Here is a 144,179-nt window from a genome sequence, read left to right as displayed (position 1 = left end):
TAAAATTTATGTCTAATTATCATAGTTTACTAAAACCATACTACTAAATCAACAACCTTGATCAGGTACATAAAACTTAATAATCCACATATTTAGAAATTATTGTCAGTGACGTGAATATAATAAGCATTTATAATATGTAAAATTTCTAATATTATTATCAATTAATTTCACATAATTTGTGCCTATAATACATAGAGTATGAATATCTATGTGAAGCACAACTTCCTTGCACACTAGTTGACAAGATGATACTTGTCAACAATATTTATACATACACTGGAGCAGTTTCGTATTTATAGCAAGACCTCTAACATCTAACCTTTTTGAGATATCAAAACAAAAACATTCAAAAAACTTACATTAAGCAAGTAAATTTTTAAGTAAAATGTAGAGACTGATCTCATCATTTACTTTTATTCTTAAACATATTAAATAGTTTATATACCCAAATATAAATATAGCTTTCAAACAGGACAAACACAACAACACTGAAATTCAGACTTGAGGTTACAATGTAAGTTAACTCAAGTATGGCAATTCAACACAAATCCTTCCCATGGACAGATGACACTAACAGACAATCGTCCAAGTAGGGCCACTCATGGAATACTTGGATGGCTTCCAAGTGAGTGTATCACTTCAGAACAGAACAGTGATGACATGGACTCTTTCAATGCCTAGCATGGGTTGAGTTTCTTAAAATTTGGTCACACATGATGGTATTCTGTTTATTACCATGTGATAAGCCCCTCATTGTTTCTACAAGACTCTAAAGGGCCTGTCACACTAAGAGATATCGCTAGCAATATCGCTATAACTAGTGACATTATAGCGATATTGCTAGCGATATCGCTGTGTGTGATACTTACCTACGACCCGCTCCCCCGCTGGTTATCGCTGATCGCGCGAGAACGTCCTGGACTGTTTCTCGTCGTCAGCTTCCTGTGGAGAGACGAGCGACGAGTGGAGCCGGGCGGGAGGACGCAGGATCGCCTAGTGTGACAGGTAAGTAGCGACCCCCGTCCCCAGCGATGTCGCTGGTGAGATCTGCCTGTGTGGCAGCTCACTAGCGACCACTTAGCGATGCACCAGCGATCCTGACCGCGTCATATCGCTGGTCGGGATCGCTGGTACATCGCTAAGTGTGACAGTACCTTAAGGAGTCTAGGTTTACAGTTCCTGTTGACTCATGTAATTACCTTTGTCAGGGAAGGTCACAGACTCGGACAAATCGATTATGCTAACCTTTCATTGTATTGCTCCATTCTATGTAAATTAGCTGACTCTTCCTCATCTCTGTTAAGGTACTGTCACACTTAGCGATGTACCAGCGATCCCGACCAGCGATATGACGCGGTCAGGATCGCTGGTGCATCGCTAAGTGGTCGCTAGTGAGCTGCCTCACAGGCAGATCTCACTAGCGACATCACTGGGGACGGGGGTCGCTACTTACCTGTCACACCAGGCGATCCTGCGTCCGCCCGCCCGGCTCCACGCTCGTCTCTCCACAGCAGGAAGCGCCGCAGGAAGCTGACGACGAGAAACGGTCCAGGACGTTCTCGCGCGATCAGCGATAACCAGCGGGGGAGCGGGTCGGAGGTAAGTATCAGACACAGCGATATCGCTAGCAATATCGCTATAACGTCACTAGTTATAGCGATATTGCTAGCGATATCTCTTAGTGTGACATGCCCTTTAGACACCATTACTACTATGGATATTATGTATGTGGCTTGGAATCTAGAACACTCTTATTCCACCAATCATGAAGCCCCAAGGGTCTGAATTGACAGCTCAGGGGTATAGAATGAGGACTGTCCAGTAACCAAGTCTCTCTTGCTGCATGGTACCAATTTTAGATCTGCGGATCCGATTGGCAGGCCATAACCCCACATGGATTATAAGACTACATGGACTTCAGCATCGAATGCAAGGATTCGGCTGAGATATCAAAGACTACATAAGAATGGTATCCAGCTTGGGACAATCCAGTCACCTGTCTACAGAATTTGCGGTAGTCAGTCAGCTTCCTAAATCTGGCATTATTCCTTTCTCGGTGGGTGCCCGCCGAAAGCGGGGTGCTGCTGGCTTGGAGTAAGTAGCCCTGGAAGCTCTGAGGAACGGATATTATAATCCCTGGTGAGCCAGTGGAAGGGTGATAAACTGTTTGCTGTTACATTTTGTGTTTTGCTGGTTGTGTGATATATGCCATTAATTGATTGGGGATCCAAGAAAGTCCTAATATTGTGATTCACTCACCCTGTGTTGTCTGAGTAGTGAGCCACCCACTGTTAAAGAGGTCGGGCGTTCAGTTGGGATGAGCCATGGTCCATGCTGTCTTTGTAAAAGTGGCCGGACCAGCGGACGAGAGCACCCACTGACCCCCGTGTCTACACAAGAACCACTATGTAAAGATAAAAAAGGTTAATAATGACGTTACAATTACATATAATTAATTTGATGACATAAAACTTTGTTAAGTGTAATTTCACACACAAACTTAGCATCTGTTCAACAACTCTTGAATTAAACATAGATTAGTGGGTTAAGCCCTTATAGAAACTTCAGGTAAGTTGTGATAGCAAACAGTGAGGTACCTATAAAGTGTTTCACATGTGGAGTTAGCATATTTTGTATAATTCTTCAACTATACATAGAGTTGAGAATTTTTTGGGCAAAATTTGTTAGATTGAGTGCGTTTGATTATGCGCGACATAAAAGATTTACGTTAATAACTTCTGAACTACACATAGAGTTGATCATTTTTTTGGCAAACATTATTCAGGTCATTGAGCTGGTCATTTTGAGTACTAGTGGTCCAGGGTACCTCTTTTCAAATTGAACTTATGTACGATTGAGTGCGTTTGTTTGTTCGCGACATTAGCGATTTACGTGAATAACTTCTGAACTACACATAGAGTTGATCATTTTTTGGCAAACATTATTCAGGACATTGAGCTGGTCATTTTGAGTACTAGTGGTCCAGGGTACCTCTTTTCAAATTGAACTTATGTACGATAGAGTAGGTTGCGCGACATGAATAAGTGATTTACGTGAATAACCCAGGACCAACATCTCACAGTCCTGAACAAAATTTTACCCATCCACTCTATGAATAATTCATCATACATGAAAATCGAATATCTAACTAATAACTAATAGCTAACTGCAGACTAACTTGAGTCCGGTAGGAAATGAAGCTGTGTTTTGGCAAGGCTGCTGGAGAAGGAAACTGACTGAGGGGCTGCAGCATGGAGCCCTGTGAGGAGAGGACTGAGGTGCTGCAAATGGGAGTAAGGACGCAGGACTTGGTGTGAGCACCCTGAGGATGTATTTTGGAAAGGGGTTGATGCTACTTTAGTGGGCCTGCAAAGGGAAGATTGTGATGAGGTGCTGTGTGGGGAATGGGGCGGGATGATGAGGGGCTTTGTGGGGAGAAAGGGGGGGTGATGAGCTGTGTGTGCTGAGAAGGGATGATGAGGGGCTGTGGGGAGAAGGGGGATGATGAGGGGCTGTGGTGAGATAAGGGGCTGTGGTGAGATGAGGGGCTATGGCGAGATGATAAGGGGCTGTGGGGAGAAGGGGGATGATAAGGGGCTGTGGGGAGAAGGGATGATGAGGGGCTGTAGTGAGATAAGGGGATGTGGGGAGAAGGGGGATGATGAGGGGCTGTGGGGAGAAGGGATGATGAGGGGCTGTGGGGAGAAGGGGGATGATAAGGGGCTGTGGGGAGATGAGGGGCTGTGGCAAGATGATAAGGGGCTGTGAGGAGAAGGGGGATGATAAGGGGCTGTGGGGAGAAGAGGGGATGATGAGGGGCTGTGGGGAGAAGGGGGGATGATGAGGGGCTGTGGGGAGAAGGGATGATGAGGGGCTGTGGCAAGATGATAAGGGGCTGTGGGGAGAAGGGGGATGATAAGGGGCTGTGAGGAGAAGGTATGATGAGGGGCTGTGGTGTGATAAGGGGCTGTGGGGAGAAGGGGGATGATGAGGGGCTGTGGGAGAAGGGGATGATGAGGGGCTGTGGGGAGTATGTGAGATAAGGGGCTGTGGGGAGATGAGGGGCTGTGGCAAGATGATAAGGGGCTGTGGGGAGAAGGGGGGATGATGAGGGGCTGTGGCAAGATGATAAGGGGCTGTGTGGAGAAGGGGGGATGATAAGGGACTGTGGGGAGAAGGGGGATGATGAGGGGCTGTGGGGAGAAGGGGGATGATGAGGGGCTGTGGGGAGAAGGGGGATGATGAGGGGCTGTGGGGAGAAGGGGGATGATGAGGGGCTGTGGGGAGAAGGGGGAATGATAAGGGGCTGTGGGGAGAAGGGGAATGATGAGGGGCTGTTGGGAGAAGGGGGATGATGAGGGGCTGTGGGGAGAAGGGGGGATGATGAGGGGCTGTGGGGAGAAGGGGGGATGATGAGGGGCTGTGGGGAGAAGGGGGGATGATGAGGGGCTGTGGGGAGAAGAGGGATGATGAGGGGCTGAGGGGAGAAGGGGGATGATGAGGGGATGTGGTGAGATAAGGGGCTGTGGGGAGAAGGGGGGATGATGAGGGGCTGTGGGGAGAAGGGGGGATGATGAGGGGCTGTGGGGAGAAGGGGGACGATGAGGGGCTGTGGGGAGAAGGGATGATGAGGGGCTGTGAGGAGAAGGAGGGATGATGAGGGGATGTGGTGAGATAAGGGGCTGTTAGGTGAAGCAGGATGATGAGGGGCTGTGGGGAGAAGGGATGATGAGGGGCTGTGGGGAGATGAGGGGCCTTGGGGAGAATGTGATGATAAGGGGTGTGGGGAGATGAGAGGCTGTGGCAAGATGATAAGGGGCTGTGGCAAGATGATAAGGGGCTGTGGCAAGATGATAAGGGGCTGTGGCAAGATAAGGGGCTGTGTGGATAAGGGGGGATAAGGGGCTATGGGGAGAAGGGGGGATGATAAGGGGCTGTGGGGAGAAGGGGGATGATGAGGGGCTGTGGCGAGATGATAAAGGGCTGTGGGGAGAAGGGGGGATGATGAGGGGCTGTGGGGAGAAGGGGGATGATGAGGGGCTGTGGGGAGATGAGGGGCTGTGGCGAGATGATAAAGGGCTGTGGGGAGAAGGGGGGATGATGAGGGGCTGTGGGGAGAAGGGGGGATGATGAGGGGCTGTGGGGAGAAGGGGGTTTGATGAGGGGCTGTGGGGAGAAGGGGGGCTGTGGCGAGATGATGAGGGGCTGTGGGGAGAAGGGGGATGATGAAGGGCTGTGGGGAGAAGGGGGGCTGTGGAGAGATGATGAGGGGCTGTGGGGAGAAGGGGGATGATGAGGGGCTGTGGGGAGAAGGGGGACGATGAGGGGCTGTGGGGAGAAGGGATGATGAGGGGCTGTGAGGAGGAGGAGGGATAATGAGGGGCTGTGGGGAGAAGGGGGTTTGATGAGGGGCTGTGGGGAGAAGGAGGGATGATGAGGGGCTGTGTGGGGAATGGGGGATAATGAGGGGCTGTGTGGGGGATGGGGGGATGATGAGGCGCTGTATGAGGAATGGTGGGGGTGAGGGCCTTCATAATGTGTGTGTGTGTGTGTGTATATATATATATATATATATATACACACAGTTCTCCCACTTAAAAAGACGAGAGGCTTGTAATTGACATCATAGGTAGACCACAAGTATGAGAGTCAAAATGAGGAGACGAATCCAGAAAATCACCTTGTCTGATTTGGCAAGATTTATTTTGCAAATTATCGTGGAAAATAAATATTTGTTCATTAATAAAAGTACATCTCAATATTTTGTTATATATCCTTTGTTGGCAATGACAGAGGTCAAACGAATTATCTAAGTCTTCACAAGGTTGGCACACACTGTTGGTGGTATGCATTCCTCCATGCAGATCTCCTCTAGAGCAGTGATGTTTTGGGCCTGTCCCTGGGCAACACGGACTTTCAAATCCTTCCACAGGTTTTCTATGGGGTTGAGATCTGGAGACTGGCTAGGCCACTCCAGGACCTTCATATGCTTCTTACGAAGCCACTCCTTTGTTGCCCTGGGGGTGTGTTTGGGATCATTATCATGCTGAAAGACCCATCCATGTTTCATCTTCAATGCCCTTGCTGATGGGAGGAGGTTTGCACTCAAAATCTCACAATACATGGCCCCATTCATTCTTTCATCTACACGGATCAGTCGTCCTGGTCCCTTTGCAGAGAAACAGCCCCAAAGCATGATGTTGCCAACCCCATGCTTCACAGTAGGTATGGTGATGTTCTTTGGATGTAACTCAGCAGTCTGTCTCCTCCAAACACGATGAGTTTTGTTTCTACCAAACAATTCTACTTTGGTTTCATCAGACCATATGTCAGTCTCAGAATACTCTTCTGGATAATCCAAATGCTTTCTAGCAAACTTCATACGGGCCAGGACATCAGGGCTGCCACTAGGAATTTCGGGGCCCCATACTGGCAAAATTTTGGGGGCCCCCTTGAGACTCCGCCCAGGCTTCACCCCTCAAACTGTCCACAGCCCCACCGCTCTCTTGGAAAAACTCCACTTCTCACCAATCACACATTAACAGTTCCCATCTCCAGATCACACACACAGCCAGCAGCTCTTTTATGGCCAAAAGATTTTTTAAATCTGCCACCACAAGGTAGACTCTTTTGGCTGGGCCCTACTCTACTCTAACCTATTAAACATTTGCTAAAATATCCCATACAATTTAGGTATATTTTTTATTTATTTTTCAATTTTTAAAATGACCAAGAATATCACATCCAAAGGGACAAATACCACCACACCATGCCCAGACACCATATTACCACCACATGGTGACCAATAATACCACATACAAGGAAAAAATACAGCCATACCATGTCCAGACCACATATTACCACCAGTGACAGAATAATAGCACATACAAGGGACAAATACTACCGCACCATTACCAGACCACATATTACCAGCACATGGTGACTGGATACTACAATACTGATCATTAATAAAAAAAACATATTACTATCACCATAAGTGCCATTATACACAGGAGATCTGTACTTAGTATGTAGTGTCTGTGTACAGGTAATACAGTGATCACCAGTGACATTATACACAGGAACTCTGTATATAGTGTCAGTGTACAGGTAATACAGTGATCACCAGTGACAGTATACACAGCAGCATTGTATATAGTGTCAGTGTACAGGTAATACCGTGATCACCGGTGACATGCACAGGACCTCTGTATATAGTGCCAGTGTACAGGTAATACAGTGATCACTGGTGACATTGTACAAAGGCACTCTGTATATAGTGTATAGTGTCATTGTACAGGTAACACAAACTCACCAGTGATGTCTCTAGGTGAAGTCCTTCATCTTTGCTTTTCATCTTTCATCCAGCACAGATCGCCATCACGTCTTCCAGCCAGGGCTCGTCTCTGCAGGAAATAACAGTTATCTAAAGCTCCACTTGCAGAACACATTACTTAGTTTTTTTCCCAACTTCTACACTACACCAGATGAAGAAAAAAGGTGACATAGTGTCGCTCTGCACAGCAACAGAACCTCCCCCCATTTAAAACAGTATCCTCAAAAAAATAAAATAAATACATCACTGCAGTAATATCCCCCATCCTGGCTCCAGCCATATTTTCTCTCATCCTGCCCTCATGAGTATCCATTCTGCCCTCACATGATCTCCAGATCCTGCCCCATCTGTCTACATCGTATCCATCCTGCCCCATGATCCTGCACCATGTGTCTCCCATCCTGCCCCGTGTGTCTCACATTCTGCCCCCTCCTGTGTCTCACTGTCACATTCTGCCCCCTCCTATGTCTCACTGTCACATTCTGCCCCCTCCTGTGTCTCACTGTCACATTCTGCCCCCGTGCCTCACATTCTGTCCCCTCCTGTGTCTCACTGTACATTCTGCCCCTCTTGTGTCTTACTGTCACATTATGCCCCTATGTCCATTCTGACCCCGTGTCTCACATTCTGCCCCCATGGTCATTCTGCCCCCGTGTCTCACTGTCACATTCTGCCCCCTCCTGTGTCTCACTGTCACATTCTGCCCCCATGTCTCACATTCTGCCCCCTCCTGTGTCTCAATGTCACATTCTGCCCCCTCCTGTGTCTTACTGTCACATTCTGCCCCATGTCTGCATTCTGCCCCATGTCTTGCATTCTGCCCTCACGTCTGCAGTCTGCCCTCATGTCTCACATTCTGCCCCCATGTCTCACATTCTGCCCCCTCCTGTGTCTCACTGTCACATTCAGCCCCCTCCTGTGTCTCAGTCATATTCTGCCCCATGTCTTGCATTCTGCCCCCATGTCTGCATTCTGCCCCATGTCTGCATTCTGCCCCCATGTCTGCATTCTGCCCCCATGTCTGCATTCTGCCATGTCTTCTATTCTGCCCCCATGTCTTGCATTCTGCCCCCATGTCTTGCATTCATTCTGCCCCCATGTCTTGCATTCTGCCCTCATGTCTTGCATTCTGCCCCATGTCTTGTATTCTGCCACCTTGTCTTGCATTCTGCCCCATCATGTCAGCATTCTGCCCCCTTGTCTTGCATTCTGCCCCCATGTCTCGCATTCTGCCCCCATGTCTCATATTCTGCCCCCATGTCTGCATTCTGCCATGTCTCGCATTCTGCCCCCATGTCTACATTCTGCCCCCATGTCTCGCATTCTGCCCATGTCTGCATTCTGCCTCATGTCTTGCATTCTACCCCATGTCTTGCATCTTGCCCCGTGTCTACATATTTGGCCCTGTGTGTCTCCAATCCTGCCCCCGTCTCCATATTTGCCCCTGTGTGTCTCCAATCCTGCCCCGTCTCCAATCCTGCGCCCTGTCTCCGTATTTGCCCGTGTCTCCAATCCTGCCCCGTCTCCAATCCTGCGCCCTGTCTCCGTATTTGCCCCTGTGTGTCTCCAATCATGCCCCCTGTCTCCATATTTGCCCCTGTGTGTCTCCAATCCTGCCCCCTGTCTCCATATTTGCCCGTGTGTCTCCAATCCTGCGCCCTGTCTCCATATTTGCCCCTGTGTGTCTCCAATCCTGCCCTCTGTCTCCATATTTGCCCCTGTGTGTCTCCAATCCTGCCCCCATATTTGCCCCTATGCTTCTGCAATCCTGCCCCCGTGTCTCCATTCTGGCAGGGATACATATTGCCCCTTTCAAAAATAAAAACTTTCTTCTTACCTGACCTCGCTCCTGCGCTGAAGATGGAGCTGCTGCTGTGTGAGCTGAAAGGACCTGTGGTGATGTCATCATCATGTGATCAGTGGGCGGAGCTGATCAATGCTGAAGGCCTGTGATAATGATGACGTCACCACAGGTCCTTCAGCACTTGTCTATCTTTCGGATGTTGGGCGCTGTGGCGGCTCTGCTGATGTGTGCGCTGCAGGCCCGGCGCAGCGCACACTTGGGGCCCGATCGCAGTGCACACTTGGGGCCCGCCCAGGCACCGCTATGACGCACAGCACTTGGGGCCCGATGACTGGCAGCACAGGAGCGGGGCCCCTGATCTGCGGACTTCCTTCTGTACTGCTGTTCACCGGGCCCCATACAGCAGTAAGGGCTGTCATGCCCTGGTGGCGGCCCTGCCGGACATGTACTAGCAGGGGGACACATTTTGCACTGCAGGATCTGAGTCCCTGGCGGCGTAGTGTGTTACTGATGGTAGCCTTTGTTACGGTGGTCCCAGCTCTGTGCAGGTCATTCACTGGGTCCCCCCTTATGGTTCTGGGATTTTTGCTTACCGTTCTTGTGATCAATTTGACCCCACGGGGTGAGATCTAGTGTGGAGCCACAGATCAAGGGAGATTATCAGTGGTCTTGTATGTCTTCCATTTTCTTACTATTGCTCCCACAGTTGATTTCATGACACCAAGCTGTTTGCCTATTGCAGATTCAGTCTTCCCAGCCTGGTGCAGGGCTACAATTTTGTTTCTGGTGTCCTTCGACAGCTCTTTGGTCTTCCCCATAGTGGAGTTTGGAGTTTGACTGTTTGAGGTTGTGGACAGGTGTCTTTTATACTGATAACAAGTTCAAACAGCTGCCATTACTACAGGTAATGAGTGGAGGACAGAGGAGCCTCTTAAAAAAGTTACAGGTCTGTGAGAGCCAGAAATCTTGCATGTTTTTAGGTGATAAAATACTTATTTTCCACCATAATTTGCAAAATAAATCTTGCTAAATCAGACAAGGTGATTTTCTGGATTTGTTTTCTCATTTTGACTCTCATAGTTGTGGTCTACCTATGATGTCAATTACAGGCCTCTCTCATCTTTTTAAGTGGGAGAACTTGCACAATTGGTGGCTGACGAAATACTTTTTTTCTCCACAGTATAATACGTATAGGACAGTGAGGACCTTCATACTATATATAGGGGGCAGTGGGGACATCATATTGTATATAGGGGCTATGTAGCCATTTTACTATATATAGGGAGCTCTGGGGTCCTCAATGTATTATAAAGGGCTTTGGGGACCATCATTGTGTACTGAGGGCTGTAGGACTATCATTCTGTATATACAGAGCTGTGTGGGTACTCAGAGGACATTATTTGTTATAAAAGGGGATGTTATTAGTTTTGATAGAGGCACTCAGGTCCCATTATTTATTTTTGTTGGGGGGGTATTATTAACTTTAAGTGGACACTCAAGGGTATTTGTTGCTGGAAGGGGGCACTTGGGATATTATATAGAATACAGGCCTTTGCACAGTAGGGGCATTGATACTTTCTATGGGACACTAATTTTTTGGGGAGGGAGTAATCCTAATAATGGCACAATTTTTTAAATATTGGGGTCAGTGCTCCACACCGCAAGTGCACGCAGAGTGGGGAGTTTTTGTAGGTTGGAAATAGATGGCAACGTTGCTTTAAATGTGTTTTTGTTGTAATCTGTGCAGATAAGCTGTGGCTGGAGAAGTGGTAATGGAGGTCTGGGCCAGATGGAAAGACTGGTAAAGTGAACAACCCGAATCAGAAAGAACGTCATGTGTAAGTTAAACTGTACTGTAATCACGTGTATGTTCTGTGGGACTGGTATCTACCAATATACGGTTACTGTAAGGTGGTAATTGTTAGGAACGGCGGAACGCAGTAAATAAATAATTAAGTGCGTTCGCCGCTTGGGGTCCACAGTGCAATAGGTGTTAAAACCACTGCTAAACAATGGCAGACGTGCTATATGGCGGTATAATGCGCTCGGGGTCAGCATCACCCGATGAGCGCGGAGCGGACTCTGTTAAACTCAGAGAGGCGCTGTAACAAAAACATACAAGTATACACTGAGCCAGTTAGACTTCACCGGACTCAGTGAAATTGCACGCATGGTATCTGGTCACAGGACACGGTTCCAAGACAGGGGACAGTGTCCGTCTAGACCTACCGTGCGTGCGGTGTCGCTGCTGCGGATGCCAGTAAGTGCTGCTACATGCAGTGCGGCGGCAGACATAGCCGCTAAGTGATGGTGCCTTGAGAGACGTGACACCAACGGACGCTAGTGTAGAGGTGCGGTGTGCACAGTGGCCTATGGCTTGCCACTGACTGGTGCGGACTCTAACTATAGTTCCCTATCCACATGCATAATATCAGAGGGAGGGGAATCTTAATGAGTCAGTCACCATAATCATACATCCATCACTATTCACACATCTAGCAAGAATAGCCTATACTAGCGCATGGCCATGCGGACCTTTTATAGTCGTGCGGGACCTTCCAGATCTCTGAGATGGACCAATGAGATCAGGAGAAAGACCTGAGCACGTGACTCCCGATCTCCTATGGGAGATCGTCTCGTGAGCATGCTCAGTAGAGCGGCGGAGGGACAGCCTCAGGAGCGATTCTGCATTGCTATTGCTGACCCAAAGGTGGCAGCAACAGCCAGACCCATAAAGCAGGTCTGGGCAGAGCGTCTGTGACACTGGGATTGCTGAGCAATCTCCTCTGTGGTTGATAAATAATGAGAGACCGCAGAATGTGAGGCTCTGGATTACTGCTGTGTAGCCGCAGGAATCCGACGCCTAACAGTAATATTGCTCTTTTTAGTAGTGCTTTTATTTTTTTAATTTAGTAACAGATTAATGTGTTTCAGTCATTATGTAGTAGAAGGTGTATGGTGGTATCATTGTTCTTTGTATAGAATGTTTTGTTATGTAGAGGTAATGGTCATATTATTATGTATTCACTGTGTAGTGGTGATAGTAGTGGGCATTGTGCAGCCGTATTGTTTGGTCTTTTGTAGTAGCAATTTTGATAATATTGGTCTTTGCATTGTGTGTTGTTGGCTAGCAACAGTGATATACTGTATTACATATGTACAGATGCTATTTTATATGGATATAGGGGGGTCATATGGGGAAACATGCACTTTGGGGCTTGGACCCCTGGTCTTTTAGGACCCTAGCAACGCCCCTGCATACTGGGTGTTTACATGTCCATGTTTCTGGAGTTGTATGTTTGAAGGTAAGCTCAGTTATGGTACCATATCTAAGCAGTAAGCTTGGTTCTGGTACTGTATCGATGTAGTAATCTAGATTCTGGTACCATATGTATGCCGTAAGCTTGGTATTGTTCCCGTATTTATGTAGTAGACTTAGTAATCTCGGTTCAGCTCCCATATCTCTGGAGTAAGCTCTGTTCTGCTCCCATATCTCTGTAGTAAACTCTTTTCTGCTCCCATATCTCTGTAGTAAGCTCATTTCTGCTCCCATATCTCTCTAGTAAGCTCGGTTCTGCTCCCATAGCTCTGTAGTAAGTTCAGTTCTACTCGCTTATCTTTGTAGTAAGCTCGGTTCTGCTCCTTTATCTCTGTAGTAAGCTCGTTTCAGTTCCGTTATCTACGTAGTAATCTTGGTTCCGTTCTTGTGTCTATGTAGTTAGCTTGCTTCTGTTACAGTATCTATGTAGGCAGTAAGCTTGGTTCTACTCCCATATCTATGCAGCAAGCTTTGTTCTGTTCCCATATCTATGTACCAGCCTGTCTTTAAAGCTTGTCATCGCTGCTGCTTTAATGCAGCGGCCAGAGATAAGCAGGGCAGAGGTGGGCCACCACAATTCGAGGGCCACTGCCTTGTGATTGCCCCCCAGGCTGAAAAGTGCCAGCCAGCCCCTGTCCACCAACCAGGGAGAAGAAAGCCATACCAAGTGTACCACAACAACCTGCTAAAACAGTGGCAAGTTAGGGAACCGGTGGAACCTACGTGCCTGGGAGACAGTCATGAAGCGAGGGTAAAGGATGTGACACTGGCAGAGACACTGTCACCGGCCCGGAAACAACAGTGCCGTAAGCTGCTTCAGCGGAATTGGGATCTGTTTATGGAGTTACCAGGTTATACACAGGTTGTGGAGCAAGAAATCCTGACTGAACCACATACCGCATGTGAGAATGAATCAAAAGCCGTATCGGATACCCAAAGCCCACCACGAGGTGATCTCCAAAGAGGTGAGGAGAATGTTGAGCCTTGGCGTCATCGAGGAGTCGAAGAGCGGTTGGTCTGGCCCTATTGTCCTTGTGCCGAAGCCAGATAGAGAGTGACGCTTCTGTAACGACTACAGAAAGCTAAATGAGGTGTCCAAGTTCGACGTGTATCTGATGACCCAGGTCGATGAGCTCATTGAGAGGCTAGGGTCAGCCAGATATATCACCACCTTGGACCTAATGAAAGGGTACTGGCAAATTCTCCTGTCTCCAAGTGCCAAGGACAAGATGGCTCTCTACACTTGATGGGTGCTTTCAGTATCCAGGATGCCACTCGGACTACAAGGAGCCCCATCTACCTTCCAGAGGGCCATGGACCCAATCCTAGCCGCTCACAAAAAGTACACTGCTGCTTATTTGGATGACATCATAATCTTCTGCCCGGATTGGGGAAGTTACCTGCAGAATGTCCAGGCAGTACTGGATGCACCATAAATCCCAAGAAGTGCACCCTGGGGAAAGAAGAGGCAAAATGCTTGGGCTACATCATCGGAAGAGGAGAAATACAGCCACAAATTGATAAGGTGGAGGCAATCCAAAAGTGGCCGCAGCCGGTCTCCAAAACGCAGATTAGAGTGTTTCTGGGAATTGTGGGATACTATCAGTGATTTATCGTGAATCTCACCATAATAGTCGCCTCCCTGACTGGTCTTCTCAAGGGCACAAAAATGTCGATGGCCAAATGGTCCTCTGAAGCGGAGATGGCATTCCAGTAGTTGAAGCTCACCCTATGCAAACATCCGGTCTTGGTCGCACATGACTTCACTAAGGAGTTTGTGCTCCAGACAAATGCCTCCGAGGTCGGCTTGGGAGCTACTTTGTCACAGGAAAGAGATGGGGACAAACATCCAGTCCTATATCTGAGTAGGAAACTCCTCCTGTGAGACGAACTATGCCATTGCAGAGAAAGAATGCTTGATCATCAAGTGGGCAGTCGACACCCTGAGATACTATCTGGTAGGCAGGAAGTTCAGGCTAGTGTCAGATCATGCGCCCCTGAGATGGTTGAGGGAAAAGAGGCAGAATGCCTGGGTGACTAGGTGGTTTTTAGCACCCCAGGAGTTTAATGTTGAGCACAGGCCAGGGAAGCTGCATGGGAATGCAGATATCCTGTCCAGACTCCCCAGCTTAGCAAGTGAATGTGCCAAAACCCCCAGCTTTGGGCAGAGAGGGGGGATATGTGACAAAGTCACTGGTAAAGTGTTGGAGAGGAAAAATGTTTCACTGCTCTATGGCGTCAGTGATATAAACCCAGAGATTTTCCTCCAGCACACTAAGTGCTGTGAATAATTAACAGCTAATTTTTGTAATGGGTTGGGTTTTATGTGGACATCCATAGAGGGGGTGGGAGATTGTCCATCTTATCTCCACCCTAGGGTGTGGTCTGGGGCTTATGTAGCTGGCCTCCAGAGGCAGTAGTTGTTCAGTGCCTGGATCGGGACACTCCAGAGAAGTGTTGTGTTTTATGCTAAAAGAAAGAGTGCAGTTTGAAGGGATAAGGATCCCTGTAGTGCAAAACAGAGGCTAGTAGTATAATGTTGTTCTTGTAATGGTACTGGATCACCATTAAAAGGTGATGGATATCTTGTGCAGTAAATGTCTGTAGCAGCGCTCCCGCGCCTGGCTGCTGTGTCGGCGTGTCAGCTAGATGCTCATTGTGATACACTGCACTCTTTCTTTTTCTGGCATTGGATTAAGCGATTTTGTGATTAAGGCTCCGGTGGAGCCGAAACGTTGTGTTGTTATCGCTTCTACCTCATATTTCTGTTACACTCCCATATGATTGTTAATAAAATATAAGCTATTTTGAAAGATAATCCATAAGAGTGTGTGGTGAACTTCTATTAGTCTATATTGGGACCACTAGGTCCGTTACACCAGCACCTCGTAGTAAATGTGCACGCTAATCCTATTTCTTATGACTAGGAAAAGGACAGACTTTTCTAAATTTTCCAAGTCCAGCCAATGAGGCGATTACTACTTTAAAGAGATGTTTTCCTTCTGCGGCAATTCTGCTGTTCTGTTAGTGTTATCCTATACACTTTGGCCTCATACGTCTCTTGATGGGGGAGGGAATTGATAAGGGTTAGTATAGAATCATAGCAACTCACGTAGTCCTGCCATCCAATCATTCTTATATGTGTTCCAAACAGTCGGAAGGGGAATTTATCAGCGAAAATAACTTTGCGTGAAGTACAGGATTGGACTGTAGAAGACGGGGGTAAGATTGTTTTCTCTGATGAATCCCCCTTTGGAATTTTTGGGACATATGGAAGAATAATTGATTTGAGAATAAAAGGTGCTACCTTGAGTCCTGTGTCATGCCAACAGTAAAGCATCCAGAGACCATTCATTTGTGTTATTGCTTTTATCTAAGGGAGTGGAATTACAATTTTGCTTGAAAACACTGCCATGAATAAAAAATGGGATCTAAACATCCCCCAAGAGCAACTTCTCTCAACAATCCAGTTGCAATTTGGGGATGAACAATGCTTATTCCAGTATGATGGAGCACCATGTCACAAGGCAAAAGTGATGAAAAAGTGGCTCAGTGAATAAAACATTAATTTTTCGGGTCAGTGGCGAGGAAACTTGCCAAATTTCAATCACATTGATATCCTGTTGTCTATCCTCAAAAAGCGGTTGGACAAACAAAAACACCTAAATTGTGATAAACTTCAAACACTAATTAGACCAGAATTGGTTGCCAATAGTCACGATTTTACCCAGAAGCTGATATCCAGCATGCCAGGGCAGACTACAGAATTCTTAAAATGTAACGGTTATCACTGTAAAATATTGAGCCTTGAGCATGAGCCGCCTTTGTAAGGTCATGCCACAGCATCTCAATCGGATTAAGGTTAGGAGTTTGACTGGGCCATTCCAAAGCCTTAAATTTTTTTCAAGCCATTCAGAGGTGGACTTGGTGTGTTTTGGATCAATGTCCTGCTGCATAACCCAAGTGGGCTTCAGCTTGAGGTCACAAACAGATAGCCAGACATTCTCCTTCAGAATTTTTTGCTAGACAGCAGAATTCATGGTTCCATTTACGACCGCAACTATTCCAGGTCCTGAAGTAGCAAAACAGCCCCAGACAATCACACTACAACCACCATATTTTACTATTGGTATGATGTTCCTTTTCTGAAATGCTGTGTTAATTCTACGCCACCAGACGTAATGGGACAATTTTTGTCTCAAAAGTCCACAGAGTATTCTCCCAAAAGTCTTGGGGATCACCAAGATGTTTCTGGCCAAACCGAGATGAGCCTTTATGTTCTTATTGCTCATCAGTGGTTTTTGTCTTGGAACTCTGCCATGCAGGCCATTTTGCCCATTTTCTTTCTTATGGTGGGGTCATGAACACTGATCTGAGCTGAAGCAAATGAGGACTGCATTTGTTTGGAAGTTGTTTTGGGGTCTTTTGTGACCTCTTTGATGAGTTGCTGCTGCACTTTTGTGGTAGTTTTGGTCAGCCTGCCACTCGTTGGAATGTTCACTAATGTTCCATGTTTTCGTTATTTGTGCATAATTTCTCTCATTGTGGTTCGCTGGAGTCCCAAAGCTTTAGAAATGGCTTTATAACCTTTCCCAGAATGATAGATCTCTATCACTTAAATATTTTCTCATTTGTTCCAGAATTTATTTGGATCGCGGCATGATGTCTAGCTTTTGACGATCATTTGGTCTACTTCACTTTGTCGGGCAGGACCCAATTAAGTGATTTCTTGATTAAAACCAGGTGTGGCAGTAATCAGGGCTGGGTATGACTAGAGAATTTGAACTCAGTTCCCCAAAGATGTGATAAACCACAGTTAAAACATGAATTAAGGGGGGCGATCGCTTTTCACACAGGGCCCTGTAGGTTTGACTTTATTTTTCCCTTAATCCCTTAATAATAAAGATTTTCATTTAAAAACTGCATTTTGTGTTTACTTTTGTTATCTTTGTCTAATATTTAAATTTGTTTAGTGATCTGAAAAATTTAAGTGTGACAAACATGCAAAAGAATAGGAAATTAGGAAAGGGGCAAACACTTTTTCACACAACCGTATATTCATGTACTGATGATAGTTCTGGTGTTGATGAATCTGTTTCTGTATTCATGTACTGATGATCATTTTGGTGCTATATTCATGTACTTATGACAGTTCAGGTGCTGTATTCATCTACTAATGATAGTTCTGGTGCTGTATTAATATACTGATAAAGATTCTGGTGCTGTATAGATGTACTGATGATGTTTCTGGTGCTGGTTTTCGTACTGTATTTGTAAACTGATGATGGTTTCAGTGTTTTATTCATGTACTAATGATGTTCTGGTGCTATATTTATGTGCTAATGGTTGCTATGATGTATTTATCTCCCAGTGGTGGTTCTGGTGCTGCAATCATGTACTGATGATGGTTCTGGTACTATTTTCCCATACTTATGGTGGTTCAAGTGCTGTATTCATGTACTGATGGTGGTTTTGATGTTATATTCATGTGCTGATGGAGGTTCTGATCCTATGGTAATGTAGATGTAGTAATTCTTATAGTATGTGGCTATGTTAATACAGTATTGTGACATCTGAAAATTTAAGGCTGTGTGCCCACGTAGCGATTTTTAAGCGTTTTTGCCGCGATTTTCGGCGCGAAAACGCTGCAAAAACGTTTAAAAATCGTGTACAGAACGCCCCCCATGCATTCCTATGGCATTCCGCACATGCTGTGCTAATGCTGCGCTTTTTTCCGTGGTTGAATCGCGTCACGGAAAAAATCGCAGCATGCTCATTCTTTTGTGCGGAATCGCAAAGAATTGCCGCGATTCCGCACCCATAGGAATGCATGAGAATCGCTGACTTCCCGCATGTGGCTATGCCCACCATGCGGGAAGTTAAGCGTCTCATGTGCGGTTGGTACCCACGGTGTGGAGGAGAGGAGACTGTCCTCCAGGCCCTGGGTACCATACCCCTTTAAAAAAAAGAATAAAAAATAAAAAATCGGGGTATATTTACCTTCCGGTGTCCCGCGCTGCATTCCCAGCCTAAGCGTTCCCAGTAATGCCTTCCGGCAAGGCCCTGTAATGACGTAGTCTCGCGTGACTCCAGCGGTCTCGCAAGATCGCTATAGCAACGCGAGACCAACGTCATCACAGGTCTCGCAAGGCATCGCTGGGAACGCTGAGGCCCGGGATGGCAGCGTGGGACGCCGGAAGGTAAATATACCCCGATTTTTTTAAATTTTTTTTAGCATTTTAACATCCTATCTTTTACTATTGACGCCGCATAGGCGGCCTCAATAGTAAAAACCTGGTCACGCTTGTTAAACACTATGTTTGACGAGTGTGACCAACCTGTCAATCACTTTCCAAGCGATGCTTCAAATCGCTTGGAAAGTGCTTGAAAATCGCAGCGAAATCGCGGCAAAATCGCGATCATAATCGCGGTAAAATTGGGTTGAAATCGTGCGGGAAAAAAACGCGCGATTTCTGGGAAGGAGTCCGGTTTTTAGTGAGCGTTTTAAAACGCTACGTGGGCACATAGCCTAAGGATTAACTCACCTGTATTTATGTTAGGAACAGTCAGAAGAGTGTACACGCCTGCAAGATTGTATACAAATAGAGAGTACTAAGGCTGCATTTATACATTGCAGCTGCAGTGCTGTAAATTTAAATAATCTGGGCAAACAATTTTTTTTTTGTTGAAACTGCACCAAAAGCCTGCAAAATACTTGCAGTGACCACCCATCCACCAAACCGCTGCACGACCAACACTACCCTCACCTGCTGTATCCTCACCCTTCCCTTGCAGATTGTGAGCCCTCGCAGGCAGGGTCCTCTGTCCTCCTGTACCAGTCGTGACTTTTATTGTTTAAGATGTACTATACTTGTTTTTATTATGTATACCCCTTTTTCACATGTAAAGCTCCATGGAATAAATGGCACTATAATAATAAATAATAATAAAAAGTATTTTGTGCGGCATAATCTCTAAATACAGACTTGATCTCATCAATTATATTGTTAAAATAATCTAAAAAATATACGGTATGTTTTTAAAATGAGCCCAGGCTTTCAGGCTTACATTTTGCTGAACAATTTTAAGTTGACCGTTGAAATTCTGCCATCTCATCTTCTGAGTAATGTGTCATTTCCTTTTAGGAAGCAAATCTGTTTCTGCTAGTTCCTTCCTAAATGGAAGAATTTGTAGTAGTAAGACGGTGGTGCCTTTACCTTACTGAAAGTCTACAAATACCAAGGAATACAATACTGTTGAGAAGCATTCGAATACATTTTCTATAAAGAGGTAGAATTAGTGGCATTTCTCTGAATGGACTGTCTGTTGCATCTTTCCAGCTTTAACGTTTTTTACTTTAAAGGCTTCATATGTGTAAAACTAAGAAAATCGGTCTTATTTCTCTCCTGCATCTTCAGTGATGCCTCTCCACCTTTGTCCCCATCTTTGCTGACATGACTGCAGCAGTGACATCACAACTACAGCAAATAACCGCTGCAACCAATCTAAAACCATCTACCTTGGCATAGCCTACCTGTATGTTGGGCTTTTTATTATGTCAGTGGAGACATTGGTTTAAAGGATAGCAGACAAACTGGGATTTGATTGACTGACATCTCATATGCTGGTAATGATCGTCTAATTATATATGCCTAGCTGCCAGTGCACCCTGTGAGACCTAATGTAACTGGGAGGAGCAACAATGAAGGACTGAGTGTTACTAATCTCAGGCTTGATCTTCCTGTTGTGGTGAGGTAGTATCATCCAAACCAGCCAAAGTGTCTTTGATCGTACATAGAACAGTGGTAGAAATTTAGCAGGGTACTAACTATGGCTCCCTTGGTAATGTCATGATCCAGTCCAGAGTTTGTTTTCAGCTGTCTTCTCTCTGGACTGGTCATGCGGGAGTTATTCCACTCTGCCTCATTTTGGAGCTGGCTGGGCTATTTCAGTCCTCTGCAACCTGCGGGCCAATGTCAGCTATATAGTGCAAGCTTCCAGGTTAGAGCCGCTGACCCGTATACCCTAGTGATCCTTCTGCCTCTGACTTCCTGTACTTGTGTATGACTCGGCTTGATCTCTGAACTCCGCCTCTTGTTTCCCGTCTCTGATACCACGCTCCCCGACTGGCTTTATCTCTGGCTTGTACCCCGACTACATCTTCTCACATTTTGGATTCCTCGTTCTCGGTAGGCTTTGACCTCTGGCTTCTCCCTGACTATGTGCATTGCTGTGACCTCTGGTACTTCGTCTTCCTCTTTGCTGTTGACTCCGGCTTGTCTGACCACTCTTTCGTTACCAGTGACACCTGTGCTGCTGCTCTGTGTTAGGGTATGTGCTCACGTTGCGGATTTGTCTGCGGAATTTTCCGCACAGAAAATACAGGCAAAAATCCGTGCGTTTTTAATGCGGATTTGATGTAGTTTTTCATTGCGGTTTTTACTGCGAATTTGTCTGCGTTTTGGACAGCAATAAAGATATCTAAACTTTGACAAACTTGACTAAGACAAAAAAAAAATTGTGATGTAATTTCCATGTACAGTACAACCCTTCTTCATTCATTCTCCATTTTGCAAAAGTAAACCAATATGAGTGGACGGTTGCTAGAAGAGCAGAGTGGCCAGCAGAGCGCAGCGCGGACCCAACAGCAGAGCGCGCAGCGCTTACAGCTCCGCAGACCATATAGAATAATGATGTTGGGATTACTGCTGCAAATGATCAATCGTCACAGAGAGCAGGTAAGCTAAAGTATATGTAAAAAATATTGACATTTCTTTGTTTTTTCACTGTGTTGTGTTATAAACAATATTTTTAACTTAGGAGCAGCAGCACAGAAGGAGAAGGCGAGCACGAAAGATGTGGGTGCACCCAATCGTTGCAGAGCGCACTGAGAAGGGGCATTTTTATGTGCTATACACAGATTTGAAGAGGTAAGTTAACCATATGTAAAGATAATATTCTAATTAAAATGTGTCCGAAAAAATATAATCATATATAAACTAACCATTTTTGTCATGTCAAATTTTCTTACAGATTTCCAGACAAATTTGTATCATTTTGCCGTATAACGATCCCGGCATTTGACCGACTGCTCGGAATATTGTCACCCTATCGATCACAGCATTTAGAAGGCAGGCAGAGCGAGGGAGCCACCGCTGCCCCCAGATTGGCGCCCCCGTGACGTCATTGCGTGGGTGACCCAATGTCGTCATGACGACATCTGGGTCACCAGGTTCTAGCAAGTTAGATCATGCTAAGTGCATGCATGATCTAACTAACTTGTGTCAGTGCAGCACTGGTAGTTACAAAGCATAGCAAAGCTCATGCATTGCTATGCTTTATAACTGCAATCAGAGTGCTGAAACTGAACATCTCATAGTAAGACTAAGGGTAAGTTCATACTGGGTGTTTTTGCTGCTTTTTTTCTGCTGCAAAACCTAATTCCTTGGCAAAAATGCAGGTTTAGGTGCATTTTTAGTGCGGATTTGGTGCGTCTCTTTGTCCATGCTAATGTCCATGACTTTTCTGCATAGTGATACATGCGTTTTTGATGCGTTTCGTTTTTTCAACACCCATTCAGGCCATTGGGTGAAAAGCGCTGCAAAAATGCTGAAAGAAGTGACATGCTTTACATCCAAAAAAAGCAGCAAAGCACAAAATCCTGATGACATAACAAACAATGTGTGTGCATGAGATTTCTGAAATCTCATAGACTTTGCTGGTACTGTAAAAAGCAGCTGAAAATTATCATAAAAAAACTCAGCAAAAACACCCAGTGTGAACATACCCTAAGTAAACAAAGGGAAAAAAAGTAAAATTGTAAAAATAATTTTTACACAAATCACAAAATAATTTTAAAAAAATAAAAATATATTGTACAAAAAAATAAATATTTTTATGAAAAAAAGTTAATAAAACAAAAAGCACACATATTTTGATATTTGGTATCGCCAAGTCCGGAATATCCCGCCCTATAAAAATGTCACACCAGCTAACCCCTTCAGAGAACACTGTAAAAAAAAAACTAATAAAAAACTATGCAAAAAACAATGCTTTATCATCATACCGCTGAACAAAAAGTAAAATAAAACGTGATAAAAAAGACAAATGTATTAAAAATGGTATCGCTAAAAACAACATTTTGTCCCGCAAAACAGCTTCATCTGGGAAAAATAAAAAAAGTTATAGCTCTCAGAATGAAGCAATGCTAAAACAAAATGTTCTATAAAATAGTTTTTATTGTGTAAAAGTGTCAAAACATACAAAAAGATATAAATGTATTATCACTGTAGTCTTACTGACACAAAGAATAAAACTGCGTTACCAATTTTACCACAAGCGGAACGGCTAAAAAAAAAAAAACAATTCCTGAATTTCTGGTTTTTGTTCATTCTGCCTCTAAAAAATCGGAATAGAAAGTGGTCAAAAAATGTCATGTGCCCAAAAATGGTACCAATACAAACATCAGCTTGTCCCGCAAAAATTAGCTTGCACATGACTCTGTCGGTAGAAATCTGTAAAAATTATAGTGATCCAAATATGGCGATGGAAAAACAACTGGCAAGCAAAAAAAAAGCATCCTTTAGTGTGTGACAGCAGCCAAACATAAAAAACTATATAAATCTGGTATTGCTGAAATCGCACCGAGAAGCGACGTAAAAAAAAAATAAAACCAATTCTTCAACAGCTGTTGAAGAGTTCATTTTGCCTCCCGAAGATCGCAGTAAGACTTGGATCACATTTACAGTGGGGCAAAAAAGTATTTAGTCAGTCAGCAATAGTGCAAGTTCCACCACTTAAAAAGATGAGAGGCGTCTGTAATTTACATCATAGGTAGACCTCAACTATGGGAGACAAACTGAGAAAAAAAAATCCAGAAAATCACATTGTCTGTTTTTTTTTCATTTTACTTGCATATTATGGTGGAAAATAAGTATTTGGTCAGAAACAAGCAATCAAGATTTCTGGCTCTCACAGACCTGTAACTTCTTCTTTAAGAGTCTCCTCTTTCCTCCACTCATTACCTGTAGTAATGGCACCTGTTTAAACTTGTTATCAGTATAAAAAGACACCTGTGCACACCCTCAAACAGTCTGACTCCAAACTCCACTATGGTGAAGACCAAAGAGCTGTCAAAGGACACCAGAAACAAAATTGTAGCCCTGCACCAGGCTGGGAAGACTGAATCTGCAATAGCCAACCAGCTTGGAGTGAAGAAATCAACTGTGGGAGCAATAATTAGAAAATGGAAGACATACAAGACCACTGATAATCTCCCTCGATCTGGTGCCCCACGCAAAATCCCACCCCGTGGGGTCAGAATGATCACAAGAACGGTGAGCAAAAATCCCAGAACCACGCGGGGGGACCTAGTGAATGAACTGCAGAGAGCTGGGACCAATGTAACAAGGCCTACCATAAGTAACACACTACGCCACCATGGACTCAGATCCTGCAGTGCCAGACATGTCCCACTGCTTAAGCCTGTACATGTCCGGGCCCGTCTGAAGTTTGCTAGAGAGCATTTGGATGATCCAGAGGAGTTTTGGGAGAATGTCCTATGGTCTGATGAAACCAAACTGGAACTGTTTGGTAGAAACACAACTTGTCGAGTTTGGAGGAAAAAGAATACTGAGTTGCATCCATCAAACACCATACCTACTGTAAAGCATGGTGGTGGAAACATCATGCTTTGGGGCTGTTTCTCTGCAAAGGGGCCAGGACGACTGATCCGGGTACATGAAAGAATGAATGGGGCCATGTATCGTGAGATTTTGAGTGCAAACCTCCTTCCATCAGCAAGGGCATTGAAGATCAAACGTGGCTGGGTCTTTCAACATGACAATGATCCAAAGCACACTGCCAGGGCAATGAAGGAGTGGCTTCGTAAGAAGCATTTCAAGGTCCTGGAGTGGCCTAGCCAGTCTCCAGATCTCAACCCTATAGAAAACCTTTGGAGGGAGTTGAAAGTCCGTGTTGCCAAGCGAAAAGCCAAAAACATCACTGCTCTAGAGGAGATCTGCATGGAGGAATGGGCCAACATACCAACAACAGTGTGTGGCAACCTTGTGAAGACTTACAGAAAACGTTTGACCTCTGTCATTGCCAACAAAGGATATATCACAAAGTATTGAGATGAAATTTTGTCTCTGACCAAATACTTATTTTCCACCATAATATGCAAATAAAATGAAAAAAAAACAGACAATGTGATTTTCTGGATTTTTTTTTTCTCAGTTTGTCTCCCATAGTTGAGGTCTACCTATGATGTAAATTACAGACGCCTCTCATCTTTTTAAGTGGTGGAACTTGCACTATTGCTGACTGACTAAATACTTTTTTGCCCCACTGTATCCTGTGCTCTTTGCTGAGCGCTTACATCGGGGTTTCCATGTAAATTGCTGAAATACGTGATTCAGATGGAATCCCGGCAGATTTCCTATAATGAGGCAGATGGAGGCACTGTGGATGCCATGTGACTTGTGATCTGGCGGTGTCCATCTTTTTTAGGTGTGCATAAAAGTGCCATCGGGTTCAGTTTTGTGCACTTCTGAAAAGAAGAACACAGCTGAACAGATGCCAGATGGCATCCAAAGTAACCCTGCTACCTCTTTATAGTGAATGGATCCTTGGAGGGTTTTATTTGAATCATGCCACTTAGAGATTTAGATGGAAACCCCGATATAGGTGCTCAGCGTAGAGTGCAGGAGAAATGTGATCATAAACATTATGTAAAATGTTCCCAATAAAAGCTTCAACTCAATTCACAAAAAAAACAAGTATCCACTCAGGTCTGTCATGTATCAATAGAAATATAGGGGGCTTCCACATTACTGGAAGCACAAATGCTCTTGAATGGCTTCTCACCCCCAAAAGAAGTTCAGTAAATTCTGCACTCCAAAATCCAAATCCCCCCCTCCCTTCTGAGCCCCAGTGTGTCTAAACCACATTTAGCATCCACATGTTTGGCATTTCTGTGGCGATGAGAGCCCTCCTAATTTACGGGTGCATGTCTACAGAAGCATGAGCTGGGCACTACAATGTGCTGGTCACTACCGCAGTTTGCAATTTTAACTCAGCAGCTTACACTGTTGATTGTTTCTGGAAAACACCCTTGGATTCAAAATTGTCACTACTAGTGTTGAGCATTCCGATACTGCAATATTGGGTATCGGCCGATATTCGCGGTATCGGAGTTCCGATACTTTTAGAATATCGAATACCGAAATCGGAAGTTCCCATAACGCAATGAGCCAGTTTGATTTTATTCAGCCAATGAGGAATCCTAATAAGTGTGGGCACATCCTGTTAGGCAAGTTAGGCATGTTAACTAATGGCATGGCTGTGATTGGCTGCTGAAATGATGCACTATAAAAGCCGCCGCCGCCATTTTGGGTTCACTCTGCTGTGAACTTACTTAGGGACAGGACGCTGCTGTTCTGACTCTGAGGGAGAGTTTGAGCTAGTGATTTGCTTTATTGTGCTTTACCCAGGCTACTTTAGCAACCGCTGTGTGAGAACTACACCAGTAGATAAATTCTCAAAAGGGTATAATTTCCAAAATGGGGTCACTTGAGGGGGGGATTCTGCTCTTCTAGCACTTATGGCGCAAACTATACTAGGAAAACCTGCGGTCCATGAGGCAAATAGCGCTCCGCCCCTGCCGAGTCTTGTTGTATGAATAAGTAGTTCGGTACAGCCATAAATTGGGTATTTCTACGTTCAGGAAAAATTGTGGGACAAATTTTGGTGTCATTTTTACCCACTTATATGTGTGAAAATGTAAGATCTGCAGCTAAAACAAAATTTTGGAGGCAAAAATTTAATTATTTTTTCTTCACTGCCCAATGGTATACAATTTTGTTACCCACCTGTGGAGTCGATATGATCACTGCATCGCTAGAGGAATTCATTGAGAGGCATAGTTTATAAAATGGGGTCACTTATGAGGACTTCTGCTGTTCTGACACCTCAGGGGCTCTCTTATTGGGTCATGGCATCCGCAAATCATAAAAGTAAATCTGCACTATAACATGAGTTTTGCACTGTGCCTGAAAAGTATTTTTCAATTTCATGTAGGATATTGGCGCACTCAGGAGACATTTTTACACCAAACTGAGGTCCATTTCTCCTATAAGCCCTTAGAAAAATTAAAAACTTGGGTCTCAAACAAAATTTTAGTGGTAAAAATATAATTATTCTTTCTTCGCCACCCAATGATATAAAATTCTATGAGGCACATGTGGTGTCAATATGAACACTGCACCCCTAGATGAATTCATTGGGGGTGTAGTTTGTAAAATTAGGTTATATTTGCAGGATTTCTGCTGTTCTGGCACCTCAGGGGCTCTGCCAATGGGACATGGCACCCTCAAACCATTCCAGCAAAATCTGAACTCCAACATGGCGCCTCTTCCCTTTTGAGCTTCGTACTGTGCCTCAAAAGTAGTTTTCGACCACATATGGAGTATCAATGTGTTGCCCTTGTGAAAATGAAAATATTTGAGGCTAAAAAAACATTTTTGTGGGAAAAATTTGATTTTTTTTTTTATTTTCACAGCTCAACATGATAAATTTCTGTGAAGCACTTATTGGTTCAAGGTGCTCACCACACATCTAGATACATTCCTTGAGAGGTCTAATTTCCAAATTGGGGTAATTTGTGCGGGGATTCCACTGTTTAGGCACATCAGGGGCTCTCCAAACGGGACATGGTGTCCACTAATGATTCCATCATATTTTGCTTTCCAAATGGCAAATTGAGCTCTTTCCCTTCTGAGCCCTGCCATACACTCAAACAGTAATTTTTCCCTGTATAGGGGGTACTGGCATACTCAGGAAAAATTGCAACTTTATTTGTTGGTTATATTTGGAGATGGCTACTCTTAGTTTGCACCTCTACACACCTGCTTTCAGTTTGAGAGTGACGGTCAGTTTTTTGCCATTTATATACATAGGCAATCTGACTGAGCGCTCCATCCATCAGCCTCTGGCGGTTTTAATCATAGCAAGATCCTTTGTACCCACTTTAATGTAGGCTTCAGCCTAGGAGCCCAAAAGAGGATTCATACTAGATAGGTTCCCAGCAACGAAAATCGCTTTATCGTGGCTGCTGGGTATACATGAATTGGCCAATTTATGCACTAAGTATTCTTAACTTTTCCTATTTTCTAGAGCAGTAATGCAACTCATATTTCATATTTGTATGCCATAGCACTACAGAGTGCTACTTTATTTGTTAGTTATGTATGAAGATGGCTGCTCTCAGTTTGTACCTGTACACACTGTGGTACAGTAAAGGGTGTTTTACTGGATGGAAGATATGTTTCTCCCAGCAGATTAATGTTTGGCTGGGTTTTTCCCTAAAGACGGGACCTGCGATGATGTCAGGGTCACGTGATCAGCCCATGTGGTGTCTACCTCACTGGTGGGAGGGGTTAGGCCCTATGTAATGGAGGTTGGTAATTACCACAGTGTGTGTTTCTGGAAGCTACAGGAACTTGTGTGGACTCAGCCTAAGACTTGTATACAGGATTCCTGTGCTGCAGGACTATAGCAGCAAGACTCAGAAGAACACCGGGAATGGCACCTGGCGGATGCCGCAGGACCTGGCAGCCGCTTAGTTACGCCCGTCCCGTGCAAGGGGTGAGTCTGGGACCAGTGGTTCTCCAAGCTGGAGTATGTGTTTGGTTTTCCTTATGTTCTGTTCAGCTGCTGGTTACTGAGTGACATTAAAACCACTGGAATTGGACTTTATGCCTGTGTGTTGCCTCGTTACTGCCGCCCAGCTATTGCCTACCAGAGCGAATCCCTATAATTGGTGGACTGAATGCAGGCAGAAGCAGTGAGGCCAGGCTGTTGTTATTTTTTTTTTAAGTTGTACCCCAGCCTATGTCCTGGGTGAAACGAGTGGCAGAGACCCAGGCGGGGAACTTTCCAGAAATGAAGGCCACCGTAAAAGCGCTCATAGAGGCCATGCGACAACAGCAGCAGGCTATGCAGCAGCAGGCTACACAGCAACAGCAGGCTATGCAGCAGCAGCAGGCTATGCAGCAGCAGGCTACACAGCAGCAGCAGGCTATGCAGCAGCAACAGGAGGCCATGCGGCAGCAGCAACAGGAGGCCATGCGGCAGCAGGCTATGCAGCAGCAGGCTATGCAGCAGCAGCAGGAAACCAATCAGCTGTTGATACAGCATATCACGGCAGCGCAGACAAAAGGATCTGACCGTGGAATCCATGAGGTCCGGAAAGCGGTTCGTATAGCGATTCCCAAGATGGAGAAATCGGACGATGTGGAGGCATACCTGGAGATGTTCGAAGGAGTCGCTGAGAGAGAGAAGCTACCCCGGGACCATTGGGTGGATGGCCTCGCTCCGTTTCTGACCCCAGGACCTTTGAAGGCGTATCAGGACCTACCCCCAGAGCAAAGGGCGGACTACACGGTCGTCAAGGGTGAGATACTGGCTTGTCTTGGGGTAAATGTGTTAGTGCGGGCCCAGCGGGTACACCAGTTGGAGTTTACCCCCTCCAAGCCGGCCCGGTCCCAGTATTACGACCTGTTGCACCTGTTACAAAAGTGGTTGCAGCCTGAGGTGTTGTCCCCCATGGCCATGCTGGACCGCATAGTGACTGATAAATTTTGGAGGGCTTTGCCCCACTCCCTCCAGACATGGGTCGGACAGGCATCCCCTACTAATGCCATGCAGATGATAGACCTCATAGAAAGGTATGGGGCTGCCAAAGAGCTACAGGGAGGGACCCCTCGGAAGGTAACAGGAAGGTTCCCTAAGTCCCCACCCCTGGTTCGGCAAGCGGAGCCCAGGAAGGCCGCTCAGGACTTATCTGGGGAAGTAAGGAGCCCCATAATCTGCTGGCAGTGCCAGGAACCAGGTCATAGGAGAGCTGACTGCCCCCACCTGACTGAACCCATGGACACAAATTTTGGGTACCGCCAGTCCCACTATGCCGAACCGATGTGTGCAATGGGTACCCCGAAAGGTCCCAATATGGAACATTTGTGTCGGGTGGAAGTGGAGGGCACCCCGGCTGTGGCCCTATTGGACTCAGGGAGTCTTGTAACCCTGGTACGAGCCAGCTGGATACACACCAGCGAGTATACGGGTCGGAAAATTGGGGTGTTGTGTATACATGGAGACTTAAGACTATCCCACCGCACTAGTGGTAATCAGCACGCCAGCGGGGAGGCAGTGCCACGAGGTGGGGGTGGTGACTAATTTACATTATGAAGTGATAATTGGAAGAGACTTTCCATTGTTTTCTGTGCTGTGGCCGTCTGTTGTCCCACCCACTGAGCAGCTGCCGGCACCAGAGGCAACCAGGTTACATTCTTCAGAAGTGGGGCATGAACCTGGTGGCCCGGAGGAAGAAGTGCTGGCTGTAGGAATAACTTTCCCTTCAGTGGAGGAGGGGGAGAATTCTCCCAGGGAAGTATTGGCTGGAGAGATGGAAGACGTGCTGCCGGGACCTGAGTTGTCAGACTTGAATGTATCAGGTGACAATTTTGGTACAGCGCAACTCCGAGACCTTACTTTACCCCGGGCCAGAGAAAATGTACTGTTTGTCAATGGGGAACCCCAACAACCTGGGGCAGATACGGTGTTGCCACACTTTGAGCTGAACCAGGAGTTGTTGTACCGAGTGGAGAAAATTCGGGGGGAAATGGTAGAACAATTACTGGAACCTCAGACGTATCGGAGGCTGGTAATGGATTTAGCGCATGCGCATGTACTCGGGGGGCATTTGGGCCAAAAGAAAACCCTCGACCGAATTTTGCAGCGATTTTACTGGCCAGGGGTCCATGAAGAAGTTAAACGATACTGTAGCTCCTGTCCAGTGTGCCAGGTAACCAGTCCCCAGCCTCACTTTCGGAGCCCTTTGGTGCCTTTGCCAGTTATAGAGGTGCCCTTCGAAAGAGGGGCCATGGACCTGGTGGGGCCTCTCAATAAGTCGGCAAGGGGACACCAATACATTCTTGTAGTTCTAGATTATGCTACCCGATATCCTGAGGCCATTCCGCTGCCCCACACATCAGCTAAGCTTATAGCAAAGGAACTCATGGGTATGTTTTCACGGGTGGGAATTCCGCAAGAGATTTTAACAGACCAGGGAACCCTTTTATGTCAAAAATTATGAAGGAACTCTGCCGGTTGTTAAATGTTAAACAGTTACGCACATCGGTCTATCATCCCCAAACAGATGGTCTGGTAGAAAGGTTCAATAAGACGCTGAAGAGCATGCTAAAAAAGGCAGTTTCCAAAGATGGGAAGGACTGGGATCTCTTATTGCCATACAGTGGGGCAAAAAAGTATTTAGTCAGTCAGCAATAGTGCAAGTTCCACCACTTAAAAAGATGAGAGGCGTCTGTAATTTACATCATAGGTAGACCTCAACTATGGGAGACAAACTGAGAAAAAAAAAATCCAGAAAATCACATTGTCTGTTTTTTTTTCATTTTATTTGCATATTATGGTGGAAAATAAGTATTTGGTCAGAGACAAAATTTCATCTCAATACTTTGTGATATATCCTTTGTTGGCAATGACAGAGGTCAAACGTTTTCTGTAAGTCTTCACAAGGTTGCCACACACTGTTGTTGGTATGTTGGCCCATTCCTCCATGCAGATCTCCTCTAGAGCAGTGATGTTTTTGGCTTTTCGCTTGGCAACACGGACTTTCAACTCCCTCCAAAGGTTTTCTATAGGGTTGAGATCTGGAGACTGGCTAGGCCACTCCAGGACCTTGAAATGCTTCTTACGAAGCCACTCCTTCGTTGCCCTGGCAGTGTGCTTTGGATCATTGTCATGTTGAAAGACCCAGCCACGTTTCATCTTCAATGCCCTTGCTGATGGAAGGAGGTTTGCACTCAAAATCTCACGATACATGGCCCCATTCATTCTTTCATGTACCCGGATCAGTCGTCCTGGCCCCTTTGCAGAGAAACAGCCCCAAAGCATGATGTTTCCACCACCATGCTTTACAGTAGGTATGGTGTTTGATGGATGCAACTCAGTATTCTTTTTCCTCCAAACACGACAAGTTGTGTTTCTACCAAACGGTTCCAGTTTGGTTTCATCAGACCATAGGACATTCTCCCAAAACTCCTCTGGATCATCCAAATGCTCTCTAGCAAACTTCAGACGGGCCCGGACATGTACAGGCTTAAGCAGTGGGACATGTCTGGCACTGCAGGATCTGAGTCCATGGTGGCGTAGTGTGTTACTTATGGTAGGCCTTGTTACATTGGTCCCAGCTCTCTGCAGTTCATTCACTAGGTCCCCCCGCGTGGTTCTGGGATTTTTGCTCACCGTTCTTGTGATCATTCTGACCCCACGGGGTGGGATTTTGCGTGGAGCACCAGATCGAGGGAGATTATCAGTGGTCTTGTATGTCTTCCATTTTCTAATTATTGCTCCCACAGTTGATTTCTTCACTCCAAGCTGGTTGGCTATTGCAGATTCAGTCTTCCCAGCCTGGTGCAGGGCTACAATTTTGTTTCTGGTGTCCTTTGACAGCTCTTTGGTCTTCACCATAGTGGAGTTTGGAGTCAGACTGTTTGAGGGTGTGCACAGGTGTCTTTTTATACTGATAACAAGTTTAAACAGGTGCCATTACTACAGGTAATGAGTGGAGGAAAGAGGAGACTCTTAAAGAAGAAGTTACAGGTCTGTGAGAGCCAGAAATCTTGATTGCTTGTTTCTGACCAAATACTTATTTTCCACCATAATATGCAAGTAAAATGAAAAAAAAACAGACAATGTGATTTTCTGGATTTTTTTTTCTCAGTTTGTCTCCCATAGTTGAGGTCTACCTATGATGTAAATTACAGACGCCTCTCATCTTTTTAAGTGGTGGAACTTGCACTATTGCTGACTGACTAAATACTTTTTTGCCCCACTGTATATGTTGTTTGCAGTACGGGAGGTGCCTCAGGAATCTACGGGGTTCTCGCCCTTTGAACTATTGTATGGCAGACATCCACGGTGCTTACTCGATATAGCCAAAGAGGCCTGGGAGAACCAACCTACCCCCCACAAAAGTGTGATAGAACATGTTGCAAAAAATGCAAGAGAGAATGGAGACAGTCCTACCCCTGGTCCGGGAACATATGGAGGCAGCACAACGGTCACAGAGTCGGGTCTATAACCGGGAGGCTCGGGTAAGAACCTTTAGCCCAGGGGATTGGGTGTTGGTGCTTGTGCCTACCGTAGATAGCAAATTTCTCGCAAGGTGACAGGGACCCTACAAGATCATGGAGAAGGTGGGGCCAGTAGACTACAAGGTACACCAGCCAGGACGGAGAAAGCCAGAACAGGTTTACCATATTAATTTGCTTTAACCCTGGAAAGATAGAGAGCACCTTGGTGGGGATAATCCGCTGCCAGCGTTTCAGATGGAAAAGGCTCCGTTACCTTGGGGCGAGGCAGGATAAGCCCAACCCGCGGTCAAAATTGCAGATACTTTATCTCCTAGACAGGTTCAGAAGGTCCGGGAGTTCATTAGCCGAAATACAGATGTTTTTTCGGAGCTCCCGGGACGCACCTCCCTAATCCAACATGACATTGTCACAGAGCCACAGGCCAAGGTCCGACTAAAGCCTTATCGGGTGCCTGAGGCCCGGCGACAAGCCATCTCTGAAGAGTTGAAAGCTATTCTACAGTTAGGGGTCATAGAAGAGTCTCAAAGTGAGTGGGCCAGCCCAATTGTCCTAATACCCAAGCCTGATGGGTCTCTAAGATTCTGTAATGATTTTAGAAAACTCAATGACATTTCAAAATTTGACGCCTACCCCATGCCCCGGGTTGACGAGTTGATAGAACGCTTTTGGCAAGCACATTATTTTACAACTCTAGACCTCACAAAAGGTTATTGGCAGGTACCCCTAACAGAGGCGGTGAAGGAAAAAACGGCTTTTGTAACACCTGAGGGGATGTTCCAGTATAAGGTATTACCCTTTGGGTTGCATGGCGCACCAGAAACGTTCCAGCGGTTAATGGATATTCTGCTCGTCCCCATCGCTGCTATGCCTCAGCCTATCTAGACGATATCATTGTGCACAGCACCGACTGGGAAAGCCACTTAGCAAAAGTACAGGCAGTGATAGACTCTCTGCGACAAGCAGGGTTAACTGCCAACCCAAAGAAGTGTTCCATAGGGTTGGAAGAAGCCCGGTACTTGGGGTATGTCATTGGGAGAGGAGTTCTCAAGCCCCAAGTAAACAAAGTAGAGGCAATTCAGAACTGGCCCCACCCCCTCACAACAAAACCGGTAAAAGCCTTTTTGGGTTTAGTGGGATAAAACAGGCGGTTCATTCCCAACTTTGCAACCCTGTCCGCGCCTTTAACAGATTGTTTAAAAGGAAAAAAATCTGTGATGGTCCACTGGAATGATCAGTTAGAGGAGGCCTTTACAAAATTAAAAGGGGTACTGTGTGGTACACCAGTCCTGATCACTCCAAATTTCAAAAAAGAGTTTGTGGTGCAGACTGATGCCTCGGAGATAGGCCTCGGTGCCGTGCTGTCTCAGGAAGTTAACGGGGAAGAGCATCCCGTTAGCTTCCTAAGCCGGAAGCTTACCCCAGCTGAAACCCGATACAGTATTGTGGAGAGAGAGTGCCTGGCCATCAAGTGGGCACTGGAATTGTTGCGCTACTATTTGCTGGGGAGAACATTTCGGTTGGTGACAGATCATTCCCCTCTTATGTGGATGAGTCAAGCTAAGGAGAGGAATGCCCGAGTCACCAGGTTGTTCCTGTCCCTGCAAAATTTAAAATTTTCAGTGGAACATCGTGCAGGCAGACTACAGGGGAATGCAGATGCCCTGTCCAGAGTTCACTGTATGTCATGTGTCCACCCCCTTGGGGTTGAACATAGGGGGGAGGTATGTGGTACAGTAAAGGGTGTTTTACTGGATGGAAGATATGTTTCTCCCAGCAGATTAATGTTTGGCCGGGTTTTTCCCTAAAGACGGGACCTGCGATGATGTCAGGGTCACGTGATCAGCCCATGTGGTGTCTACCTCACTGGTGGGAGGGGTTAGGCCCTATGTAATGGAGATTGGTAATTACCACAGTGTGTGTTTCTGGAAGCTACAGGAACTTGTGTGGACTCTGCCTAAGACTTGTATACAGGATTCCCGTGCTGCAGGACTATAGCAGCAAGACTCGGAAGAACCCCGGGAATGGCATCTGGCGGATGCCGCAGGACCTGGCAGCCGCTTAGTTACGCCCGTCCCGTGCAAGGGGTGAGTCTGGGACCAGTGGTTCTCCAAGCTGGAGTATGTGTTTGGTTTTCCTTATGTCCTGTTCAGCTGCTGGTTGCTGAGTGACATTAAAACCACTGGAATTGGACTTTATACCTGTGTGTTGCCTCGTTACTGCCGCCCAGCTATTGCCTACCAGAGCGAATCCCTACAACACCTATTTTCTTTTTGGAAGTGACAGTCTTTTGTTATTTTTAATCCTAATTACAGTTGCATCATCTACTTTTTTAGTTTCTTAGTATATTGACATATTTCTATTTTTTTTTTCAGATATGTCTTGTTTTTGCATTGCCAAAGCAAATAGTTTTTTGCTACATATGCAGGTAAATCACATTTGCATCACAAAGGCAAAACTTGACTACCATAATAAGGAAAGCCTACAACCTGTATTTAGACTGCAGAATAGGAGATCAGGACATGAGTTGGGCTACAATCGATCTGCATGACATCTTACCCAGTGGTTGCATGAGAAGCATTCTATGCATTTTGCAGTCCCAAACATTCCATCTGCCATATGCCCAATACCACATACAGAAGAACTGCAGGTTCCAAAATCACCAGAAACATTTTCAGTCAAATGAGAAAGAAGAGGGTATTTGGTGTCATTAGGCATTTTCCTCTCATGACCCAGACTTTGTGTCAGCAACCTCAACTGAACCACAACTTATAACACAAAGTGAACTGAACAATCTTGTTAGAGATTTGGATCTGCCCAAGGGTAAAGCTGAGCTCTTAAGGGCCTGTCACACTAAACGATATCGCTAGCAATATCGCTATACTGGTTTTTGTGACGCAGCAGCGATATTGCTAGCGATATCGCTATGTGTGATACTTACCTCCGACCGGCTCCCCCACTGGTTATCGCTGATCGCACGAGAACGTCCTGGGCCGTTTCTCATCGTCAGCTTCCTGCTGGGCTTCCTGTGGCGCCGACGAGCAAAGCATGGACACGGGCGGGAGGACGTCAGGATCGCCTCCTCTGACAGGTAAGTTGCGACCCCCGACTGCTGCTATGTCGCTGGTGAGATCTGCCTGTGTGGCAGCTCACTAGCGACCACTTAGCGATGCACCAGCGATCCTGACCGTGTCATATCGCTGGTCGGGATCGCTGGTGCATCGCTAAGTGTGACAGTACCTTTAGGTTCCGGAGCTACAGCTGTGGAACCTCCTAGCAGGAGATGTTCGGATTTCTTTGTTCTGCAACCTTGATAAAGATCTTGTCCAATACTTCTTCATGGAGGGTAGTCTTTTGGCATGCAACAACATCAACAGTTTAATGGAAGCTCTGAAGATAAGTAATAATTCAGAGGAATGGAGGCTCTTCATCAATTCGTCCAAAATAAACCATCTTGCTGCATAATGGCAATGAACTACCTTCAATTCCAGTTGGGTATGCAGTCCACATGAAAGACAGCTATGACAACATGAAACAGCTGTTGAAGTGCCTGAACTATCACCAACCTTTGTGGCCTCTCTGTGATGGCATAAAAGGTGGTATCCCTCTTACTTGGTCTACAGGGTGGATACACAAAGTACTGCTGCTTTCTGTGTTAGTGGGATAGGCGTGCAAGAGAATATCACTACAAAAAAAGAGACTGGCTTCTCCGACATTCACTTCAGCCAGGGAGTAAAAATATCCTGCATCCAGCACTTGTTGACACTTATAAGATTTTGTTACCACAATTGCATATCAAGTTGGACGTAATGAAAAACAATGTAGAAGGCAATGGATAAAAATGCAAAAGCATTCAAGTATCTCATTGATAAATTTCCAAGGTTGAGTGAAGCAAAGATAAAGGAAGGAGTCTTTATTGGACCTCATATTCAGAAGATTTTTCAAGATGAGGAGTTTCTCCATTTGTTGCAGGACACGGAAAAAGGCTGCATGGGTAGCAATCAGCATTCGCATTAGTGGCAACTTAGTTTTTGGGAAACTCAAGAGTACATAATTATGAAGAATTGGTGGAAAAAACTCCTAAAAACATAAAAGGATCTTGTGTTATGAACAGGTCACCGAGAAGGATGGCAGGAATAGGCTAGGCCACCAAGAAACCAGAAAGGTTGGTCACTTAGTGGATTGCAGACCCCTAATCCTAACAACACAACTAACAGTAGCCGTGGAGCATACCTACGATGCCCTAGATGCCTCAGCACAGCCAGAGAACTAACTAAGCTTAAAGAAAGAAAGGTGAAATCTAAACTGCCCCGGAATAGAACCCCAAAGAAATAGATAACCCCCAAACATATATTGTCGGTGAGACCAGATGAAGGACAAACACAGGCAGAAAATAGACTGAGCAAATGATGGGGCCCAAACTGTCTAGATAGGATAGGAAAGGAAAGACACTGTCTGCAATCACGCAAAAACCCTAAAAAATCCAACACGTCTGATGTACAAAAGACGCTCAGGTCTCACGACCTCTCCCTCACTATATCAGCATTCTGGTGTAAACTGGCAGCAAAGCAAAAGAGACTAATATAACAGGGGACTGAACAAACTAACACAAGCTGTAAAATATGGAGCAGGGTCCAGCACATCCCCAGCAGGGAGCACGCTGAACCCGCAAAGCAAAGCAGAAAGAGGCAAAACCAGATCAGAAGCAAAGGATTAGCAAATGAACAACTTAGCTGAAAAATGCAGGATCAGGCAGGAGACAGCAGACCTCAAGTTGCACAGGAAGAACTAATCACCAGCAACAGTTGAGGGATGCCTGCTCACTTAAATACTCCCAATCAGTAACCCCAGATCTCCAATCATCATCATCAGGTGGCAGACCTCTGTCAATCCGGCCAGCTCCACTACCCACAGTAACCACAAGAGGGAGCCCCGACGCAGAAGTAAGAGAATTCACAACAATCTTGGCTGTAACATATCCTTAAAGATTCCTTTCTTATATTCGCGTCTAGACTTTTCTCCACCAAACTGTGGAGCAGTTAGCAACGAGCATGGTGAGAGATTTTACCAAGATATTGCAACTATGCACAAATTATATGAAGGAAAATAGAATCCATAGATGCTTGCAGATTTCTGTTGGACATTTGTAAGAGATGATCCGATGCAGGAGTACAAGAGACAAGTAAAAAAGAGCTGTCACTGAATAAGGACCACATCTTGTAGTGCAATTTCTGTAACTGTTTACCAGTCGCAGTAGTGTTTTAGTGTTTAGACAGGTTTTAGTTACTTGAATTGTTGCTAAGTTTCCTCTAAATAAATAGCAGAAAATTGGCATAACAAAACACTGCATTTTTATATTTGCAAAAATAATGTTTCAAAGTAATGAAACTTTTATGCATTAATTATATGTAGCAGTAAAAGGAAAACTTGTTGATAACATAGAAACAGCATCCAACTAAACATTTTCATTGTCAGATTTGAATTCAGGAGATCAAAATCACTAAGAAATGGCTCATTCCATAACTGAACCTGACAACTTTTGAAAATATGTAGAACAGTATAATTCATGGAAAAGGGGGGGTGAAGCTGGAGGATAGAGTATGGGCAACCAAACTGGCCTATATTCAACATAAATGCCCAGAAAACTAGTCGTGATGAAAGGAGGCCTAAAAACATCTAAAGGCATTCTTATTAAAAAACAAAAAAAACAATAAACGTATGTTTTTAAAGCAACAATTTAATGAGGAAGGAGAAACTACTGTCCGATTATTATTTGCTTAGGTAAGCTAGCTAGCTAAGCTAACACAGGCACAAAGAGAATTCCTTTATCTATCAAACTAAGGGATAAAGAGGGAAATGTCATTAGCCAAATCTCTAGAATATTGAGGATTCTACATGGACTGTACTCTAGTCCTATATTCCTGTAGAGTTAACTACTCTCAGAAAAATCTCTCAGAGTACTTAGCAGGGTAGGCCTCCCTTCTCTGGGAGTTAAAAATAAAGATTTCCTGAATCTCTTTGTAATAAATCCAACAAGCAGTGGGTTCAGTGTCTAATGATAAGGTCTCTAGATCAGATGGCCTTCCAATAGACATTTATAAACTTTTTGAGGGGCAAAATTGCAACATTATTTGGAAGTGATTAATAGTGCGTTTCTGTCTGGGGAACTTCAAAAATCCATATATGAGGTGGTGATTGTAGTGCTACCCAAAGCGGGTAAGGATAAGGAATTACCGGACTCGTACATGCCTAGCTTGCTTTTGACATTGAATGTCAAGACTCTGGCCAAAATACTTATGTAATACTGGCTTCCGTGCATGGTTCCTCTCCCTCCTCCAGGCAGGAACACCAACATGCTTACTGTCTCAGCCACCTAGCTGCATCCTCTACTCCAGTTCGCTCCACAGCTCCCGTGTCTCAGGACCTACACAGGTCTCCTAGCAGCATGCTTAGGGCGCACGCTCCCCACTTCTTAAAGGGGTAGCATGCACTCTTGATGTGTCCCTAGCCAATACCTGGGAGCCGCTAAGTATTTGAGGCGCCTTCCCCTGTACGGAGGTGCCTAAGCAACTTTAGAGCATTGATAGTTATTGCTTGCTACTTAGTTGTTAAGTCCCTGTATCCTTCCAGTCTGAACCTGATCCTGAACTCATCCGGCCTGTACCTAGTCTTCATGTGAACCCACCTTGTCTGAGTCCGAGCTTTTACCTTTACCAGTCCAGTTTGAACCAGTACCTGTGACCCTGTACCTGAGTCCATCCTTTGTTCCTTAATCCTTCTTGCCCGAACCTTTTCCAGTATCTGTTATGCTTATCAGCCGTCCAGAATCTATTCATCCTGTGCACCAGATCCTGGCCTGCCTGACTCTCCAAGTTCATGCTTGCGTCCCTGCTCCTTTGGGGTCAGCTGCTGTGGTACCGGGGACTGTCCTGGAGTGGTACCTGGCGGCAACCTGCAGCAGAAGCCTAACCTCACCATCAAAAGCTCTAGCGAAGACCCGGTAGACACATTTAGTCACTCCACTCTAGGGTAAGCACGGCCCCGTGGTGCAGTGGGTCCACACCCACCAGCGTGACACCTCGCAACAAGACTAAATGGAGTTATCAAAGTAATACACTCCGATCAGGCTGGCTTTATGCCCTTTAAATAAATAAGTATTAATTTATGGAGACTACACCTAAACGTACAGATGTTCCAGGCTAATCCAGGAAAAAACAGGTGGCGTTGTTTGCTGTGTGTATAGACATATTATCCCATAGAAGGAGAAGACACATACATGAAAACTTTTTTTTTCCCACTTTTCATCAATAAATAGGATAGGCCCCAGCTTAAAGGGTTTTACATTGTAAAGTAAAATATAGTCTAAACATGTGATTTATTTGGTCTTAATCTTGCAAAAAGTCAATAATTCTGAAAATGCTGAAAATGACATTTTTAGAGCCAAGGGTGCACAATTCTTTTGAACTATTCGTTTCTAGAAAAAAAGAATATAAAATTATTGGGTTCATTTTAAGTCCTTGGGATCTACTTTATAACAATTCCATATTAACTGGAGCCAGTCTCAATAGGACCTCCACTTTAGCCACGTTTTGGCTTCCATCCTAGTTTCATAATACTTTTTTTTTTTGCTACCAATTATGTATTCCTACGTTGATGACTCACTTTTATTACACAGTCAACATGTGCACAGTCACTTTGGTGTTAGAGGAGCATTACAACATAGCCATGAATCATCCAGATTATGTGGACCTAATGCCTGTCTAAACATGAACAGCTCAGGTTAGAAACTATGAGAGGTGTAGATGTATACTTTTCAATTTCTGGCCATGGCGTCTAATATTAAAGGGGTCTGACATCCAAAGTTTCAAAAAGGAGAACAAAAAAACGATACTTTCCCCTACTTATAATTTGTTTTTATTTATTTTGTACCTTATTTTGTAGTACTGTACAACTATGTACAAAACTAGATATAGTGTAACTCTGAGGCCTAAGTTAAACGTGTCTTCCAAGAATGTAATAAAATAGCCCCTGTCACATAATTCAAATGGCAACCCATCCTAGACACTGATCAGGATGGGCTGCAGTCTGAAGAAAAACAGCTCCTGAGAGCTACAGGAGAAGAGATTGACAAGAGAAGAAATAAATCTTCTCAACTGACTGAGTACAGGGGACTGAAGCTGGGGAAATGAAAAACTTTCTTGCACAGTCAGCTGAGAAGACACTTATTTTCATGTCTCAGTTCTTCTCAGCTCTTGGAAGTATGTGTGTTTACTTTACTACACTTCTGCCACTGAGACACAGGTCTCAGGAACTGCGTTTCTTCAGATTTCAGCCTGTCCTGACACATGACTAAGATGGGCTGTTTGATTTACCTGATGGTGTCATTTTATTACATTCTTGGAAAACTCTTTGAGGCATGACTGTATTAGCTTCCCCATCAGAAATATAAAAACAATAGGAACGGTACAATCTAGACCAGTTTCTTTTTAGTTCAAAAGGTTCAAATTGTAGTAGTTATAAACTCAAAAGAGACACAAAGCAAAATGGTTTATTCTTATCACTAAACATTATTCTAATCACTAATTATGACAGTAGAATTCAAATAGGGAGCAACGCACAGGCATTAAAGATGTTAGACATGGTTTTCAGGCCAGTCATAGTCGCTTAGGGTCCCGTTTCACATAGCGACGCACCAGCAATCCCGACAACGATACGACCTGGTAAGGATCGCTGGTGCGTCGCTAAATGATTGCTATTAAGCTGCCTAACAGGCAGATCTCTTCAACGACGCAACAACGATCCAGCGATCCATATACCGACTTCGGCAGTCGCTAGTACCTTGTCACGCAGCAGCTATTCTGAACGATTCCAGCCTGTGTCCCTGAGTTCTGCGTCACCAACGAGGTCACTCGTCGGCGTCAAACACAGCGATGCATGCTGGCCAGCGGGACGCCGATGATGAAAAAATGGACCAGGACATTCGAGCACGATCAACGATATCCACCGGGGGGGCCGATCGCCGCTATGTGTCACATGTAGCGAGATCGCAGGTGAGATCACTGTTGCGTCACAAAATCGGTGATGCTTTAGCGATCTTGCTAGCGATCTCGCTATGTGAGATGGGGCCTTTAGTCTCTTGCGAGAGAATCAGGCTGATTATGTTAATGACGTCATCCCTCCTGCTGTGGTGTGACATCAGACCGATTGGGGAAATGATGGGAGAGGGAGCGTCAACTGATGTTCCCTCCACCATCATTGCTTTCAACTGTATTGACATGCAGGATGCTGATACAGTTGAACCTGCAATGGTGGGTGGAGGGGGTGTCCGATGCTGGAACTGACACTGGGCCTCTCCTGGATCATTAAGGCTAGTTTCACACTAGCGCTTTTGAGCGCAGCGACGGCCTGCGCACGGCCGCCGCTAAGCCCTGCCCCCTTCCGCGTCTCCGCCGGTAGCTCCGCCTACCGGCGCATGACGCTGCATGTGTCCTGCGTCCCCTATCTTTATCACTGGGGGCGCAGGCCGTGCGCAGTATGCGTTTGGCGACGCATGCGTCCTTTTGACGGTGCGCCGACCTGCGCCAAACGCAACCTGCTGCAGTTTGGTTGCGCCGGTGCACCGTCAAAAAGGCGCATGCGCCGCCAAACGCATACTGCGCACGGCCTGCGCCCCCAGTGATAAAGATAGGGGACGCAGGACGCATGCAGCGTCATGCGCTGGTAGGCGGAGCTACCGGCGGAGGCGCGGCAGGGGGCGGGGCTTAGCGGTGGCCGTGCGCAGGCCGTCGTTCCGCTCAAAAGCGCTAGTGTGAAACTAGCCTAAAGCAGTCGTGTGGTCTGCCATTATTGGCGGTATGCCACTGGTCACTGATATGTTTGAGAAATGGATAACTCATCTAATCTGATTCCAAAGAGCTACTGCAGCACAGATGGATGAAAATGTTATTACAGCCTATGAAACAAAGACTTCCACTATGTATGAGGCGCACACCCACAGATCGCTCAAACTGTCAATTCTGACACCTCTCCATTGTCAATTGCTGATCTCTTCTGTTGAGAATTGTCCGCACCCCCAAATGGCAGCACTGTTGGTACCATAATAGTCAACGGTCATGTCATCCATGTTACTGCAAAGTGGAGCTGACATCCTTCCTAGCATTATTGAATGAGTGCCGCAGTGATCAGACCCCATTGATTGGAAATTGGTCACGTATTTTTGTATCAGCAATGTACAGTTGTGCTCAAAAGTTTACATACCCTGGCAGAATTTTTGCTTTCTTGGCCTTTTTTCAGAGAATATGAATGATAACACCAAAACTTTTTCTCCACTCATGGATAGTGGTTGGGTGAAGCAATTTATTGTCAAACTACTGTGTTTCCTCTTTTTAAATCATAATGACAACCCAAAACATCCAAATGACCCTGATCAAAAGTGCACATACCCTGGTGATTTTGGCCTGATAACATGCACAGAAGTTGACACAAATGGATTTGAATGGCTACTAAAGGTAACATCCTCACCTGTGACCTGTTTGCTTTTAATCTGTGTGTGCATAAAAGCTGAGTGAGTTTCTGGGATCCAGACAGACTCTTGCATCTTTCATCCAGCCACTGACGTTTCTGGATTGTGAGTCATGGGGAAAGCAAAAGAATTGTCAATGGATCTATGGGAAAAGGTAGTTGAACTGTATAAAACAGGAAAGGGATACAAAAAGATATCCAAGGAATTGATAATGCCAGTCAGCAGCGTTCAAACTGTGATTAACAAATGGAAAATCAGGAGCTCTGTAAAAACAAAACCACGGTCAGGTAGCCCAACAAAAATTTCATCCACAACTGCCACGAAAATTGTTCAGGATGTAAAGAAAAACCCACAAATAACATCTGCTGAAATACTGGACTCTCTGAAAACTAGCAGTGTGGCTGTTTCAAGATGCACAATAAGGAGGCACTTGAAGAAAAATGGGCTGCATGGTCGAGTCGCCAGAAGAAAGCCATTACTGCGCAAATGCCACAAAGTATCTTGCCTACACTGCGCAAAACAGCACAGAGACAAGCCTCAAAACTTCTGGAACAAGGTAATTTCGAGTGATGAGACCAAAATTGAACTTTTTGGCCACAACATAAACATTACATTTGGAGAGAGGTGAACAAGAGCTTTGATGAAAGGAACACAATTCTTACTGTAAAGCATGGAGGTGGATCACTGATGTTTTGGGGATGTGTGAGCTACAAAGGCACAGGGAAATTGGTCAAAGTTGAAGGAAAGATGAATGCAGCATGTTATCAGCAAATACTAGAGGCAAATTTGCAATCAGCCCGGAAGCTGCGCATGGGACATACTTGGATGTTCCAACATGACAACGATTCAAAACAAAAGGCTAAGTCGACCTGTCATTGGCTACAGCAGAAAAAAAGTGAAGGTTCTGGAGTGGCCATCTCAGTGTCCTGACCTCAATATCATTGAGCCATTCTGGGGAAATCTCAAGCACACAATTCATGCTAGACAGCCTAAGAATTTATAGGAACTGGAGGCTTTTTGCCAAGAAGAGTGGGCAGCTTTACCATCTGAGTGCGACGTCCATCTGCGAGTCTGGGCTGCAGTAAGACAGCACCCCGAGCAACCCCGATACCCTTTACCCCTATACAGGGATCTGGATTTACAGCAGAGCCCAGGAGGTAGCTGTCTGAATAAGAGCAGCGGACCAGACAGGACGGTCGCCAGAAAGGGGTTAAAAAACGGGACCAAAAGCGTAGTCAGGAATCCAAGTCTAAACCAGGCGGGCAGCAGAGGTACAAAAATGGCAGACAGTAGCAGAGTCAAATCCAGGCCAAGGTCAGAGTCATAAACCAGGAGGGAGGCAGAGGTACAAAATCGTTATGCAGTCGCAGCGTCAAAAACAGGCCAAGGTCAGAGTCGTAAACCAGGAGGGCGGCAGAGGTACAAAATCATCAGCCAGGAGCAGAGTCAGAAATCCAAGCAAAGGTCAGAATCAAAGATAGCAAATAACAAACTAGCACACTGGGGAAACCAAGACTATATCTGGCGGCCTGCAAGACAGGCCCCAAGGTATTGGAAGGAACAGGCTATCCCTCACAGGTTCACAGTCTGATGATGTCATTTGGACCGCCCCCAGGACCATGCCAGATGGTGATGCACCAACCCTTTCATGACTGACAAAGGAGCGGAGCCTGCGGCCACCAGATGCCTGCGCAGGAGCCCCTTCTCTGTCACCACCACCGACGGGGAAACCACTGCGCCTCCTAGTGGCCGAGGCAGGAACAGCTGTCCCCGAGTCTGACGGCGACGTGACCGCCGGGCGCCTCCCAGTGGTTGAGACCGGAAGAGCAGTCCATGTATCTGACGGCGACGTGACAGTCCGGCACCTCCCAGTGGCCGAGGCAGGAACAGCAGTCCCTGTGTCTGACGGCGACGTGACACTGAGAAAATAAAGAACCTCATCCACAACTACCACAAAACACTTCAAGCTGTCATTGATGTTAGAGGGGGCAATACCTGTATTAAGAAACGGAGTATGTAAACTTTTGACCAGGGTAATTTGGATGTTTTGGGTTGTCATTATGATTTAAAAAGAAAAAAACACAGTAGTTTGACAATAAATGGCTTCACCCAACCACTAACCAGGAGTGGAGAAAAAGTTTTGGTGTTATCATTCATATTCACTGAAAAAGGCCAAGAAAGACAAAAATTCTGCCGGGGTATGTAAACTTTTGAGCACAACTGTTTTTGGTGAGTTAAGCACTTTAAAAATAATACAATTATATATTTTCTTAACACGATAAGAAATTTTGCTGTTTTCTACTAGGAATCTATCTACCTATTTCACATACAGACAACAAATGTGCTCAGATAGCGTTTTATCCGAGCATGCTTGGGTGTTAACCGAGTGTTAACATTGTGGAGGAAACAGGACCCGTTCCTCCCACGTCACCAATGTGACGTAACTACACAGGCACAGCTCTCCGGCGCCCCCTTTGTTTCTCAGGTCAGTAAGAGAACTGCACCTAGAGCAAATGGCCGCCGGGGAGGATGTCCTGTTACCCGCTGGGTATTCTAAGATTCATCAGAGTAAAAGCATCAGCCCAAGATTAATTTTATGGTTTAATTGCCTTAAAGGCGCACTAGATAATTACAGAAATATACAGTAAGCTATACAATGGAATTAAAGTGGATTTGCAGTCAGAGTAAAATATAACAATAAGAGTACAAGAATTAGAGATATTAAGCTAGAGGTCAATTTACCAGATTGTAGGTTGCATGTGGATGCCGGGAGCTCTGCAGTCCACAGGTACAAGATTCTTAGTTGCCAGACAGACCCCAAAGCATGGGCCGCTGCTCCCCTTGGCAGATCTGTCCCCAGTTCCTTCTTAGCTCATCATCGTTTTTTTCTGTGAGAGAGGTCCTCTGCCATGGGCTGCTAGTTCTTAAGCAAACTAGGTCCCTCCCCCTGTGTCAGAGGGTGGGCTAATAATCTCCACCCTGTAGCTCCCTGCAGAACTTATTCCCAATATCTAAGAAAGGGGGTAACTTTCAACAGCATGATCGGATCAGGACATGAGAGGTAGAGGTACCAGTGAATGTGGTTTGTTTTGCCTGTCGTGTGGAGAGCAAATGGGTCGCCCTCCCAGGGCTGTGGGGTACTCGGTACCGGGCCGGTGTCAGCGGTGTGTCACAGTAGCAGTGACCCGGTCCGTGGCTCTGGGCGCCCAAATCAATGGGGGACTGTAATTGGTGGAATGTACTTAATGGAATAGTTCGTGACGCCACCTGTGGTGTTCGGCAAGTAGGATGTTAGGCCGACGCTGCATGCAGATCCTCTGGGGCTGGTGGTGTGTTGCAGCCTAGATGGTGTAGTTCCCCACAGGTGAAGCTGTAGCCCCAGGGCAGCGTGGATGCAATGGAAGAGGAGAGGTGCAGGTGGTGTGGAAAATGGTATCCAGCTGTAGCGGTGCTGAATGTGTTAGCGCACAAAAGAATGGAGGACACCGGGGTTTGTAATTCCAAAGCTTTACTCACAGTCCGTTGTACACACACACAGGTGCCTGCCTCCGGGCCGTGTCCTCCGGGTCAGAAACTCAATCAACCTCCGGGCAAGTTAGGATTCTCCCCTCCAACACTCCGCCAACATGTACCTTTCTGAACGACTCCTCTATAGCGCCTTAAAGTGTGAAGATCTCCTAGTACTGAGTTACACTGGAGTTCCTCCTGACTGATGTTCCCAAGAACTCTACTTGTACGGCAGACAGCTGTAGCCTGCTTCGGGGACTCCCTTCTCCTGAGTCCCGGCTCTCTATCCAATTGCTGTTGTGCCCCAAGTCTTAGATGGGAGTAGTGCATTTACAGCAAACTACTCCACCGATGTCTGCTGCAGAACCATAAGTGTCCATACAACCTCGGGGACCGGGCCCCGGCCTTGCGCTGAGAACCTATAGGCAGGGTTCCTCTTCTAATCCACATCCTCTCTGTTCTCTCTACTCCTTCGTTCCGCACTTGTCTTTCTTTCTTATGGAAGCTTAGGTTTCAGTTCCACGTCTTTCTCCTTCTTTTCCTTTCCCGTTCCAGCTGGCTCAGATCACTGAGGCAGCTGCAGCACTCCTTCCTCCATCCCTTCTTCCAGGGATCCTCACTCCTGTCTGAGTGACTTCCTACCCGACTGACCTTCTGTCAGACTGACTCTTTCATCCTACACTGTCCCACTCTTTTATGTATCTTAACTCCACCCATCTCCCAGCACGTCCAGTGTTCCAAGCAGGGAACCACCAAAGGTGCTCTGCTACCCTCTGAGCAAGGAGCCTCAATGTGGTTGTGCAGAACTACACTGTTTTGTGGGGTGCGAGTGTTGGAGTGTGGAAAGGAGTTCCCACCTTACCCGGATGGTGGGGCACTACACCTTAGGAGAAGGTGCAGTACCTCTGTGGTGACTGAACCCCAGGGGAGCCACACAAACATGGCCCCATTGGGTCGCTGTGGAGGGCCAATCTATGTATCTCAGGCCCCAGAACCCTCACCACCTCAGGAGTCGCACTGCCAGATGCGCGATTTCCTAAGGGTCACTCAGATATTTTTCATAAGTCCATAACTCGAAAGATGTGCTCATAATCCATGATCCTAGTATGGAGTCGGGGCGGCTGGGAGAGATAATGGATGTGTATTTCTGTGTCTAGCTGACAGGTATATCCTAATTGAAGCCTCCAGGCGCCTCCCTTCCCCATGCTGGCATGGCTCCTACTCAGCTTTGAAGTTCTGTTTTGGGCCTTATCTCATTATCATACTAAAATGCCTTGTTATTCAACATTGGAGCCCTAAATCCTGCTTAGTTCAATATGCTTACAGGCCCTGGGGGGGTAGGAGCAGTTAACTCCTTCATCACACCTCCCTGCTTTACAGGGCGCTAGGGGGTATCACAGTCCTGTGTTCCCCCATGCGCCCTTCCGCACCCTCTCCTGTTATGAATGAGTCACCGAGGAGGAAAAAACAAAAAGCAAGCTAAGCCCAGAAAACCGGAGAGGTTGGTAACTAGCGGATTGCAGACCCCTGATCCTATCCACAACAACTAGCAGTAGCCGTGGAGCGTGCCTACGGTGGTCCTAGATGCCTCGTCACGGCCGGAGAACTAAATAAGCCTAAAGAAAGAAAGGGAAAATCTAAACTGCCCCAAAGCAGACCCCAAAGCAATAGACAGCCCCCAACATGTATTGTCGGTGAAACAAGATGAAAACACAGACACAGGTAGAAAGATAGGATGAGCAAATGATTGGGCCCTCGCTAACTAGAAAGGACAGGAAAGAAAAGCTGCTGTCTGCAATCACGCAAAAAACCCTGCCAAAAAGAATGTCCAACACGTCTGATAGAAAAAGGCCCTGAAGTCGCTAGACTTCAAATCACTATATCAGCACTCAGGTATATTCTGAAGACAGAGCAAAAGAGATCAACTGATCAGAGACAAAACGAGGATTCAGCCCAGTCCCAGCCAGGGCTGGCTGAACACAAAAACTAAGTAAACCAGACAAAAACTCATATGAATAATAGCAGAGAAAACTTAGCTTTAGGAAGGCAGGAACCAAACTGGAAACCAGGAGCCACAGTCAGGAAAAATCACCAGCAAGAAACTAGGGAGTCGGCTGCCTTAAATCCAATCAGAAACTCCTGATGTCCAATCGCAGTCCTCTTCCTCAGGTGGCCGGTCTCTGCCATTTAGATCAGCTTCATTACCTCCCTTCACCAACAGAGGGAGTCCAGATAGAGAACTCACTACTCCTCTGTCAGCACAGCCAGCTCCATAACCCTCACCAGAAGCCAGAGGCAAACCCGAAAATGAGCTCACAACACCATCCCTAGTATTAAAAGCTGTCTTCCACTCGTCTCCTTCGCGAATGCGGATCAGGTTGTACGCCCCCTGTAGATCTAATTTTGTAAAGATCCGGGCCCCTCGCAACCTGTCAAATAACTCAGAGATCAACGGGAGAGGGTATTTGTTTTTGACCGTGATAGCGTTGAGACCTCTGTAGTCAATGCAGGGACGTAACTCTCCGTTCTTCTTCTGTATGAAGAAGAACCCTGCACCAGCCGGCGACACCGATTTTCTGATAAAACCTCTAGCCAGGTTCTCACGGATATACTGCGACATAGCCTCTGTCTCAGGGAGTGATAGCGGATACACACAGCCTCTAGGAGGTTCTGAGCCTGGCAGGAGATCTATCCTGCAATCGTAAGGACGGTGCGGCGGGAGCGTCTCCGCAGACTTCTTAGAGAAGACGTCCGCGTACTGGTGGTAGGGCTTCGGAAGCGCAGGCACTTCAGTGGAAGCTACCTGAACACTGCTCCCCAGGCACCTTCCCTCACAGTCCTTGCTCCAACCCAGTATACTCCCCGAAGCCCAATCAATATGAGGGGAGTGGCAACGGAGCCAGGGAACCCCGAGAAGCACCTGGTCGATGCCATCAGGCAAAATGAGCAGGGACAGGACCTCACGATGAGAGGGTGAGATAGAGAGCCCGAGTGGAGCTGTCTGGTGGGTCACCTGAGATGGTAAAGGTGCAACGTTAACCACCCTAATGGTCAGAGGTTGAGGCAGTAACACCAGTGGAATAGCATGTTTCTGGGCAAAGGTCGAGGACATAAAGTTCCCTTCGGCCCCGGAATCCACGGTAACCTCTGCCTCCCAGGTGGACGCCCCACTATCTAAAGTGCCCTGGAATACCGGTTTAGGGGAAAAGGGTTGCCTATTGGACTGACCACCACCTACGGCCACTGGACGTGGTCGTTTTTTCGAGCGCTGTGGACACGTGCTAGCCGAATGACCAAGCTGTCAGCATTGATAGCAACGTACGGAGCTTCGCATCGGACGTGGCTTGGGGCCGGTGCGAGACACCTCCATAGGTTCGGAGGATGAGAGCTCCTGTGTGGGATCTCTTAGCGGCTCGGTGAAGGTGGGAGCCAAATTAACCCTACGTCTGGATTGTGCATGTTCCAGCCCGCGCTCCGTAAACCGGAGGTCAATGCGAGTGGAGACGGCAATCAGCTCCTCCAGACTTGTGGGAACCTCTCTGGGACCCACTCCAAAACACCAGGACTAATGCTTTGTCCGGCCACTCTAATTCGGAAGCCAGTGTCCGGAACCGGACGGCATAATGGCTAACCGAGAGCGACCCCTATGTTAGGGATAATAATTGGAGTGAGGTATCGTGCGTGATCCGTGGTCCCAAAAAGACCTGCTTCAGGGCCGCGAGGAACTGAGCAGCACCCTGAACCACGGGATCATCACGTTCCCACAATGGTGTAGCCCACTGTAATGCCCTGCCAGACAGCAATGAGACGATAAACCCCACCTTAGCCCGCTCTGTAGGGAACCGAGCGGCCAGTAACTCAAGCTGAATAGAGCACTGGCTCACGAATCCCCTACAGGTGGCGCTGTCACCCGAGAACTTGTCGGGAAGCGGGAGGCGAGAGATTGTCGGCGTGGGCAAAAGTGTGGGCACACGTGAGACAGCCTCAGCGACTGTCTGGGCAGCAGCTAGCGCAGCATTCGCAGCTGAGTTGGCGCTCTCAATAGCTGCCAACCAGCTCTCCTGCTGCCGAATATAGCGCTTCAGCTGCTGCAGGTCTGCCATTACCAGCCAGACCCTGGCACTAGTCTAATGCTATGGACGGCGGAACGCACCAAATATAAATAATAGGAAGTGCGTTCGCCGCCCGGGGTCCACCGTGCGGTAGGTGACAAGACCGCTACTGGACAATGGCAGACTAGCTAGGAGGCGGAGCACTACACTCAGGTTAGCGTCACCCAAGGTGATAGGCGCAGCTCTGTTACAGGCACAGAGACGCCCTAGAGGAAATAAGGCGTAAGCGCCGGACTTGTTAACCTCACAGGCTGCCGGCGTGTGGCGCCGCAGCTGCGAACGCCAAGAGATGCTGCTGACTGCAGCGCGGCATAAACTGAGGCCGCTTAATGTCAGTGTCGGGGAAGCGGTCACTGACGGACGCTAGTGTATGGTATGGTAGCTCAGTGGCGCATAGCTAGCCACTACTGCTGACTAAGCCAACACTATGTCACCATTCGTAATATCCGAGGGTAGGGGTTTCAAATAAGTCAGTCACCAGACACATGCATCCATCACCATTCACACATAGCATAATAAGTCTACACTAGCGCATGGCCGAGCCGCCATGCGGGCTTTTTATAGCCATGCGCTTCCGGGACCTTCCAATACTCTGGAAAGGACCAATCAGATCCGACACAGGACCTGAGCATGTGACCCCTGCTCTCCACTGAGAGGTCATCTTGCGGGCATGCCCAGCAGCCCGGTGAGAGGACTTAACCTCTGGAGCGGTTCCCTGCAGAGCAGGTTGCGCTACCATTACTCCACCAGAGGCGGCAGCAACATTCAGGCTCACAGAGCGAGTCTGAGCAGGATGCCTGGATCACTGGGATTGCTGAGCAGGTCCCTGAGCTGTCGGAGGGAAATGGGAGACCGCTGGATGTACGGCTCTGGATTCCTGTTGTGCAGTTCCAGGAATCCGATGCCTAACGCTATCTTTGCACATCTTTAATCTAAACATCTGTCATTTCTATTCTGCATTCTATTCCAATACATGACACACATGTACACGCAGAGAAGGATAACACTGGTACAGGTTTTTCCAGTATCGGTAAAATCAGGACATGTGCGGGAGGGCCTAGACTAATGTCGATTGAACCTGTCACCGCTCAATACATAGTGAGTGGCGGCTGTAACCAGGCCCCACCACTGACTGACAACCGCCTCAGCAGTGCATGAGTCCAGAGTTGGGTGTCAATTAGTGAGGGGCCTGGTTACAGCTGCCACTCACTCTGTACTGAACAGTAATGAAGCTCATCTGGTGGCGCCTCTATGACTGAAAGCCAGAGGCTGCCGGTAGTGATAAAGTTAATTTCGTCCCAGCAGCTGGATTCTCAGTGCATTGGCTACACAGCTGTAGAACGCTATTTGTTGTGAGTTCATTTTCCCCTTCACTACTGAGGCCCGAGGAACTCCCTCTTCTGGTGGAGAAAGGTAGTGAGCCTGATTGTCAAACACCTGGGGCTGATGATGATGACTGGCTGAGTGGAGTTAGTGACTGGATATAAGGCTGCCGACGCCCTTCTGGCCTGCGGGTGATTTCTCTGTGGACTTCTAGGAAACCAGTCTGATTCCTGCTCATCTAAAGCTAAGATTTCTGCTTTGTCTTTTTGCATTAGTGTTTTGTTTTCCTTGCTTTTCTGGATTCTGCCATTCCCTGCTGGGGTGAGCTGAATCTCCTTTTGCCTGTTGCTCTGTCTTCAGAATATTCCTGAGTACTGACATAGCCTTTTTTGAAGCCTAGCGTCTTCAGGGCCTTTTTTACTGTCAGTTTGTTGGCCCTTATTTTCATAGGGTTTTTTCACAGATTGCAGACAGCAGCCTTCCTGTCCTTTCCTATCTAAGCTAGCTTGGGCCCCATCTTTGCTCAGTCTATCTTTCTGTCTGTGTTTTGTTCTTTCTTCTTGCTTCACCGTCATTATATGTGGGGGGCTGCCTTTTGCCTTGGGGTCTGCTCTGGGGCAGTTTAGATTTCCCTTTCTGTCTTTAGGCTATGTAGTCCTCCGGCTGTGATCGAGGGGCCTAGGGCATCGTAGGAGCCCCCCACGGCTACTGCTAGTTGTGTTGATAGGTTCAGGGGTCTGCAATCCGATAGCTGCCAACTTCTCTGGTTTTCTGGACTTAGCTAGCATTTCTATTTTTGCCTCCTACGGTGACTCAATCATAACAGACTCACCCGCCATACCGCAGATCCTAGGGTACTCAATTGCAGGAAAGAATTGTATAAAAAAAAAGTGTGTATATTTTTTCCTCTATATCTCTGAGGCCGTAGGGGGAATTTTTTTTTTCTCTCAATGGAGATAAAGCAATTGTCTGATCGTGTGGAGCAGCTCGCTGCGGAAGTGCGGGGAATCTCCGCCTACCTTGCTCATTCACATGCTGCTGAACCAAAGATTCCTACACCTGATGTATTTTTTGGGGATCGGTCTAAATTTTTGAATTTCAAAAATAATTGTAAATTATTTTTTGCCTTGAAGCCTAACTCGTCAGGGAGCTCCGCGCAGCAGGTTAAAATTGTCATCTCTTTGCTGCGTGGCGATCCCCAGGATTGGGCGTTTTCTTTGAAACCAGATGATCCTATTCTGACTAATGTGAACGCATTCTTTCAGGCCTTGGGGTTGTTGTATGACGAACCTAATGCCATTGATCAGGCTGAAAAGACCCTGCTGGCATTGAACCAGGGTCGTGATTCTGCAGAATTGTACTGTCAAAAATTCCGAAAGTGGGCAGTACTTACTACCTGGAATGATAATGCCTTGGCTGCTCTCTTTCGGAAGGGGTTGTCAGAAGCCGTAAAAGATACTATGGTGGGATTTCCTGTTCCCTCTGGTCTTGACGATTCTATGTCTTTCGCTATTCAGGTTGATCGGCGTTTGCGCGAACGCAGAGCTGCACGAGAGGTGTTGCCACCTGTTGAACAGATGTCTGAACCTATGCAATGTGATAGAGTTTTTTCCAGAGAGCAGCGTCAGGAGTTCAGAAGGCGTAATAAGTTGTGTTTTTTCTGTGGAGATGCCTCGCATATTATTTCTGTCTGTCCTAAACGCGAGAAACGCCTTGCACACACGTTTTCTGTTGGTGGTGTTCAACCTAAGTTTCTTCTGGCTATTACTCTGATCTGTTCCCTGTCCACATTTTCCGCCAAGGCTTTTGTGGATTCGGGAGCAGCTCTAAACCTAATGGACTTGGATTTTGCTAAACATTGTGGATTTCCGATGACACCTCTGCAGACACCTATCCCTTTGAGGGGGATTGATGCTACTCCTTTGGCTAAAAATAAACCTCAGTTTTGGACCCAGGTGGTCATGCGGGTCGCCCCAGACCATCAAGAAAATTGCAGGTTTTTGGTGTTACATAATCTGCATGATACTATTGTTCTGGGGTTTCCCTGGTTACAAATTCATAATCCAGTTTTGGATTGGAAATCTGTGTCTGTGGTGAGTTGGGGTTGTCGGTGTGCCTTTAGTGAGGCTCCGGTGTTTTCCACCTCTCCTCAGTCGCATGATGTCCCTGATTATTTGGCGGACTTTTATGATGTATTTAGTGAGAATGAGTCTGCGTCTCTGCCTCCTCATAGGAGTTATGACTGTGCAATTGAACTGAGCCCGGGGTGTAAATTTCCCAAGGGTCGGCTCTTCAATTTATCTGTACCCGAGCACGAGGCTATGCGATCCTATATTAAGGAGGCGTTGGAGAAGGGTCATATTAGACCATTCTCGTCACCCTTAGGTGCCGTTTTTTTTTTGTAGTCAAAAAGGATGGATCATTAAGACCTTGTATTGATTATCGTGCTCTCAACAAAATTACTGTTAAATATCAGTATCCGTTACCCCTGATTTCTGATCTATTCTCCAGAGTTAAAGGTGTTTGCTGGTTTACCAAGCTTGACCTCAGGGGGGCGTATAATCTTATTCGCATTAAGCATGGGGATGAATGGAAGACGGCGTTTATTACTCCGGAGGGACATTTTGAGTACCTGGTGATGCCTTTTGGGCTCACTAATGCCCCTTCTGTCTTCCAGTGCTTCATGAACGATATTTTCCGAGATTTTGTCGATAAATTTTTGATTATCTATCTGGATGATATTTTGATCTTCTCCAAGGATTGGGAACATATTCGGACTGTGTTCCGGATCTTGAGGGAGAATTCCCTGTATGTCAAAGGATCTAAATGCCTTTTTGGAGTACAGAGGATTTCTTTTTTGGGATTTATTTTGTCTCCGTCAACTATTGAAATGGACCCGGCCAAGGTACTGGCCATTTACGATTGGGTTCAGCCCACTTCTTTGAAGGCCCTCCAGAAGTTTTTGGGTTTTGCTAATTTTTATCGGAAATTTATAGCAAAATTTTCTAGTATTGCCAAGCCATTGACTGATTTGACTAAGAAGGGTGCTGATGTGTTAAATTGGTCTCCGGAGGCTGTTTCTTCCTTTCAGGAGCTGAAGCGAAGATTCACCTCCGCCCCGGTTTTGCGGCAACCTGATGTCTCACTTCCGTTCCAGGTAGAGGTGGATGCTTCTGAGATTGGTGCAGGAGCTGTTTTGTCCCAAAAGGATCCTGTAACATCTAAAATGAATCCATGTGCTTTCTTTTCCCGAAAGTTCTCTCCATCTGAACGTAACTATGATGTGGGGAATCGGGAACTGTTAGCCATGAAATGGGCATTTGAGGAGTGGAGACATTGGTTGGAGGGAGCTAAGCATCAAGTCGTGGTCCTCACTGACCACAAGAATTTGATTTACCTAGAGTCGGCTAAGCGCTTGAACCCTAGACAGGCTAGGTGGGCCTTGTTTTTTACACGTTTTGATTTTGTGGTTTCTTTTCTTCCTGGAACTAAGAATGTCAAGGCTGATGCCCTCTCTAGGAGCTTCTTTGCTGATTCTCCTGTCGTGACCAAGCCTGCTACCATCTTAGGCGAAGGGGTAGTTCTTTCTGCCATCTCGCCCGACTTGAGACGTGCTCTGGAAGAGTTCCAGGAGGACAAACCTGAGCGTTGTCCCAGTGGAAAGTTGTATGTTCCTGACCAGTGGAAGAAGAGAGTGATGTCTGAAGTTCATTGCTCTGCTTTGGCTGGTCATCCAGGTATTTTTGGTACTAGAAATCTGGTGAGTCGGTCTTTTTGGTGGCCCGCCTTGTCTCGTGATGTCAGGAATTTTGTGCAGTCCTGTGGGACGTGCTCCCGGTCTAAATCGTGTTCTCGCTCTAGTGGGTTGTTGATGCCTTTGCCTGTCCCCAAGAGGCCATGGACCCATATTTCAATGGATTTCATCTCTGATATGCATGTCTCTCAAAGGATGACTGTTATTTGGGTGATTTGTGATAGGTTCTCTAAGATGGTTCATCTTGTACCACTCCCTAAGTTGGCGTCTTCCTCTGAATTGGTGCCCCTGTTTTTACAACAGGTGGTTCGCTTGCACGGGATTCCTGAGAACATTGTATCTGACAGAGGAGTCCAGTTTGTGTCTAGATTTTGGAGAACTTTCTGTTCCAAGCTGGGAATTCAGTTGTCCTTCTCCTCTGCTTTTCACCCTCAGACCAATGGGCAGACAGAGAGAACAAACCAGACCTTGGAGTCATATTTGAGATGTTTTATTTCTGCTTATCAGGATGATTGGGTTTCATTTTTGCCCTTGGCCGAATTTGCTTTAAATAATAGAGCTAGTTCTGCCACTTTGATGTCACCTTTTTTTTGTAACTTTGGGTTTCATCCTTGATTTTCTTCAGGGCAGGTGGAGCCCTCTGCCTGCCCAGGTGTTGACACTGTGGTGGAGAGAATGCACCAGATCTGGGACCAAGTGGTGGATAAGTTATCTCTCTCCCAGGAAAAGGCCCAGCGGTTTTCCAACCGACATAGGACCATTGGTCCCCAGTTTAAGGTTGGTGATATGGTGTGGTTATCATCAAAAAATATTGCTATGAAGATGGCTTCTCCTAAGTTTAAGCCTAGATTTATTGGACCTTACAAGATTTTGGAGATTATTAATCCGGTCTCTTTTCGTTTGGCTCTTCCTGTCACATTTAAAATCCATAATGTGTTCCATAAATCTTTGTTGAAGAGGTTTGTTGAACCTGTTGTTCCGGGGGTTGCACCTCCAGACCCTGTATTGGTTGAAGGTAACATGGAATATGAGGTAGAGAAAGTACTGGATTCCCGTCTGGCTAGACGGAGACTCCAGTATTTGGTTAAGTGGAAGGGTTATGGTCAGGAGGATAATTCCTGGGTCTCTGCCTCTGATATTCATGCCAAAAGATTGGTGCGTGCCTTTCATCGGGCTCACCCTGATCGCCCTGGTGGCGTGGTTGAGGGTTCGGTGACCCCTCCTCAAGGGGGAGGTACTGTTGTGAGTTAATTTTCCCCTTCACTACTGAGGCCCGAGGAACTCCCTCTTCTGGTGGAGAAAGGTAGTGAGCCTGATTGTCAAACACCTGGGGCTGATGATGATGACTGGCTGAGTGGAGTTAGTGACTGGATATAAGGCTGCCGACGCCCTTCTGGCCTGCGGGTGATTTCTCTGTGGACTTCTAGGAAACCAGTCTGATTCCTGCTCATCTAAAGCTAAGATTTCTGCTTTGTCTTTTTGCATTAGTGTTTTGTTTTCCTTGCTTTTCTGGATTCTGCCATTCCCTGCTGGGGTGAGCTGAATCTCCTTTTGCCTGTTGCTCTGTCTTCAGAATATTCCTGAGTACTGACATAGCCTTTTTTGAAGCCTAGCGTCTTCAGGGCCTTTTTTACTGTCAGTTTGTTGGCCCTTATTTTCATAGGGTTTTTTCACGGATTGCAGACAGCAGCCTTCCTGTCCTTTCCTATCTAAGCTAGCTTGGGCCCCATCTTTGCTCAGTCTATCTTTCTGTCTGTGTTTTGTTCTTTCTTCTTGCTTCACCGTCATTATATGTGGGGGGCTGCCTTTTGCTTTGGGGTCTGCTCTGGGGCAGTTTAGATTTCCCTTTCTGTCTTTAGGCTATGTAGTCCTCCGGCTGTGATCGAGGGGCCTAGGGCATCGTAGGAGCCCCCCACGGCTACTGCTAGTTGTGTGGATAGATTCAGGGGTCTGCAATCCGATAGCTGCCAACTTCTCTGGTTTTCTGGACTTGGCTAGCATTTCTATTTTTGCCTCCTACGGTGACTCAATCATAACAGCTATTAATTTGCAGATTACATTCATATCTGCAGGTTAATAACATTTTTTGACATAGCAGGTTACCTTTAACTTTCCACGATAAATTTTCGACGCTGCATATTTTCGCATCATCAAAAACACACAGCGTCTTACAGCTCCAGAATGGGACTTCTAGAAATCTCATACCCAAATTTTTTTTCACACTATGTTAACTGACCCGCGGTGCGTGCTTCAAATCTCTTGCGGGTACGCAGAGTTTTTTATGTGCCCATTTCCCCATAGACTTGCCATAGACGCAGAAGATCCGCAAGTAAAAAATGCAATAAAAACGCATGTAATCCGCACATGACTATATCAATAATGTTTTGTCAAAGCCAAATACTAGGAAATATCAAAAATAAAGCGGCTTTATTTAAGTCATGACATGCCAACAAGAGACAAAATCTGCAGCGTCAAAAAACGCGCTAAAAACGCTTGTAAAATAATGTCATTTTGACATTGATGTTCATTATATGTGGCACTTTTTCCGTTGGGTTCAGGCGGAATCCATCTGATAAGGACTCCTTCTAGCGCACACTGAGGTTTTTTACTGAGTTTTCGGAGCAGAAACTCCCCATTTTTTAAGAGTTTTGAGTTTTTGAGGAGGATTTGAAAATAGTCCGCCCAGTTTCTGCTAAAAAAAAAAAAAATCCTCAAAAATCTGAGTATGAACATGCCCTAAAGATATGTTCAGAGGTTGTTTTTATGTGGATATTGGGATACATTTTGCTAAATAAAATCCACATGAAAAATGCTTTAAATTTTACCTATTCATTTAAATAGAAAACCATGCCTGTAATGCACATGATGCTGTTTTTTTTCAACATGGAAAAGGAAGCAACATTTCAGTTCCTAATACATCTCTCCATGAAAAAGTGCCCTCAAGTGTATGTTCATACAAAGTTTTTTTCGGTGTCAACTTTGAAAAGAATCTTCTTTAAAATCCTCATCAAAAAGGGCTTTGGTTGGTAAAAGTTGCATTTCATGAATGTGTAGAAAACAACTAACTTTTGCCGAGAACAAATGAAAAAAAAAAGACTTAAAAAAGAGAAACTATTAAATAAATGGCGCAAAACTAACTCCAGAAAAGCGGAGAAAGTAAAATGATGGATCGGGGCCCCTGTGTGTGGTGGGTTCACATACAGGACCCGATTCATCATGCAGTTTTTGACAATTTTCAGGCTTGAAGATGCTAAAAAAAAAAATCAGCAATATTTAGCGTTTTTACACCAGGTTCTAACGATGCCAAGAGCTTTTTGTAAAGGATCGGACATGGACTAGCGGGCCCATCAAATTCATTGTAGTCAACGCCATAAAACTGGTGTAAATCACAAATGAAATGTATGCCATGATGATCAGAATAAGGGCTCATACCCATTTGCGATTACAAAAACGGTCCGATTTCTGCACTGTAAAAAAGGGAGGAGTGCTATGCAAGTGTCATGCGATTTCTATGCGATTTTTAATCTTTCCATCCATTTTACATCCGTATGCAATCCGTTTTTTTCTCAGCAACTATTTTTCTACAGTCAGTTACAGGACTATTTACAGTGTTCTCTGACACATAATGGTAATGTATCCATTTAAAACGGATAGGAAACGGATGGTCCGTTTTTTTCGTCCATTTTTTAATCGCACCCATTGACTTGCATTGGCGATTTTCAAATGAAAATTGCAGCAAATTGCAGCATGCTGCGATTTTTTTCGCAGTCCGATTTCGGATGGGAAAAAAAATCGCAAGTGAGATGTCACCCATTGACTAACATTGATCAGAGTGCAATTCGATTATTTAATCGGATTGCACTCGTCCGATTTTCTCTCCAGTGAGTATGAGCTCTCCAGCCGGGGTCACACTTGCAAGTCTCCCGCATCAATGCCCCTCACTGCCACCGGCACTTGGGACCGGAGAGTGCAGCTGCATGTATTTCTGTGTTGACATACACACCGGTCCAGAGTGCCGGTGGCAGTGCCAGGTATTGATGCGAGTTTCTCGTATTGCACTCGCAAGTGTGACCCTGGCCTAATATTCTGGCGGTGGCGCATGCCACTTAGGCTAAGATCACACGTAGCTGAACTCTCGCAGAAATTACCACGAGAGTTCCGGAATTCCATCCCGCGGGAAAATCGCATTTTAAATTCCAGCGATTTTCCCGTGGAAAAACTAGCATTTTGCAAGCGTAATTAGCTTGCAAAATGCTAGCGTTCTCCAAGTGATCTGTAGCATCGCTTGGAGAACTGATTGACAGTTTGGTCACACTCGTCAAACATAGTGTTTGACGAGTGTGACCAACTTTTTACTACTGAGGCCGCCTATGCAGCATCAATAGTAAAAGATAAAATGTAAAAAATAATAAAAAAATTAAAAATGGTGTTATTCTTACCTTCCAACGTCCCGCGCAGCCTTCCCGTCTCTCTCCACACTCTCGCTCCCAGTAATCCTTTGCGAAAATACCCGCGATGACGTCCGTTGTCGCGGGATCGCGATGTCTCGCGGTCATTTGCGGTGACGTCGCGCGAATGACCGCGAGACTTCGCGATCCCACGAGAACGGACATTATCGCGGGCATTTTCGCAAAGGATTACTGGGAACGAGAGCGTGGAGAGAGGCGGGAAGGCTGCGCGGGACGTCGGAAGGTAAGAATAACAATATCTTTTATTTTAAATTCTATTTTTTACAGGAATATGGTACCCACAGCCCGGAGGACAGTCTCCTCTCCTCCGGACCATGGGTACCATCCGCAATTGTTCTGCTTACTTTTCGCATGGTGTGCACAGCCACATGCGGAAAGTAAGCGGAACAATGCATTCCTATGGGTGTGGGATCGCCGCGATTCCGCAAAATTAATGAGCATGCTGCGTTTTTTACCGCAAAACGATTCCGCCACGGTAAAAACCGCAGCATTAGCACAGCATTGCGGAATCCTATAGGAATGCATGGGATGCTTATTTTTCGCGGCAAAATCGCGCGTTTAAAACTGCCGCGGAAACGCGAAAAAACGCCACGTGTGAACTCAGCCTTACAGAATTTGCTGCATCTTGCTCCATCGCACCTTACTTCAAAAATGGAATGCAAAAGGCTAGAAACGGGGCTAAAGTTGATTTTGGAAAAAGCCATATAATTTATAGTGTTTTTTTTTACATTTTAATAAAAAAAGTAAAAAGTACGCTGATTGAAATGTAATAAGATTTTTCATTTGTGGAGCTTTTGGCCCTTCTGTGAATTTTTTCCGTGCTCTAGGTCAGGGTTCCTCAACTCCAGTCCTCAAGGCAGGCCCACCAACAGGTCATGTTTTCAGGATTTCCTTAGTATTGCTCAGGTGATAATTGCTGCACCTGTGCAATACAAAGGAAATCCTGAAAACATGATCTGTTGGTGGGCCTGCCTTGAGGACTGGAGTTGAGGAACCCTGCTCTAGGTGCAGGATTTTTTTTTTTTTTTTTGAGGTTTCTCTATTTCCTTTATTTAAAGAGCATGAAACAGAAAATAAAAGTGTTTTAGAAATGTAAGAAAGAAAAAAAAAAGCATGAAATCTATAGTGTTTTTCTACCAGGTGGAGCAGAATAATTGCATTTTTTCTCATACGCAGTTTCAGCGGCGTGGATGAGAGATGGACGGTGCGGATTTTACAATCTGCAGAGTCTCAATTTCTGTTGTGATTTTTTGTGTCGCAGATTTCACTCCGTTCAGTGTTAACCCCTTCTCGACATACGATAACAGTCGCGTCTTATGTCGGCTCTCTGCCTTTTATGCAGGCTCAGGAACTGAGCCCGCATCTTTCACCGGCAGATGGTGGCTGTGATATTTAGCCATCAACCGCCGCATATGGAGCGGAGCTTTACCTGCCACTGGTTAACTTGCTAAATGCCACTGCCAATCTCTGACAGCAGCATTCACTGTACCCTCACAGGGAGGGGCGTCATTCCACGTGTCCATCGGCGCCTCAGCGACGTGATCGCCCGATGAGTTGCCACGACAGACGGGTCAGCTAAAGACCCCCTATGCCTGTCATAAGCCCTCACCCAGCCCCATCAACCAACATCTGAAAACGTTACGGTTCTAGGAAAATGGAGACACATTATTTTTTTATTTTTTTTTTTTACAAATGTCAACATTTTTTTCCCCCGGACACTTGAAAAAAAAACAACTAATTATGGAATTGGGCTTTTTTTTAGCCACACTTGGAATTTCTCTCCCGCTTTCCAGTACATCACACGATAAAATGAATGGAGTCATTCTGAAGTGCGACTAGTCCCACAAAAAGCAAGACCCCGTATGGCTGTGGGGACGGAAAAGAATAAGGTTATATATAGCTCTGGGGTCGAAGAAAAGGGGGAAAAAGCGAAACGACAAAAGTAGAAAATAGCCCGGTCAGGAAGGGGTTAAGGGTGCAGAGACATTCAGCAGCAGAAATGACAGGTGGATATGGGAGTCAGCTCAGTGACCCATTTCCAGTCACATTTATTAACCATCTCACATAACTGGTTGGTGATTGTTGCAATTTTGATTTGCACCAGACTGATCGACCATTGGACACGATGAGATCGGGATTACCGAGCAGGTAGCCAGCCACTGTGTCACCTCCGTGAAGCTGCCGTGACATGACGAGGTGACGTGTTGCAATGATCAATGAGTGCAGTGCAGCCGTGAGCACAGCTGCTTATCTGCCGTCCCCTCCTCCGCTCCCCGTGACTGGCCCGGCTTATCCCTGGACCTGCCCGGCAGCTGCCACGTTTCAGTGGTGACGTCAGCCCAATCAAGCAGATCCGCTAGGGGGAGCCGGAGCTTCCTCCAGGAACCAGGACAAGGAGCGGGGAGGGGCCGGCTAACTGCTGAGGGAGGAGGCGAGTCGAGGTCTTACGCATGCGCGAGTTACCCCATTGGCTCCCGGGAAATGCAGTTTAATCTCCGCCCATTGCCTTCGCTAATGACTGGTGTTTGCAGCCACCGCGGGACTACATTTCCCAGAAGGCGGCGCGGGGCCGGCCTTCAGTTAGCAGTACGAAGCCTTCCTGAGTTGGAGGATTCACTATTTCCTGGTTTCAGCTGGCAGCCATTTTGGGGTTACAGAGAGCTCGGGCTTGCGGTGGCTCTGCTGGCTTTTTGGGGGGTTATTCCCGGGCCGTTGGGGGAGTGTAGCGCCTGTGAATAGATTGTTTTTTCTTTTTTTTACGTTGTCGCTTTGGGTTTCTTTTTATTTTTTTAGTTTGTCTCTCGGGCCCGGTTTTGCTTGGCAGGCGTCGGGTCTCCGGTGTTTTGTGTGTGTGTGTGTTTTCTGCAGAAGCGGCGAGGAGCTCAGTGACATGTCCAGCATGAATCCCGAGTAGTGAGTATCCGCCATGTCCTGTGTGTGGGCCGGGGGGCAGCACTACCCACCTGGGCACACGCCCGCCCTGTCATGGCAGCCAGCAGGGAGGCCTGTCACTGACCCTGTCACTGCCGGGGGGCCAGCCTGGCTGTGAGTAGGCCTCTGCTACACTGTGACACCTGGATGTAGCAGAGCTGGGGGGGTGCAGGCAGGTGAAGTGCTGCCCTGAGATCACCTGCAGTCCCATGCAGCTAATTATAATACTGTTATGCTATAACCCCTTGTTTTCTTTGTCCTAGGTTTTGATCTAGGTTTATCTGCAGTCCTATGTAAATTAAACATGATTTCCACACTAGATAGTCCGCTACCAACAGCCATGCCATAACCCCCCCTTAGTTTGCCTGTTAGGTGATGCACTAGTTTTACCTGCAGTCCCATGTAAGCTGCCGGTAATATATTGTGAATCGCGCTACATGGCTGGCACATCTCCGCTACATACAACCAGTTTGCACTTTGTAGGTTAGATTACGGTCAATCACTCATCCCAAGGGTGGTTGGCCTTATAATATATATCTGATGGGGGTAGTAGTCATGAGCTGGGGAAGGCCTCATTTGTACATGTGTTGAATTAACGGTTTTTCATCCAGGTTTGCTGTTTTTCCTTTTTACTATTTTTTTCCTTTTGAGTGCAAAATGAAGAAAAATGTGCATTCCCCCAACCATTAATCAGTAAAATCTGCACCCCCCCCCCCCGGGTGGCTAATACATGTCATTAATTTTTTTTTCCCCTCAGACCCTTAACTCCCATACACGTTGGACTAATGTCTGCTGAATCAGCCTAAGGTCTAATGTGTACGGGGCGCCGGCCGACTGATGGTCGGGAGAGATGTCAGTCGGCCGTGTCAGATTTCGGACTGCTGAATAGATTGTTCTCCCAAAGATACGCCTAGCCAACGTATTAGTCGGTGGCTTTCTCATACAGAACACAGGAGCACTTGGCTGAACGAGTGATCCGGTGTATGGGAGAGGTGTCTGAGCAATCGGTGGAAGCATACTTTGGCAGGGAGCCATCTAATGTGTATGGCCAGCCTCAGACTTGCATGGATACATTTGATCCATGATTTGGATTGAGAATGAACAATTAATTTTTTTTTTTGCAGACACTCAGTCTACATAAACATGTGAGCAGCCTCATAGACTATAGTGGGTAACTGTTATGTCCAAGAAAGCCAGGGGCGAAGCATGTATGTGATAAACAGGATGTCTGAATGAGGCCTAAAGATGTCAAGGTTCTCCGGTGACACGATATTGCTTACCTTTCCCTGTAATAGTAGCTGTTCTGCAGAACCCAGCAGTGGCTGCTACACTTGGAATGGAGCTGCACATGGTATCTGTGGTCACTGTGTTTACATCTGGCTGTCGCAGCTGATCAGTGAGGGTGTCGTACCCCGCAAATCTGATATTCCTGGCCTATCATTGGCATAGGTCGTCAATATCTTGTGACCAGACAACCCCTTTAATTGCGGTCACTTCATTCTATGTGGTGGTAGCAGCGGGCCACATTCTGATAGAGAAGGTTGTGTTGGCAATTTGACAGTTCAAGATAAAATGCCCATTTGTTATAACGATCATGTGATAAATCCTTCTGGGCCTCTCCCGCCTTCTTGATTTTGGCATCTGTGCCTGAAAAGCATGGCAATATGATGGTGATCCAGGGTCCTTTTGTAAGTAAGTTATTGCCCATATGACCCGCGTACAACAGAGACTGAGCTGTCACCATGGACTCTGCTCCTAAAGGGGAATAGGGGAAACGGAAACCAGTTTGTCTGCCGGCTCTGAATCACTCAGGAAGTGGTAGTCCTGTACCCGAGAGCAGGACGGGGAGAGAGATAGTGTGTGTATATGTTATACACACTGTGACACTGGATACAGAGGTGCACAGATGGGTGGCGCTGGGATGGCAGAATACCCTCTGTAAGTGGAGCAGCGAGTCATATGTGTGTCACATGGTTCTTGCAAAACACTTATTACATGTACTGTAGATTTTGCAATCTTCTGCCACGAGCTGCCGTTAACACTTCCTGTCCGGATCAAGTGATTGTTAGGTCAGGATGACTAGGGCCGACGTTAACTTTTTTTTTTTTTTTTTTTTTCCCCCACCACATCCATTCTTGCTTTCCTCTGAAATGAACCTCCAGCACTTTGTACCACTCAGCAGTTTTAGTTTCTGTAGTACAAGGGTTAGCTCAGTCCACTTTTTAGTCATTTTTTATTTTTTTGCAAACTAGGATGCTTTTGTTCCCTTTTATTATTTTTAAGTCAAAGGCCTAGCTAGCTTTTTGTATACTTATATGCAGCAGTTTTTTTGCACAGTACTTAACCTACAATCTCGTCTGCATGTAACCATTCTCCTGTCTAATGAGAGAATGTTGGTGGGCAGGATTACTTTTGATTGTGATCTTACCAGTCAGCAGTAGCTTGACTTGAAGCTCATGGGCCCCCAAGCAGCACAGATCTTTAATAATATTGGTCTCATTATATGGGCCAAATGGACCTTTTCATCCACTTTCCCTAGACTCAAGGCCTGGTACATCTGCAACCTCTGATCAAAGTATAACTACACCCATCATTCGTGGCCTAAAACTAAAGAACTCTGTTACTTAATGTCCTCATTGTGGTAAGGTGTAATTAAAATATAAGTGTATTGTGATATTAATTACTGTGTATAGACACCCTTCAAAACTGGTCGTACACATAAAATGGACTGAAATATTGCACCAGAGTGGGCACAATCTTGGAAATTATACACAAAAAGATGTTTGGATTTTTTTTGTCAGATGTTGTGTCTGAATATACAAACGTATGTCGAATGTTTCTGATCTTTTGCTACTTTTGTGTAAAGGCCCCGTCTCACTAAGCAATCTCGGTAGCGAGATCGCTGCTGAGTCACAACTTTTGTGACGTAACAGCGATCTCACCAGCGAGATCGCTGTGTGTGACAGTGATCAGCGAGCGGCCCCCTGCCGGTATCGCTAATCGCTGGAAGAAACCTCTGGACATTTCTTTGGTCGCTGGTCTCCCGCTGGCCAGCACGCATCGCTGTGTGTGACAGGTGGGAGACCAGCGATCAGCTGTAAAATAATAAAAAAAAATATAAATAATATAGTTATTCTCACCTTCCGACGTCCTGTTCAGCCATCCCGCCTCTCTCCATGCTCCGGTCCCAGTGATCCGTTGCACGACTGACCGCGAGACTTTATCCCTCGAGACCGTGACATCTCGCGGTCATTCGTGCAATGGATCACTGGGACCGGAGTGTGGAGAGAGGCAGGATGGCTGAACGGGACGTCGGAAGGTGAGAATAACTATATTTTTTATTTTGATTCTATTTTTCACAGCGATGGCCAGCGATGCCGGGCGCTCGGCATCACTGGTGAAGCTGTCTGTGTGACAGCTCACCAGCGATCACATAGCGACTTACTAGCGATCCTGACACCTTGATATCGGTGTCGGGATCGCTGGTAAGTCGCTTAGTGTGACGGGGCCTTAAGCTGATTCCGTTTTTTACTTTTCTTCCTGATCTACTAGTTTGAACTGGTACATCAATGTCTGACAATCAGCCACATTTCTGCTAATCACTTAGACTGTAAGATCTTATAGTCCGGTCCCAATTTTTGCACCCATCTTATGTTTATTGTAGCTTTTTTTTTTTTCCTATTGAGAAGTTCAGTTGTGATAGATCTTTTGATCTGTGGCAAAAACTGTGTACTGATCTCATATCGATCTACTCTGATCATATTCTTCTTTTATGTGTATACTTGTAGCGCAGGTTGTTTTGCTCCTTTTTAGACTACAATAAGTTTCTAGACCCGGTCCATCATCGTGAGCATCTCTTCCTACCGGACGGCATCTGCAGCTCTTTTAATTTGCCAGCCTGGTGCGATGTCACACATGGGGGAGTTGTTGATGCCGTCGGGCAAGAGGCCATTCTCAGGTTTCCTTCCCAGCAACCACAGATTACTGATGTGGCCTATGAACCAGGGTCTGCTTATCCATTTGCACCAAATGTAATCTGCACCTTTATAGAGGTAAGTGACATGTCTGCAAGCCCCTACTGCCTGATGGCACCTGGAATACTTGCACAAAGCAGAGGTGACTGGTGTGGATAGCTGTATTGGACTCCTTTTAGATTTACTTTAATACAGTAGTAGGGCCATGGCAAATGTGGCAGCAACAAACCACCTGGATTGGGTTGAGTCCAATCCGTCTGATAACGTGGAATTGTGCAGAAGACCCTGCTTGTAGTTGGAAGAGGTTTCCAGAGAGAAGCCCTGAAAGGTGCTGTTGTCTGCAATGAATTGTAGTGGCCTATTCTGCATGTTTTAGACCCCTGTACTGAAATGGTTGGATAATATAGTATTTAGTTTCTTGATCTCGAACACCTTGTGAGATATTTCTATGGATAAATAATGTTCTGGAAGGGATTGTGCACTTCCAGACTACCCATTATTAATAGATCCATGGAGATGGGGGTTGATACTTTTGTCCTTGACCAGCATCATTCCTTTGTAATCAGTGGCAGTTTGCTAGGCAACGGTTCATGGTGGGGTGTGACACGTGATTGCTGAAGCTAATAAGCAGCCACTGATCAGTTGCAGCCTTCAAGTTTTGCCCATTAAATTTAGTGTTCATGTGATGCACCAGCCGAATGTTGATCTGATTCCAGCACACAGGCCGTGGGGTGTGAGTATTGAGGAGCGCTTTTGATCTGTGAGGTAACACCCCCCTCCTTTGGCCCATTAAGTGGACATCCCCTTTGAGTTGAGTAGTAGTAATGTACGGTAACTTGTTATATAGGTGAGTCGGTGAAGATGTTCCTGGCAGAAGCAATGATCTTGTTTTAGAGTTTGAGTAGATAAGTGGTGAACAAATCGCTGTTACTTCCAGGGTCTGCGTAATGCAAAGTCCGTATACTTTAAAATAAAATAAAAAAAAAGTAAGGCAGTTCTGGCAAATTTATATTCCTGTTGGATACCTGCAGGCTTAATTTTACTTATCAAAAAATGCGGGTTTTGCTAAAAGTTAATTTGTCATGGGTTTTTTGCCACTTGATCTGTGCAGCATGATCTAGGGGCAGAGATACTGTTTATAGCAATGTCTCTTAAGCCCCCGTTACACACTGCGATATCGCTAGCAATATCGCTGTAAAGTCACCGATTTTGTGACGTTGCAGCGATATTGCTAGCGATATAGCTGCATGTGATACTTGCCTCCGACCGGCTCCCCTGCTGCTCATCGCTGGTCGCGCGAGAAGGTCCTGGACCATTTCTCGTCGGGCGCTTCCTGTGGCGCCGACGAGCGACGCGTGGAGGCGGGCGGGAGGACGTCAGAATCGCCGCGTCTGAGAGGTAAGTAGCGACCCCCGACCCCAGCGATGTCGCTGGTGAGATCAGCCTGTGTGGCAGCTCACTAGCGACCACTTAGTGATGCACCAGCGATCCATATCGTTGTTGGGATCGCTGGTGCATCGCTATGTTTAACGGTACCCTTACTGGGCTGCTTGCTGTAGTTTTGATCAAATCGCTTATCAGCAGCAGAATTTCACTACAGGACTAGTAAATCTGCTGCCCGGTAGTCCAACTATGCCCAAATTAATGATTGGAAGCTTTCTGCCTATGCACAGTGTACACAAAAAGCTGCAAATTGTTGAGGGTTGGGTTATACAGAGCTCGGCATTTAGAGACCATCTAAATCTACAGCAGCCCTGTAAATGATGCAGCAGAATCAGGGTCTCTGCCCCTACCTCTTGCTTGCTCTCAGATGTTATAGCAAAAATCCGGTGACTGATTCCTTTTAAGGCTATGTTCACACATTGCGTTTTTGCAGCGTATTTTTGCTGCATTTTTCACTCAAATCTTAAGCTGCATTTTACAGCACAAGCAAAATCTATTAGATTGCAGAAATGACATGCAGTTTTTTTTTTTTTACTAATTGATTTGGAAAACTGCTGCATTTTTGAAAGAAGCAGCATGTCACTGCTTTCAAAATTTTTGCATTTTTACTTCAACCATATAAAGCATTGGGTAAGTGCAAAAATGCAGCAATAAAGACAGGATTCGGGTTTTGCTGCGTTTTTGTTGCAAAAACCTAAGGAAGTTGCATCATGTTTTTTGTGAAGGCACTAAACATTATCAACATATACAAGACACAATAAAAATGCTGCAAATGTGGTCAAAACCTGATTTTTGTAAGCAGCGTTTTCACTGCCAAGAGAGCAGGTTTGCCTGCAGAAAAAAAATGCGACATGTGAACATAGCCTTAGGTTCAGTTTTCACACTGCAGCGACTAATACCATTTAAGCTTGCGGTGGCCGCTGCTGCGCTGTCTTGAAGGTAATACATTGCAGTCATTGGTCACTGTATGTAGGTAACAATATGGGCACAATGTGAAAACCCAGCCTTTGGGCTCATTCACGTGTCCGATTTTTCCATGTAACAGAACAGCGGACCAATTATTCTGAATAGAATCTAATCAGAATGGGACTAGTGTGTAGTATGAGTGTCAATCAATTTTTTTAGTTCGTGGAGGAATTTAAAAAAAAAAAAAAAAAATTACATTCTTCTTTCCCCATTGACGGTTCATGAAAATTGGACTGCATCAGATGTCATCCATGTGCAGTCTGATTTTTTTTTTTTTTTTTTCCGCGAACCTATTGACATGCATTGTCTATTTTAATTTGAATCTTGGTTCAAAATCGGCCATGTCTTGTTCACGTACATGTGCATGGCCCCTTAGACTCACAGGTGCGAGATCTATCCATAAAAATTACGGATAAGTCGTGCACAAAAATCAGACGTTTGAATGAGCCCTAAAAGAGAATAACCAGCTCGGCAGGTCACTGCTGGTGTAAGGTGAAATGTAGGAATATATGGAGACTGAGGGTCTTCGTTGGCCATTTGGAATGAGAATGTCTTAATGAAAAAGATAGCGAATATAAAATAGCCAGTGTCCTTTCGCTGGTTATTTGTGACCATGTGATTTTATAGGATTACTTTAGCATAGGTGTCATTCTGGAAACATAATTACTGAGATTAAATCGTCCAGTGTTAACGAGCTTATGTGCTCAGTAAAGGTTCCCCCTACCTGCGGGAGGCTGCCCTTTTCTCTAAATCTCTAGGTCTTGTGTCATTGTTCCAGGATGCTGGCGAGCAGCGTAAGAGAAGGATCCTTCATCAGGGTTCTGCTGCGGCTTGGCAGTCATGCTTTGCTTCAGAATAGGGTTGGGCCACCGCTTGCATATGTTTTGGATGTCATTGTTCCACGTCCCGTAGTCTGCCCTCCTTTGTTCCTGGAGGCGTTTTTTTTTTTTCATTGAGAGTTGTTGAATTATCGAGTGATATATAAGGTAAAAGTTTTCTTTGTCTAGCATCAGATGGTCCTTGCAGTGCGCTCTTCTGCAAGGTCAGGATTCACAGTGCATCTGTTAATCACTTTCTATCTTGGTTCTGCATTGCACTCATGGGGGCTGTCTAACATGTTAGATTTGAGTTTTGTTTTAAGAAGAAAGCTGTGCTTTGAGTCTGACTCTTCTGTCCTTCAGTAAAGTTTTCCTCACACTGTGCAGTCCTGTATTCATAGCTTTTGCTTGCAGCTAAGGCCTGTTTCACACTTCCGTTTTTTCAAATCCGTCAAAATCCGTTGTTTTCCGTCAAAAAACGGATCCGCCATTTTTTGCAGGATCCGTTTTTTTTGGTCCCATAGACTTCCATTACGGTTACCGCGGATCCGTCAAAAAAACGGATCCGTTTTTAAAAAAACGGATCCGTTTGCATCAGTTTCCGTCAAAAAAACGGAAACGGATCCGTTTGGCGGACACAAAAACGGAAGTGTGAAACAGGCCTAAGCAGTTAACCTGCGTTGAGTTAGCATGCGAAGGAGCCCATTGTGTGAGCCATGCCAGAAGGTGAATTGTGGTAAGTGATCTTGCCTTTGAATCATTTCAGCTAGAAATGTAGCAGGGCTGACTGGCCTGTTGCCTAGCAGGCCTCTGCTCGGCCTCTGATATTTCACTTTGTTGTTGTTTTTTTCAGCCTTGCTAAGTGCTTTACATTAGGAAAAGGTTTCCAGGTTCATTTTACTAGACATGCGTTATTGATGGCAGACGTGACTTCTTTATACGGCTTTGTATGAACGTCATAGAGGTTTAAATTGACTTCTGCTGTCCACTTCATGACCTGTTTCATACATGACCAATGAACTATTAGTCTGTGTGCACATGTCCTAGATTTGTCTATGAAAAGTCTGATGTGTATTTTCTAAGCATCTTCAGCAGGAATCTGGAGCGGACACTCGATTTCTGCAGTGGATCTACAAGCAGATTTATAGAAAAGCCACTGATTAGCCTCATAATACTGTGACTTTTACATACAAAATATGCACAAAAAAATGCTGTAGCTACTACAACCTGCTACCTAGATATTTCATATAGTTTTTATGCACTGCATGTGGATGGTGTATAATGGTTAAGCAAAAAGATTGGCAGAACCCTGCTCTAGCTGCCTCATCGATGGTCTTTGGCCTCTGGATCAGAGCCCTCCTTTTACCTGCCGACATCCCTGGTGCCTCTTCTGACTAGTAGGCCCGACATGGCATCTTGAGTGCGTTGCGCCACAACAGTATTATCACCCCGTGTCTAATGTTTAGGAAAGGTGTTGAGGATGCCAGCTAGTAAAATGAGGAGCCCTGCAGCCAAGGACTGCCAAGGTTGCTGCTTGGATAGGGTCCTACAAAATTTTTATTTTAACTGAAATATATGAAAAAGCCAAGCGATTGCTCCAACAAGCATTCATGGGAACATTCACTCTTGATTGTTGCCTATCATTGTTACTGTGCCCAGCTATCAAGTGACAAGCGAGGAAATGCTCCTTTATTAATCACATCTTTTATGCAGCCTTAAAACTTACTGTTGCTTCTCTAGTAAAGGGGACATGGTACCGAAACCCATCAAAATCATTACATGAAAATAAAAATCAAGTAGTGTCAACTTAGGGCAAGGACCGATAACTCATCCACAACATGTAAGCAGACTCGCTGGAGATTGTCATGGGTTCCGTATGAACGTGGCCACAAGTAGCGCACCCCGGTCATGCAAGGTGAAGCTGCCATGCGGCATAAACTGCACCTATGTGCGGTTTACCCACTGAATTGTCCAGGCTTTAATAATTCATTTGCATGCTCTGGTAATTTGCCATTAAACGGCAGTGCAGTGTGGATTTTGCCTCTGTATCAAAATATAGACATTGTTTTCAACTTGCTATGACTTTATAGGTCTGGACCTCTGTAGTAGTACATGATTGTGTAATGTAAGTATTTGGAATACATTCTGCATTATAGGCAACCTGTCAGGCGATTGCTGCTGCCCAGACCGTGGGCAGCATGGATCACAACCTGGCTGCCCGATTGCAGCTAAGTATAGTACTCTGAAAAGCTCCAGGGTTTCAGAGAAAATATATTTTGAAGGTCCTGTCAAGGACTACAACCGGAGCCCAGACTAGCCTGGCACTACCCCCAGCCGGCTCTTCCCTTTGCTGCTTGTATCACTTTTAGTTCTGTCACTTACTTGCAGTGGCGCTGGGAATGGCTGGCCTGGGACAGCGCTGGACTAGTCTCATCTTTTCCAGAATAATCTGTGTATAACAATTAAGGCGATTCATGCTGCCCCAAACTGCAGAATGTTCCCTTTAAAGTGTGCAGCAAAACTGCACTGCAATCATAGAGAAATGGTCCCAGAACTGCATCGTGGCACCAACTACATTCAGAAAAAGACAAAACCTTTTTATCTGCAGAAGAGAATCCACGGGATTTCTAAACGCTACATAGATATGTATAGCGCGTGTAAATAGGGTTAGTAAGGACCCCTTTTACTTGAACTTGGTGTACTTTTTAAGTGGCTTTTCAGTGCAAAGTCCACAATGAAAATCCACATGAACTGCGCACACGGCATTATAGGCTAGAGAACAATACTGTATCAGCTTGGATAAAAGCTGATAATACAGAGGCCTTTGGGGTTTTATATTCACCGCAGCTGCCCTGGTCGCCGTTAGAGGTCCTGAATTTGTGGTGCAATAAGCCATATGCAGGCTGGATTTATTCTGCTAATGGATTTCCAGGGGAACGGTGGAGAATTTCCCAGCTGCTGCCCTATTCTATTATTGGATCACTCCCACTAGTAAAATGATTGATTCCCATAATAGTTATCTTCAGGAACTGCAATTCCTCTTATATAAATCATGTGGAGGCTAATATGCTGAATAACCAAGACGTCAGAAAAAAGTACTAATAGAAAATGCAGTCCAGACTCTGCGTACAAGGCTGTGTCTGCCCTGCTGCGGTCAGTGTAGGTTGGTGTTCTCCATCATTGACTTACGGGAGGCATCTTTGGGCAAGAGAAGCATATTGACCTATTTATTTCATTTCTTTGCAATGGTGGTTGGATAAAAGGGCTGGCAATTAAGGATCTGCTTCTTCCTCCAGAAGCCTACTGTGTATGGTATTATGGGCCTTCCCTATCTAGGTAAATGGGTCTGAACTGTAGTACCAGACACAGATCTTGGACACGATAGCACAGCTTCTGAGAAAAAGTTAGGGTATGTACACACATGAACAAAAAATGTCACTATGAATCCAGAGTGAGAATTGCAGCATGGCAATTTTTTTTTCTTACTATTGGTACAGAAATAAGAAGCCAAACTTTTTAAACTTAAAGTCCAGTGTGTTATACACTATGGTCATCAATTTCAGAACAATGGTGATCTGACATCTGGAACCCCCAACGATCAGCAGAAAACTGCTTCGACATCTGTCGAATCTGAGCGATGCATGGGGCAGGACACGGCAGCCCTGCATGTTTCTTAATGGCTGCTCTCCAGTGCTGCACTTGGTCTCCCGTTCACTGGGCTGCTGACGCCTGGTATTTTCATTGGTTGATCGCTCCTCTCCGCATCACCTCCAAATGTGGAGAATGTATCTAGGTAGGATGCGGCTTGGTTCCCAAGTCATCATGCATTACTTTAATGTAATGTTCTGCTGTAGGTGTGGACAGATGTTTTCGTGTGTGTGTATACGGAGCAGGGATAAGCTTCAGGGAACCCGCCTGTCTGACTAGCCTCCTGTGCTGCGCATACCTAGCGGCATTTAAATTATGCTTTTCTCTGAAACACTGCAGGATTTCAGAGCTAAATCTACCGTATTTGGCAGAAATCATGAAGCAAATATATGCACGCTGTCTGATCCATGGGCAGCATGTATCAGCTGTCAAGTTTTTTGTCAGGCCTCAATCAGATGTACAAGTTGTTTTTTTTTTTTTTTCTTATAAGTATGCTGAATCCAGTTTTCATCCATTTTTAGTCCATGTGTTTTTTTTTTTTGTTTTTTTTTTTACCAGTGTGACATGCGCTTGTATCCATTGAACAGTCCATTAATTTTTTTAATGCACCTATTGCTTTTATTTTTCTTTCCTGTCCAAGATATTAACTGCCCCATAGTTGATCATAAGTAGGATAACACTTCTGGGGCATTTTATAAAGTCCCGTACTTCATATTTTTAATGGAAGCTTTTTTTCACATTGACTGGTAAGCAAATATCAAACGCTGGCGATCAAGCCCTCCCCAGGCCGGTTGTTCCAGCAAAACAGGTTGAGGTTTAACCTGGGTTCCTTTTTTACCTGCAGACTCTTAGTGTCACTCCTGTTCTGAGTTTTTTTTAATTTTTTTTTATTTTTTGTTAGTGGGATCCATTTAAAAGTGAACCTGCTGCTTTGATTTTATGACCTTTACATCTAAATGTCTTTAATGCATTTTAATCATGACCAATGGCAGTAATTAGCAGCGTGTGGCTTGCTGGGATCCCCCATCCCACCGCAGGTCCTCACTGTGAAAGAGCGAGATCTAACACGTTATTGTGAGATCTTGCGCTTTCCTATAAATCAGCACTGCTGCTTACATTACTAAGTAACCGCATTAGGCCTGTTACCAATCAGTAAATAATTTAGCAGCATTGGGTTGGTGAAAGGATAGTTGTGGGATCCCGCTCTGCATGCTGACACCTTTAAACCCTGAAGTTCAGACTCCACTTTTACTAAAAATGAATATCTATTATGGGTTTAAATTGCCTCTTCAGAGAGGAAGGGGACTTGACCTCTTTAGCGCCACCTGTTGGAAACAGCAAGTCACTATCAACCCTTGCAATATGACTCTTATAATAATAATAATCTTTATTTTTATATAGCGCTAACATATTCCGCAGCGCTTTACACATCACTGTCCACGATGGGGCTCACAATCTAAGTTCCCTATATTAGTATGTCTTTAGAATGTGGGAGGAAACCGGAGTACCTGGGGGAGAACATACAAACTCCTTGCAGATGTTGTCCTTGGTGGGATTCGAACCCAGGACCCCAGCGCTGCAAGGCTGCAGTGCTAACCACTGAGCCACCGTACCGCCCGTTTTATGTTAAAAACCAAAACGGAGTCTCTTATGGGGGCATTGGGGACTCTTCTAGTCACTTCTGCCTATGGGTCATGTATATAAAAATTGTCTGTGGCTGGTCAGTTTAAAAAAAAAAAAAAAAATCAGTGTTTATCCTTTTAATATACTGCAGTCATCATATTATATAGCACTGTGTACTTGCAATTATTCATTTTTCCTTTCTACTGAGCTAATTCTTCTGTTATCCATTATGTGACGTGATTAAAAATGGACTAGCTGAATCCTTGTAAGCTTTATGTAGAAACAGGAGGTCAAATTTTTCTGAATCAATCAAATTTATTATCGCCAAGTACATATTGCATATATACAAGGAATTCTTTGTGGCAAAGAGGCAACATAATATACACTCACTGGCCACTTTATTAGGTACACCTGTCCAACTGTGTGTTAAGACTTAATTTCTAATCAGCCAATCACATGGCGGCAACTCAGTGCATTTAGGCATGTAGACATGGTCAAGACAATCTCCTGCAGTTCAAACCGAGCATCAGTATGGGGAAGAAAGGTGATTTGAGTGCCTTTGAACGTGGCATGATTGTTGGTGCCAGAAGGGCTGGTCTGAGTATTTCAGAAACTGCTGATCTACTGGGATTTTCACGCACAACCATCTCTAGGGTTTACAGAGAATGGTCCGAAAAAGAAAAAAAATCCAGTGAGCGGCAGTTCTGTGGCCGGAAATGCCTTGTTGATGCCAGAGGTCAGAGGAGAATGGGCAGACTGGTTCGAGCTGATAGAAAGGCAACAGTGACTCAAATTGCCACCCGTTACAACCAAGGTAGGCAGAAGAGCATCTCTGAACGCACAGTGCGTCGAACTTTGAGGCAGATGGGCTACAGCAGCAGAAGACCACACCGGGTACCACTCCTCTCAGCTAAGAACAGGAAACTGAGGCTACAATTTGCACAAGCTCATCGAAATTGGACAGTAGAAGATTGGAAAAACGTTGCCTGGTCTGATGAGTCTCGATTTCTGCTGCGACATTCGGATGGTAGGGTCAGAATTTGGCGTAAACAACATGAAAGCATGGATCCATCCTGCCTTGTATCAACGGTTCAGGCTGGTGGTGGTGGTGTCATGGTGTGGGGAATTTTTTCTGGGCACTCTTTGGGCCCCTTGGTACCAATTGAGCATCGTTGCAACGCCACAGCCTACCTGAGTATTGTTGCTGACCATGTCCATCCCTTTATGACCACAATGTACCCAACATCTGATGGCTACTTTCAGCAGGATAATGCGCCATGTCATAAAGCTCGAATCATCTCAGATTGGTTTCTTGAACATGACAATGAGTTCACTGTACTCAAATGGCCTCCTCAGTCACCAGATCTCAATCCAATAGAGCATCTTTGGGATGTGGTGGAACGGGAGATTCGCATCAGGGATGTGCAGCCGACAAATCTGCGCCAACTGTGTGATGCCATCATGTCAATATGGTCCAAAATCTCTGAGGAATGCTTCCAGCACCTTGTTGAATCTCTGCCACGAAGAATTGAGGCAGTTCTGAAGGCAAAAGGGGGTCCAACCCGTTACTAGCATGGTGTACCTAATAAAGTGGCCAGTGAGTGTATAACAACAGATACAACAAGTAACATCTAACAAGACAGATACAGTATATAGTCTACACATGACGATTTAATTGTTGAACAGAGAGTGGATAGAAGCTGTTCATATGGCGGTTGGTGCTGCATTTGGGGACTCTGAAGCGACGTCCTGAAGGGAGTAGTTGGAATGAGGAGTGACCCGGGTGAGAGGGATCTGATGAAATTTTCAATGCGTGGGATCGAATACTCTTATCATAAAGATCCTGGCAGGGGGGAACCTATAATTCTCTCTGCTGTTCTGAAAGTCCTTTGTAAGCGGCGTTTGTCATGCGCAGTGGCTCCCCCATACCAGACTATCAGAGAGGAACAAATCACAGATCTGATGACCGCATTAAAGAATAAGATCAGCAGATTCTTAGACAAACCATATCTTTTCAGCTGACGCAGGAAGAACATCCTCTGTTGTGCTTTTCTTATAACAGCATCCACGTTTTTCCCCCATTTAAGATCATGAGAGATAACACCAAGGAATTTAAACCACTTCGTCATGGATGTAGATTGGAAGTATTGTTCAGGAGTGACTGCAAGTCAATGGCCGGGGGAGGAGTGAGCAGCTGGGACAGGAATTGAAGAGGGGAATGATAAAGACAGGGACAAGAGACTTCCTGTTTCTGTGTAGAGCAGAGAAAACAAGAACTTATTGGATACAAAGGCAAAATGAGCAATTGTAAGTGCACAGTGCTTTATAATACGATGACTGCAATGTTTAAAAAAAAAAAAAAAAAAAATTATCCCCTGACTGGAGGCAAATACTCTTTTTAATGTTGTGTTCATGCATAGAACATTTGCTGTAGATATTTCTGGGCCAGAATTGGCGTGCTTAGGATTTAGTTGCAGATTTTCCCCAGATTTCACTTCACTTTGCTTTGCAGGGGAATGATGCCTGCAATAAACTTTGTACAAATAATTAACTTGCTGTAGATTCCCTGAGCAGATATTTTCCTCTGTGTAGATGAGACTTGACGTTTTAGGCCTCTTTCACACTTCAGTTTTTTACAATCAGTCACAATCCGCCAGGTTTTTAAAAAAAACGGATCCTCAATTTTTTTTTGAGGATCCGTTTTTTTTCCCCATTGACTTGCATTAATGGCGGATTGTGACGGATTGCCGTCCGTTGCATCGGGTTTTTTTTGAGGATCCGCCAAAAGTTGCTGTCCGTCACCATCCTCAAACATTTAAAAACGGAGCTTGTAACGTTTTTTTCTGTGGCGGATCCTCCAGATACTCATTTAACCCGAAATTCTTTCTGGGTGCCGGACAAAAAAAAACTAATTCTGTCTCTGTCTCTGTGTCCTCCTCTCTGTGTCCTCCTCTCTGTGTCCTCCTCTCTGTGTCCTCCTCTCTGTGTCCTCCTCTCTGTGTCCTCCTCTCTGTGTCCTCCTCTCTGTGTCCTCCTCTCTGTGTCCTCCTCTCTGTGTCCTCCTCTCTGTGTCCTCCTCTCTGTGTCCTCCTCTCTGTGTCCTCCTCTCTGTGTCCTCCTCTCTGTGTCCTCCTCTCTGTGTCCTCCTCTCTGTGTCCTCCTCTCTGTGTCCTCCTCTCTGTGTCCTCCTCTCTGTGTCCTCCTCTCTGTGTCCTCCTCTCTGTGTCTCTCATCTTTTTTTTTTGTTACGTAGATTTAAAGAGAGAAATAATCTAGGGCTATTTTAGGCTCCTACTTTCTGTCCTTTCAGAAAGTGGTTTCTGCAGTCTCATTATCACAGACAGGATTAGAATGCCCAGTATCACATCTATAGACACATGACAATGTAGGATCCACCAATCACCTCCTGCTCTTTTTACAATGACTTTTGCACACACTCATTAGTTGCCTCAGTATAAAAAGGTCTGGGTCAATCTATAGCTGCTAATGTACATGAGGATTTCCTGAAACAATAGGAAGCTAATCTAAAAGCTCCAGTCACCAGTGTGAAAAACGAACATTTTTAATTATTTGTAATATTGACAGGAAAAATAAACACTAGAATATTTTCTAATTATACTTTAACTTTTAAAATCCATTGACTATTCACTCCTCTATCTTGGGTGGCACGTCATCAATATGTAATGCCCCCTGCACTGTACTTGGCAAGCGTGTAGTATGAGTAGTCACCTGCCAGCTGTTGCACCCGTTGCTAGGCAACAGCCCACAATTTTTTTTTTTTTTGCCTAGCAAGCAGTGTTTGCAAAAGTGATAGTCTGACTGACTCCCTGGTAAATAATTCCTAAGGAAACGTGTTAAATGGAAGATGGAGCTGCATTATGTTCTGAATGAGAGGGTTTTCTGGCTGTAGTGGGGCTGATAGTTTGTGGACACGAGCCTAAATTTCCTCCGAGCCTTGAATGTGTGTATGCTTAGTCAATTCAGTGTGTGCAGTATTAATTATTTAGCACTGGGAAGCCAGGGGACGAAAGGACAGTGTTACCCCTTTGTTCTGGAGGCCGGTCTTGTATCTAGTCATCTGGTGGAAGGTTTGGCTGTTGTCCATCTGTCTCTGTATGATGACATCGGCGGGCCTTACACACTGCTCCTGGCTGCATTTTTTACATCTGGACATTTTAGCTCGCCTTTCTTGCCTGAGGCGTTTTTACCTGTGACCTCTCTGCCTACACACATATTGCAAGCAAAACCAGTAATTATTGGTTCCCAAAGAACAGGTTACCCAATTAATTTCATAGTCATCAAGGACATGGGCCTGAACCAACAACTGGGCACACCTTTCATGTGTGTATTCAGCGGGCAACCTCTATTTTTGATTTCCATGTAACCTTGTGAAACAATTCTGCAGCCAGAAGGATTATTTTGGGGGAATATGAAACATGCGCCCATATTACTCTGCATTTGTTCTCATAATGGTAATACCTTAAAGCTGGTTGTACACAGTAGTCAAGAGATTCCACTAATGTAATGTTTTCAGGGTCAGCTCCCGAAGTGGATCTGTATAGGAGCCAAGTGTATTTATACGGGCTATATTCTGCCACTTATGGCTTGTTTTTTTTTTTTTTTTAATTACACGGCTCATACAAAGCATATGCATCCTGACAACTTTGTAACCTATTTTTGGCTTATAAGAGAAAGCCACAATAGAATATCTAGTATTCATAGGCCTCATTCACATGAAGGTTTATTGACCCAAATTAATTGCGTTGCAGGGCGAGGGGAAATATAGACCTATATGTTGCGCTTGGAAACGTGGGCCAATAAAGATTCAGCTCAAATTGTTCTTCAGGGAAAGCTACATGTGGCTCATCCTAAGGCTGTGTGCCCACGTAGCGTTTTTTAAGCGTTTTTGATGCGTTTTTCGGGGTCAAACTGCATCAAAACGCTTAAAAGAAGCATCCCATTCATTTAAATGCATTTTGGCCTTTTTGTGCCAATGGATGCGTTTTTTACCGCTAAGGAAACGCTTAGCGGTAAAAAACGCAGCATGCGCATTAATTTCCGCTTAGGTCCGCGTTTTTGGCTATTTCCTACAGTCCAAAAGACGCGCGGAAAAAAACGCATCAAAAACGCTTGTTTTTTTGCAAAAAAAACGCACGTTTTCTGGGAAGGAGAACCCGTTTCCTGAGCGTTTAAAAAACGCTACGTTGGCACATAGCCTAAGGCTGCATTTACGTGTATCTAACGCGTACATGTGCTGTATGATTTTTGGACCAGTAGTTTCATCAATCAATGCTTGCATCAGTTTTAAAAATAGATCGGTGTCCGGTCTGTGAGACTCTGAGCACGTCAGACTCTCATCCATTTTGTGGATCAGACGCTGCCTTTAAAGTCTATGGGGATCCTCATAAAACGGATGAAACACAGAAGTAATATTGTGTTCTTTAGTGATTCATCCGCATTTCATCTATTTTTAAGTGATTCATTGTTGAGTTGGGTTTTTTTTTCATACACTGTTTTCAGCAAAGTGAGGATTCTGAATTCACTTGCCTCTTGCACATGTTGCTTATTTTATCCTTGCAGATTATTACCATGAAAGCATATGCATGTGCATATGTTACATATCTGACAGACACTTCTGCACGAAAAGCAGAGAATTGGTAGGAAAAAGGTTGCTTAAAGTGGGTGCATTTTTATACATTTTTGCTTGTATTTTATTCACTTGAATGGGTGAAAAATGCTGCAAAACATTGAACAAATTGACCTGCTCACTCAGGTTTTAAGAAATGTATATAAATAGCATGTGCATGAGGTTTCAAAATTCTCATTCACTTTGCTGGTAAAGTGCAGTGTATTTAATCCTTAAGAAAATGAAGTGTATGAACAAGCCCTTTTAACGGATTAAAAAAAGTGAATGCAACCAAGGTGATTGATCCATTTCTTTCTGATGGTAAAATACAGATGTGTGAATGTAGCCTTGGTAGCACCACTGAAATCTGGTTATTTTCCTTTAAAAAAAATGTCCACTACTTGGACAACTCCTTCTCATACCCCAGACTTGGTACCGATAAAATAAAAAAGCTTACACTCCCCTCCCGATGCCGTTCCTGTGGTGACGGCACTTGTTCTCCCCAGGGCTCCCGTGTGGTTGTTGTGACACCGGCGCCCAATCAGCGCTGGTGTCCCTGTCCACGCCTTCTGTCGAATCAAACATGAAGAGGAAGTCGGGGCTGCAGCTGATCTTCAATGTCCTTCATGTTCTGGTCGACAGTAGGTGGAGACAGTGATGCTGTTGCTGATTGGGCACCTGGCTTACGTGTCACAACAACCGCGCTGGAGCCCCGGGGAGAACAAGTGCTGGCACGGGAAGTGAGTATAAGCATTTTTTTTTTCTCTGCTGCAGATCTCTCAATGCTGAGCCCTATGTAACCACACCCACATCACTAATTGGCAGCTTTCTGAGTACACTGTGCCTAGGCAGTAGGCTGCCAATCAGTGTTGGGGCTGGGGTTACACAGCTTATGGACATGGAAGACTGCATGGTAGCAGATTTACTTGTCCTCTAATATTGTGCTGATAAAACATTAATTTTAACAAGTGTAAGCTGCGATTGATCTCTTAGAGTGTTCTGAGCATGCTCAGATCCAGGCAAAGGTCACTATGTAGGGAGGGGAAGGAGGTGAGCTGTTTTTAGTGTATGGATAAATAAATTAGAAAGCGTTTCCTACACATTGCAATGCTAAACACGGAATGTGGATTAATGACACGATGTGCTGTCACGTGTTTTTCACAGAACCATAGACTTGTAATGGCAATTTTCATGCTGCCAGAAAAAGTCATGTGAACATGATTGGTATGTGTTATATCTGTGAAAACCTGAATTGAACACATATGTGCAAAACTGACGTCTGAAAGAGGCCTAATGGTGATGTCTGATAACGAGACTGCTGAAAAATGATCTGTACAGTACAGAAAATGAATGCAGTATCTGGTAATTATGAAAATTACAAGAATTTATTTATTTTTTAATTCAAATAAGCATAAACCTTGCAAATCAAATAAAATGCCTAAAAAATTTTTTCCCTCCCCTTATTCCCCTCTGATCCATCAGAGATGCCCTGGTGGTCTTTGTTTACTGTATGTACAGCCATCGCAGCGTGACCTGGTAGCTCCTAAATAGACTGGCCATGGTTCCTCAGGGAAATAAAGCTTTTAGTTTCCTTTTTTTCTTATCTTTTTTATTCCCCTTTACTATTAACTGGACCAGCCTTTTAAATTCACCCATGAATTTTAATTTCTAGGTATTGTGAGGCCGTGTTCCCACTCATTATTTAGCCTATAGCTTGCCGCAGTGAGATGTTTTCAGGATCTGTCTACAAACACTATGCTGTATGTAAATGTTTAGGATTGCTGTCCTGTGTTTATAGCTATCTGAGCAATGCCTGTATGTAGCTGGTACTCCCTCCACCGCGTGCGCTGGGGAATGTCAGGAATACCAGGGCACCCCATGATTGACGCGGAAGTTTTGTTTTCCCTGACATTCTTCACAAAGCAGTACATTATATTGAAATCCATGCGTGTGTGCGTATGTGTACCTACAGTGGCATTTTAAAGTTTGGACACCCCTGGTCAAAATTACTGTTGTGAACTGTTAAGCAAGTTGAAGGTGAGATGATCTCTAAAAGGCTTAAAGTTAAAGATGGCACTCTTCCTTTGTATTTTAGGCAAAAAAAAATAGATATTTTAATCTTGCATTTTAAAAAATTGCAAAAAGGAAAAAAGCAGATTGAGAAGTTTGGGTACCCTTGGAGATTTGTGTTTTCAGATTACTTTGACCAAGGTTTCACACCTTAATTAGCTTGTTAGGGTTATGGCTTGCTGATTAGGAAGGTCAGCCTCTAACTTAGTGCCAAAAAATCAGCAGCCATGGGTCCTTCTAAGCAGCTGCCTAGCACTTTGAAAATGGAGGCCCACAAAGCAGAAGACAGTCATAAGAAGATGGCAAAGCTGCCCTTTCCGCAGTTCGAAATGTAATTTTGAAATGTCAGTAAGGCCTCTTTCACACTTCCGTTTTTTACAATCAGTCACAATCCGCCAGGTTTTGAAAAAAACGGATCCTCAATTTTTTTTGAGGATCCGTTTTTTTCCCCATTGACATGCATTAATGGCGGATTGTGACGGATTGCTGTCCGTTGCATCCGTTTTTTTTGAGGATCCGCCAAAAGTTGCTGTCCGTCACCATCCTCAAAGATTTCAAAACGGAGCTTGTAACGATTTTTTCTGTGGCGGATCCTCCAGACACTGATTTAACCCGAAATTCTTTCTGGGTGCCGGACAAAAAAAAAAAAAAAATCTCTCTCTCTCTCTCTCTCTCTCTCTCTCTCTCTCTCTCTCTCTCTCTCTCTCTCTCTCTCTCTCTCTCTCTCTCTCTCTCTCTCTCTCTCTCTCTCTCTCTCTCTCTCTCCCTCTCTCCCTCCTTCTCTCTCCCTCCTTCTCTCTCCCTCCTTCTCTCTCCCTCCTTCTCTCTCCCTCCTTCTCTCTCCCTCCTTCTTCTCTCTCTCTCTCCTTCTCTCTCTCTCTCTCTCCTTCTTCTCTCTCTCTCTCTCTCCTTCTCTCTCTCTCTCTCTCTCTCTCTCCTTCTCTCTCTCTCTCTCTCTCTCTCTCTCCTTCTCTCTCTCTCTCTCTCTCCTTCTCTCTCTCTCTCTCTCTCCTTCTCTCCTTCTCTCTCTCCTTCTCTCTCTCTCTCCTTCTCTCTCTCCTTCTCTCCTTCTCTCTCTCCCTCCTTCTCTCTCCCTCCTTCTCTCTCTCTCCCTCCTTCTCTCTCTCTCCTTCTTCTCTCTCTCTCTCCTTCTCTCTCTCTCTCTCTCCTTCTCTCTCTCTCTCTCTCCTTCTCTCTCTCTCTCTCTCTCTCTCTCTCTCTCTCTCTCTCCTTCTCTCTCTCTCTCTCTCTCTCTCCTTCTCTCTCTCTCTCTCTCTCTCTCTCTCCTTCTCTCTCTCTCTCTCTCTCCTTCTCTCTCTCTCTCTCTCTCTCCTTCTCTCCTTCTCTCTCTCCTTCTCTCTCTCTCTCCTTCTCTCTCTCCTTCTCTCCTTCTCTCTCTCTCTCCTTCTCTCTCCTTCTCTCTCCTTCTCTCTCTCCTTCTCTCCTTCTCTCTCTCTCTCTCTCTCTCTCTCTCCTTCTCTCTCTCTCTCTCTCTCCTTCTCTCTCTCTCTCTCTCTCTCCTTCTCTCTCTCTCTCTCTCTCTCCTTCTCTCCTTCTCTCTCCTTCTCTCTCTCCTTCTCTCTCTCTCTCCTTCTCTCTCCTTCTCTCCTTCTCTCTCTCTCTCCTTCTCTCTCCTTCTCTCCTTCTCTCTCTCCTTCTCTCCTTCTCTCTCCTTCTCTCTCTCCTTCTCTCCTTCTCTCTCTCTCTCTCTCCTTCTTCTCTCTCTCTCTCCTTCTCTCTCTCTCTCTCTCCTTCTCTCTCTCTCTCTCTCTCTCTCCTTCTCTCTCTCTCTCTCTCTCTCTCTCTCCTTCTCTCTCTCTCTCTCTCTCCTTCTCTCTCTCTCTCTCTCTCTCCTTCTCTCCTTCTCTCTCCTTCTCTCTCTCCTTCTCTCTCTCTCTCCTTCTCTCTCTCCTTCTCTCCTTCTCTCTCTCTCTCCTTCTCTCTCCTTCTCTCTCCTTCTCTCTCTCCTTCTCTCCTTCTCTCTCTCTCTCTCTCTCTCTCTCTCTCTCCTTCTCTCTCTCTCTCTCTCTCTCCTTCTCTCTCTCTCTCTCTCTCTCCTTCTCTCCTTCTCTCTCCTTCTCTCTCTCCTTCTCTCTCTCTCTCCTTCTCTCTCCTTCTCTCCTTCTCTCTCTCTCTCCTTCTCTCTCCTTCTCTCCTTCTCTCTCTCCTTCTCTCCTTCTCTCTCCTTCTCTCTCTCCTTCTCTCCTTCTCTCTCTCTCTCTCTCCTTCTCTCTCCTTCCTAGCCAGCGATTCCTTTAAATTTCGTCATTTTCAGGATCCATCTCAAAACGGATCCTGTGCCATCCGTTCACATCAGTTGACAACGGATCTGCTTGTCCGCCTTTTTGGCGGATTATAACTGATGCAAAAAACTGAAGTGTGAAAGAGGCCTTACCGGGAACAGTGGAGGTCAAGATTAGGTCTGGAAGACCAAGCACAATTTCAGTGAGAGCTGCTAAAAGATTGCTAGAAAGGCAAATCCGAACCCCAGCTTGACTGCCAAAGACTTGATTTAGCAAACTCTGGATTTGTGGTACATTGTTCTACTTGTTCAAAGACACCTGCACAAATATGGCCTTCATGGAAGAGTCATCAGTAGAAAACCTCTCCTGTGTCCTCACCATAAAATTCAGTGTCAGAAGTATGCAAAAGAACATCTAAACAAGCCTGATTTATTTTGGAAACAAGTCCTGCAAACTGATAAGGTTAAAATGGAACTCATTGGCCACAATGAACAAAGTTGTGTGGAGAGAAAAGGGCAGAGAATTTCAGGAGAAAAAAACATCTTGCTAACCATTAAGCATGGGGGTGGATCATTCATGTTTTGAGGTTGTGTTGCAGCCAATGGCTCAAATAACATTTCAGGGGTAGAGGGAAGAATGGGCTAAATTTCAACAAATTCTTGAGTTAAACATAACACCGTCTGTGTGTGTTTAAAAAAAAAAAAAAAAAAAGCTGAAGTTGAAATGGGATTTCTTCTACAAATGGATAATGATCCTAAAAAGATGTCAGAATCCACAATAGACTACCTCAAAAGGCACAAGCTGAAGGTTTTACATTGGTTCTCATAGTCCCCTGATCTGAACATCATTAAAAATCTGCCTAGACCTCAAAAGAGCCGATAATGCCAGACTGCACAGGAATCTCACAGAACTGGAAGAATGGATAAAAATCCATCAAGCAAAAGTTAATCTACTCTTATCTGGCTGTAAAAAGTGTTTACAAGCTGTGATACTTTCAAAAAAGAGGGTGCTACTAGGTACTAACCATGCAGGGTGCCCATACTTTTGTATAGGCCCATTTTTTTTTTTTTTGTCATTCAGAAAATGTAAAAAGTGGTGGGTATGTATGTGTAGATTTAATGTGTGTGTGTGTGTGTGTGTGTGTGTGTGTGTGTGTATATATATATATATATATATATATATATATATATATATATATGTGTGTATATATATATATATATCTCTATCTCTATCTATCTATCTATCTATATCTCTATCTCTCTATCTATCTATCTCACACACACCGGTGTATGGTATATATTTTTTTTGTATATTAAGCAAAGGCAATGTGTAATCGTTACCTTTTTGAGATCATTTCATCTCCAATTTGCTTACCTGTTCACAATAACAGTAACTTTGACCAGGGGTGCCTGAACTTTTACAAGCCACTTTGTATGTATCTATTTTTATCTGTATGGTGCATATGTATGTATATTAGTGTGTATAGAGTAGTCAATGTAAGAATACAGTGAATGTTTATTTTAATAATGGTTCTACACTTGTACTGTATCAGTAAGGAAAAGTTTGTTTTGTATTTTTTTCACTAAGGTTAAATGCTTTTTCAGACATCTGTTCAAATTGATACTAAATTGGAGCACATTGCACAGATTGGCCACAAGCTTTCCTGACCCAGTTGTGACAGCCTGCTATATTTTTATAAGGCTGACACGCTGTGGTCGGCAGACCCTTGGCGAGACGGTGCATTGCGGATCTGATCCCTGACCGATTTGCATGGACGTCCCAATGAGCCCTTACTTGGATCTGTGGTTAATTTCCCAAGTATATGCAGCATATGGTAAAGTACCGCCCAATAACCTCATTTTTCACACACGGTTTATCATATATTAGTTTATTCCTATATGCAGTAATGATAGCCCAACACATTTTATGGCAAAGTGCCCATGTTGCAGAAATGCTGCGGAATTTTCCGCAGCATTTCTGCAACTCCCTGCCGCAGGTAAATCTGCGTGCGTCTTCCTGCAAAACACTAGCGTTTTGCAAGTGTTTTTAGCTTGCAGAATGCTAGCGCTTTTCCAAGCGATTTGAAGCATCGCTTGGAAAGTGATTGACAGGTTGGTCACACTTGTCAAGCATAGTGCTTGACAAGTGTGACCAACTTTTTACTACTGATGCTGCCTATGCAGCATCAGTAGTAAAAGAATTGTAAAAAATAGTGAAAAAAAAATAGGGATATACTATCGCAGCAGTTCCGCAGAAATAATTGACATGCTGCGCAGGGCTGTGTAGGCAGTAAGCCAAACCTGCGACTCAGACTCCTCAATTTCCCTTACACCTGACTCCCACATATATTGCTTATATTTAAGTGAAAAATTTAATGTAGTACAATGTGAACATCAGACATTTAATCATTTTTGATACAATAATCAAGATATTTAGAATATAATATATATTTATTGGAATACAACTTTAGAACACAAACTAATAAATTGTAAATATGTAGTATCGATTACACGTGTGTGTGTGTGTATATATATACATACGCTGAAGAACCCGGCGCTGCCCGGGCATAGTAACTAACTGTGGATAGTTATAACAAATTATAATTATCCTCCATCCCATAGTCGAGTGCCCATATACCCATCACACATCCTCCATCCCATAGTTGAGTGCCCATATACCCATCACACATCCTCCATCCCATAGTTGAGTGCCCATATACCTATCACATCCTTCATCTCATAGACCCATGCCCTTATACCCATCATACATATCCTCCATCCCATAGTCCCATGCCCATATACCCATCACACATCCTTCATCTCGGTCCCGTGCCCATATACCCATCATACATATCCGCCATCTCATAGTCCCGTGCCCATATACCCGTCATACATATCCTCCATCCCATAATCCCGTGCCCATATACCCATCATACATATCCTCCATCCCATAGTCCAGTGCCCATATACCCATCACACATCCTCCATCCCATAATCAACCATTATGACGACATCATGAGTGGCGGGGCTTTCAACCTATGATGACATCAGCGTCGCCATGGCAACCATTATGACATGAAGGGCGGGGCTTGATAAACACACTTTTTCCCCATTATGTAGATGGGGGCAAAATTGTTTGGTGAATTGTAACGCGCAGGGTTAAAATTTCGCCTCACAACATAGCCTAGGACGCTCTCGGGGTCCAGACGTGTGGCTGTGTCAAATCTTGTGGCTGTAGCTGCGACGGTGCGGATACCAATCCCGGACATACATACATACACTTGAGCTTTATATAATAGATATATTCACTATGTAATAAACTATGTAAGTGGCAAAAAAGTTTTCAACAAAAACATACTAATAACATTTTGCAGTCTATGAATTTGTTCTAAGAAATAGAATTGCCTCCATCAGATCCTCCTTCATAGATGACCTCAAATCTGACCTAATAATTTTAAGGCCAGAGAACAACCGCTCTACACTAACTTGGGTTGGAGGCAAAGCCGTAAGCACATGGGCAACAAATCTTAAAAATTTCCGGGTATAAAGGAATTGCCTCATGCAGAGTCAGTTTTGATAAACGATTGAATTTTTCTATTTCTTTGAGAGCAAGTGAAACATTTTGCTGAAATATGGTCAATCTGCTTGCTATAGGAGACGGAGTGAAATCTTTTTCCTTGCGGCAACGATGAGGATGAAGATATGGCAGCAGTAGCACTGTGGGGACCCAAGTCCTCTTGCGCCTGGCAGTCCTCCTCTAGGCCACTCATCCTAACTGCTCCCTCAGTCAGAGCTTCTTTTCCTTTAGTAAGCTGTTGATCATCAAGCAGTATACGATGACTTGGGTCCACATAAACAGCTGCCAGAAAAATTTTATTTTCCAATAGCTGTCTCTCTCTCCATTTCATTGAAGCAGAAATGCCATCTGCGATTAAACATCCTCCTTGGGACAGGCAAAATAGCAAGTTCTTCCACTCCCTTATGAAAATGCCAGGCGTTATCTTCATATTGTAATTTTTTAGTCACAGTAAATGGGCGATTAAGCAATTCCTTCTATTCAGCCTCCTGTGTCCATTGACCTTCATTTAGGGTTATTTGAGGGTTGGCCTTATCTACAGTGCCTACAAGTAGTATTCAACCCCCTGCAGATTTAGCAGGTTTGATAAGATGCAAATATGTTAGAGCCTTCAAACTTCACACAAGAGCAGGATTTATTAACAGATGCATAAATCTTACAAACCAAAAAGTTATGTTGCTCAGTTAAATTTTAATAAATTTTAAACATACAAGTGTGGGTCAATTATTATTCAACCCCTAGGTTTAATATTTTGTGCAATAACCCTTGTTTGCAATTGCAGCTAATAATCGTCTTTTATAAGACCTGATCAGGCCGGCACAGGTCTCTGGAGTTATCTTGGCCCACTCCTCCATGCAGATCTTCTCCAAGTTATCTAGGTTCTTTGGGTGTCTCATGTGGACTTTAATCTTGAGCTCCTTCCACAAGTTTTCAATTGGGTTAAGGTCAGGAGACTGACTAGGCCACTCCAACACCTTGATTTTTTCCCTCTTGAACCAGGCCTTGGTTTTCTTGGCTGTGTGCTTTGGGTCGTTGTCTTGTTGGAAGATGAAATGACGACCCATCTTAAGATCCTTGATGGAGGAGCGGAGGTTCTTGGCCAAAATCTCCATGAAGGCTGTGCTATCCATCTTCCCATGGATGCGGACCAGATGGCCAGGCCCCTTGGCTGAGAAACAGCCCCACAGCATGATGCTGCCACCACCATGCTTGACTGTAGGGATGGTATTCTTGGGGTCGTATGCAGTGCCATCCAGTCTCCAAACGTCACGTGTGTGGTTGGCACCAAACATCTCGATCTTGGTCTCATCAGACCAGAGAACCTTGAACCAGTCTGTCTCAGAGTCCTCCAAGTGATCATGAGCAAACTGTAGACGAGCCTTGACATGACGCTTTGAAAGTAAAGGTACATTACGGGCTCGTCTGGAACGGAGACCATTGCGGTGGAGTACGTTACTTATGGTATTGACTGAAACCAATGTCCCCACTGCCATGAGATCTTCCCGGAGCTCCTTCCTTGTTGTCCTTGGGTTAGCCTTGACTCTTCGGACAAGCCTGGCCTCGGCACGGGAGGAAACTTTCAAAGGCTGTCCAGGCCGTGGAAGGCTAACAGTAGTTCCATAAGCCTTCCACTTCCAGATGATGCTCCCAACAGTGGAGACAGGTAGGCAAAACTCCTTGGAAAGGGTTTTGTACCCCTTGCCAGCCTTGTGACCCTCCACGATCTTGTCTCTGATGGCCTTGGAATGCTCCTTTGTCTTTCCCATGTTGACCATGTATGAGTGCTGTTCACAAGTTTGGGGAGGGTCTTAAATAGTCAGAAAAGGCTGGAAAAAGGGATAATTAATCCAAACATGTGAAGCTCATTGTTCTTTGTGCCTGAAATACTTCTTAATACTTTAGGGGAACCAAACAGAATTCTGGTGGTTTGAGGGGTTGAATAATAAATGACCCTCTGAATAAACTTTTCACAATTTAAAAAAAAATTAAACAAAGAAATAACATTCTTTTTTGCTGCAGTGCATTTCACACTTCCAGGCTGATCTACAGTCCAAATGTCACAATGCCAAGTTAATTCTGAATGTGTAAACCTGCTAAATCTGCAGGGGGTTGAATACTACTTGTAGGCACTGTATAAGAAACTGTTTTAGTTCAAGCAATCGCTCAATCATTAAATAAATGCTGCCCCACCGAGTGGCTTGATCGACAATTGCCCCTTTCCCAGCGCGTCTCTTCAAGATGGAATCAATTTTAGGCTGTGTGCCCACGTTGCGTTTTTTTAAAGCGTTTGTGCCGGCTCAGACACTGCAGAAACGCTTAAAAGATGCTTCTAATTAATTTGCATGCTTTTTTGGCTTTTTGTGCCAATGCATGCGTTTTTAACCACTCGGGAATGGCTTAGCGGCTAAAAACGCAGCATGCTTATTAATTTCTGCATTGCTGAGCGTTTTTAGCCTTCCCCAATGTTCCCAGAAAACGCGTGGCAAAAGCGTCAAAAATGCGTGGCTTTTTTTGCACAAAACGCGCAAGAATCACGCTGAAAAAAGACGCGCATTTTCTGGGAAGGGGATCAGTTTCCTGAGCGTTTAAAAACGCTAGCGTGGGCACATAGCCTTAGGGGTTCTGGCGGCAATAACCAATTTCCTCACTTTTCCTATCATTTTTCCAGCATGTCCCTCTTGCAGACTATCTTATTGCCAGCTGCAACGTGTACACAGCGCATCTGATGAATAGGAAAGTGTTTTGAAGCAGCTTCAACAAGATCTACAGTATTTCTACAGTATAATTTTGCTGTTCTGTTGTAATATCTGTTTGTTCCTCAGTTACATGAACAGCACTGTGGCCTTCCATCTCAAACATACTGAATCCTAAATGTTCTTCTAGCTGTTGTTCATTACTCTCATCAGTTTAATTGTACTTATCATGTTTGAAGCATTGTCCGTTACAATAGCAAGAACCTGTTCCTGTGTGAATGTAGCCTTAGATCAGGAATAGAACAGCCATTTATAGGACATTTCATAACTTTCCCAATTCCCAAATTCCTATGGAAAAAAATATTCAGCACAATCTGCATTGAACTACTGTATCCATTTTTTTATATATTTTAGGAGGCGGTCCATTTTATACCAACTCTGACTCCACCAAAATGAGCACCGACTTTCCGACTCCACAGCCCTGATGCTGCTGATTTTACTGCTATGCGATTCCTCAGTGGTAAAATATGTAGTATGGGCACAGGAACTGCGGAATCCCATAGGATTGCATGGGAGTGCGTTTTATTAGCCTTTTTTTTTGTTTCCGCTGCAGCATAAACGCCTCGTGTGCACACAGCCTTACTTGGTTTTGTCTGTGGGATAAATGTTCCTCTGCAGTCAGCACTAAAGTCTGCAGCAAGCTATAGGGGACTTTTGTGGAGTGGGTTTTGCAAATAAGTTTTCCAAAATCCCCTTCGTACACTGCAGAAAACCTGCGGCAAGTTGTCTGTGTAAAACCTGCATCGGTCACACAATTGATCACTTGTGTAAGGGGGAGGCCAGAGAAACTTTCAGGGTTTTCTGACTCTGAAAATAGGTTTTAATACTTTCGAGAAAAAGTGCCTGGAACTAATGTTTTTGAAGGGTCAGTATGTCCAGCTAATATGTTTAGGAGCCTTTGACTCTGCCGTGAGAATTTCATATTTATGGGAAATCGGAAGGACAGTTGGTAGAATGTGTTGTGTAATGTGTGCAGCCAATCAGCTCCTGAAGGGAAATGTTAACGAAGCAGTGCATTAGCGGTTGCTGATTGGCTGCAGCGTTTACGTGGCATAATGTCATGCGAGTGCTGGGAGACCCGACGCTGACATCCTTGAAATGATGCGTTTTTCTGTGGGATGACTAGAGCAGTTAAGGGGTTGGTTCAAGTGGTGAACAACTCCTTTTATTAAAGGGAATCGGTCAGCAGGTTTTTGCGTTTTCAAAGGACTCTGTCAGCACAGACTGACTGTTCAAGTCAAGTTCAGGTGCTTGGTGCTCCATGGCAGGGACCAATCATTTATATACATTACACCTGCTTGGTTTCCATCTATCTCCACCCTTCTGTGGCTCTACTAAGCCAAAGATATGTAAGAGTAGGGGGAGGAGACTGAGGGAAAACAAGCATGTTGAAAGGTGTAGTTAAATGATTGGACCCACCTCGCAGCATGATGTCGGGGCAGCAATCTGAATTCCAGGGATGTCATTTGCTCAGCAGTTTGCAATAGTTTCTATACAAGCAATGTTTTATCAGCAGCAGATTATCACTGCAGGTCTGGGTGGAGTTTGCCAGCTGATCTGAGTAACCCTGCCCCACTACTTGATGCACAGCCTTCTGACAATGTACAGTGTACACAGGAACCTGTGAATCGGTGGTGTGGATAGGATTATACAGGGCTCAGCATTCAGAAAACTGCTACATCTACAAGCATACAACAGATTCTTTCAAAACTGCACTAAGCAGTCTAGTAAGTGACACTGCTGGAATCAGTGACCAGCGATTTCCAACAAAATGTACAAAACCATTTTTTTTTTTTTTTTTGGACCATCTCACATTTGAAGTGAGTTTTGGGGTATCAGTATAACAGAAAATAACAAAAAGACACCATTCTAAAAACAGCATCCCTTGAATGTGGTTTTGCGTGCCTTGAAAAGTCTATTAACCCTTCAGGTGCTTCACCAGAACTAACGCATTGTGGAAGGAGAAAATTAACATTTTAACAGGGCTCAGAAGAGAGGGAGCACCATTTTGACTTTTTAAATGCAAAATAGGCTGGAATCAATGATTCTGCCCTGTTTGGAGACCCCCTGATGTACCTAAACAGTGGAAAACCCCCCCCCCTATTCTTACTACAACCATAACCTCAACACACCCATAATCCCATCGCCAACCGTAAACCCATCCCTTACTTTAACCCAACTCCACCCCTAATGGAAAAATGGAAATAAATACCTTTATTTTATTTTACCTAAGGGGTTGATAAAGGGGGGTCTGATTTACTATTTTTTTTTTTTTTTATTTTGATCACTGTGATAGTCTGAAAGTGATCAAAATGAATTAACAGGAGAAATTTCCTATTGTTGCCGCTGTGCCCACCATTTTCTCATGGAAAAAGATGCCGGGGGACTTCACGGGAGTTTGCAGGGACACCAGAGGTGCTGGGGGAACCCAGTTCTCTATCTGCTGATCACATCAGAGAAGAGAGCAATTAAATGGAAAATTTGACTTTTTTTATTTTTTGTTTGCGGTTGCTGTTACACCTTTTAATAACGGCGATCACAACACTGGGGTCAGTAAAAACCAACCCAAATCATGTTCTCTGGGGTGTCAGTTACCCCCTGTAGCTGAGACCCCGAAGAAATTCCGAGACTGGGGAGCGTTACACACAGACATCTGACTGGGATGATTTAGTGAATCCTCCTTTGAGCAGGGGGTTGGACCAGATGGCCCAGGAGGTCCCTTCCAACTCTACGATTCTTATTTCTCAGCGCTGTTAAAAAGCAGCGCTGAGGCATAAGTACCCTTAACTACCGCCGTTAAAAGGCGTGTCATCGGTCGTTAAGGGGCTGAGCATTGGTCCCGCCATGGCATTTATTCACACCGGTTTTTGATGCAATTGCAGATATTGTAATTTGATTTTTAGATTGATGTCAATAACCTATTGACTTCAAATGTTAATGTATAAATACATATAATTTCCATATTTGTCACTCATATTTGTTTCTAAACAGTGAACCCATGTTTTATCAATAACTAGCCAGACATGAATCTTGTCAGCCAATGTAATGTGCTCTGCATCTGCAGGACTTGTGCGATTACCAGCTCTTACTGAGCTCTGCTCTAAGCAATGCACCCTGCCATCTTCCGGGCTCGGTGTTGATTTATGGGGAAGCACAAGGGTTCAGACTGCGGTCAGTGCTCAGAAAATATTAATATATGGATATATTCGCCTGCCAGGTTTTTTAACCTAAGTAACATGTGAGGCCTTCTGTCACCCCATAGCGATGCTGCGCTTATCTGAGATGGGAGAGCCTGTGTAATAGGGCGGTAATGCGCGTACGTTGGCTATAGTGGATGGTGTTTTCCGGCAGACAGTGTGTAACAGTTCAGTGTTGTGTACTGCGCAAATTCTTAAATTAATTTTTTGGGCAGCACACAGACCCATTGGTTAGGGTCTATTGTGGTCTTCAACATTATATCAGAATAGGACTTGTTCTGAGTTTTACAGCTCAAATTCTCGTATCTGTCATTTTCACAGATGTGTTACTAGATAAGTGAGACTGTGTCCGAGTGCTGTCTGAAAGATATAGAGATATATAAAAATAAGACCTTTCCCGGATATGTGAATGCTCCCTAAAGCCAAGTCCCCTGATGTCTATAAATGGTATCCTAAAGGAGTTGTACACTCTGCAGATAGTCCCTTCTCAATCCCTGTGTCCCCCTTGTAAAGTAACAACGCTTTATTCTCCTTGCCGGGGCCATTCCAATGGTGTATCACTCCGGCTTCACCCTCCACGCCTTCGAACATATCGTATACATTCTGAGGAAGTGAGAGCAGCAGTTCTGACTTCCTATGGATGGATGTGATTTGTCTGAAGCCGAGGAGAGTGAAGCCAGCACTGGTTGGTGATCGCGTGACATTGTTACCCTGGAGAGCGAGTGCTGACACCGCTGGAACAGCATCGGAGGTGAGTAGAAGTGTTATTTTACAAGACGGAACTTGGAGATTAAGAAGGGGTTGTCCGACTAATGGATAACCACTTTATGTGGAATAGCATACATGTTCTAGAACGTGGCTTATTTTGCAGAAGGCTGCGGCGTCTCCATTTTTCTATTTGTCAGAAGATCCTCCTGATGTGCATCTCCTACAGAAGGATCGAAACGCGATTTGAACAAAGCCTTATAGAGTCACTAGAGGTCATCCTAGGAGAATGCTTTTAACACTGTTGGCAAGATCAGAACATATAGAGACTCAGGGACAGAAATTGAGAATTTTGTTGTACCTATAATAATCAGATTTTGGGGAGGGAAGCGACCATACAGTCTCGAAACCTGAAATACAAGCGGTTTTATCAGTCACGTAAACGGACACTTCTAAAACTTAGCAGAAGTGATTCTTGGGAACTGTCATGTAAACACTGTTAGGGGTACTTCACACATAGCGACATCGTTAGCGAGATCGCTGAAACGTCACAGGTTTTGTGATGCAACAGCGACCTCGCCAGCGATCTCGCTTTGTGTGACACACATAGCAGCGACTGGCCCCCCCGCTGTGATATCGCTGATTGTGCTCGAATGTCCTAGGCCACTTTATGATCGTGGGTGTCCCGCTGGCCAGCATGCATCGCTGTGTTTGACACCATAACGACGACGATCGAACTCATTGAAGCACGCTTATCGAGGTCTGCGTTGTCAGAATAGCTGCTGTGACAAGGTACCAACGACCGCTGAGGTCGTTATACGGATCGCCGTATTGTTACTGCGTCGTTGAGTAGATCTTCCTGTTTGACAGCTTACTAGCGACGTACCAGCGATCCTTACCAGGCAGTATCGTTGTCGGGATCGCTGGAGCGTCGCTATGTGTAATGGTGCAGAACCATCACGTTGCACCCTGGGGGGGGGGCGGCTTGTCTGTATAGAGCCTCAGATTTACTTTTGTGTTTGCGGACTTTATTAGTGTGAGCAGTGATTTCAGCACCTGCTTTGGAGGCACTGTGCATGTACTGAGGTCACAGGGGGGAGGTGGTCCTCCTATCACTCATGCGTGCCTTTCGCAAGTGTATGAATCTGAGACATCACTGCGAGCACAGCTGGACTCTATTACTGCTTTGCATCATATTGGGCTAAATGATGAGATATTAGTCTGTAAAAAAAAAGTCTTAAGTGATTTGTCCACTACTCGAACAACCTCTTTAGTCCGTATGTTTCCTCCTTGTAAAATAACGCCTACACTTTCCTCCTGTGCTGTTCCAGCGGTGTCGGCACTGGCTCTCCCAAGGGTCTGAGTGACACTGGCTGCAGGCACCTCGTGACAATCAGTGCTGGCTTCACTCTCCCCAACCTTTGGATGGATCACTACATCTGGAGAATGGCAACAAAGGGTTCAACTTTGCACATTTTCCATTCCAACTCACTGGGAAGTCTGTCAGCACAAAATGACGTGCTTTGTGCACCCTTGATGTGGTCAAATGGTTCAGAGCACTGTCCTACATGCTTGTATTAAATCTGTTTTGCTCTTTTTTTTTTTTTTTTTTTTTTTCCTTGTCTGACAGACCACAAGTCTATGGCTGTCCCTGACTGGAGTACATCTCTGGCAGTCTCATACGACTGCTGACAGATCCCATAAGTTTATCAAAGGCATTGTGCACAGTTTGGGGCCTGCAGCACCACCACAGAAGGAATCCATGTGCTGCCTGTGTAACCGGTCAGGTCCTCCAGAGCCACAGGTGCCCTTTGTACCTGGATGAGCATCCGATTCTTCGGACCTGGCTGGGTGTATAAGAAACTGCTTCCTGGTCCAGACGAGCTCTTTGGGCTGTGTCGCTTGTACCAGTTTTGCATCAGATTCTGATACCGTTTCCAGAGTTGAGGAGTGATTGACCATGAATGAGGAAAATAAAGGAAGGACTTGATATTCTTTGTGCTGTATCCATTTCTGACTAAATAGGGTATGTTTCCAGGGTCAGGAAACGCTGCGTACATCCGCAGCGTCCAGATGTTACAGCATAGTGGATGGGATTTCAGGAAGTCCCATGCCCTCTGTGTCTACAGACGTCCGCGGATCACCATCGTAGAAGGACATGCGGCGCATCTTTCCAGACCGCAGCATGTCTATTTAGATCGCGGAGATGCGAGTCTCCGCAACATAAATTTCACCCGTCCAATGTATAGGACGCGGTGATTATGCACAGTTCAATGAACAAATGCGGAATCGCCTGCATTCAAAAGCCAGCAGCGCCTTGAATGCAATGGACATGTGCTGCATCCAAAGTGCTGCTGGTTACGGACTGTGGGGACGTAGTGTGGTCTTCAGGACCATTCCTGGTCTTCAACACACAATGTAAACTATTGTCCCTCCTTGGGAGAGAAGTGATCCTGTGTTTGTTGCCCTCTTATCCTCAGTACAATTGAGTGCATTGTCTCATATTGTTAAGAGATAACATTTTGGGCTGTTTTCCTTCATCATTGCAAAGCAGGAGGATTGGTTTAGCTGGTGAGAGGCCTCTGACAAGGGGGAGGGTCTAAGTGTAACGTTTCTCCTTGTGTAGTGTCAAGCTGGTGTAAGGAGACTTATAGGCCAAGCAATGCCCCTGGGGGAATATAAACATGTAAGGGTACATGCACACACTGTGGATTGCAGTGTGGATTTGGCCACGTGGATTTTGTAAAATCCGCAGGTAAATCTGCAGGTCAAAAGACCTGCGGTTTTACCTGAGGTTTTGCCCTGTGGTTTTTCATCTCAATGGAGGAGATGGGAATCCGCAGAAAGAATTGACATCTCAATTCTTTCTGCGGTTTCAAAACCGCAGAAAAACCCGCACCGTCTGCACTGCTGTTTTTTTATTCCCATAAGGCTAGTTTCACACTAGCGTTTTTGAGCGCAGCGACGGCCTTCGCACGGCCGCCGCTAAGCCCCGCCCCCTGCCGCGCCTCCGCCGGTAGCTCCGCCTACTGGCACATGACGCTGCATGCGCCCTGTATCCCCTATCTTTATCACTGGGGGCGCAGGCCGTGCGCAGTATGCGTTTGGCGGCGCATGCGCCTTTTTGACGGTGCGCCGGCGCAACCAAACTGCAGCATGTTGCGTTTGGCGCAGGTCGGCGCACCGTCAAAAGGACGCATGTGCCGCCAAACGCATACTGCGCACGGCCTGCGCCCCCAGTGATAGGGGACGCAGGGTCATGCGCCGGTAGGCGGAGCTACCGGCGGGGGTGGGGCTTAGCGGCGGCCGTGCGCAGGCCGTCGCTGCGCTCAAAAACGCTAGTGTGAAACTAGCCTAAGGAATAATGGTACTGTACACCGCAGCAGAATCCACAGCGTGTGCACACACCCTAAGTGGCCTCTTCAGAAAGGAAGAGGACTGGAACTGAGTGCCACCTATTGGAGTGAGCAATCCTAAAAGTCACTATGGACTCTGTAATGAGCCTTGCCACATAATTTGAGAGCGTCTGCAAATGGAGTGTCTGGTTTGGTGTCTCATCTTCAATCATGTGGCAAGGTTCCTTAGTCGCTATTGACTCTTGGGATTTCTGCCTCCAATAGGTGGCGCTAGAGTTCCAGTCCTCTTACTCTGTTATAATATACATATATTACATGGTACCGTTTTGTTTTTGTGGTAACACATCATGGACGTGGCTGCCGGAGACATCCATAAATGTCTTGGGAGAAGCTCTTGTATGTAGGCCCTTCTACTGTGAAGACTGGAGAGACCATTTAGAGTCCTGGGGCTTTGTCTGGGCTGTCACCCGCATTGTGTATGTGCTCACTACAGGTGCCGGGGGTCTCTGTGTGGCCATGGTAACCGTGTCATACCTCATTATACCAGCGCAGCGCTCGGGGCAGGTCAGTCGTGAAGCTTTGGATATTCGCAGCTGTTTGATAGTCTCTTTTATCTAGAAGTGTTGTATGGTCGCCAGAATCTTTGCTGCTGATCACACAAGTTTAGGGCTGTAGTTTTCTTCTTTAGCGTGTTTTGTAAAAATTTTTTGTTTTCTCAGTCACTTGCATCCAGTATTTCTTTTCTAATCTAGTTTTTCCTAGGATAGATCTAAAGATTATGGTCACGTGGTTTCCAGTTTAGCTGTAGCCAGGCGTTAACATCTGTACAGTAGAAGGAATTATCAAAATATAACCCTCCCATTTGTGATACTGTTGCTTTAAATGTATGCTGCCCTTTCCTGTTTGGTTTGGGGTCCATTCTCATTGCCATGGTAAGGAAGGCTGCAGAATCATTGTGCGAGTAGAGGACCACTATAGTTCTGGACAGAGAAAGCAACAGAAAACTGAACTATTAATGAGGAAGTGTGGTCACTGTGAGATTGGTGAGGGTCAGACCCCCAGGCACAGCCATCGATCACCTGAAAACCGCAACAGCCACATGCAAGCAACGTACAGGGCGAAACTCTGCAGCCCCACACACTTAGTGGCCATTTCTGGGTACTGCAGCTTTTCATTCTCTTCAGTAGGAGATAAAGTGAAGCAATAAGGGTATGAAGCTGCTGTTCTTCTCTGTACATGGCTTATATCTGATTGTTGCTGGAGTAGACTCTTGTATCTCACCCCAATCCCATCAGTAGGCTGGGTCATCAATAGTCTGGTCCTTGACGAACTACTGAGAACCTTATCAGAATTTTTCTCTGGCATCGGTACAGCACAATCCTTCTTACTACCATATAATAGACATGTTTATTACAATTGTGGTACATACAAGAACATTTGCAAATTCAATAATACCAGCAATGTAGTTCTGTGGGAAAATGTGGCCTTTTTTTCCTGTAATATATTATGAATGGAGTGGCTGATAACAGAGCAGTGGAGTGTGCGCGCGTGTGTTTATTTTAAGGATGCGTAATATAAAGGAAATAATAAATAATGCCTTTATATACGGAAAAAATAACTTCATACGTATGTGTGAAGATTATTTTCCCATAGCTAAGGTATTTCCATTATTAAAATTTTGTATTTCTAATATTTTGTAATGGAAACAAGAACGTGAAACTTTTTTTTTTTTTTTTGGCGTGGTCACCTCATCAGTGTGGTCCGGGGGACGCTTTACAGCAGCCACAATAGGCATAGTCTGTGGTCTCATGGAGTGGTGGGGCTCTGACCGCTGACCATCTGTCCTGTGGTTTACTTATAACTATAACCAGAATATACTGTACTTTAAAGGGCATCTGTCGCCCCTTTTTCGACTGAGCTGCCGGCAGCGACATCAGGGGCTTATCTACAGCATTCTGTAGTGCTGTAGATAAGCCCCCGATGTAACCTGAAGAGAAGAAAAAGGAGTTAGATTATACTCACCGGGGGGCGGTCTGGTTTTGGTCCGATGGGTGTTGCGGTCCGGTCCGGCGCTTCCCACCTTCTAACGGTGATGTCCTCTTCTTTGCTGCCTGTCGTGGCGCAGGCGTACTGCTCTGCCCTGTTGAGCGCAGAGCAGAATGCTGCAGTGCGCAGGCGCTGGGCTTCTCCCAGCACCTGCGCACTGCAGGACTCTGCTCTGCCCTCAATAGGGCAGAGCAGTACGACTGCATCGGAACCATGACAGGCAGCAAAGAAGAGGATGTCACCGTTAGAAGCTGGGAGGTGCCGGACCGGACCCCCCGGTGAGTATAATCTAACTTTTTTTTTTTTTTCTTTCAGGTTACATCGGGGACTTATCGACAGCATTACAGAATGCTGTAGATAAGACCCTGATGGCGGTGGCAGCATCTCATAGTCGAAAAAAGGGGTGACAGATTCCCTTTAAAACTTGGATTTTTGTTGCTGCTACTCCGGTGTATCAAACCTATTTTTCATATAAACACCTGGTTGATCGACCCATATACAACTCATACACTAATTGTACACCATCCCTCGTTCTTCTAAATCTCTGTTGTTCCTCCTTACTTGGCTGATTGCTGTTATTTTAATTGCACCCTTTCCATAATCGCATTCTGTATGCCCAGCGCTGATTATGTAGGGATATATCCTGGCCTTGGAGAGGTTTTGTTTTGCAGTGGTGGAGATTTCTTATTATACTCCCATCCTGACTTACAAGTGCTTACATATCAGCCAGGTAAAACATGCCAGTTTCCAAGAAGTTGACTAAGCGTCGGCACATAACAAGGCTGACGGGGGCTGGGGAGGCGGCCGTTTGGCTGGAGCGGTGGAAATTCTGTCATGTGATTGTGAAACGTGTGATGCGTTCAGCCTTTCTTATATCTGTGTTCTCTCCTCTGTTTGCAGTGACTATTTATTCAAATTGCTTCTCATTGGAGACTCTGGTGTGGGGAAATCTTGCCTTCTCCTTAGGTTTGCAGTAAGTACAAATTAATATTTATCTATAATAATGCAATTTCTTAAATTATACACGTATGAATTTTATTTTTTTATGAATTTTTTTTCTTAAATTTAATATCCAGGACTAACTTGTTAATGAACTATCTTCTGGATAGAAAATGCGAGATTGGTGGTGGGAGTCCAGCACTCCAATTGGGGAGCTGATGGCTGCAGCGGCCGCATGTACGGAGTATAGTTGCTTGCTACAGCTCTTTGCGTTGCGTAGTGGCCACTACCTGGTACTGCTGTTCAGACGAAGCCCCAGGACTCTTTTATTCCATTGTATACAGAGAGGTCACAGATATGTTCGTCCCAGAAAATCTCTAACATATTAATGGATTATTCTTAGAAAAGGTTGTAATTGATTGTGGGAGGAGATGGTATGACCCCATTGATGCATTAGTACACATGTGTTCACACTTTAATTGGATTCATTCTACAGTAAAGTCATTCTGACGTGAATTTACAAAATAAGCGCTCCTGCCTCATCAGGTCTGAGAGATCTATTTAAGAATGTAGACCGTTTGTACTGTGAGATCTGATAAGAAATCCACATGAAGTCTGTCATCTCCCCTCTATTTCATTATATTCAGTGTGACGTTTCGATTGTAGCATAGTTGATCTGCTTGTCATAGCAGCTCTACTTGGTGTAAGTGGTTTTGCTAAAATCAAAGTAGGTAGGTGAGACCTGTAAGAAGAGGGAGGCAAAGTGTTAGTAGTGTAACCCTAAGATATGGGGGAAGTCGCATGGTGCTAAAGAGTCGTTCTATTTCCATTGGCTTTTTATTTATCATGTGGCTGATGGGTTGTTGTGTGAGAAGGGACAGCTAACGTGAGTGTAAACTGTTCAGATAAGAATTGGCGAGGATGGTGGGACTTGGGGCCCTTTTTCACACTCGGACATCCTTTCAAAAACCCAATCAAATGAACGTTATAGGATGGTGATAAGTGCATGTTGAGGACCATTTTCACCAGGCATAATTTGCAGGGTAACCTGTTTTTAAAAGGACATTGAGTGGAGAGGGAGAACTAAATCTCCAGATTTATGCAGGGACTATTCCCCTACCTGATGCTAGTCATATACATTAGTTATGTGCCATCACTGTGTCTGAGTACTGCAGCGTCGTAGAAAGGGATGGAACCCACATCCGCGTAATGTACGAGTATCTAGATCTTTTGCTTTTAAGCTGAATTTATAAAATTGAGCATGAATCTCTTTACACACCTTAAGCCCATGGTCACGTCATGGTGACCCCATAGTTAATTGGGCACTGCTGCACCGTGAGCCTTTCCTTATGGTCTTGAGACAGTGGTGGGCAGGCGGCCTTATGGGAGCTTGCTGCCAATTGAAAAGCATAATTAAACCAGTGTAGAAGTGCTATCCACATTTTTTTTTTTTTTTTTTTTTTTTTTTTTATTGTGGTATTGCATTCTGCCCCCTCCGTTTGGCTTTGTATTGCCTCATTCCATCAAAATAATAAGCTATCGCTATAATATTTAATTATCATTTGCCTGAGAAAGTGATTGTCCTTAGTTCGTTATGTGCAATATTGTACTCCACATATATCTGGGACGCTGTGGAAGGAAGCAGAGGGAGCTACAATTAATAAAATGAAGGGAATAAGGTTACAGCAGTGTAGCAGGTAGCTGGGATCAGATTATACTATGGGTAGATCAGGTACCAGTACAGCGATACATAATTTAACAGGCAAAGTGAAGGAAAACAGAAAATGTGCTCACTATTTGTTGGGCTGGTGCAACACTGAATCCGCTACTAAATGGGGTGCGATCTACACCCCACCATACACAGAGCACAAGTAGGGCTTTTACCTATCAGTAGGACACATCTATGTGGTCCTCACTGTGAACCAGAGCTCTTGTCTTCTGTAAAACATTTATCTAAAAGTAAAAAAAAAAAAAAAATAGGCCAATCTCAGAAAGCTCTTTTAAATGGGAGCCATCATTAGGTTCCTGCTGTGCGAACCACGGGTTGCATGATCGCAACTAATGTTTTACTCTGAAGCGCTTCAGTATTTTGGAGAATAATCAGTTTGACGTTGAGGCCGATCTGTCCTGCCTGAACTTATCTGCCCCCAACATTTGCTTAATATGCCAGGTAGATGGGATGTACGGTGCTGCTGCTGCACTTAGGATTGTCTCCCAGGATGTCATGCAGGACTCTGGCTCAGTAAAAGGTTATTCCCATCTCCTGCCTTTGTCTGTCCTGGTTATCGCTGTCCAGGCTGGAAATGGAGAAAGTTCCTGTAGCTCTTAAAGGCACACAATTTCTAGCAATATGGAGTTTAGGTGTGTTGTATTTTCTGGCTGGATTTTCAGTGGATCTGATAAGAGTATGGGACCTTATGACTCTATCATGATGGTAGATGTTGGGGAACATGATGATCGGGCAGTTGGATTTCAGCATGCCTGATCCTTTAGTTCTCGGTTAGATAAGCTGCTGCTAGAAGAGCTTAACAGCTGCTCTCCCTACTGAGCTTCTGGAGAAGCCGTTCATCTGACAGCTCTGTAATGTGCGTGGCCTGCGCTTTTGTTTTGGTACTGGATGCGCTTTGGTACTGGATGTAATTCTATATTTTGGGGTGCTACAGTGATATTGGTGCCTGTCTGTTGTACTGATATACGTTGGGCTCTTGGTATGTTGCGTGTAGTCACCACTCTCACTACTTTTCTTTAACCCCTTCCCGACCTTTGACGCCACATAGGCGTCATGAAAAGTCGTGCCAAAACGACCCATGACGCCTATGTGGTGTCATGAATTGATTGCTCCCCTGCGGGTCGGGTGACCGGGGTCACTGAAAGGTCACCTGACCCGTACACAGAGGACACCTTAGAGTTAACCACAGGGGGCGTGGCTTAGCAATGAAATTTGATGAGATATTACAAATCCAGCCATGGTCGATGCTGAAATAGCATCGGGCATGGCTGGAGACACTGAACCGACCCCCCCCCCCCCCCCCCAACAGACTGATGGCGCCGATTGGCAGCCGCTGTCAAAATCTGCTCCCGCCTTCCCTCCGGTCCCCCCCGCCCTCCGATCACCCCCTCACCCTGCACGGTGGCTCCGAAGTCCCTCTGGCTGTCCCGGTTTGCCGCTGTCCCGGATGATGGGCGCCGTCATCTTGGAAAATGGCGGGCGCATGCACAGTGCGCCCGCTGGTAATCTGCGACCTGCAGATTCATTTATTTTGATCACTTTCGCAGTGATCAAAATAAAAAAAAAGTAAATCACCGCCCCCCTTATCACCCCCATGGGTAGGGACATATAATAAAATAAAGAAAATATTTTTATTTTTCCATTAGGGTTAGAATTAGGGTTAGGGTTGGAATTAGGGTTAGGCTTAGACTTGGGGTTGGGATTGGGGTTAGGGTTGGAGATAGAATTGAGGGTTTTCCACTGTTTAGGCACATCACGGGGTCTCCAAATGCGACATGGCGCCACCATTTATTCCAGCCAATTTTGCATTCAAAAAGTTAAACAGTGCTCCCTCCAGTTCAAGCCCCGACGTGCGCCCAAACAGTGGTTTACCCCCACATATGGGGTATCAGTGTACTCAGGAAAAATTGCAAAACAAATTTGGGGGTCTAATTTCTCCTGGTACCCTTGGGAAAATAAAAAATTTGGGACTAAATTATTTTTGTGGAAAATTTTTTTTTATTTTCACGGCTCTGCGTTATAAACTTCTGTGAAGCACTTGGGGGTTCAAAGTGCTCACCACACATCTAGATAAGTTCCGTGGGGGGTCTAGTTTCCAAAATCGGGTCACATGTGGGGGGTTTCCACCGTTTAAGGCCCTTTTACATTTAGCGATGCACCAGCGATCCGACCCGGTCAGGATCGCTGGTGCATCGCTAAATGATCGCTAGTGAGCTTTCATACAGAAAGATCTCACAGCGATGCAGCAGCGACGCAGCGCACGATACTTACCATTCACACACAGCGATCCTGGCGTCCTCCCGCCCGCCTCCACGCGTCGCTGGACGTCACAGCAGGAAGTCTCAGCAGGAAGCGCCCGACGAGAAATGGAGCCGGACATTCTCGCGCGATCAGCGATGGACAGCGGGGGAGCCGGTCGCTGGTAAGTATCACACATAGCGATATCGCTAGCAATATCGCTATAACGTCACAAAACCAGTGACGTTTTAGCGATATTGCTAGCGATATTGCTTAGTGTAAAACCCCCTTTAGGTACATCAGGGGCTCTGTAAACGTAACATGGCTCCTGCAGACCATTCCATCAAGTCGGCATTTCAAAACGTCGCTATTTCCCTTCCGAGCCCCGAACAGTGGTGTCCCCCCCCCCCCCACATATGGGGTGCCAGCGACCTCAGGACACACTGGACAATAGCTTTTGGGGTCCAAATTTATCCTGTTACCCTTGTGAAAGTAAAAAATAGTGGGCTAAAAATCATTTTTTGAGGGGGAAAAAAAAATTTTTTTGCTCTTCACGGTTCTGCGTTATAAACTTCTGTGAAGCACTGGGGGTTCAGAGTGCTCACTATGCATCTAGATAAGTTCCTTAGGTGGTCTAGTTTCCAAAATGGGGTCATTTGTGGGGGAGCTCCAAAGTTTAGGCACACAGGGGATCTCCAAACACGACATGGTGTCCGCTAACGATTGGAGCTAATTTTCAATTCAAAAAGTCTAATGATGCTTCTTCCCTTCTGAGCCCTGCCGTGCGCCCAAACAGTGGTCCCCCCCACATATGGGGTACCAGCATAATCAGGACAAACTGAACAACTTTTGTGGTCCAATTTATCCTGTTACCCTTGTGAAAATAAAAAATAGTGGGCTAAAAAATCATTTTTGAGCAAAAAAAAGACTTTTTTTCACTGCTCTGTGTTATAAACTTCTGTGAAGCACTTGGGGGTTCAAAGTGCTCACTACACATCTAGATAAGTTCCTTGGGGGGTCTAGTTTCCAAAATGGGGTCACTTGTAGGGATGCTCCAATGTTTAGGCACACAGGGGCTCTCCAAATGCGACATGGTGTCCGCTAACGATTGGAGCTAATTTTCCAATCAAGTCAAATGACGCTCCTTCCCTTCCGGGCCCTGCTGTGTGCCCATACAGTGGTTTATGACCACATATGAGGTATTGGTGTGCTCAGGAGAAATTGCCCAACAAATTTTAGGGTCTATTTTATCCTGATGCCCATGTGAAAATAAAAAAAACTGAGGCTAAATAAAATTTATGTGGAAAAAAAGTACTTTTTTTTTTTTACGGATCAATTTGTGAAGCATCGGGGGGGTTCAAAGTGCTCACTATGCATCTATAGAAGTACCTTGGAGGGTCTAGTTTCCAAAATGGAGTCACTTTTGGGGGAGCTCCAATGTTTAGGCGCACAGTGGCTCTCTAAATGCGACATGGCAACCGCTAAATATTCCAGCATATTTTCCATTCAAAAAGTCAAATGGCGCTCCTTCCCTTCTGAGCCCTGCCGTGCGCCCAAACAGTGGTTTATGACCACATATGAGGTATCTGTGTACTCAGGAGAAATTGCCCAACAAAATTTAGGATCCATTTTATCCTATTACCCATGTGACAATGAAAAAATTGATGCTAAATGAAAATTTATGTTGGAAAAATTAAAATGTCCATTTTTTTCCCCTCCAGGTTGCTTTAGTTCCTGTGAACCCTTCTGAAGGGTTAATAATCTTGAATGTAGTTTTGAGTAGCTTGGGGGGTGCAGTTTTTAGAATGGTGTCACTTTTGGGTATTTTCTGTCATATTGACCCCTCAAAGTGACTTCAAATGTGAGGTGGTCCCTAAAGAAAAAAATGGTTTTGTAAATTTTGTTGTAAAAATGAGAAATTGCTAGTCAACTTTTAACCCTTACAACTTCCTAACCAAAAATTTTTTTTCCAAAATTGTGCTGATATAAAGTACATGTGGGAAATGTTATTTATTAACTATTTTGTGTCGGATAACTCTCTGGTTTACAGAATAAAAATTCAAAATTTGAGAATTGCGAAATTTTCAAAATTTTCGCCAAATTTCCATATTTTTCACAAACAGAAAAATTATCGACCTAAATTTACCACTAACATGAAGCCCAATAGATCACGAAAAGTCTCAATCGCTAGGATGCGTTGAAGCTTTCCTGAGTTATTACCTCATAAAGGGACACTGGTCAGAATTCCAAAAATGGCCAGGTCATTAAGGTCAAAATAGGCTGGGTCATGAAGGGGTTAATGTTATGTATATTTTAGTGACGCGAGTGCTGTGTTCATTGTTTGATGTTTTTTTTCTGCCAACTTTAATAAAGTGGTAAATCTGCCCTGTATTACTACTGATGCTTCTTTATTATGCAGGTTGTTAATGAAGTCCATTTCTGTTTGTCCGCAGGATGACACATACACGGAAAGTTACATCAGTACAATTGGTGTGGATTTTAAAATCAGGACTATAGAATTAGACGGGAAAACGATTAAGCTTCAAATAGTAAGTAATTACTGAGATATTTATCATGGAGTCACGGAAGATCTGATTGCTGCATTGTTCCAGGCCTGGGCCGACATCATAGTATCAGTGATAAGCGTCATTTTGTGCCGGGCTGAGTAGTATCTGCTCGTGTACGCCGATGGGACGGGGCTGGAAAGGAGTTATAGAGGCAGCGAGATGATTGTAAATGCTGCTGGGGAACTCGTACACAAAGCTTAATATATGGTGTTAAAGTGAACCTGTCACCAGGTTTGGCTTACATGCGTTACAGCCATCGCCTTTCAGGGCTTATCTACAGCATCCTATAATGCTGTAGATAAGCCCCCGATCTGACCTGCAAGAGAAGAAAAATAACTTTATTATACTTGCCTGCGGGGCGGTCCGGTCCGACGGGTGTCGCAGATACGGTTCCGGCGCCTCCCATCTTGCAATGCCGCCCTCCTACTTTCTTCATTGCTCCCTGGCATCACACGTCTGTGTTCACATGAAGCAAGAAGGAGGACGGCGATCATAAGAAGATGGGAGGCGCCGGACCAAGACCTGCGATACCCATCGACCGGACCGCCACGTAAGGTGAGTATAATAGGTGGCTGTAACTAGTATCGGCCAAACCTGGTGACAGGTTCCCTTTAAGTAATGAGTTACATGTGTGGGATAAATGGGCATTTATTAATTTGTAGAAACTTTGGTTGTATTCCTTAAATGTCATCCATGTAAAGGTGTATATCTGCAGCATGTGCATGGATCTCTGTAACCTTCATTTACATGAATGGGACATTTCTGATAAATATGAAACTACCTTTACCGTCTTAGGCCTCAAAGCTATACATCTGGGACCACACATTAAGGCTTAATGTCTTAGTCGTGTAGCCCCGACTGTTGTATGCCACTGCTGCATCGAAGCCTAATGCAATGTGACACGCAAGGTACCGCCACAAGCAAGTCACAGGCAATCCAGCTCTGTCTTTTTGTGACTTATCAGGCGCACCATGCTGCTGTAAAGCAGTGACACAGAGCAATCTTTAGCCTCACAACCTGTCATGGCTGAAGTTGCTGTCTCCCCATCCTTGAAGCTGGCTCAAGGTTAAAAAAGGGATTCTCTGAGATCAAGTTGACGTTTCCATCAACTTGATAGTTAGACAGCGACGTTCATTAGAGATTTATTAAGAATTGCTACACAGCACATCTAACTGATCCATCAGGCTGTGTGCACACGTTGCGGATTCTGCTGCGGATTTTTCCGCACAGATTTGGCTAAAATCCACAGGTCAAAAGACCTGTTTTACCTGCGGATTAGCCTGCAGTCTTCTCCTGCGTTTTGACACCTGGTAATGGAGCAGGTGTGAAACCGCTGCAAATTCTGCACAAAGTGACATGCTGCGGATTTAAAACCGCAGCAAATCTGCGTGGAAAAATCCACAGCATGTGCACTGCGGTTTTCCTTTTCTATAGACTTAAATGGTACTGTACAAGGCAGCAGAAACTGCTGCGGCCCCGCAGGGCCGGATCCGCAGCAGAATCCGCAACGTGTGCACACACCCTCATAGGTCCTGTAAATCTGTGCCATGATGCTTGTGTGGGCGAATCGTGAAGTGTTGTCCTTCTGAACAATGAGATTCTCTGACCTATATGTATGGGGGTCTCCCCATGGTATTGAAAATTATTGATCTACTTCTGTTACCTGAGCCTATATCCCATAAGATAAACCGATTGCAGGTCTCCTAATCCGAACCCTACGTCCTCCGATATGCCTGTGAGTATGGAGGTCAGGTGAGGAGACCTGCAGCCAGTTTGTGCGTCATGGACCGCAACACATGTTTTTTTGCAGTCTTTCCAGTGTGATGTCTTGTTGAAACCAGTCCATCCACCAGGTGGCAGTAGAGTTCTGTGTGCACTGTATTATGTAGATGCAGAACTTTAGCAAAGCTGAAAAATGTTTTTTTTATATGCAAACTTTTGGCATCTACCTTTTTAGTTTGATTCAGCTTGGGATTTGTCAGGTAAAGGTGTTTTCCAATTTTTTTTTTGTTTTGTTTTTAATTTTTAACGCGTGCCCCATGTATGAAGAAAAGTTCACCACAGGGAGCTTCTGGATTACCATGGCAGCCCGGGCCTGCTTAGGTCCTCTTGTGAAGCTCAGCCCCTGACTGCATTTACTTTGAAAAATAAAAAGGAATGGAAGTTGTGCAACTCCAAAAATATCTTCATTTTAATTTGATTTATTTTTTTTTCACTAAAATGGAATAAGTATACTATTTAACCCCTTCCTGACATGAGACGTACTATCCCGTCCACGGTACCCGGGCCCGTATGACCGGGGACGGGATAGTACGTCTACCGCGATCAGCGGCGCCCACGTGGTGAGCGCCGCTGATCGCGGCCGGGTGTCAGCTGATTATCACAGCTGACACCCGGCACAATATGTCAGGGGCGGTCACGGACCGCCCCCGACACGTTAACCCCTTGCACACCGCGATCAAACATGATCGCGGTGTACCGGGGGTTAAAGGGAAGCATCGGCAGGGAGGGGGCTCCCTCCGTGCTTCCCTGAGCCCCCCACGGCAGCGCAATGTGCAGCGCTGCTGCGGGGGGCTCCTTTCCTCCAGGCCCCCGAATCCAAGATGGCGACGGGGGCCTTCGGGGGCCTGAGGAAGCCTTGTGCACTGCCTGTGACAGATTGCTGATCTGTCACAGTGATCTGTGATGTGACAGATCAGCGATCTGTCACAGGACAGTGATGTCCCACCTGGGACTATGTAATAAAGTAAAAAAAAATAAAAAAAAAGTGTAAAAATAAATTAAAAAAAATCGCCAAATAAATTAGTAAAAAAAAAAAAAAAATATTCCCCAATAAATTCATTTTTTGAAAATAATAAAAAAACAAAACAATAAAAGTACACATATTAGGTATCGCCGCGTCCGTAACGACCTGCCCTATAAAACTGTCCCAATAGTTAACCCCTTTAGCGAACCCCTTAAAAAACAAAAATAAAAAACGAAGCAAAAAATGATTTATTATCATACCGCCAAACAAAAAGTGCAATAACGCGCGATCAAAAAGACGCATATAAATATCCATGGTACCGCTGAAAACGTCATCTTGTCCCGCAAAAAACAAGCCGCCATACAGCATCATCAGTGAAAAAATAAAAAAGTTATAACTCGCAGAATAAAGCGATGCAAAAATAATTATTTTTTTATATAAAATAGTTTTCATTGCATAAAACCGACAAAAACATAAAAAAACGACCTAAATGAGGTATCTCTGTAACCGTACTGACCCGAAGAATAAAACCGCTTTATCAATTTTACCGCACGCGGAACGGTGTAAACGCACCCCCCCAAAAGAAATTCATGAAACGCTGGTTTTTGTTCATTCTGCGTCACAAAAATCGGAATAAAAAGCGATCAAAAAATTTCACGTGCCCGAAAATGGTACCAATAAAAACGTCAACTCGTCCCGCAAAAAATAAGACCTCACATGACTCGGTGGGTCAAAATACGGAAAAATTATAGCTCTCAATATGTGGTGATGCAAAAACTATTTTTACAATAAAAAGCGTCTTTTAGCGTGCGACAGCCGCCAAACATAAAAACCGCCATAAATAGTAAATCAAACCCCCCGTTATCACCCCCTTAGTTAGGGAAAAATAATAAAATAAAAAAATGTATTTATTTCCATTTTTCCATTAGGGCTAGGGTTAGGGTTAGGGTTAGGGTTAGGGCTAGGGTTAGGGTTAGGGTTAGGGTTAGGGTTAGGGCTAGGGTTAGGGCTAGGGTTAGGGCTAGGGTTAGGGCTAGGGTTAGGGTTAGGGTTAGGGTTCGGGTTAGGGGCGTGTTGGGGTTCGGGTTGGAGTTAGAATTGGGGGTTTCCACTGTTTGGGCACATCAGGGGCTCTCCAAATGCAACATGGCGTCTGATCTCAATTCCAGCCAATTCTGAGTTGAAAAAGTCAAATGGTGCTCCTTCCCTTCCAAGCTCTGCTATGCGCCCAAACAGTGTTTTACCCCCACATGTAGGGTATCAGCCTACTCGGGACAAATTGCAAAACAATTTTTGGGGTCCAATTTCTCCTGTTACCCTTAGGAAAATAAAAAATTGGGGGCAAAAATATCATTTTTGTGGAAAAAAATGATTTTTTTATTTTCACGTCCGAGTGTTATAAACTTCTGTGAAGCACTTGGGGGTTCAAAGTGCTCACCACACATCTAGAAAAGTTCCGTGGGGGGTCTAGTGTCCAAAATGGGGTCACTTGTGGGGAGTTTCAATAGTTTAAGTACATCAGGGGCTCTCCAAACGCACATGACACCCGCAGACCATTCCATCAAAGTCTGCATTCCAAAACGTCACTGCTTCCCTTCCGAGCCCCGACGTGTGTCCATACAGTAGTTTTCTCCCACATATGGGAAATCAGCGTACTCAGGACAAATTGGACAACAACTTTTGGGGTCCAATTTCTCCTGGTACCCTTGGGAAAATAAAAAAATGGTGACTAAAAGATCATGTTTGTGGAAAAAATACGAATTTTTTATTTTCACGCCCGGGCGTTGTAAACTTCTGTGAAGCACTGGGGGGGTCAAAGTGCTCACCACACATCTAGATAAGTTCCTTAGGGGGTCTAGTTTCCAAAATGGTGTCATTTGTGGGGGGTTTCCACTGTTTTGGTACATCAGGGGTTTTCCAAACGCGACATGGTGTCCGATCTCAATTCCAGCCAAAAAGTCAAATGGCGCTGCTTCCCTTCCGAGCTCTGCCATGCGCCCAAATAGTGGTTTACCCCCACATGTGGGGTATCAGCGTACTCAGGACAAATTGCACAATAACTTTTAGGGTCCTGTTACCCTTGGGAAAATAAGAATTGAGGGTGAAAAGATCATTTTTGTGGAAAAAATATGATTTTTTTAATTGTACCGCTGTACGTTATAAACTTCTGTAAAGCCCTTGTGGGTTCAAAGTTCTCACCACATATCTAGATAAGTTCCTTGGGGGGTCTAGTTTCCAAAATGGGGTCACTTGTAGGGGGTTTCCACTGTTTAGGTACATCAGGGACTCTCCAAACGTGACATGGCGTCCAATCTGAATTCCAGCCAATTTTGCATTGAAAAAGTCAAACTGCGCTCCTTCCATTCTGAGCTCTGCCATGCGCCGAAACAGTCGTTCCCCCCCACATATCAGGTATCTGCGTACTCAGGACAAATTGCACAATAACTTTTGCAGTTCAATTTCTCCTGTTACCCTTGGTAAAATAAAAAAAATTGAACCTGAAGTATTTTTTTTATGAAAAAAAGTTAGATGTTCATTTTTTTTTAAATATTCAAAAAATTTCATGTGACGCACCTAAAGGGTTAATAAACTTCTTGAATGTGGTTTTGAGCACCTTAAGGGGTGCAGTTTTTAGAATGGTGTCACTTTTGTGTATTTTCTATCATATAGACCCCTCAAAGTGGCTTCAAATGTGATGTGGTCCTAAAAATAAAATGGTGTTGTAAAAATGAGAAATCGCTGGTCAAATTTTAACCCTTATAACTTCCTAACAAAAAAAAATTTTGGTTCCAAAATTGTGCTGATGTAAAGTAATCATGTGGGAAATGTTAGTTATCAAGTTTTTTGTGTGCCGTATCTCTGTGATTTAGGGCATAAAAATTCAAAGTTGGAAAATTGCGAAATTTTCAAAATTTTCGCCAAATTTCCGTTTTTCTCACAAATAAACGCAAGTTATTTGAATGAAATTTTACCACTAACATGAAGTACAATATGTCACGAGAAAACAATGTCAGAATCACCGGGATCCATGGAAGCGTTCGAGAGTTATGACCTCATAAAGGTACAGTGGTCAGAATTGTAAAAATTGGCCCGGTCATGAACGTGCAAACCACCCTTGGGGGTGAAGGGGTTAAACTTTGGTATTGCCATAGTACAGGGCGATCCATGCTTTTTAGGTAATTTTTCCTGCACATTGAACACTGTAACAAAAAAAAAAAATAGAGTTGCATTTTTTTCCCTGCAATTTTGCTGCATTTGTATTTTTTTTTTTTTTTCAGTACATTAAATGCTAAAATGAATGGTGTCATTGAAAACTACAACTCATACTGCAAAAAAACCTGTCAAACGGCTGTCAAGGAAACAATTTAAAAAAAAAAAGTAAATGAGGGGAAAAAAAATTCCCAGGTCATTATGGGGTTTGGGCCTGGATACCTACATACAGGTCTGTGCCACTTGCATGTACTGACTTGTTAAGATGCCTGCCCTTATGAATGTGTAATAAGGTGCCGATTATAGTCGTGGGTAAAATACTGGAGGGTCCAGCACAACGATTGCTAGCCGATGTATTAATCTGTCCTTTTCTTCATCAGTGGGACACAGCCGGCCAGGAGAGGTTCCGAACCATCACATCCAGTTACTACAGAGGCGCGCACGGTATCATTGTTGTGTACGATGTTACAGACCAGGTAATCAGATTCTTTCCTAATTTCTTCCTACCCACTGTACCTGATTGGTTAAAACAACATTTTAGAATTCTAGCTGGAGCCCGGACTATTTGAACGGACAGTGCTGGTGCTTGGCATCGGGTCCTGCATGGCTTTTGTACATTATTTAATCCACTTCCTATGTGTCTGATGGTGAAGTGTAGATGATGAATTCCATTATTACAGGGACAGATGTGCGTGATGACAATCTGTGCAGCCCTGTAGACTGTCACCGCTACGTTTGTGGGATATGGGTGAATGGTGGTCTGCCTCTGGCAAATGTGCTTACTGCTGTAACATTATTTCTACCTCTGAAAAGTTATTCCTGTTTTTTTGGGAAGTTATCCTCAAATAACGCTTTAAATGTTTAGACATGTCAGACACATGGCAGGAGTTTTAATTTGTGGATGAGAATCTGAGTCACAATAGCCCCAATCATCAGAGGTGCAAATATTCACCTGGAATGTGCCTGCTGAAAAGCATGGTACAGTCATTGGTTTAAAATTTATCACAGGTATAGTTTTTCTGAAATCTACTTTTTTGGAGTATAACTTTTGCTAGAGTCCTGTTTTCTGCCCCTAGTGGGCATGGGTTGTCATAGCATCTGCTATACTGCAGAGCCCCCACAACTATCAGTGTGGAGAGTGAATGCAATCATTTTTTTTCTCCTTTTTAGGAATCCTTCAACAATGTAAAGCAGTGGCTTCAGGAGATAGATCGCTACGCCAGTGAAAATGTTAACAAGTTGTTGGTAGGAAACAAATGTGACCTGACTACAAAGAAAGTAGTCGACTACACAACAGCAAAGGTGGGTATTGGGCTTCTTGGCTGATCATCTTCAAGTTTATAAGCATAAACTATAGCCTGTAGCCTTCGGTACTCCAGCAGTAGTAAAACGGTAACTCCCAGCATTTTCTGTCAATGATTCACAAGAGCTTGAGCGCCAGAGGTTACAGATGCCACCACTCCAGCCTTTCTTCTGAGGAGGGATCTTTTCCATCACAAGTCCTCCTTAGACATGAAATATGATGTAGACAGACACTGATATATTATGTGCTGCTGGCAGCAAACAAGGGCAATTTCATTTTGAAGTATAAGGCTGAGTTCACACGTGGTGTTTTTTCGCGTTTCCGCGGCGGTTTTAACCGTGCGATTTTGCCGCGAAAAATAAGCATCCCATGCATTCCTATGGGATTCCGCAATGCTGTGCTAATGCTGTGGTTTTTACCGCGGCTGAATCGCTTCGCGGTAAAAACCGCAGCATGCTCATTAATTTTGCGGAATCGCGGCGATCCCGCATCCATAGGAATGCATTGTTCCGCTTACTTCCCGCATGTGGCTGTGCACACCATGCGGAAAGTAAGCAGAGCAATTGCGGATGGTCTCCACGGTCCGGAGGAGAGGAGACTGTCCTCCGGGCTTTGGGTACCATATCCCTGTAAAAAATAGAATTTAAAATAAAAAATATTGTTATTCTTACCTTCCGGCGTCCCGCGCAGCCTTCCCGCTTCTCTCCACGCTCCCGTTCCCAGTAATCCTTTGCGAAAATGCCCGCGATGACGTCCGTTCTCGCGGGATCGCGAAGTCTCGCGGTCATTCGTGCGACGTCATCGCGAATAACCGCGAGACATCGCGATCCCGCGAGAACGGACGTCATCACGGGCATTTTCGCAAAGGATTACTGGGAACGGATGCGCGGGACGTCGGAAGGTAAGAATAACACCCTTTTTTATTTTATTTTATTTTTTTTTTTTTACATTTTATCTTTTACTACTGATGCTGCATAAGCGGCCTCAGTAGTAAAAAGTTGGTCACACTTGTCAAACACTGTTTGACGAGTGTGACCAACCTGTCAATCAGTTCTCCAAGCGATGCTACAGATCGCTTGGAAAACGCTAGTATTTTGCAAGCTAATTACGCTTGCAAAATGCTAGTTTTTCCGCGGGAAAATCGCGGTAATTTAAAATGCGATTTTCCCGCGGAATGGAATTCCGGAATTTTCACGGAAATTTCCTCGAGAGTTCCGGTACGTGTGCACTTAGCCTAAAGCTTGTTCAAGCTTAGACAAACCTTGGAGCTCAGCGATTGGTTGCAGTGGTCTTGTGTAGACATTACTGTAAAGAGCCCAGTGAGTAGCGGATCAACCTCAGTTTTGAATGAAAATGGATAATCCCTTTATGAAATGAAATGTTATATTTGACTCACTGATCAGTGTGAAGAAGTTCAGCGCCTCATGCATCCTAATTATTTTTTTTGCCCCTCCAGGAATTTGCAGATTCCCTGGGAATTCCTTTCTTGGAAACGAGTGCAAAGAATGCGACAAACGTAGAGCAGGCCTTCATGACAATGGCTGCTGAGATCAAAAAGCGAATGGGTCCCGGAGCCACAGCTGGAGGTCCAGACAAGCCCAATGTCAAACTCAACTCCAGCACTCCAGTCAAGCAGTCTGGTGGAGGTTGCTGCTAAAACAGCCTGCCCCCCTCGCCCCTCGAATACCCCATTCCCTCACAGCAGTGAAATCTCAATCTGAACCTAAGTGACAAAACAAAAAAAAATTGCCTGAATTGTACTGTATGTAGCCGCACTACAACAGAATCTTACCGTCTCCCCAAAGGTCAGCAATTGTAAACGCTCAATACTGACTTTTTTTTTTTTTTTCTTTTTATGCCCTTGACTCAAGACAGCTAACTTCATTTTCAGAACTTTTTTTTTTTTTTTTTTTAAACCTTCTCATTCCCCTCCCCAATGTGTGCTGGTCTCTGTGTGTGTAACCTTTGTTGCTTTACTAATGGCACTATCCCCCCCCCCCCCCTCTGTGATTAAGCTATCTATTCACCCTCCACCATACTATACACATATATTTTTATTTTCCCCCATATCATTTGGCAACGTTTAGGAGTCTGGTTTAGTCTTCTGAAGATGAAGTTCAGCCATTTTGTATCAAACAGCACAACAGTGTCTGTCAAGTTTCCATGCATCAATAAAGTTTAGTGAGATGTTATATGTAAGATCTGATTTATTTTTTTTTCTTTTGCTAGTTCTTTTTCTCGTAGAGCTGTCAATGGAAAGATTTACACTGATTGGCCCAGAGGAGCCTGGCGGCACAATGTGCCGCGCGCGGACCCTCCTCACCCTCTGACGATTGAAGCGCAACTAGTTATTTTTTGTTCGTTTTTTTTTCTTTTCCATCCTCTGCATATAATTTGTGGCTGCAGAACAATGTAACAAGAACTGAAGAAATGTTTAATAAATATTGTACTTATTGGAAGTAATATCAAACTGTACGGTGATAAGTATTGTCTTAATTTGTCTTTAGTAATGGGGAGTATGAAGGTATTAAGTCTATTTTTTTTTTTTTTGGCCAACACTGCCCTGTATGTAATGGAAGTTTTACATAGGGGTAACTCGTATATGAAACTAACAAGTGCTTAACTAACCCAATCATTTTGCAACCACTATTATTGCTTCAAATGTCTATACATATATATATAAAACAAAAAGTAGGTTAATTAGTAAATTTGTACGAGAGGGAGAAATGTTAGTGAATGTGCAGTGTTTGCCTCACTTTCTTCATTCAGACATTCAGTCTCCCCCGGCCCGACCCACCGCTTTTGTTTTCTATCTAGATTCTGAAGAGGGCGTACAGCAGTGCAAGCGTGACGGTGATTTCATTTCTGCCATTAAGTCTATGCTGTTTTATGTTTTTTTTTCTCATTGAAAATGAATTCTTTATCTATATACATATATACCCGCACAGCGATGGCGGACATCTTGTTGTCTAAGCCATTATTTATAAGAAATCCACCAGAGGAAAAACGAAAACCGGCGACAAGGACACTTTACCTTTTCACTCTGTTAAAAAAAAAAAAAAGTCATCCCAGACACACAAAGCCAGTTCTGTCCTAAGCTGCAAGTGTAAGAATACATGTAATGTAGAAATAACAGGCGTGCAGATTATCGACAGAAAAATGAAAATCGCTGTATGTAGGAAGGAAAGACGACGTGTACCCGACAGTGGTTCTCAGTATTGGATAATCAGTCCTCTCTTGTATATAGCAGTTATACTTCTGTGGATGGTGTCTTAATCTGCTAACTTATGCTACCTATACAGGTTGGAAATTGGAAACCCGTGTGTTTGTCTTACTGAAAATAAAACATGTTAACACTGAATTGTGTAGTCAAACGTGGTTGTGGCATACAGGATCCTCAGTGTGGCGGTCTCATACAAAGGCACAGCTCTTGTAACATTCATGCATTGGTGATGGTTATGGTGGTAAAACTCAAAGCCTTGTACAGATCACTCATCCAACAGGATTTTCTGATCAAGGGTAAGGCCACGCTTGGCAGCCAGAGTATAAATCTGCACCGGTATGCAATTTTACTGCAAAAGAGCAGTTTTCAAATTGCTTGTTAATCCGGTATGGTGAATTGTATGGGAATTGACAATTTGAAACCTGCTGGGATATTGGGTAAAACTGCTGGATGGCTATGGGGTTTGCCATAAAAGTCCTGGAGTTGGCAGGACTCTTTTGATTAGCTGGTGTGCTGTCATGGGTGGCTAATCAAGAGTCAGGCATGAAGTCTAGTAAGAGATGGGTCACAGGGCTCCCGTCCTTCCAATGGTCCTGAGAATCACTTTACATTATCTGTAGTGATGAGCGAGCATTCTTGTGTGCTAATACAGTGTGTTGGGCGTGCTTGAAAAATGTCTGAGTCCCCGTGATTGCATGTCTCGTGGCTGTTGAACAGCAGCAACACGTGGGGATTGTCTAACAGCCACATGACATGCAGCTTCGGAAACTCGGGACACGTTTTTTGAGCATGCCAAAGATACTCTTAGTACCACAAGCATGCTTGCTCATCACTAATCTCTAGTGTGGATTCATGATAAACACCTTTATCAACTGAGGTGAAAGGGCTTCTGAAGCAGAACACAATTTGCATGTGTTCTACATTTTAAAGAGTAATCTGTTACAAATATTACAAGTGTTTTACTGTAGTGTGTATGTTAGCAGAGCCCATGGGCCTTCTTTAAGGGACTCTGGCTTTGGAGTGATCATCAGGAAGGTGCTCCTCAGACTGCCCCTTCCCAGTTCTGGTCCCAGTGTCCTCTCCATTACACATATTGACACGTATTGAATGACTCTTCGTCTTGTCAATTTGCAGGTTTACAATAAATGGGAGCAATTTGTTTTGGAAAGTCATTCACAAGGTTGTCCCTTCTCTGAGTGGAGGAGTATGTGTTGTGCGCTGATCTTGCGCCGTTGGTGACTTGTTACTGGACCAATGTATAAGTTTGAGTACAGACACTTTCTTCATCCAATCTATACATTCCACTCCATCCAGTATGTTGTCTCTAATAAAAAAAAAAATGACCTCAGACATCTGTGTGCAACTTTTTATGGCTGCTATAAAAACAGACAAAGCCAATACAAACTCATAAAATAGGAAGTTGAAATCTGTAGAAATGTGACAATACAAAAAATACATACAGCGCATGCAGGATTATATTACATGTGGAGTAGGGATTGCTTTGCTTTAAAGTGGCCATACATTCGATGAATGCCATCCAAACCTGAGTACCTTAGCAGGAGAGGATGACCACTTAAGGTGTGTGCACACGCTGTGGATTTGTCATAAACCGCAGGTAAATCTGCAGGTCAAAAGACCTGTGGTTTATCTGCAATTTTTCTGTGGTTTGACACCTGTCATGGAGCAGGTGTCAAACCGCAGCGAAATCCACACAAAATTGACATGCTGTGGTTTTGAAACCGCAGCAAATCCGCACTGTGGTTTTCACTCTTCATTGATTTTACTTGTACTGTACACCGCAGCAGAAACTGCTGTGGATCTGAAGGACCAACACTGCTGCGGATCCACAGCAGAATCCGCAGTGTGCACACACCCTTAATGTGTATAGGAGCCATTGCCCCACTGAGAATACACACATGCCTGCTGACCTGGGCAGAGTGTGCATGTTTACCAGAGAGGAATAGCTGTTTTGTGGGTGAGCATTGATGTAAAGTGAATGACCATCTTTATGGTTAACTATATCTTCTGTTCTATTTGATCCACTAGATCAGCAAATAAGTCACTAAACATGGTAACTCCCATCCCTAGTGGCCATACATGGATCACATAACATCCGCTAACTCCTAATTTTAATGAAAAGTGGCCTTAATGACCAAAGAACGTTTAGCAGCTGATGTTCCATAAGGCTGCGGTCACATATAGCGGTATATGGCACAGGTGCAGCAATGTGATTACTTACACATTATGACTGTCCAGTGCACCAGAAAGTTACGCCTGCATGTTTGCAGAAACCATGAGGACATTAGCCATTTGATGAAATCCCTTGCAATATTTAAGAAGCAGATGTTACCCCTGACCTATGCTGTGTGCGATCCCAGCCTGAAACACTGGCAAATATGAACTGTCGCATTGTTGAACCGATACATGAGGATCTGTATGATCACTTTTGGCGAGTGCTGTGGACACATTCAGTGAGCACGGCTTGTGGCATCATCTTCATTGACCAGCACACTGCTGTCTCGTCGCTGATTGTCTAAGTGCACTTTTCTATTACCCATTCCATATACTGTAGGTAGTGTCTGAAGTTCACTGCAGCCAATCCCATAGTCCACAGGTGTTGTCTAAAAGAAAAGCACAGAGTATGGATTACAGATGCTACAGGGTGACTTATATTTCAGCATTATTCTCCTGGTATTTCAGCATTATTCTCCTGGAGATTACTGAACTAAATGAAGCGTTTGCTCTTAAGATGCCCCCTAGTGGTGGCTGCAGGCAGCTCAACATGTGCTCTCTGCCTCTGCATGATAAAATTCAAATTCATGCCAAGGTAGCGAGTATTCCCTCCAGCTTTTTAAAACCTGACCCATTCTCTGGACACTCTTCCTTGAGTTGCTGATTCAATACTGAGCAGGCACAGTGTGTCTGCTACTCCTACACCCACTATCAACAATACGTAACCATTCCTAATTCCTTTCTGGTTATCAATCAGGCAGGCACAGTATCTGTGCCAACCATTTTCATGGAAGTATAACAATGTTTAGCCTGTGTTCACATGCTGCGCCATAGCCACCACTACAGATTGCACCTGTAAGCAGGTCGCTGCCATTCACCCATATACCTTCGCTGCCGCTGGCCACCAAGCCGCGGTCACTGGCCATCTGTATGTAGAGTGGAGCGTGAACCAGCCTCTCAGTTGTTGGGCTATGTTCAGTTGTTGCATCTTTGCTGCTTATTGCATTACCATAAAAAGCTCTGAGATGGTAGAAATCTCATTCATGCTTTTTTTTTTTCACTAAATTTGAAACCTGCAAAACTTTAAAATTCAGTGTTTTCTTTCACCCCAATGAAAGAGAATTAAAAAAACTGCAAAAAAAAAAAAAAAAGTTTAATTCACCAAAAACTGCTATTATCGGTTTGCAACAAAACCTGTGTAATGTATAGCATCTGTAAGTAAGGATTTGTTCCAGTCTTATATAAATAAGAAATGCACCTGTGTGTCTGCACAATAACCTCGTCTGGGGGGGTGACTACCGCGTCTATTCATGATGCTGTTTGGGTTCTTGGACCTAGGGGTGAGCAGTGTCTTACAGTCAATTGACAATGGGCATTTATTAACAAAAAAGAAAAACTTACTTTGTTCCAGCATCAGAACAACTCTTGTTTTCAAAAATTCGGTAAACCTGAGGCAATTTCAGTAAATGTTGTGATCACAGCCTTTACAGGGATTATCCAGTTTAAAAAATATAATACGATCACTGATCGATTCTCAGTTGACTCTGCAGCCACCAATGAGTAAGGAGATAAAGACCATAAAAGCCAAACTGCGCAAAATTATTCATAAAGCCCAAATGCATATAGATTTGTCCTAAACACATATTAAAAGGGGAAAAAAGGTCTTGTCCACCCACCCACCCACCAACATTTACCTCCCAAGCCAAGACCACAGCCAGGGGAGAATATGGGGAGCAGAAGACTGACTGTAGGACCCACACTCACCTTACAACCATCACCTATCCACTGGACATGGAATACCCCTTTAAAAACCCATGATTGTTTCTATTGTGAGCAGTTGTGTTGTGGCCACCACTGTATCCTGACCACATCCATTCTTCTGGATTAGTATTGTGAGGGACGTCAGGATCTAGATGCCCAGTGTGCACCATCCTATGTTCTCTTACTAGTTTCTTGTAAGCCACTTTATAAATCATGTATCAGAGCACCGATATACTGGCGCAGTTTGCATGAGTACCCCAGGTTTTTGACTATTGCCTGTCGATAGTAGTAATGACAGGAAATGCCCTCAAGGGGGCATTGTGTTGACCGAGAGAAGCGTCATCGACCCTCCATCCACCATGTTGTCTGCCATAAGTGTCCGTCCTTTCATCTTTAGACTGTAAGCGTGAGTAGGGACTGCCATGACCATGAATGTGCTTGTAAAGTCTTATCTATTCGTGTATTGTTCCATCTCTGTATACAAGCTGTCATATAATAAAAAATATCAAAACTGGGAAACAACTATTTTTCAAAGAAAGCCTATAATTTGTTACATATTTTCAGCAATGTGTCCAAGAAGATGACTTTTAGGGCTCATTCTGACAGTGTTTTTCTTAAACAATTATGATACAATAGTGTACATTAGTCAGAGTTTGCTCAGACTAGCATCAGATCTTTAGGGGAGACTCAGATCAAAGTCGGCCAAGTCTCCATAGGGTTAGTTTCACACTTCTGTATTTCACGGCCCATATATTGTGAGATTTCTAGAACTGCCCCAAGTTTCCTGACCTAAACTGCACAACTTCATATATCCCCATTATGGTATATGCACATGTTGCGGATTCCATTGTGGATTTTTCCGCGCCGATGCTGCAGGTAAAATGACCTCCGGATTCCCTGCGGATTATGTCTGCGTTTTTACACCGACGGATTCCTATAATGGAATAGGTGTAAAAACGCTGCGGATTCTGCACAAAATTGACATGTTGCGGAAAATAAACCGCTGCGTTTCTGCATGGAATTTTGCACCGCAGATTTGGTTTTACATGGTACTGTACACCGCATGGAAAACTGCTGCAGATACTCAGCCAAATCCGCAACGTGTGCACGTACCCTTAGTGATGAGCGAGTATTTGGGAGTTCTTGGAGATTTAGTTTGTTGCCGCAGCTGCATGATTTGCAGCTACTTGACAGCCTGAAGACATGTGGGAATTCCCTAACAAACAGGCAATCCCCACATGTATTCAGGCTGTCTAGCAGCCGCAAATCAGGCAGCTGCAGCAACAAACGAAATCTCCGAGCACTTCCCAATACTCGGAGACCACGCGAGCATACTTGCTCATCACTAACCTGACAATGAGATTGTGTCAGGAGACCCCCCGATTGATCCGGAAATTGCAGACCACACGTATCCCGTGTTACCTGTCTAATGTGAATTAGATGTCATCTAGGAGAAGAAAAGAAAATTGCACATGTTACGTTTCAATATTCTACCTTTTGGTTTTGAGGGGGGTAAACCAATGTCAAAAAAGTTTGGTAGCAGCTTAGGCCTCTTTCACACTTCCGTTTTTTACAATCAGTCACAATCCGCCAGGTTTTGAAAAAAAAACGGATCCTCAAATGTTTTTTGAGGATCCGTTTTTTTCCCATTGACTTGCATTAATGGCGGTTTGTGACGGATTGCTGTCCGTTGCATCCGTTTTTTGTGAGGATCCGCCAAAAGTTGCTGTCCGTCACCAACCGCAAAAATTTCAAAACGGAGCTTGTAACGTTTTTTTCTGTGGCGGATCCTGCAAACACTGATTTAACCCGAATTTCTTTCTGGGTGCCGGACAAAAAAAAAAAAATTCTCTCTCTCTCTCTCTCTCTCTCCCCCCGGCCAGCGATTCCTTTAAATTTCTTCATTTTCAGGATCCGTCTGAAAACGGATCCTGTGCCATCCGTTCACATCAGTTGAGAACGGATCCGCTTGTCCGCCTTTTTGGCGGATTATAACTGATGCAAAAAAACTGAAGTGTGAAAGAGGCCTTAGGTTTAACTCCCAATTGCATAACACATGCTCTTCCAAGCAGAGAGTTCATGTGTAGTGAGAGTAATGGCGTTACAACGCTGAAAGTGCAGCTACTGGGAGAAACTAAGCGCCACTCCTCCCTGGAGCCGCCGGCCTTCAGTCATAGAGGCGCGCCCAGAGAGAATACAGGCACCATTAAACAATGAGCGGTGGCTGTAAGAACGCCCCAGCACTTTGACTGATGGCTCACTCTGCACCACATCTGCGCCCTCGTCACTGAAAGGCAGCGATTACCGGGAGGAATAAAATGCCTTTTTTTTTTCCTGGTAGCCGCGCTTCAGTAATGCAGCCAGACACCATTGGAACACTGTTAACGTGCAGATTGTTAGCAATAAGCGGGCAATTAAAACAACGTACCTACGTATCAGTGCTGCAGTGCAGGGTCCAAAAAATAAACCCTTGCCCAGCCCCAGATCCTGAAAAATGGAGTCGCTATGGTTCTCAGAAAATGGAGACATAAGCAAATTGTTTTCTTAAGAATTTGGGATTTTCTTTCACCACTTTAAAAAAAAAAAAAACCTACACATGTTTGGTATCAGCAAACTTGTACTAAACTGGGGAATGATGCTGCCAGATATTTATAGGATTTAGTGAACATGATAAATAAAAACACAAAAAAAAAAATTTTGGAATTGCACCGTATTTGGATTTTTTCCCGGTTTCCAGTACGTTATATGGTAAAACCAATGGAGTCGTTCAAAAGCGCAATTCATCTCACAAGAAAAAAAAAAAAAAAGCCCTCACAAGGCCATACGGATGGAAAAATAAAGCAATGGCTCTGGGAAGAAGGGGAGCAAAAAATGAAAAAGTAAAATCGCAAGTTCTGAAGGGGAAGGAACAAAAAACAGATCTGACCCTTTTAAATGGATATTATGGACATATTTAATGGAATTGTAGATTTTAAGCATCTACTGCCATGTAACAGAAAATACTACCATTGTTAACATCCTAAACCAAGCAGCAGGTGGTCCGCCTGGTCACGAGCCTGTCCTCTGTCCAGACTGGTTTACAGCTGTGTGAGGGGCATACCAGCCCGGCCCCGGAAAGCTATGCATGGTATGAGCTCCATGATAATGGGAAGTCACATAATTAGCAGTCCTATTACTGTAGTAGAGGAGTGCTAGGAATAATAGTCTCCTCATACTGTACTTAGCCTCAGAAAGCACAAAACTAAGTGCACACGTTGTGGATACTGCTGCGGATTCGCAGTGTTTCAGGCTCGGCGGGTCCGCAGCAGATTTAGCTGCGTTGTACAGTACCATTGTTTTCAATGATAAAATGAAAAACGCAGTGCACATGCTGCGGATTTTTCAGCGGGTTCAAATCCACAGCATGTCACTTCTTTGTGCGGAATCCGCAGCGGTTTCACACCTTCTCCATTGTAGAGGTGTGAAACCGCAGGCTAATCCGCAGGTCTTTTGACCTGAGAATTTACCCCGAAATCTACGTGTGCACATAGCCTGAGATATTAAAAGGATCGTTCTGCTAATTTGATATGTGAAGTGTTGACTGTCGGAGATAAATAAAAGATCAGGCATAATGGATTCCAACATGCCTGATCCTCATTTATATGACAATGCAGACCCCTCTTCTTGGTTTATATGGGGCATTTATTAGACAATTGGCAAATGAGCGTGTGCAAGAAAGTTCATTCCCCATTATCCGCCTGTGGAAACATGCCAATGAACAAATAAAAAAATAAAAGTTTTCGGCAGCACACCGCACGGTGTAAACACGGAATGTGCTGCCAATCACAGGATGCTGTATGGGGACCAAATAATTGTATTTGTTGGCCGGTTTGCACTAGGGGTGAACAACTAATCAATTGGAGCTGGTTTAAAGGGAATCTATCAGCAGGTTTTTTGTTATTTAATCTGAAGAGAGCAAGAGATAGGCGTTAAAACACAGAATTCAATGATGTGTCATGTCCGGCTATGTGCCGTTTACTTTAAACCTTCAGTGTATCACCTGGTGATTATCATCGCTGTGCCTAGCTGGTGCGTGCTTCCAAGTTCTATTCCGCCCTCCCCTGTGATAAGCAGCTCACTGTCTATACACTATGCACTTGAGCCTGGTGTGGACGGGGTTAGCTTTCTAAGCTCTGCTGCATTGCTAAATCTAAAAGCTCTGAGTGTGTGAGAACTGTGGAACCCAGTAATGTAAGTGACACAACATTGGATGCGTGCAGACTTTAAGTATCACACACAGCGATATCGCTAGCAATATCGCTATAACGTCACAAGTTATAGCGATATCTCTTAGTGTGACATGCCCTTTAGACTGCACCAGGCTCAAAGTTGTTTATGCTCTTTGATAAACCTAATTTGATGACTGTGTAGATAAGATCCGTTTAATCAAAGGTGTTTTTTGTGGCAGAAATGCGTGCCACAATATTGGCTCATTGTTTTGCATGTTAAGCCATGGATTTCCGATTATTCAGTGATCCCACTGTCTCCCAGTTTGTGATAGGGAACACCTTCTCCTGTGTACTAACATCAATACACATGATGCATTGGTGAATATAGAGGGAAGGGGACGTGCAGACCACTTGTTCCACTTCTCCGGGGCTTAATGATACATGTTTAGGAGGGGCAGTACATTCATTTACATGTTGTCCCTCTGATGCAGGGTTCACCAGCTCCAGTCCTCAAGGCCCACCAACAGATCATGTTTTCAGGATTTCCTTTGTATTGCACAGGTTAAGCAATTATCACCTGAGCAATACTAAGGAAATCCTGAAAACATGATCTGTTGGTGGCCTTGAGGACTGGGACTTGGGGAACCCTGCTCTGATGTACCCCCCATCATTCTGAGAAAGCTGTGCAATTCCCGACGACTCTACAGTTCCCAGATCCCTGGAAGGAGATGCACATCACTTTCACAAAATTAAAATGTCCCCTCCAGGCACCTTTCACCCACCCAATCGAGATCAGGCATGGAGACACATATGCTGGCCTGTATGTAGTGGAGGCAGCCATGCAACAGCCAGCAGGCAATGTGCCCAGGTCTTTTTCTAACTAGCAGGACCTGTACATGATCTGGCTGCCTCCACATCTGTACTGCCCAGTGTGCTGCTGCGTCAGATTGGGAGGAACACTAAATTATAGATAAAATTGCTACAAAACAAACCATTTATTTACCTTATTTGTTGAGCCTGCTCCACACATGTAGGTGCCGGCTGTTACATACAGCCAACACCTGCCTCTAGCAGCAGCGACCGGATCTAGCTCCAATTGCTGCCGTTTAACTACTTAAATGGCACCATTAATCTCCAGTATCGGCATATAAGTGGCACAATGTCCTGTTCTGACAACCATTGGTCTTTCCACATAACATGATCAGTTGCCAAAAAAACAGGGGCCTGCTAAAGGCGCCGGTTACCAACATCTTTGGCTGGGCTTCATGGGTCAGTATTACATTATATAGTAAAAAAAAAAAATCATGATGAAGTATAGTATGAGCGATCAAACAATCTCAGGTTCAAGCTCATATGGCGACTTAAACAATAGATTAAAACAATATGGTTTGTAAACATTTTAAAGTTTTAATGAACCCCCCAATTTCCCAATGTAAAAATTCAAGAAATAGAAAAATACATATCTGGCATTTCCGAGTTTTTAAAACTCCAATCAAAATATTATTTAACCCACTCATTACAGAAATGTAAACTGAGTCGCCCAAAATGCTTTTTTTTTCCCAGTTGCCGGACTTCTGGCCATAAATGCAATAAAAAGCGACCATATTATACTATGTACACCAACATGGTACCAATAAGAGTTAAGACTCGGCCCGAAAAAAAAAAAAACCTTTATACAGCTCCATCAATGGAAAAAAGTAATTTTCATCTCACAGGTCATGTGATTCATAGACAAAATGTATTAAAAAAGCGCAAAACTAAAAAACAAACACGCTTTAATTTTCTTTATGTTTTGGCCAAGAAAAACGCAACAAAAAGTGAGTGTAGTAGTGGTAGCCTGGTGAGGTTTCCCCCTCATCACTAGGATATGTCATCTGTTGGGGTCAGAGGACCGATCCCAGAAATGAAAGCCCCACAGATGGTCTTGGCACCGTGGCCACGTCATTCCCAGGATAAGGCTGCAATTCACACATCCGTGGTACACGTCCATGTGTTGACTTTTTTAATCAAGACAACTCATGGACTCAAGAGTTTTCTAGATAGATTTGTTGCTGGGGTCAGTCACCTTGGATATGTCATGGCTCTGTAATCTCCATGTCGTGAAGCATGCAGCGAGCCCGAGCCAAGACTATACAGACAATGCAATAGTGTTGGCGTCTTATGTAATAGCAGGCTTCCTCTGCCTCGCCTTCGTTAGGCGTCTGTCTACGAGAAGGGTTTCCTCTGGGGTGGCATGTGTCAGACGACATTCCTCCTCTGCTTCTGCTGTCCTCTTTCTTACCTAACGTGACTCCATCTCCAGGGAAACGTGTTGTTTTAGGTTACCGTTCTGCACCAAGCTTTCCTCGGTGATGGTATCCATAGCTTCAAGGACAGAGGCGTACAGACGCTCAGCGTGTCTTTCCAGCTCTCCAGACTGTTTGGAAATTAATGTCAGCGTGTCCTTCAAAGCTAAAAAGGTTACAAAGAAAAAAGTCACGAAACAGGAAGGTCTGCAAAGAAGCAAATCACTAACAGTCCCTGCCGGGCTACAGGGGGATTTCTTTACTGTCGACCATCCAAAATGGTGACGCACCAGGAGAGGGTTGGACCTACTGTGAAATAGTCAATGTTTCACCAGTTTAACGGAGCGGCACTGAGCTCTTGTGACCTCTGCTCCGTCTATTCAGGCGATTCATGGGGCACCATCACTGATCTTGTAGTTATCACCGAATTAAGTCTCGAAAGTACGGTACCTTCCCATGTAACAAACATGCAGCAGATTTTCCGCTGTGTACTGGCCTTTTATCGCTCCAGCATTGTGCATAACATTTAAGAAATCTCATGCACTTGCTGAGAAAAAGATCCGCAGTGTAAACTGACCGACGCTGCAGATCTGAAATCCGCAAACCTTCAATTTATCTTACAGATGTCATTGCGTATTTCACCCTTTGCTATACGAAGGCGCTGTATGGGAACGTAATCTCCAAGTATTCCGACATTATTTTATTTTTTTTTTATATCTATCTCCAGTTTGCATACTGGACGGGACCACAACTGCCCCACATCCATGTGGATTTACATACTGCTTGCACTATATGTCATGTCGCACACTGCGTGCTGTATATTCCAGGGGCAGCCGGCTATAGCAGTGGTCTCTAACCAATAGCTGCAGCTGTGACAGCACGATGAGAGTTGTAGTTACACAACAGTTAAAGAGCAACGTCAGGATAATATAATGTACCCCCGTCCCAGCCCACCGCAGTGCTATGCAGCGCTGGTGTAGTAAGATAGCAGACCCTGCACCTACCTGAACAATTAAGGGACAAACATCTCTCCAGCGACTCTCCGTCCCTTATAACGGTGTTGGCGAGGAGCTGCTGCTCCGCTACATCTTTCTTCAGTTTCTGGAGGGAAGTAATAAACTGAATATACAATACTGGAATATTACAGGCAGCGCTAAACACATCTGACTACAGATCCTGTAAAATGTGATGTTAACGCAGATGTTTACCCCTTTAAATGAACTCGAGAGCCCTGTGTGCCATCCCTTTAAATGACGCCACTGTCTTACTCTTCTGTTTGCTTCCTGCTCGTCATTTTACTGATTCACTTTGTGTGCACATATGATTTAGAGCAATATTAGAATATTATTCCGGCCAAGCAAATTTTCTTCACCTTCTTCCAAAGTGTTGATAATTTCTTATTGCATTTTTGAGAAAAGTTTGGTGATCGAAAAACGACAATTCTTACATTTCATTTTTTTCCCTTAACTTACCAAAAAACCTTTTTAGATTTATTTTTCCATTTCTCACTTTTTTTTAGTCCCTCCTTAAGGGGACCTGTGATTGTTTGCTCTATATGCTGCAACACTGCAGTGTCTTAGTATGTTGTGAAAAAAAATCATGCCCAGCCATGGCCTGAGCTTCACGGCAGTACAAAACGGATGTCAGTCCCCAGCGGACATTACAATTCATCTTGCCACGCAAATCACTTTATATGAGGGGAATGGGTACTGAAACTAATGCCCCATGGACCAGAGATGGAATGCAGCATTTAAGCGGTTAAATAGCAGCGATCAGAGTTATTAACACAGCCAAAATCTGCCTTGTATGGAGCAGACTCAGACACTGAGCCAACTCCATATACCCAGCACCGGACGTCAGGCAGGAATTAAAGGGGTTGTCTGGTCTAAAAAAAAAAGTAAATAACATAATATATTAGGCAATTCTGAATGACTATGGGGGTTCCCTGTTTCAGGACGGTCATCGATTAGCCAGGACAACTCTCACATTGCAGGACTTGTCCATAGATTATACATTTATTTTTCCCCGTGGTCATGCTGCAGTGAAACTGAAAATATAATTTGGACTTGAAATGTGCATTGACAGGAGGATGTACTGAGGGTTTCTTACCAGGTAAAGGCTGAGGGCGAGCTGAATGCTCTCCATATTAGGCTTAGGAGCCGTCCAGTTGTTAGTTACTTCTGCAACGCTGTACAACCATTCAATCAGCCTGTCCAGATGCTGGCAAAACCTCTGTGGACAACAGGGAACAACAGATTACAAATGTCCATACCAGTGCCCATCACAATTCACAGGTCATCACAGACATGACAGACAAACCTTACACCTGGTGTTATGCCTAGTGCAGCTCCAGAGTGGGTACATGGGTCTGGAGTCCAGCAGAGCGGCAGGAGTTATCAGCTCCCTACTGTGAGCGACGTGGTACCAGTCTGAGACAGATCACTCTGAATGCTAGAATATTGGGTCTTTTGGGGGACATTAAAAACTCTTGTGACCACTTAGGCTAAATTTAGAAATATCACTGGTCTATGGCATACTGCTGGGAGTTGCCAGTTATAAGACTCTACAGACCCTGGTAGATTTCCCTGTAGCTCTACTCTAATACTGCTAGATTCCCATTGCTGACCCAGGGCTGACTTTTACCCTCCATTTGCCTGTCACTTTTGCTCTGACTCCATCCTTCTGATTCTGACCTAAGCGGTCTCCTGATTTTGCAACTCAATACTGTCTCTGCCCCTTCTGGTTTTGACCAGGCTAGTCAACCTTCCTCTGTCAGATGTTTTTTTCTAGCCAGCATCTTATCCGTGGATACAACCTAGAGAGCTCTGTTGTAAGTCCAGATTCCTCTATAGGGGTTAAAGGCTAAAGTCGAGAGTTGCACTAGAACCTTACAAGATAAGTGGCTTTCACAAAGTCTGTCCATGTAAGCCCTATTAATAGAGTTGTCTGAGAATGTGATAAAAATGGCCGTCACAAATTTCAAACAGCAACCAAGCCTATTCACGTGTCAGGACAGGTTGCAAGCTGAAAAAACACTTCTCAAGACATGCATCTGAACTGTTAGAGAGGAGCAGCATTGTGAACAAACATACCAGATCCGCACACCAGCCGCAGAGTAGGGATGTAACATGAGAAAAAAAAACCTTCTGGGCAGACTGAAAAGTTTTTTTCTTCTCATAACCTATTCACATAAATATGAGGTCATCCATGGATGGTCCTTTTTCCTACTCATAGCAGTTTTTCTATGGAAGAATTCTAAATAACAAGACAAATATAGTAATACAATAGTATAAAGCAACATATTACTACCAAACTAAAAGATTTTTTTTTTACCTGAATTCTATGGACAAGAGATTTAGTTTCCTTGACTGATGCACATCCAGAAATGTCCAAGATCTCAGATGTCACCCTCCCATCAAGCATATCTCTCAGAGAAGAATACCTATTTACTTTCACTTCATCATGGTTAAAAATATTAAAGATATATTTTTGATCTTTGGGGCCATCATCGGAGACTCTGCTTTTTGTTTTGGCACCAGATACTTGATCCTTGTCAGCTGCAGTCATGGACAGGCCCTTCAAATGTGTAGCCAGAGTCTCCAACTCCTTCAGAGTTGGCGGTAAGGACAGATACTCTTCATCGGTGTCCAGATCTTTGTGGAGTGGAAGAACACTGGTTGTAGATAAAAACTGTCCTGACCGGTGAGAATAACCTCTGGAGGACTCGTCTTTAGAGAATATCTTATCAATCACATCATATTTGGGGGGAGGAAGACTAGAGGTGGACACCTTGGCAAGATCGAACTTTCTGGCATAAGGCGAGAACTCCCCACACAAAGTCACATTCGAGGACCCGGGTGGGTTTTGTAATCCATGATAATCAGTTCTTTTCAGTAAAGGTGTTGAAAAGGCAAACGGCAAACTCTGATTATTTGCATATAAGTATGGATCAGTCTTTATTTTGTGGTCATCTCTATAAGTGCAAGTGAAAGAACCAAACTTACTGTCACAAGAAGCATTATAGCTATCGAGGTCAACGCCAGAGTCATGTAAGAAAGCATCGGCCTCATCCTCCTCATCTCTATTAAGGAAATACTTTGGATTCAAGGGGTATGTATAATCTAACAAGTCTTGATACTCTTTATTTGGATCCCAGTGAGGGGACGTTCGGTCAGGGCGAGGAGGGAGCGTATTTGGAATTGCACAGGCCCAATATTGTTCGGCTAATGTCTGGGACTTTTCAGAACAACTGATATTGTTAAAATTAGATTTTAAAGATCTACATGCCCCTAAATGTGGCCTATACTTAGAACGTGCCACTGAAATATCACACGCAGAGCATGAAGAGTCTAAAATAGTCGATCTTGGTCTGTCCGGCTGAAGATCATCACTATCCTCAGACATTATCCTTGTAGGCTCTGGTCCTGAAGCTTTATGTCCTGGGGTGTAGATGTTCTGATAACCGGATGCGTTTGATGAGAAGATCTTCTCTCTACAGGAATCCATGTTCATTAATCTGGAAAATCTTCTCTAGGCATAATATAGGACTATCTTCTCCCTGCAAGGATAAAATGAAGCAGTAGATACTTAGATAATCAATTTTACACAAGAGAGAGTTAAAAGGGAAGGGGGGGGGGGGGTTGAAAAAGTAAGGAACTGGTATTTTTCTAAAGGTTGGACACCACCAATCAGAATTTTGAGGGCACTCGTAATTCAACAGAACAACTAAGAAACCTAGGATCAATCTCCATATTCATCAAAAACTGATGGCCTATGTCTTACTGTAGGAATCTGTCAGCTTTCCTCTGTTTCACTAAACAACTGTATAAAGCATCAATTCTGTAGCACATTTTCTTAAACGTCTATAATATGTTACACTTTTTGGAAATAAAAAAAAAAATTGAAAACTGGGGATGCAAATATGGTCTCAAATGAATTGCCCTTTCAGGTGGGCTTAATGGTCTAACAGAGTGGGATCCATTGTTGGGGTATGTGGACACGACGTCTTTAACTGGGATCTGTGAAGAAACCCACCTGAAAAAGCCCTCAAAAGATGATTAAAACAACGTACACACGTTTTTCTTTGTATAAACGTCTTGCTGTGCACATTTGCATGCTTTTGTGCGTCTCTTAACAGCTTCAGGTTTCCAAAAATGACCAGCGTTTAAAAGAAGTGACCTGACCGTTGTTCAGGCGGCTTCAGCTGAGAAGCCGCGCTGTACTTTATTAGTCAATGGGAAGGCTCAAAAGACACCAGAAAAATGCCCTCTATAGCCTTTTACTAACTTTTTTACTTCAGAAACAGCTAGCAATTTCTTGTTGAATGGAAATAAAAAAAAAGCAGGAAAACGTAAATAAGAAACGTGACCTAAAACCTTAAAAAAATACATCAAACAAGAGCCTAACAAATAATCAAAACACCACATAAAAAAGATGCTTCTAGACCAAAAAAGTTGATGTGCCCTGACACATCTTCCGCTTGGAAAACATAGCGGGTTCAAACGCGTGTAGAAGACACTGTGTAAGTATTCCTGTCCCCAAGATCCTATCCCAATATGTAGTAGATGCAATAATATTAGCAAATACCTCTAGTTAGAAATGTAGTATAGTTTTTTTGAATGGCTATATCTCTTTCAAGTGCAGGCATTGCAGGACCTTAGTTAGCTAGTTGCTATTGGGAGTAATCATGGATACCTTAGGTCCTGCACTGCCTACAGCCCTACACATGAGGAAAGAGACATAGAAAAATCCAAAAAACTATATGACATTTCTAATTGGAGGTATTTACTAATATTATTACACCTATTACATATTGGGATAGGATCTTGGAGATGGGAATATTTCTTTAAGGCTCCTGTACACATCTAAAAGTCAGCAAAATCCACCAATTTTGGTGGTATTAGTCATCCATCCAACTTGTATGGGGTCTCTCGACTCTCCCCATTAGATTATTTTGGATGGAGAGGAATGCGGTAGTTGGAATTTAGTCGCCCAATCTTTTCGTTCTATGGGCAGCTTTTTCTGTTGACCCCATACAGAACATAGGAACGCTTGGCTGAGCTCAATGATCCTCTGTATGGCTGTAGAGAGATCGGCATCTAATGTGCATCTCCAGGTTTTTGAGGGAGATCAATGGTTAACACTGCAGACTTGCAGAGCTGAGGTTCTAGGTTCAAATCCCACCAAGGACAACATCTGCAAGGAGTTTGTATATTCTCTGTGTTTGCATGGGTTTACTCCGGGTTGTCTGGTTTCCTCCCACACCCCAAGGCATACTGATAGGGGAATCTAGATTGTGAGCCCCATCGGGGACAGTGCTGATAATGATAACGTCAGTAAAGTGCTGTGGAATTAATGGTGCTATATAAGTGAGTAAAATAAATAAAATATTTCTATGCCATCCAAATGCCAAAAAGGTTGCACAGACAAGGTTGGCCTTGATGAGGCATAAGTGTGATGCACTACGTGTTTTGCAGGATTGGGCTTGTGAAATAAAGATGGCAGTATACCGCTATGGAATATGCTGCTGCTATATCGATCTATATATAAAGCTGTGTGTGTGTGTGTGTGTGTGTGTGTGTGTGTGTGTGTGTATCAAGCCACGCCCACTCCGCATGCAAAGCCCCGTCCACAAGGCCCATGTTTTTAGCGCACATGGGCAGAGACACATTCACCTTGAAAGCCACCCTGCAAAACTCACCGGCTGCGACGTCCCAACCCGCCGCGAGCTACAGGGCCGCCGCCTTAAGAGTGTCAATGTGCGGCAGGCACAGGCCACATATAGCTCTGTCGTGTAGAATGGAGTTGTTCCTGTGATATGTGACGTCAAGGGAAAGGGGGGAGCCTCATGGATTACACCGCTGTGCTCATAACAGGAAGTTGCTGTGCACGTGTGAGGGGGGGGGAAATGAGACAAGTGAGGCGCAGCTGCAGTGTGAGGCTGTGTATACACGTTCAGTATTTGGTCAGTATTTTACCTCAGTAGTTATATGCCAAAACCAGGAGTGGGAGAAAAATACAGAGGTGGTGACGTGTTTCTAATATACTTTTCCTCTGACTGTGTTACTCCACAGTTAGTTACTATGTCCGGGCAACGCCGGGCTCTTAAGCTAGTAGGAAATAAAGGAGGTGCCCTGTTCAGTCCAATATGTCAACATCTCAGAATGAATTACAGAATCCAGTCACTCTGCTCCTCTCTTCGAGGCGGCCTTCCTGCCATTTGTGTCCTTGTCAAACAAGTTCTAACAAAACCCAACTATGTCAGCGAGATAAAACATTACTTATTAACATTCTGCATCAAAGCTGTGGAACGACTAAACCATCAAGCCAGCAAATGCGGACACAGCTATCTGTACGATAGACCTCAGGTGCCTTATCCTAAAGCTGTCCAACACATGAAATACAGAACCGGCCAACCGTCTCACGTGTATGGGTATCTCCAGAGTCTCCTCCATGTCAGACGTTTGTTCATGAAACACAAGGGCGGCTCATAGTTAGGGCCCCGTCACACATATCGCTGTCGGGATCGCTGGTGAGTCGTTATCCACTTGTCAGGATCGCTGGTGAGTCGCTACATGATTGCTGGTGAGCTGTCAAACAGGCAGATTCACCAGCGATCAGCACGCGGCGTTGCTGTGTACTTTAGTTACCAGCGCAGGGAGCTGGTAACCAAGGTACACATCGGGTTTCTAAGCGTCACGCGTCACTTAGAAACCTGATGTGTACCTTGGTTACCAGCTCCCTGCATCAGCGCGCTGGTAACTAAGGTACACAGAGGGTTTCTAAGCACCGCGCGCTGCTTAGAAACCCTGCGTTTACCTTAGTTACCAGCGCGCTGATCTCCCGCCTGTCACACGCAGCGATGCGTGCTGGCCAGCGATCAAAAAAATGTCCAGGGCTTTCCAAAAACGATCAGCGATACCGGCAAGGGAGCCAGTCGCTGATAGGTATCACACACAGCGATCTCGCTGTTGAGATCGTAGTTGCATCACAAAACTTGTGACTCGCTAGCGAGATCGCTATGTGTGATGGGGGCTTTAAGCTGGAGTCACACATAGCAACTCACCAGCGATCCCGACAACGATATCAACGTGTCAGGATCGCTGGTGAGCTGTCACACAGACAGCTTCACCAGCGATCAGCACAGCGACGCCGAACGCGCGGCGTCGCTGTGCTCGTTAGTTACCAGCGCGCTGATGCAGGGAGCTGGTAACTAACATACACATCGGGTATCTAAGGGACGCAAGTCCCTTGGATACCCGATGTGTACGTTAGTTACCAGCAGATCGCTGGTCTCCCACCTGTCACACGCAGCGATGCGTGCTGGCCAGCGGGAGACCAGCGACAAAAGAAACGTCCAGCGGTTTCCCAGAGCGATCAGCGATACTGGCAGGGGGGGGCCGGTCGCTGATCGCTGTCACACACAGCGATCTCGGGGCCTGTACCTGGAGATATCTGAGTGCACATTGTGCAATCGTGGAGGAAGCCATGTTTGCTCTCAGCTTATCACCTTGTATCCTCACAATGTAGTCCATAATAACTGAGTACCACATTATAGCATGGTGGAGGAAGAGGACAAGTAAACTATTGTTCTCTTCCTGAGGTCAATGGGGCAGTTTTACTGATAAGGAATTGGGCTGTGGTAATACAATGATATTCCTGCTCAGCAAGTGTAGTGTAACTGGTACTATTGTCTGTAGGAGCTTAAGGGTCCTCATACACAATAGATAGCTGCTGGCCAAATCATTGACCAAGCCATGGTAAAGCCAAGAGCGCTCTTCTGACTCCTCCATACATAGGAGCACTGGCTCCAGACAGCCATAAACATTAGATGGCTCTCGGACAAACGATGCTTTGGCCGATTGTCGACTGACAGTCATCTGATTCAACTCCACCATACACAGGAGCGCTTACTTGCGCCAAACCCTCGTGTTCTCTATGAGAACACTACTGACTGACATGTTGGCCAGTGGCTTATTTCGGAGAGAAGAATGTGATCTGCATGTCTAGTCGATATCTCTCCCGACAATCATTTGGCCTTAAGGGGCCCCATACATATTATATAGCACCGTCCGAACCATCAAACAAACCATCATTCAGCCAACAGCTCTCTCGTCCATATACAGGAGTGTTCGCTTGGCTGAGCGCTCCTGTGCGCTCTATGACAGAGCACTGCCAGACTCCTCTGGCGGCGGCTTATGTTGCTGAGGAACAAAAATGATCAGCAATCTGATACTTATCTGTCTCAACATCATCTGTCAAGAGCCCCATACAGATTAGATAGCTGTCCAAACTCTGCGATACCTGCAGGTTCGGCCAATGTAAAGTTACTGTCACACTTAGCGATGCACCAGCGATCCCGACCAGCGATATGACGTGGTCAGGATCGCTGGTGCATCGCTAAGTGGTCGCTAGTGAACTGCCACACAGGCAGATCTCACCAGCGACATAGCAGGGGTCGGGGGTCACTACTTACCTGTCAGACGAGGCGATCCTGACGTCCTCCCGCCCGCGTCCACACGTCGCTCGTCTCCATAGCAGGAAGCCCCAGCAGGAAGCTGCTGACGGCGAGAAACGGTCCAGGATGTTCTCGCGCAATCAGCGATAACCAGCGGGGGAGCCGGTCGGAGGTAAGTATCAGACATAGCGATATCACGTCAAAAACCAGTGACGTTATAGCGATATTGCTAGCGTTATCGCTTAGTGTGACAGGCCCTTTAGTCTAATGGGTATGTGGAGCTTTAACGAGGCCTATAATTAAGATTAAGGTCAGTGGCCTTCTACAACCCACTGTCTATGGGGACCTCCTGACTATTCCCCGATGGCAGATATCAAGAGAAAAGAAGATTGCTGGATTTGAACGTGCCCAACGCTTTGTTTCTCGATGCCAGAAATGTCTTGCAGCTGCTTGTCGGCTCCTGCCATATTGAATATACTGTATGGCTCCTCCTGCTTGCTTAAAGTTATACAGCAATGAGTTAGCAATGTTTCACTGCACAACTAGATAGAGCAGCCAGTGTGCTCCTGAAAATCCAAGGGGCACTGCACTCCTGAAGATTGACAATTAGAGCCAATGGCATGATCACGGTACTTGAACTGCGCACTTGGCCATGCTGCGACCAGAGACAGCTTTGCCTCTGCAGCATTCGAAGAGCAAAAGGTTACTGAAGCTGGGCGAATCCAGCGATCCTTCCAACTTCAGAGCGGTTAAGCGGAGAGCTTGCAAGTGCACTCCTTTCCTAGGAGACCGGCCACCTCTGATACCTAGACTGCAGCGTTGGCTGTAGACCTTAGGAGCAGGAAACTATACAACTCAAAATCGCTGTGTTCTTGAGAACGGACAGGATTTTTAACGAGAGGTACGGTAAATTGCTTAAGTTGCTTGCTTTTACAAGAATTTGCAATTATTCCAATTTAAAATTATTTCCTTTAAAAGGAATTTCAAAATGGATAGGCCATGAATATAAATCCATAATCACTTGTTGGGGGGGTTTTGTGGCCGTTTCATTGCTTACATTTCTCCCGTACTTTTCATAGTGGCTATATTTAGTTGTGCAGATCGGTCCTATTTAAACGTATGAGCGGCGCCACCTACATTAGACATATGTAGGTTGACTGCACCCAAATAATCAATGAACATTCAGATCATTTTCACTCACCAATTCATCATTTTGGTTAAAATCGCCCATTGCGATAAACTTTAGCCTAATGTGGCCACAATTGTTTCTTCTTGAGCAGGAAATGCCCTTGCAGGATGATACAGGACTGTGCTGGGAGAAATCAATGCATTCCTACACATTAATCTACTTAAGGTTTCCATTTACATAGGAAACTAGATGTGAAGCTAAAGGAGACGAGAAAGGAGAAATCACACCCATTCCAACATCATACATTAAACCTTAGCGCACATAGGTTGCATTAGCTAATGCTTAACTTTAGGAAACCTTAAAAAAAAAAAAAAAAGTATATATACATATATCTGGAGAAACTCCCAGACCCCAGAGACCGCAAAATCCTGAGCCGATATAGACTCAGTGCCCACAGTCTGGCCATCGAATCCGGCCAACAAAGGCAGAGCTACAAGCCCAGGGATGAAAGACTGTGCCAACACTGTGACCAGGAGGCCCTGGAGGATGAGACCCACTTCCTGCTACACTGCCCCAAATACTCAGCAGTGAGGGACACTCACTTCAGGAGACTCTCACAACTCTTCCTGGATTTCATCACCATGAAGGAGGAAGAGAAAACATATATCCTGCTGGGGGAAGAAGAGAGAGCAGTGGAGATAGCGGTGCAGTATGTGAGCAAATGCCATAGACTGCGAGAAAGGGAACTATGATATGCCACCCACCCTGGATCTGCCCCCATCCCCCTTCACTATGCCATGAACTTCTATAGCCCCCATCCTGGATCTGCCCCCTTCCAACATCCCTACAGTCCCTATCCCTATTCCCTTTTGTACACTTACTTTGGCAAAACTAATCCTGCCAATAAAGCTTCTTGGAATCTTGAATCTATATTTCCCTTAAACACAAGGTCGTCGCACAGCCAAAAATCGCTCTGTGCCGCTGCTAGAGCTCAGCACTATGCTTGTAAACGAGATCACATTCAGACTTTCACTTGTCAGAAAAAACAAAAATCCAACTGGTTCCAAACTTTTGCGAGTTGCTTGCTGTAGTACCCTACAGGTCCTAATGTGACCCGATTTAACAGCATCCTGCTGCAATGCAGCAGAGGCACAGCGTGAGTTTTGGCTGCACGATCCCTCTAAACAAGCAGCCTGTACCCTGCTGACTATTTTGCAGGGTATTTGTTGATTTCTCACACTATGGGGGGGGGGACATTTAGCGCTGCGTTTGTGCCGACATTTTTGCAACATTCTATTGTTGTGAATTAATCAGCCGATGTTATTAACGTTTTACGCCATTTACAACACCAGGTTCTTTCGTTTGTGCAGCAAAACTTAAACATGGTGAGAACGGAAGGCATGGCTAACTTTTTGGTAAGAAGAACGACATGTTTATGATTTTGATATAAAAGTCACAAAAAAAGTAGCATGTTCCAGAGCTGTCCTTACAAAAAAAAAAAAAAAAAAAAAAAAGGCATGGAATAAAAATATTTTGCTGCAATTACTTTTTTTTTTTTTAGCATGAAGAAAATGTTGCAGTTTGCGCAAAAATTCTTCACTACCGTGTGACTTTCAACACATTGGTCTCGCCCTCTTTTCTAACATTGGGAAATACCGTATATCATTTAACAGAAAATGGTGTAAATTTCCCATATTCCATTTTCAAAAGCTGCATGAAACCGGACCGTCCTAGGTCGCCCTCCGCAAACTTCTATATGAGAAAAAGTCAATGAATAATAAAAAAAAAGAAAAAAAAAAAAGACTACAGCAAAAACACATCGGCATAGCTGAGGGTAACATTACCTTACAGACCGTGGCGATTCATATACATCCTCTATGAGACCATATAACATTGTTTGGACGCCTCCTTTTTCTATCTCATCCTTGTAGTTATGCGATTACATTATGGTACTTACTAATATATTTCTGATTTTCGGCTGCGAGCTCCGGACCTGGCAGGTCATCTTCTGGTTTGTACTTGAGAAAGGGCAGCGTTTTGTCAGACAAGGGGCTGGCTCAGCTATTGATATGTGCAGTCGACCAGCCCCCTTCCCACACACACAACTCCAGTCACAGAAATCGCTGCCCTGCGTCACACAAACTGGATGAGGAGATGCCGGGGCCTGAGACTGTAACTAAGGATCGGGCTCCTGTCAGACAAAGTAGATTACAACTTGGAGAAGTAATTGAAGCCTATTTCAGCACATTCATTACCTGACTATAAGAAATTACTTTAGGAAAACTATAAAAGTTCATGCCTATAAAATCTTTGAAAACTTAAACAGTGCCAGCCACAATGTCTCCAACCCTGGTAAATGTCACCGAACACCTCCCCCCCCCGAAAAAAGAGATAGCTACAGCGCATAGTGCCACAACAATGCCACCCCCCAACTAGTACGTAACGCAAGTAAAGAGGCGCACGCACCGTGCCGCACATAATACGGTGTACACAGCTGGCGGACAAAGACTTGTGCTCCTGTGCAAGAACAATATATGGGCTTTTTGCAGGCCAAGAGCTCCTAAAAATGCAAAATTACACCTTAGGTGGAGGTAGAAATGGGCCCCCTTACCTCTTGGGCCCCTGTGCGATTCCAAAGGCTGAACTAATGATATGTCTGCCCCTGGCGTACACACCGTGCTGTACCGCACATAAGATAGAGTAGGCAATGTGCACACATTGAGTATTTGGTGAGGTTTTTTTACAACTTGTCTAAGGCTGTGTGCACACGCTGCGGATTTTGCTGCGGTTCCGCAGCGGTTTTGGCCGCTGCGGACCCGCAGCAGTTTTTGCTGCGGTGTACAGTACAATGATTCCCTATGGGAATCAAAAACTGCAGTGCAGACGGTGCGGAATTTTCCGCGCGGATTATCTGCGGTTTTCAATCCGCAGAAAGAATTGACATGTCAATTCTTTCTGCGGATTCTCCTGCGGTTTGCCATCTCCTCCATTGAGGAGATGAAAAACCGCAGGGCAAAACCGCAGAGCAATCCGCAGGTAAAACCGCAGGTCTTTTGACCTGCGGTTTCACCTGCGGATTGTACTTTTCCGCAGCGTGTGCACACAGCCTTAATGTTGCTTCAACAACCAATTAGAACACAGCTTTCTTTCCCTTCCCATTGCTGGAAAAATGAAAGCAGGTCACTGATTGGCTGCAATACTCCCCTTGTGTCTGCACTTAGTTTAGAACATACAGCATAGGAAAACGACAACAATAACCGTGCGAAATGCATCCAACCTACTACAGATATACCCGGAATGCACAGTGCAGGTCTCCCCGGGGAGGCGCAAAGAGAGTCGGTCGCCGCCATGTACAGAGCTCCTTCTATATACAGCAGCGGCACACATTACCTTATCACCGCTCCAGGGAACAACGGACGGCGCATCCAGGCACCCAACCCTGACAAGTGACAACTCGACCTCTTCAGTCTCCACAACCAACACCTCTTCCTGTGTGCAGGGCGTGACGTCACGCGCCATCCAGCGGCCGCACTGCCAATCAGAAGATGGCGACCGCCCGTCTCGGGGAATAAGGAACAGAGGCAGCTGCTGGTCGCTGTTGTCGCCTTTGTGGATTGTGGAAGAGTGTGAGAATTGTTCACACTGCTCAGGCTATGTGCCCACGTTGCAGAAATGCGGCGGAATTGTCCGCCGCTTTTCCGCAACTCCCCACCCCTGAAAAACGCATGCGGATTCGCATGCATTTTCCCGCAAAGCACAAGCGTTTTGCAAGTGTTTTTAGCTTGCAGAATGCTTGTGCTTTCCAAGCGATTTGAAGCATCGCTTGGAAAAGTGATTGACAAGTGTGACCATTT

At 44.8% G+C, this 144,179-nt stretch overlaps 2 protein-coding genes across 3 annotated transcripts; one reads left to right on the top strand and one right to left on the bottom strand.

Annotated features, from left to right (window-relative positions):
* Positions 1–62,835: 62,835 nt before the first annotated feature.
* RAB1A (RAB1A, member RAS oncogene family) lies at positions 62,836–119,391 on the top strand. The gene is made up of 6 exons (XM_073553777.1): positions 62,836–63,236; positions 102,199–102,271; positions 108,658–108,753; positions 115,108–115,203; positions 115,898–116,029; positions 117,487–119,391. Exons 1-6 carry the CDS (start codon positions 63,214–63,216, stop codon positions 117,685–117,687), a joined length of 621 nt encoding a protein of 206 aa, XP_073409878.1. The 5' UTR covers positions 62,836–63,213; the 3' UTR covers positions 117,688–119,391.
* Positions 119,392–120,605: 1,214 nt separating this feature from the next.
* On the bottom strand, positions 120,606–143,870 carry CEP68 (centrosomal protein 68). Of its 2 annotated transcripts, XM_073553776.1 has the most exons (6): positions 143,716–143,870; positions 133,073–134,297; positions 131,849–131,971; positions 130,744–130,840; positions 129,736–129,905; positions 120,606–121,874 (listed from the first exon to the last, which is right to left on the bottom strand). In XM_073553776.1, the coding sequence occupies exons 2-5, from the start codon at positions 134,249–134,251 to the stop codon at positions 129,736–129,738; spliced, it is 1,569 nt and encodes a 522-aa protein (XP_073409877.1). In that variant the 5' UTR covers positions 134,252–134,297; positions 143,716–143,870; the 3' UTR covers positions 120,606–121,874. The 2 variants fall into 2 exon arrangements, with proteins under 2 accessions (XP_073409877.1, XP_073409876.1); XM_073553775.1 differs by lacking the exons at positions 120,606–121,874; positions 143,716–143,870 and adding an exon at positions 143,607–143,630 and having other exon boundaries at positions 128,839–129,905.
* Between the last annotated feature and the right edge of the window lie 309 nt (positions 143,871–144,179).

This window comes from Dendrobates tinctorius, unplaced genomic scaffold (assembly GCF_039654945.1).
Source record: "Dendrobates tinctorius isolate UK_male_01 unplaced genomic scaffold, ASM3965494v1 ptg000203l, whole genome shotgun sequence".
Taxonomy (NCBI): domain Eukaryota; kingdom Metazoa; phylum Chordata; class Amphibia; order Anura; family Dendrobatidae; genus Dendrobates; species Dendrobates tinctorius.
The sequence above is the reverse complement of the archived record's forward strand: the minus strand, read 5'-3'. Positions and strand labels throughout refer to the sequence as shown.

What these genes read in the sequence shown, in the direction of transcription:
- RAB1A (XM_073553777.1), top strand. Translation starts at nt 63,214, where the DNA reads ATGTCCAGCATGAATCCCGAGTA. An exon ending in AAACGATTAAGCTTCAAATA is followed by an intron (nt 108,754 to 115,107) that starts GTAAGTAATTAC and finishes TTTCTTCATCAG; the next exon opens with TGGGACACAGCCGGCCAGGA. An exon ending in TCGACTACACAACAGCAAAG is followed by an intron (nt 116,030 to 117,486) that starts GTGGGTATTGGG and finishes TTGCCCCTCCAG; the next exon opens with GAATTTGCAGATTCCCTGGG.
- CEP68 (XM_073553776.1), bottom strand. Translation starts at nt 134,251, where the DNA reads ATGAACATGGATTCCTGTAGAGAGAAGATCTTCTCATCAAACGCATCC. An exon ending in CTCTTGTCCATAGAATTCAG is followed by an intron (nt 131,972 to 133,072) that starts GTAAAAAAAAAA and finishes TGTTGTCCACAG; the next exon opens with AGGTTTTGCCAGCATCTGGA. An exon ending in TCGCCCTCAGCCTTTACCTG is followed by an intron (nt 130,841 to 131,848) that starts GTAAGAAACCCT and finishes ACTTCCCTCCAG; the next exon opens with AAACTGAAGAAAGATGTAGC.